This window comes from Aphelocoma coerulescens, chromosome 3, assembly GCF_041296385.1.
Source record: "Aphelocoma coerulescens isolate FSJ_1873_10779 chromosome 3, UR_Acoe_1.0, whole genome shotgun sequence".
Taxonomy (NCBI): domain Eukaryota; kingdom Metazoa; phylum Chordata; class Aves; order Passeriformes; family Corvidae; genus Aphelocoma; species Aphelocoma coerulescens.
In genome coordinates, this window is record NC_091016.1 from 124828788 (window position 1) to 124966625 (window position 137838).

Consider the following 137838-nt stretch of genomic DNA (forward strand, 5'->3'; position numbering starts at 1 on the left):
GGGCGAATTCCAGCAAGGCCGTAATTCCATGATTTACTTGGAGAATCCGCTCGGGGTTGAGTTTTTAGGGATGGAAAATCCTTTTCCCAACCCAAATCCTGGAAAACGGCGGGAATGAGGGTGGATGGAGGGGATTCAGGGCATGGGATCATCCCAGGGGGCTGCTCCCATTTTTCCTTATCCTTCGGGAGCAGTGGGATCTGGGTTGGGAAAGGGATTGGGAGGGTCAGGCCAAACATCCCGGATTTTTCCCATCCCAGGATTCCTGGAGGGAATCATTCGGATCGCTGGGTCCTGGAGCAATCCCACTTCCAAAGGGGCGGGCCAGGGAATGGGAGAGGGGTTGGGGTATCCCAAAATTCACCAGGGTCTTCCATAATTTCCCCACCGGGATATTCCCGCTCCTTGACCCCAACCCAGCCCTATCCAGGGGCCATCCCTGTGGAATTCCCTGGAAAAGTAGCATCCCTCAGATCTCCAGGAAGGGAAAAGAGCAGGATTTGGGGAACCAAAGGTCGGGAAGGCCAGGAATTTTTTCCATGTGGGGCCATCCCGGGAGCCCCTCCCCTCCCCCCCATTTTCCCATTCCCAGCCTCCTCCGATTTCCATGGAAACTGCGGATACAAATTCCATGGCAACCCCATGGCAACGGCACCGGCGATGCCGCCGTTCCCACATCCCGGAGGCGGGAGAGGCCCGGGAATGCTGAGCCCTTGGAGAGCTCTTTTGCCTGCGCCTCGTGGAATCCATGGAATTCCCAGGAATCCTGGAGCTCGGTGTGGAGGAGAAAGGATCGTCCTGGAGCCTGAGGAGGCTGGAAAAGCTCATCCCAGGGATGGGCGGTGGGATCCATCCCCGTCCTGGGACCTTCCAAGGTCCAGCCAGGGATTCTCTGGGAATTCCAGCCCAGCCGGGAATCCCTTCCCAAGATCCCAGCCCGAGCTCCCCTTTCCCAGGGAAATCCCTCCATTCCCGCCTCTCCCAGCCTGGCATTGGATCCAGCCCCATCCCGACTCCTCTGCGGGAAGGAATTCCGGCCTCCAGGCCCTTCCCTGGCAATCTCGGCACTCCAGGAAGGGTCTCCCTTCCCTTTCCCGTCCCCGACTCCCAGAAAAACCCCTGGGCATGGATTCGCAGCCTCCTGGATCCCAGAATCCCGGGATGCTTTGCCTGGGATCCACGCAGCTTCAATCCCATCCCATTCCCATCCCGGCCCCTCCCCCGATGATCCCAGGCTGCTCCAGCCTTTCCTTGGACACTCCCAGGGATCCAGGGGCAGCCACAGCTTCGCTGGGAATTCCATCCCAGTGTTTTCCCTCACTCCAACCCCATCTCCAGCTCCCTGTAGCTGGATCCCAGCGCGAAGAAGCAGGAGAAGCTCTCCCGGCCCCGTTTTTCCCGCTGCTTCCCACGGAATCGCGCCGGGATCGGGAAAAGGGGAGGAGGGGCCACGATGCTCCCGGCGTTGCCAAGCAACGGGAAGCGGGAACCGCGCATGCGCAGCAGCGCCCCCCGGCGATGAGTGGGCGTTGCCAGGCAACGGGACGACGCCGCAATGTCCGCGCATGCGCAGTGGGCGACGCGCATCGGCCGTTGCCGGGGCAACGGGAGCCGCGCATGCGCGGTAACGGGCGCGCACCTGCGCTCAGGTGTCCCCATGGAGCAGGGCGAGAACGGGGCGGCCCCGGGCCCGAACCCGGAGCTTGCGGAGCTCGACCCCGACCCCAAACTCGATCCCGATCCCGATCCCGATCCCGATCCCGATCCCGGTGCCGGTGCCGATCCCGATCCCGGCGCGGAGCGGGAGCGCCAGCAGCGAACCGCCGCCCGCCGCAGCCGCCTCGAAGCCCGGCGCCGGTGAGGAACGGCGGGGCCGGGCCCCCATTCCCGGCAGGATCCTCCCGCTTTTCCAGAGGAATCCCCCCCCCCCCTCACACGCGCGGAAGTGGCGCTGGGGGGGTCCCCACCCCAAATAGGGACAGGGCCGGAGCTTAAAACGCGACCCCAAACCCGACCCCAAGCCCGACCCCAAGCCTGACCCCGGGGCTCAGGATCTGAGCTGGGGCTCAGAAGCCTCCCCGGGGCTTGGGATCCATCCCAGCCCCATTCCCAGGGCTCAGGACAATCCCAAATCCAACCCCAGGGCCCAGAACTCGGCTCCATATCTATCCCCGCGGCCCAGGATCCGTCCTAAACCCAATCCCAGGGCTCCAGACCCATCCCATATCCAATCCCAGGTTCAGGGTCCATCCCAATCCAAGGGCTCAGGATCCATCCCAAACCCAATCCCAGGGCTCCAAACCCATCCCAAATGCAATCCCAGCGCTCAGGATCTGATCCCAAACCCAATCCCAATCCCAAACCCAATCCCAGGCTCAGGATCCTTCCCAAACCCAATCCCAGCATTCAGGATCCATCCCAAACCCAATCCCAGGGCTCCAAACCCAATCCATGGGCTCAGGTTCTGATCCCAAATGCAATCCCAGGCTCAGGATCCATCCCAAACCCAATCCCAGGGCTCCAAACCCAATCCCAAACCCATCCCAAACCCAATCCCAGGGCTCCAAACCCAATCCCAAACCCAATCCCAGGGCTCCAAACCCAATCTCAAACCCAACCCCAGGGCTCCAAACCCAATCCCAATCCCAAACCATGGGCTCAGGATCTGATCCCAAATGCAATCCCAGGCTCAGGATCCTTCCCAAATGCAATTCCAGGGCTCCAAACCCAATCCTAAACCCAATCCCAGGCTCAGGATCCTTCCCAAATGCAATTCCAGGGCTCCAAACCCAATCCCAAACCCAATCCCAGGCTCAGGATCCATCCCAAACCCAATCCCAGGGCTCCAAACCCAATCCCAAACCCAATCCCAGGCTCAGGTTCCATCCCAATCCCAATCCCAGGGCTCCAAACCCAATCCCAAACCCAATCCCAGCACTCAGGATTCATCCCAAACCCAATCCATGGGCTCAGGATCCATCCCAATCCCAATCCCAAACCCATCCCAATCCCAATACCAATCCCAGGGCTCCAAACCCATCCCGAACCCAATCCCAGTTCTCAGGACCATTCCCAGTTCCCGGAACATTCCGGCAGTGGGAGCTGGGAGGGGACAGGGAGCCAGGACTGTCCCCAAAGCGGCCCCAGGCCAAGGCCCACCCTGGATCCCAAACATTCCCAATTCCCTGCCGGCCGCAGGAGCTCAGGGATCACCCTGGGCAGAGATTCCCAATTCCAGGGATCTCCACTCTCAATCCCAGCAGATCCCGAAGTTAAGGACGTCCCTGTCCTGCCTCCGGCACCGGGACAATCCCATTCCCAAGGCACTTCCCCGTTGGACAAATCCAGCCCCATCCCATCCCGGATCCAACCTGGGATTCACCTGCCTCGGGACACCTTTTCCCAAAGGATTTTCCCCGGGATTGAACTGGATCCCAGGGATTCCCGGTCCCTCCAGGCGGGATGGGATCCCACTGGGAAGCAGCAGGAGCCTCTCCCGCCCTGGGGTTGGCTTGGGATCCCACTTTTCTCTGTTTTTATGGAAAATTGGGATGGGAACCGCCATTTCCCGCCAGCCTGATGCACAACCAGGTGGATCCTATTCCCAATCCATGGAATCTCATTTGTCCCATTCCCATCCCGCCAGGCTCCTTCTTCCCTTCCCATTCCCAAATCCTTTCCCGATCCCAAGAAACCACCTGGGATTGATCCCACTGGAATATCCCGAGCGGGAAGGATCCCACCAGGATCATCCCAGTCCAGCTCCTGCCCCTCCCATCCCAAAATTCCCGCCCTGTGTCCCTTCCCTCTTCCCGAGGGGCTGATCCCGCATTCCTGGCAGCATTCCCAGCTCCAGAGGGGGAATCCTGGATCCCGTTTTCCCTCGGGAATGCTGTTCCCCGCTTCCTGCTTCCCACGGGAACCTCCTGAGGGGGGAGGGAGATCCCGGTGGGCCATTCTAGGATCGGATCCAGGCCATTCCCAAGCTTTGGGAAGAGTTTGGGGTGGAAAATATTCCAGGTTTTCCCTGTTTTCCACCCAGGGAAGCTCTTGGAGAGGAGGTGGAGCAGGAAGAGGAGGAGGAGGAGGAGGAAGAGGAGAGAAAGAGCCTGAAGCTGATCGAGGACACCGGGAAGGTGAGGAAGGATTGGGAATCTCTTGGATCCATCCTTGTTCCCTGTTTTCCTCCTTGGTGTCCCCTTGATGGGGCAAAAATCTGGGAGAGGAACTCCGCAGGACCGGGATTTGGGATCTGATGGGAATCTCCTCTTGGATCCATCCCTCGTTTTCCTCCTTGGTGTCCCTTTTATGGACCAAAAACTGGGAGAGAAACTCCCAAAATTGGGATTGGGGCTGGATCCTTGGGATCTGATGGGAATCTCCTCTTGGATCCCTCCTTATCCCTTGTTTTGATCCTTGGTGTCCCCTTGATGGGGCAAAAATCTGGGAGAGAAACTTCCCAGGACTGGGATTTGGGATCTGATGGGAATCTCCTCTTGGATCCCTCCTTATCCCTCATTTTCCTCCTTTATGGACCAAAGCCTGGGAGAGAAACTCTCCAGGACTGGGATTGGGGCTGGATCCTTGGGATCTGATGGGAATCTCCTCTTGGATCCCTCCTTATCCCTCATTTTCCTCCTTTATGGACCAAAAACTGGGAGAGAAACTCCCCAGGACTGGGATTGGGGCCGGATCCTTGGGATCTGATGGGAATCTCCTCTTGGATCCCTCCTTATCCCTCATTTTCCTCCTTGGTGTCCCATTTATGGACAAAAAACTGGGAAACTCCCAAGATCGGGATTTGGGCCGGATCCTTGGGATCCACTGGGAATCTCCTCTTGGATCCCTCCTTATCCCTCATTTTCCTCCTTTGTGGACGAAAACCTGGGAGAGAAACTCTCCAGGACTGGGATTGGGGCCGGATCCTTGGGATCCAGTGAGAATCTCATCTTGGATCCCTCCTTGTTCCCTGTTTTCCTCCTTTATGGACCAAAGCCTGGGAGAGAAACTCTCCAGGACTGGGATTGGGGCTGGATCCTTGGGATCTGATGGGAATCTCCTCTTGGATCCCTCCTTGTTCCCTGTTTTCCTCCTTTATGGACCAAAAACTGGGAGAGAAACTCCCCAGGACTGGGATTGGGGCCGGATCCTTGGGATCTGATGGGAATCTCCTCTTGGATCCCTCCTTATCCCTCATTTTCCTCCTTGGTGTCCCTTTTATGGACCAAAAACTGGGAGAGAAACTCCCAAGATTGGGATTGGGGCTGGATCCTTGGGATCCAGTGGGAATCTCCTCTTGGATCCCTCCTTATCCCTCGTTTTCCTCCTTTTTGGACCAAAAACCAGGAGAGAAACTCCCAAGACTGGGATTGGGGTTGGATCCTTGGGATTTGATTCCCACACAACACATGGATGGGAAGGATCTGGGATTGGTGCATTCCAAGCCCAAATTCCAAGGGTGTCCCTTCCCTGGCAGGTCCTGGCCAAGCTGCTTTTCCATGGGACGCAGCTGGTGACGGACGTCCGGGTGGGAGCCGACCTGCGGGAATCGCGGAGGCGGGAAAAGGAGGGCGAGGACAAGCTCCGGAGGTGAGGGGGAAGGAGCCGGGGATTCGGGAATGCCGCCGGATTCCGATGGAAAACTTAGGCCGATAAAGAGCTCCCAAATCCCACCTGGCCCAGGTGGTTTTAGGGAGTTTTCCAGAGCTTTCCAGGTGAGCTGGGATTTGGGATTTGGGCTGGAGGGGCAGGAGGCAGGGAATGGCTTCCCAGTGGGAAAGGGGAGCTTGGGCTGGGATCTCGGGAAGGAATTCCCGGCTGGGCTGGAATTCCCAGAGAATCCCTGGCTGCCCCTGGATCCCTGGGAGTGTCCAAGGAAACATTGGAGCATCCTGGGATGCAGGAAAGTGGTGGGATGGGAATGGGATGGGATTGAAGGTCCATGAATCCCACTCAAAGCATTCTGAAATTCCTCCTTGGAATTCCCCAGCCCATTCCTGGGAAGACCCTGCCCATCCTCCTGTGACAGTAGAATTTTTCCTGCTGGGATTTTCCAAAGCCTTTCCAGCCTCTGGCATTCCCTGATTCTCCCCGGGAGCTTTCCTGGCCGGTTCAATCCTGCTTTTCCATCAGCCCCATTGCCAGGATTTGGGATATCAGCCAGGAGACACCAAATCCGTGCTCCCGCTGCCTCTGGACCCGGATGGAACCATTGTTCCATGGGAATTCCCAGTGGGAATCTCATTAAGGAACCAGCTGCTGGGAATTCCAGGAACTGGGAATTTGGGGGTGGCTCCACCAGGGGCTTCCCAGGAAGCTGCTGCTGCTCCAGGGATTGGGCACTTGGGGATATGGAAGTGCTGGGAATTGTTGGATTCCAGGGCCTTCTCCGAGCTTAATTCCATCTGGGGGTTCCATGATGGGATGGGAATGGGAATGGGAAGGGATTTAGGGAAGGGATTTAGGGAGGGGCCTCCAGGTCTGGAGCAATTCCAGCCCGATCCCAGCTCCCTGATTCCCTGGCTTCGCACAGGTTGGAAAAGCTGGAGGCGGAAGCCAAGCGCGGCACGGAAAAGTTGGAGGAGATCAACTCCAAGTGGGCCTTGGCCAAGGATATGAAGATCCCGCAGGAATTGTGGGAGCTGCTGGAGCAGCAGCAGGATCAGTGCGAGCTGCTCCTGCTGGAAAAGAACCGGCTCATCCAAGAGCTCCAGCAGGTATTCGGGAATACTCGGAGAATATTCGGGAATCCAGGCTGGGAGAGCTGGGAATGTTCAGCAGGAGAAGGGAAGGATCCAGGAAATCCTCAGAGCCCCTTCCCGAGCCTAAAGGGGCTCCAGGAGAGCTGGGATTTGGGATTTGGGCTGGAGGGGCAGGAGGCAGGGAATGGCTTCCCAGTGGGAAAGGGGAGCTTGGGCTGGGATCTTGGGAAGGAATTCCCGGCTGGGCTGGAATTCCCAGGGAATGCCCGGATCCCTGGCAGTGCCCAAGGAAAGGCTGGAGCAGCCTGGGATCATCGGGGGAGGGGCCGGGCTTGGAATGGGATGGGATTGAAGCTGCGTGGATCCCAGGCAAAGCATCCCGGGATTCTGGGATCCAGGAGGCTGCGAATCCATGCCCAGGGGTTTTTCTGGGAGTCGGGGATGGGAAAGGGAAGGGAGACCCTTCCTGGAGTGCCGAGATTGCCAGGGAAGGGCCTGGAGGCCGGAATTCCTTCCCGCAGAGGAGTCGGGATGGGGCTGGATCCAATGCCAGGCTGGGAGAGGCGAGAATGGAGGGATTTCCCTGGGAAAGGGGAGCTCGGGCTGGGATCTTGGGAAGGGATTCCCGGCTGGGCTGGAATTCCCAGGGAATGCCCGGATCCCTGGCAGTGCCCAAGGAAAGGCTGGAGCAGCCTGGGATAGTAGAAAATGTTGGGATGGCAATGGGATGATCCTTAAGGTCCCTTCCCATCCCAAAGCATTCCATGATAATTCCGTGTCCTGCCCTTTCCGTGAGGATTCCCGCTCAATTCCCGCCGATTCCAGCCTCCCCTTCCCACGTTTTTCCAGGAGCTGAAAGCCAAGGATGAGCAGTACGAGCAGGCCCTGAAGGAGCAGTCGGGCGAGATCCATGTGCTCCTGGAAAGGATGGAAGAACAGACCCGGAATATGCTCAAAACCTACCGGCACCACCTCCGGCAGATCGAGGTACCCAATTCCCGGGAAAACCGGGAAAAGCAGGAAAACCGCTTTGCTTCTCCATATCTTTTGGAAAAAAAACCCCTCGGATTTGAGGCGCTGGGGTGAAATCCGGGTGGATGAGCCCGGAATCCAGAGCTCCGAGGGGTTGGGAATGACTTTGGGAGCGACCTGGAAGCGTCGCCGCCCGGCTGTTCCCATTCCCTGTGATCCCAGGATGGAATTTCCATCTTTTCCGCAGAAAACTTTTGAGGAGGAGCGGCGGGAAATGCTGGATAACCACCGGAAAAGGTGGAATGAGGCCATCCAGGCCCACAACGAGCAAGAGGTGAATCCCGTGGGAGCTTTGGGTTCATGGGAATCACTGAGGGCGGAAAAGCCCTCTGGGATCTCCAAGTCCAACCATTCCCAGCACTGATCCACGTCCCCAAGGGCCAAATCCACATGGATTTCAATCCCTCCGGGAATGGGGACTCCAGGCCTGGCCTGGGCAGCTCTGCCAGGGCTGGAAAACCCTTTCCGGGTGGGAATTGTTCCCAATATCCAATTAAAATTCCCCTGGCACAGCTTGAGGCCGTTCCCTCTCATCCTGTGGGAGCAGAGCCTGGTCCCAGCTGGCTCCAACCTTTCCAAGAATTCCAGAGAGGGAAGAATCCCTCGGGATCCTCCTTTGCTCCAGGCCGAGCCCCTTTCCCAGCTCCCCAACCCCACTCCTGGTGCTCCAACCCCATTCCAATCCATTCCCTTCCCGGGACACGCTCCAGCCCTGCGGTGTCCAGCTTGGAATGCCGGGATCAGCTCTGCCCTGGGACAGGGAAGGAGCTGGATTTTCTGGGATTGTGGTGGGAACAGGCCGGGATGGGGTTGGATGGGGTTGGATGGGGATGGATGAGGTTGGATGGGATTGGATGGGATTGGATGAGGTTGGATGAAGTCGGATGGGATTGGAGGAAGTTGGATGCGGTTGGAAGGGGTTGGATGGGGTTGGATGAGGTTGGATGAGGTTGGATGAGGTTGGATGAGGTTGGATGAGGTTGGATGGGGTTGGATGGGGTTGGATGGGGTTGGATGAGGTTGGATGCGGTTGGATGGGGTTGGATGGGGTCGGATGGGGTTGGATGGGGTTGGATGAGGTTGGATGAGGTTGGATGGGGTTGGAGGAAGTTGGATGCAGTTGGAAGGGGTTGGATGGGGTTGGATGAGGTTGGATGAGGTTGGATGGGGTTGGATGGGGTTGGATGGGGTCGGATGAGGTTGGATGAGGTTGGATGGGATTGGATGAGGTTGGATGAAGTCAAATGGGATTGGAGGAAGTTGGATGGAATTGGATGGGTTGGGTGAGGTTGGATGAGGTTGGATGGGGTTGGATGGGATTGGAAGGGGTTGGATGGGATTGGATGAGGTTGGAGGAGGTTGGATGGGATTGGATGGGGTTGGATGGGATTGGATGATGTTGGATGAGGTTGGATGGGATTGGATGAGGTTGGATGGGATTGGATGAGATTGGATGATGTTGGATGGGGTTGGATGAGGTTGGATGAGGTTGGATGGGATTGGATGGGATTGGATGGGGTTGGATGAGGTTCTCCTTGTTCCTGCAGCTGGAATTCCTGCAGGAGCAGATGGGGAAGGCGGCCCAGTTCGAGCAGCAGCTGAATGAGCTGCAGGATGAGAGCGTGGAGAGCTATGACAACATGAAATTCCAGCTGGAAATGGATGTGCAGGTACCGGGAAAGGCCCCAGATCATGGAATCACCGCCAGGAATCATGGAATGGTTTGATGGGAAGGGACCCTAAATCCCATCCCATTCCAACCCTCTCACTTTCCCTCATCCCAGGCTGCTCCAGCCTTTCCTTGGATGCTCCCAGGGATCTGGGGATTCCCTGGGAATTCCAGCCCAGCCGGGAATTCCTTCCCAAGATCCCAGCCCAAGCTCCCCTTTCCCACTGGGAAGCCATTCCCTGCCTCCTGCCCCTCCAGCCCAAATCCCAAATCCCAGCTCTCCCGGAGCCCCTTTAGGCTCGGGAAGCGGCTCCGAGGATTCCCTGGATCCTTCCCTGATCCAGGTGAACATTCCCAGCTCTCCCAGCCTGGCTCCAGCCTCGGAGCAGCTCCTTGGCATTCCCTGGACTCACTCCAACAGCTCCACACCCTCAATTCCCGATAACCTGGAAGCGTGGGATGCTTCCAAGTGCCTCGGAGCTGTTTTGGGATGGAGACAGCTCCATGCTGGAGCTCAGCATTCCCAGGGAATGATGTGGGGCCGTTGGAAAGATGGAAAATGTTGGAAAAACAACCTTGAGCTGTGGCTGGGAGAGGCTCCGGGGATAATTTTCCCTCTCTGTATTCCATGGCCTTATCCTGCTTTTGGAGCAGCCTTGGGAACAGGGAAAATAGTGGAGAAATCCCTCAGGTTGTTCCAGGGAAAATTTTCCATGGGATATTAGGAATATTTCCTTTCCCAAATAGGTGTAAAATATCCCGACATGAATCCCAACAAACGTGGAATTCCATAAGGAGGAGGAGCAGGAATTCTCTGTGACCACGCACGGGGGGGGAAAAAAAAACTTGGAAGGGAAAAATTGAAGCTGGAACTGGGATTTAGGGTGGGAATTCCAAGCTGGGAGGGCCTGGAAGTGGGAAGGACTTCCCTGATGGTTGTTTAGGATTTGCCTTTGGATTGCTGCTTGAGGTGGGATTTTGGGAATTAACCCCTGGATTGCGGCTTTTCTCCTTCCCCTGGAAAGGGAAGAACTGTTGGCCCTGCTGGGATTTAATTCCAGATTTTTTCCCTGGGGGATCCAAACCCTTCTGGGAGCTTCCCTGGGTTTTCCCTGAACTCCGGGCTTGTCTTTGTGATTGTTTTCCCATGGAATTGCAGTACCTGGAGAAGAAACTCCAGCAGATGAAGGGAATTTACCACCTGAACCAGGTGAAGCTGGAATACAACCTGGAAGTGCTCCGGCAGCTGGATGTGGAAAATTCCACGCTCCGATCCCTGCAGAAGAGGAAAATCAACCGGTAAAACCCATCCCGGGAATCTCCTCCCATTCCAAAGCTTTTCCCACATCTGGGCATTCCCGAATCCAGGCTCTTCGTCCCTTCCCAGATTCCAGTCGACCCTCGGCCTCCTGAGGGTCAAAATGGCCAAGCAGGAAAAGAAATTCCAAGAGGAAAAGCAGAGCCTGGAATCCGAACTGGAGCGGGTGACGGGGCAATTCCAGGAGACGCAGAGCCGGATGAGGTGGGAAGCGCTTGGAATTCTGCCCTGCGGAGCCTCCAGAGCAGCGGAGGGGGATCTGATCCCTTTGGGATCCTTTTCCACAGGCACCTGGCGCGCAGCAGGGCCGAGAAATTCCGGCAGGTTTGGATCGTGAACGAGGAAGAGGCCAAAGGGCTGATCCGGGAAGCGCTGGATGCCGATCGGATCATCCGCGTCCAGCAGCTGGGAATGCCGTGGGAAGAGCCTCACTTCTGGTTCATGGATAACGTGGGACCCCTGGGAGGCCGCCAGGAAAAGAAGGATGCGATGCAGGTGGCTGCGCAACTGCTGGAAGGTGGGATCCGTGAATTCCTTGGAATCTTCCACCAGGAAAGGCCTCTGTGTCCCTCCCATCCTTGGGATTTCCAGGTGGGATCTTCCAGGAGTCGCCAGCCCTGAGCTGGCTCACTCCAAAGAATATTCCCACTGTGTTTTTCCCAGTTTTCCCAGTTCCAAGAACCAGGTCTCGATCCCAGGAGCTTTGTTTTCCAGGGATGTCCCCAGGGAGCAAAATCCAAAGGTTTTTGATCCCACTTTTCTTTGTGGTTTTCAGGGATCTGCTCTGGAAAACGGGAGGAGGAAGGGAGGAGGAGGAAGAAGAAAGGAGTGGGAAGCGGAGAAGGAGGGAAGGAAAACCAGGAAAAGGTCGAGGGAAGAGCCACATCCTGGCCAAACATCCCCAGGAAAACCCTCCGGAAAATCCTGGAGCTCCTGAGCGAGGAGTCGGTGAGCGGTGCTGGAGCTCGGGATCCCGGAGCTGCCCCGATCCAGATTTTTGTGGATCCCTTTGGGATCCCAGGGACGCTCACTGTGCCTGTGCCCCCCCTTCCCGGCTTCTTTTCCCAAGGGATTCCTGGTGGAAAACAAACTCCTGAAGCCCCTGCGGGAGGTGGTGGGACGCGGGAACACCGTCCGGAAAATCCGATCCATCTTCCAGGTGAGTTGGGGTTGGATCTCCATGGATTGGGCATCCCACCTGGAATGCTCAGCATCAGGACGTGGAGCTGGGAATGTCCAGCTGAAGACAAGGATCCAGGGAATCCAATCTGGGATAAGGGATGGAGGGGCAGGAGGCAGGGAATGGCTTCCCAGTGGGAAAGGGGAGCTTGGGCTGGGATCTTGGGAAGGAATTCCCGGCTGGGCTGGAATTCCCAGGGAATGCCCGGATCCCTGGCAGTGCCCAAGGAAAGGCTGGAGTAGCCTGGGATCATCGGGGGAGGTGCCGGGACGGGAATGGGATGGGATTGAAGCTGCGTGGATCCCAGGCAAAGCATCCCGGGATTCTGGGATCCAGGAGGCTGCGAATCCATGCCCAGGGGTTTTTCTGGGAGTCGGGGATGGGAAAGGGAAGGGAGACCCTTCCTGGAGTGCCGAGATTGCCAGGGAAGGGCCTGGAGGCCGGAATTCCTTCCCGCAGAGGAGTCGGGATGGGGCTGGATCCAATGCCAGGCTGGGAGAGGCGGGAATGGAGGGATTTCCCTGGGAAAGGGGAGCTCGGGCTGGGATCTCGGGAAGGGATTCCCGGCTGCGCTGGAATTCCCAGGGAATCCCTGGCTGCCCCTGGATTCCTGGGAGTGACCAAGGTTTGGGATCATGGAAGGTGTCCCTGCCCATGGAATGGGATGGGATTTAGGGTCATTTCCCACCCAAAGCATTCCATGATTCCCAGATTCCCAGCTCCAGCCCATCCCGATGATTTGAACTCCTCCAGGACTCCTCCAGCCCATTCCCAGACTTTCCCATCCACGGATATTCCCGGCTATCCCACATCAACCGCTTCCCACCGGCAATTCCAGAGGGGTTCCCTCTGCTCCCGGAAAATTCCCTTCCCCTCCCTCCCCATCCCAAGGAACACTGACAGAATTCCTGCTTTTCCAGACCCTCCGGATCGAAGACGAGGATGAGCTGCGCCAGCTCCTGGATTTTTTCCTGGCCTACGAATTCGGGGAAGAGATCGACAGCGAGGTGGGATCACCGGGGAGAGCCCGGCAGATCCAAGGATCCCAGGGAAGGGATCCCAAGAATTCCAGGAAAGAGGATCGGTGTGTTCATCCCAAAACTCTTCCCAGTGGCCTGTGCCAGGGATGAGGGTTTAGCGGGATTTTGCCTGGGATCCCGAAATTTCCCAAGGGTGTGGGCAGCTGGAAGCTCCCGGGGGAAGGTGATCCTTAGGGAGGTGATGGAAAATTCCGTAGCCGCCTTTTCTCCCTCCAGGACATCCCAGGAGGAGAAGATCCCGCGGATCCGGCTGGGGACCGAGGGGTCGGCGGATCCCGTTTCCGGAGGGATGAGCTCCAATCCGCCGGGAGCTCCATCTCCGACACGTCCATCGAAGTGGACGATGTCCTGAAGATCCTGAAGGAATTCCTGCGGGATTTTGACAAGCTCAGGTGGGAATAGGGACGGAGCGGGGCTGGTGGCACCAGGATGGAGCCGAACTGGGATACCGGGAATGTCCTGGGACTTGCTGGATTTTCCTGGCTGGAGAAAGAACTTCCCAACCTTCCCTGCTCCACCACAAAAGGATCAGGAGATTCCCAAGGCTGGGAATAACCACGCAGGAGATGATCCAGGACCTGGGAAGGGAGGAAAACACGGAGTTTGTTCTCCATTCCCATGGATTTGTTCTCCATCCCAAAGATCTGCCCTCCATCCCAAGGGTTTGTTCTCCATCCCGAGGATTTGTTCTCCATTCCCAAGGATTTGTTCTCCATTCCAAAGATTTGTTCTCCATCCCAAGGGTTTGTTCTCATTCCCAAGGGTTTGTTCTCCATCCCAGGGATTTGTTCTCCATCCCAAGGATTTTTCCTCCATCCCAAAGATTTGTTCTCCATCCCAAGGATTTGTTTTCCACCCCAAGGGTTTGTTCTCATTCCCAAGGGTTTGTTCTCCATCCCAAGGATTTGTTCTCTGTTCCCAAGGATTTGTTCTCCATCCCAAGGGTTTAATCTTTATCCCAAAGATTTGTTCTCCATCCCAGGGATTTGTTTTCCACCCCAAGGTTTTTTCCCCCATCCCAAAGATTTGTTCTCCATCCCAAGGATTTGTTCTCCATCCCAAGGATTTTTCCTCCATCCCAAAGATTTGTTCTCCATCCCAAGGATTTGTTTTCCATCCCAAGGGTTTGTTCTCATTCCCAAGGGTTTGTTCTCATTCCCAAGGATTTCTTCTCCATCCCAAAGATTTTTCCTCCATCCCAAAGATTTGTTCTCCATCCCAAGGATTTGTTCTCCATCCCAAGGATTTTTCCTCCATCCCAAGGATTTGTTCTCTATTCCCAATGATTTGTTCTCTATTCCCAATGATTTGTTCTCCATCCCAATGATTTGTTCTCCATCCCAAGGATTTGTTCTCTATTCCCAAAGATTTGTTCTCCATCCCAAGGACTTTTCCTCCATCCCAAAGATTTGTTCTCCATCCCAGGGATTTGTTTTCCACCCCAAGGTTTTTTCCCCCATCCCAAGGATTTGTTCTCCATCCCAAGGATTTTTCCTCCATCCCAAAGATTTGTTCTCCATCCCAGGGAGTTTTTCTCCCTCCCAAGGTTTTTCCCTCCATCCCAAAGCTTTGTTTTCCATCCCCAGGGACGATGGACCCCCCAAGGAGATTCTGAACATCCGGGATAACTCCAAGGACGGGGAATACTGGGAAGCCCTGACCCACATCATTCCCGAGCGGACACTCAAACTTTGGGATGCGCTCGGAGCCGCACTCTTGGAATATCAGTGAGTGCCTGGGGGGGGGGGACGGGACAGGGAAGGGTGGGGACAATCCCGGGGGTTTTCCATGTGATCCCGGTGTCTCTTCCCAGTAAAGTGCTGACCCGGAGAGCCGAGCTCCTTTCCGAGGCCACCATCCTGCAGAAGCAGAACTCGGAGCTGGGAATTCTGCTGGAGGAATATCTGGAATCCACATCTGGCCGGTGAGCTCCGCGTCCCTTCCCTGGGGATATTCCCAACACGGATCCCACCGGGATGGATCTAAACCTGGGAATCGCCAGTGCCCCGGGGCGTGGATTTCCCTGGATCTGAGCCAGGAATTCCTGGCAGGGATTACTAAACCATTCCAGGGATTAATAAACCATTCTCCAAACCCGGATCTGCGTGTGGCCCATGAGGAGCAGCTTGGGAATGGGAGCACATCCAGGTGTCCCCATGATCCAGGGAATTCCCAGAATTGTGGGAAGTGCCCCAAACCCATGGGATCCATGGCGTGGAATCATCAAATTCCAGAATGGAAGCTTAAATCCCATCCCATTCCAACCCCGAGACCTTCCACCATCCCAGGTTGCTCCAACCTTTCCTTGGACACTCCCAGGGATGGAGCAGCCACAGGAATTCTCTGGGAATTCCAGCCCAGCCCCTCCCCACCCTCCCAGCCGGGAATTCCTTCCCAATATCCCACTCACCCCTGACAACTCCAAGCGTCCGTGGGTCACAAGAACCCCATGGAATGCCCAAGGCTGGAATTCTGCCTGGTGGGAAAGGACCTGGGAATAATTCCTGCCTGGAAAGCTTTTCCAACCCTGACACAGCTGCCCGGGGCAGGGTTGGAGTCCCCATTCCTGGTGGGATTTCAAATCCCTATGGATTTGGGGGGAACATGGATCCAGGGTGGCCTTGGCAGTGCCAGCAATGCTTGGACTCGCTGATTCCAGAGGCTTTTCCACCCTAAACAATTCCATGACCCCACTCCCGGCGTTCCCTTTTGCTTCCCCCACACCTTTTCCCTCCCCCCTCTGGATCTTCCCACCCCGATCACCTTTCCCTGCCCTACACCTGTCCCTAATTCCCACCATTCCAGGCCGGGATTGCCCCAAAGCAGCTCCAGAGGCCGAGATTTTTCCCGGAGGGATTTTTCCCATCCCTGCCAACCTCCACCCCCCCCCTCCCCCCGTTCCCACCAGTTATATCTCATTCCCAGCGCGGATTCCCGGTCGGTTTTATCTTTAACCTTGACTCCCAGCCTTTGGAAAACACGGCTCCAACGGTTTCTCATTCCACAGGAAAAAAAACACCTTTTTTTTTTTTTCCCCTGTTGTTTGGCTTTCCTTGGATAATTTTGGGATTTCTCCTGGTTCCCATGGCAGGGGGGATTTTGAGGCTCCCGGAGCAGGAACGTGAACAAACTGGGAATGTTGGAGCGGGCAGAAAATAGGGAAGGGGGAAAAGCAGGAACGGGAACAACGCCAGGTGGATGCTGCCCCTGGAAAATCCCCGGGTGGGGGGTGGAATCATCGGGAACCCCATTCCCGAAGGAAAGAACCGAGCAGCTTCCAGAGGGGAGGGAGAACTGGATTTGGGGATCCCTGGGATCCCAAAATTCCCGCTGGGACAAACAGTGGGGGGGGGGGGGTAGTCACGGCCCGGCCCCCTCCGCGGCCCCGGGAGCGCTGAACCCGCGGGGGCCGAGCCAGGATCGGGAACCTCCCCCTGGAGCTCCATCCCGGCCCTCCCATCCCGCCCCACCCTCCGGGAGCACCGGGAACACCGGGATGCCGCAGGAGGCCGAGCGGAGCCCCCCGCGCCGCCTGCACCGGAGGAGGGAGCGCTGCAAACGGTGCCAGATCCGCTCCGCCAGGTGAGACCCCCGCCCCTTTTTGTCACCCCCCCCCGGCACCGGGGACACGGCCCGGGGCAACCCCGGAACCGGCACCGGAACCGGGAAGGGCCGGGAGCCACCGAGATGCCACGTGGAGCGGTTCTGGGGTGGGGGGAAACGGGATGTTCGGGGGTGGGGGATCGGGAACGGGAACCGGAGTGGGGGGACAGAGCCGGTCTGGGGGGACGGGGAACCGGGACTGGACACCGGAGTGGGGGACAGAGCTGGTCTGAGGGATCGGGACTGGACACCGGAGTGGGGGGACAGAGCCGGTCTGGGGGGATGGAGAACCGGGACTGGACACCGGAGTGGGGGGACAGAGCTGGTCTGGGGGATCGGGACTGGACACCGGAGTGGGGGGACAGAGCCGGTCTGGGGGTGGGGACCGGGACTGGACACCGGAATGGGGGGACAGAGCCGGTCTGGGGGTGGGGGATCGGGACTGGACACCGGAGTGGGGGGACAGAGCTGGTCTGGGGGGACAGGGAACCGGGACTGGACACCGGAGTGGGGGGACAGAGCTGGTCTGGGGGTGAGGACCGGGACTGGACACCGGAGTGGGGGGACAGAGCCGGTCTGGGGGTGGGGGACCGGGACTGGACACCGGAGTGGGGGGACAGAGCCGGTCTGAGGGATCGGGACTGGACACCGGAGTGGGGGGACAGAGCCGGTCTGGGGGTGGGGGACCGGGACTGGACACCGGAGTGGGGGGACAGAGCTGGTCTGGGGGGGTGGGGAACCGGGACTGGACACCGGAGTGGGGGGACAGAGCCGGTCTGGGGGTGGGGGACCGGGACTGGACACCGGAGTGGGGGGACAGAGCTGGTCTGGGGGGGTGGGGAACCGGGACTGGACACCGGAGTGGGGGGACAGAGCCGGTCTGGGGGTGGGGGACCGGGACTGGACACCGGAGTGGGGGGACAGAGCTGGTCTGGGGGGGTGGGGAACCGGGACTGGACACCGGAGTGGGGGACAGAGCTGATCTGAGGGATCGGGACTGGACACCGGAGTGGGGGGACAGAGCCGGTCTGGGGGTGGGGGATCGGGACTGGACACCGGAGTGGGGGGACAGAGCTGGTCTGGGGGGCTTGGGAACCGGGACTGGACACCGGAGTGGGGGGACAGAGCCGGTCTGGGGGTGGGGGACCGGGACCGGGCACCGGAGTGACCCCGGGGTTGGGGGGTCCCGGGAAAGGAAGGGATCCTGGCACAGGAGCAGCCCCGGGATTGGAGGTCTGGACACCCGGGGCTACCCCGGGTTGGGGGACACCGGACCCGGCACCGCGGCGGCCCCGAATTTGGGGAACCGGGGCTGCCCCGAGGTGCGGGCAGCGGGGGAGAACGCCGGGGTGAGGGTCCAGGTTCGGGTCCCGGGGCAGAGGGGGCGGCTCCGGTCACCGGGGCTACTCCGGGAGAGAGAAGGGAGGCCCCATCCGGGCACCGGAGCAACCCCGGAGGCGGGGACCGGGACCGGGCCACACGAGGGTCCGCAACCGGGCACCGGGACTGCCCCGGGAGAGAGCGGGGGCGGGGGGAGGGGCCGATCCGGGCACCAGAGCCGCCCCGAATTTGGGGAAGCGGGGCAACCTGGAGGCCGGGGCTCCAGAAACCGGAGCAGCTCCGAATTTGGGGAACAGAGACCGGGACATGGGGGGGGGGGGGGTCAGAACCGGCCACCGGGGCTCTCCCGGGAGGATCCGGGCTGAGGGTCTCGGTGCCGCTCTGGGGCTGGGTGGGGGGGGGGTCCCGGCCGCTTCTGTGGTGGTCCCCGAGGCCCGGAGCCCCCCCGGCAGCGGCCCCGGGGCGGTGTCACCGGGCGGGAGGGAGCCGCGGGTGAGTCACCGGCAGGAAACCGAGCCGGTTGCATCAGCGGCGGGGCTGCTCGTCCGGTCGGGGCAGCTGGAAAATCCCTGCTCCATCCCTGCCGCAGGATGGAAAAAGGAGCCGATCCCTGCTCCAGCAGCTCGGGAGCCGCATCCACGGCGCCCAGCCTGAAGGAGGAATTGTTGTGTCCCATCTGCTACGACCCTTTCCGGGAAGCCGTGACCCTTTCGTGCGGCCACAACTTCTGCAAGGGCTGCGTCAGCCGATCCTGGGAAAACCGGCGCCACGCGTGCCCCGTGTGCAAGGAAAATTCCTCGCTGGAAGATCTCCGCGTCAACCACACCCTCAACAACCTGGTGGAGATGATCCTGAAGGAAGAGGGGCAGCAGAAAAGACGCGGCGCCGCCCTCTGCCCGATCCATCACGAGGATCCCAAGTTGTTTTGCCTGGAAGACAAGGAGCTGGCGTGTTTCGCCTGCCAGAATTCCAAGCAGCACGAAGGGCACAAGATGAGGCCGGTGCAGGAAGCGGCGGCGGATTTTAGGGTGAGAAAGGGGGGCGGCGGGAGGGGGGGGGGGATGGACGGCAGGGAGACGCATCCCAAAAGCTGGATTCGTGTCCCGAATTTGCCAGGGCGGGATTTAGGAGGAGGCAGCCACGCTTCCCTGCGGGAATGCGGCGGCCGCTGGGTGCTGTCCTGCCTTTTAATTAGCCGGTGTTTTAATTATCCAGCCCGGATCCTGCGGGAAAGGGGAGAGGGGACGATGCTTCCCGGCGGCTTCTCCTTGATCCCAGCTTGGATCCGGCCGCGCTGGTTACTCCAGCGGCGCCGCGGGGTTGGGAGCGGCGTTGGGATTTGGGAGTTGCACAATTCCCGCAGAAAGGAGGGACGGGGATAGGGAGGCAGCCACGGACAGGAGGAGGAGGAGGAGGAGGAGATGGGATGCAGCCAGGAGCTGGGAATGCCGCCAGGACACGCTGGAAAACAGCCGGCGCCGCCCTGACTCATCCCGCTGGGATGAGCCGCGTTTCAAACGCGGCGGGAAAAACTTCCCGGGGGAATGGGAATGGGGCTGCCCAAGGCACCGGGATAGGCGGGGATGGGACTTCCCTAAAAACCAGGGAGGAGGATTCCCCGTGGAGCGAAGCTCCTCTTCCTCCCAGCTCCACCGATCCCGGCTGGCGGAGGGGAAAGGTGGGATCGAGCAAAGATCCGGCCCTGGGGGGTCTTTATCCAAACGGGAAATCCCGGGAATGGGGGAGTCCTGAGGGCGTCTCCTCCCCGCAGGCCAAGCTGGCGAACATGGAATCTTCCCTGCGGGATAAGGCCAAGGATTTCGGGACCGTGCGCCGCTCCTACGAATCCATCTCCCGGCACAACGAGGTGCGTGTTCCCTCCCGGGAGCTGGGATTGATCCCGATCCTGATCCCAATCCCGATCCCAATCCCGCACGTGCACGGCGGTGGAGCGCTGATCCCATCCCGGGAGAGGAGAGCGGTGGGAATTTGGGAAGGGCAGCGTGATCCCAGTGAATTCCTGAGCGCTGGAGCTGCTCGGAGAGCTCCAGAAAGGGGAGTCCAGGGAATTTGGGTGCTCCAAAAGTGGGATTGATCCCGGTCCTGATCCCAATCCTGATCCCAATCCTGCACATGCAGCTGAGGTGGAGCACTGATCCCATCCCGGGAGAGGGGAGCAGTGGGGATTTGAGAAGCGAGGATGGGAATTTGGGAAGGGCAGCGTGATCCCAATGAATTCCTGAGTGCTGGAGCGGCTCGGAGAACTCCGGGAAGGAGGAGTCGAGGGAATTTGGGCACTCCGCAGCTGGGATTGATCCCGGTCCTGATCCCAATCCTGATCCCAATCCTGCACATGGATCTGAGGGGGAGCGCTGATCCCATCCCAGGAGAGGAGAGCAGTGGGGATTTGGGAAGCGAGGATGGAAATTTGGGAAGGGCAGCGTGATCCCAGTGAATTCCTGAGTGCTGGAGCGGCTCGGAGAACTCCGGGAAGGAGGAGTCCAGGGAATCTGGGCACTCCACAGCTGGGATTGATCCCAATCCCAATCCTGCACATGCAGCTGAGGTGGAGCGCTGATCCCATCCTGGGAGAGGAGAGCGGTGGGGATTTGGGAAGCGAGGATGGGAATTTGGGAAGGGCAGCATGATCCCAATGAATTCCTGAGTGCTGGAGTGGCTCAGAGAACTCCGGGAAGGAGGAGTCCAGGGAATTTGGGCACTCCGCAGCTGGGATTGATCCCGGTCCTGATCCCAATCCCGATCCCAATCCTGCACATGCAGCTGAGGGGGAGCGCTGATCCCATCCCGGGAAAGGAGAGCGGTGGGGATTTGGGAAGCGAGGATGGAAATTTGGGAAGGGCAGCGTGATCCCAGTGAATTCCTGAGTGCTGGAGCTGATTGGAGAACTCCGGGAAGGAGGAGTCCAGGGAATTTGGGTGCTCTGGCGGTGGGATTGATCTGGATCCTGGTCGGGAATGCAGCTGTGGTGGAGCACTGATCCTATCCTGGGAGAGGGGAGCGGTGGGGATTTGGGAAGTGAGGATGGGAATTTGGGAAGGGCAGCATGATCCCAATGAATCCCTGAGCGCTGGAGCTGATTGGAGAGCTCTGGGAAGGAGGAGCCCAGGGAATTTGGGCACTCCACAGCTGGGATTGATCCCAATCCCAATCCTGCACATGGATCTGAGGGGGAGCGCTGATCCCATCCCGAGAGAGGAGAGCAGTGGGGATTTGGGAAGCGAGGATGGGAATTTGGGAAAGGCAGCGTGATCCCAGTGAATTCCTGAGTGCTGGAGCAGCTCGGAGAACTCCGGGAAGGAGGAGTCCAGGGAATTTGGGTGCTCCGGAGGTGGGATCTGGATCCTGGTCGGGAATGCAGCTGTGGTGGAGCACTGATCCCATCCTGGGAGAGGGGAGCAGTGGGGATTTGGGAAGCGAGGATGGGAATTTGGAAAGGGCAGCGTGATCCCAGTGAATTCCTGAGCGCTGGAGCGGCTCAGAGAACTCCAGAAAGGGGAGTCCAGGGAATTTGGGTGCTCCAGAAGTGGGATTGATCCCGGTCCTGATCCCAATCCCGATCCCAATCCTGCACATGCAGCTGAGGGGGAGCACTGATCCCATCCCAGGAGAGGAGAGCGGTGGGGATTTGGGAAGCGAGGATGGGAATTTGGGAAGGGCAGCGTGATCCCAGTGAATTCCTGAGTGCTGGAGCGGCTCAGAGAACTCCGGGAAGGAGGAGTCGAGGGAATTTGGGTGCTCCGGAGGTGGGATTGATCTGGATCCTGATCAGGAATGCAGCTGAGGTGGAGCACTGATCCTATCCTGGGAGAGGGAAGCGGTGGGGATTTGGGAAGCGAGGATGGGAATTTGGGAAGGGCAGCATGATCCCAATGAATTCCTGAGTGCTGGAGTGGCTCGGAGAGCTCCAGAAAGGGGAGTCCAAGGAATTTGGGTTCTCCAGAAGTGGGATTGATCCCGGTCCTGATCCCAATCCCGATCCCAATCCTGCACATGCAGCTGAGGGGGAGCACTGATCCCATCCCAGGAGAGGAGAGCGGTGGGGATTTGGGAAGCGAGGATGGGAATTTGGGAAGGGCAGCGTGATCCCAGTGAATTCCTGAGTGCTGGAGCGGCTCAGAGAACTCCGGGAAGGAGGAGTCGAGGGAATTTGGGTGCTCCGGAGGTGGGATTGATCTGGATCCTGATCAGGAATGCAGCTGAGGTGGAGCACTGATCCTATCCTGGGAGAGGGAAGCGGTGGGGATTTGGGAAGCGAGGATGGGAATTTGGGAAGGGCAGCATGATCCCAATGAATTCCTGAGTGCTGGAGTGGCTCGGAGAGCTCCAGAAAGGGGAGTCCAAGGAATTTGGGTTCTCCAGAAGTGGGATTGATCCCGGTCCTGATCCCAATCCCGATCCCAATCCTACACATGCAGCTGAGGGGGAGCACTGATCCCATCCCAGGAAAGGAGAGCGGTGGGGATTTGGGAAGCGAGGATGGGAATTTGGGAAGGGCAGCGTGATCCCAGTGAATTCCTGAGCACTGGAGTGGCTCGGAGAACTCCGGGAAGGAGGAGTCCAGGGAATTTGGGTGCTCCGGAGGTGGGGTTGATCTGGATCCTGATCGGGAATGCAGCTGTGGTGGAGCACTGATCCTATCCCAGGAGAGGGGAGCGGTGGGGATTTGGGAAGCGAGGATGGGAATTTGGGAAGGGCAGCATGATCCCAATGAATTCCTGAGTGCTGGAGCGGCTCAGAGAACTCCGGGAAGGAGTTCAGGGAATTTGGGCACTCCACAGCTGGGATTGATCCCAATCCCAATCCTGCACATGGATCTGAGGGGGAGCACTGATCCCATCCCAGGAAAGGAGAGCGGTGGGAATTTGGGAAGTGAGGATGGGAATTTGGGAAGGGCAGCGTGATCCAAGCGAACCCAGAGAATTCCTGAGCGCCGGAGCTGCTCCAAAGAGGACCCCAGGGAATTCGGGTGCTCCAGAAGGAGGCGCCGACATTCCCAGCTGGAGCCAGGTGCTGCCATTCCCAGGTGGAGTCGGTGCGGCTGGAGCAGCAGGTGAAGTGGGAATTCGAGAAGCTGCACAAGTTCCTGTGGGATGAGGAGCAGGCGGTGCTGGCGCAGCTCCGGGAGGAGGTGCAGCGGAAGCAGGATCTGATCCAGGGGAAGATGGAGCAGCTGATGGAGGAGAGCAAGGCCCTGCTCAGGGAGGCCGCGCAGCTCCAGGCGGACCTCAAGGAAGACGACTACACATTCCTGATGGTAATTCCCACCGGGATCCCGCTCCGTGCCCGCATCCCGCCTCCCCCGAGTGATCCGTTGCCTGTCGGAATTCCAGTGGCAAGGGGGATCTGATCCCCGGTGTCTCCTCTTTTCTTTTCCAGACCCACAAGAACCGCAAGAGGAGGTAGGTCCTGATCCTGCCACATCCGTGGGAATCTGGGAACGGCTGAGCCCTTCCTGGGGGCTGGATGGGGTCTCCTGCCTGGATGGAGCGAGGTCCCTGCTCCAAGAAAATTCCAGTGTCCCCTCCGAGTCTGGGAGATGCTGGATGTCCCCTGGGTGCTCCGGGCAGGATGAGGGACACCAAGTGGAATTTCAGGGTTTGGGGGAAGCATTAAATCCCAGATTTTGTGGGAATTGAGGGAGAACAAGCTTGGGAGATGCCGGGTGCTGTTGGGAAGCTCCTGCTGAACCACGGGATGTTGGGAGCCCCATCCCGATCCTTTCTCCATGGTCGATCCCTGCCCTAGGATCGCCTGCACGGCCGAGGAGCCGGAGGCTGTTCCCTCGGGAATGCTCCTGGATGTGGCCAAGTACCTGGGATCGCTCCAGTACAACGTGTGGAAGAAGATGCTGGACACCATCACCGTGGGTGAGAAACCGGGAACATCCGGAGCGGGGCTTTTCCAGGGGTGGAAAGATGGGAAAGGTGGAGATGGATTTCTCCTGAAAGGGTGGTTGGGAGGGGTCTGGAAAGATGGGAAACATGGAGCTGGGATGGGCCTGGAATGGGGACTGGAGAGATCCAAGGTGATTTCACCCCAAAAGGGAAACCTTGGAATCCCCATGGTGATGTGGGTTAGGGATAAATCCATGGATAGGGATGGATGGATCCATGGATGGATCAATCAATGCATGGATGGAGGGATGGATGGATGGATGGATGGATGGATGGATGGATGGATGGATGGATGGATGGAGGGATCCATCCATGGAGACATGGAGGGAGGGATGGGTCCATGGATGGAGGGATGGATGGATGGATCCACAAATGGATCCATGGATGGATGGATGGATGGATGAATACATGGATCCATGGATGGATCCACGAATGGATCCGTGGATGGAGGGAGGGATCCATGAATAGATCCATGGAGGAATGGATGGAGAGGAGGGATGCATGGATGGATGGATGGATGGATCCATCCATGGAGAGATGGAAGGAGGGATGGATGGATGGATCCATGAATGGATCCATGGAGGGAGGGATGGATGGAGTGATCCATGGATGAATACATGGATCCATGGATGGAGGGAGAGATCCATGGATGGATGGATGGATGGATGAATACATGGATCCATGGATGGATCCACAAATGGATCCATGGATGGAGGAAGGGATCCATGGATGGATGGATGGATGGATCCATCCATGGAGAGATGGATGGAGGGATGGGTCCATGGATGGATGGAGGGAAGGATGGATGGATGAATACATGGATCCATGGATGGAGAGAGGGATCCATGGATGGATGGATGGATGGATGGAGTGATCCATGGATGAATACATGGATCCATGGATGGATCCACAAATGGGTCCATGGATGGATGGATGGATGGATGGATCCATCCATGGAGAGATGGATGGAGGGATGGGTCCATGGATGGATGTAGGGATGGATGGATGGATGTAGTGATCCATGGATGAATACATGGATCCATGGATAGATCCACGAATGGATCCATGGATGGAGGAAGGGATCCATGGATGGATGGATCCATGAATAGATCCATGGAGGAATGGATGGAGGGGAGGGATGGATGGATCCATGGATAGATCCATGAATGAAGACATGCATCCATGGGTGGATCCAAGGAGGGGTCCATGGAGGGATGGATGCCGAGCTGCCAATTTCCAGTAAAACATTCCCATTCCCGGCCAGTCCCCTTCAGCCTGGATCCCAACTCGGCCGCGGGCTGGCTCTCGGTGTCCGATGACCTCACCAGCGTCTCCAACCGCGGCTACAAACTCTCCGTGGAAAACCCGGAGCGCTTCACCTCCGCCCCCTGCATCCTGGGATCCCGCGGCTTCTCCGAAGGCTTCCACACGTGGGAAGTGGACCTGGGCGGGCTGACCAACTGGAGGGTGGGCGTGTCCCGGCCCCACAGAGGCTCCCACTGGACTTTCCACCACGATTCCCGCTCCGGATTCTGGTACATCTACCACCTTCCCGGGAAAGACGAGTGCCGGGCGTCCAACGCCGTGCGCTCGGAAGCGGCGCCGGGAAACCTCCAGCGGATCCGGGTGGAGCTGGACTGCACCGAGGGGGAATTGTCCTTCTACGACGCCGACCTCCGGAGCCACATCTACACATTCCATGAGAAATTCGGCGGGGTCGTCTTCCCGTATTTCTACGTGGGAGGGCCCCAGGGGGGTGCCACGGCAAAGACGCTCAGGATTTGTCCGCTCCGGGTCCGTGTCCACGAGGATATCCCGGTCTAAGGGTCTCTTACCTCCTGGTGGGGTTCTCCAGGTGCTTTTCCAGCTTTTCTGGTGCCGTTCTCCGGGTGCTTTTCCAGGGGAAAAAAAAAAAACAGGGATAAGAACGTTTGTTTGTAGCGCCTCGGTTTTATCGTTAATAAATGTTAATAAACTCTTCCCGTGTGGTTCTGTTCCCAAATCCCAAATTTTCCCTGCCCCTCTCCATCATGGATCCGGGCTGGGAAGGCTTTGGGAACAAGGAGTTTCCCTGTCAGGGGATATAAATAAGGAATTATACCATTTAGGGGCTTTTCCTGGAGTTTTCAGGGATCCGGGAATCCCTGCTGTGGACGGCGATCCTGATCCCGGCTCTTGGAATGGGAAAATCCCACAGGATTTGGCTGGACAAGGGGTTCGTCCCCTCCACATGGAAAACCATCAATGGGAACATCCCTGGGAGCATCCCACCTCCTCCACCCTTTTTCCCAGGGCTTTATCCCTCCAAGGGGCTTTTCCCTGAATTCCCAGCTCCGGGAATCCGGTGTCGTTGGTGTTGAGAAGTGGAGGAAGTCTGGAGTTTTTATCCGGAGTTGATCCCATCCAAATGGCTTTTTCCCAAATCCGGGTGGGTCCTTGGGATTTCCGATGATTCCATGGGGAAAGGGCAGGGGCTGGCTGGCCCATCCTGCCCTTTTCCTGCCTTTTCCCTGCTTTCCTCCTGCCCGGATTCCGACAGGAGCAGGTGGTTTCCATGGTTTCCCACCATTTGCTCGGGAAGATCCTTAGGAACAAGAGCCGGAGGAGGGAAAACAAAAGGGAGACGCTGGAGCTGGAGGCGAGCGGGGGCCACGCCAGGATCCTCCCACGGCGTATCCCTGGCGACAGGAAAGGACGGAAAAGCAGCGGGAACATCCCAACTCTCTCCCACCATCCCATCTCCATCCTCACTCCCTCCATCCCTTTTCCGTCCTTCCTCCTTCCATCCCGTCTCCATCCATCCCCATCTTTCTTCCGTCCCATCTCTCTCCCTCCTTCCTCCCTCAGTCCATCCATCCCCTCCGTCTCCATCCTCCCTCCCTCCCTCCATCCCATCTCCAACCATTCCTCCTCCCTCCCATCTCCATCCTCTCCCTCCCTCTATCCCATGTCCCTGTTCCATCCATCCCATATCCATTCTCCGTTCATCCCATCTCCATCAATCCCTCGCTGCCTCCATCTCCATCCTCCCTCCCTCCTTCCATCCCATCCCATCCCATCCCATCCCATCCCATCCCATCCCATCCCATCCCATCCCATCCCATCCCACTTCCATTCCTCCATCATCCCACCTCCATTCCCTCCCTCCATTCCTCCTCGATTTCCTCCATCCCACCTCCATCCCTCCTCCATCCCACCTCCATTCCCTCCTCCATCCCACCTCCATTCCTCCTCCATCCCACCTCCATTTCCTCCATCCCACCTCCATTCCTCCTCCATCCCACCTCCATTTCCTCCATCCCACCTCCATTCCCTCCCTCCATCCCACTTCCATTTCCTCCATCCCACCTCCAGTCCTTCCCTCCATCCCACCTCCATTCCCTCCATCCCACCTCCATCCCTCCTCCATCCCACCTCCATCCCTCCTCCATCCCACCTCCATTCCCTTCCTCCGTCCCACCTCCATTCCCTCCTCCATCCCACCTCCATTCCTTCCATCCCACCTCCATTCCTCCTCCACCCCACCTCCATTCCCTTCCTCCATCCCATCTCCAGTCCCTCCTTCCATTCCCTCCATCCCACCTCCAGTCCCTTCCTCCGTCCCCCTTCCATTCCCTCCATCCCACCTCCATTCCTTCCATCCCATCTCCATTCCCTCCCTCCATCCCACCTCCATTCCTTCCATCCCACTTCCATTCCTTCCATCCCACCTCCATTCCCATCCCATCCCACCTCCATTCCCTCCTTCCATCCCACCTCCATTCCTCCTCCATCCCACCTCCATTTCCTCCATCCCACCTCCATTCCCTCCACCATCCCACCTCCATTCCCTCCTCCATCCCTCCTCCATCCCACCTCCATCCCTCCTCCATCCCACCTCCATTCCCTCCTCCATCCCACCTCCATTCCCTCCCTCCATCCCACCTCCATTCCCTCCCTCCATCCCACCTCCATTCCCTCCCTCCATCCCACTTCCATTCCTTCCATCCCACCTCCATTGCCTCCCTCCATCCCATCCCATCCCATCCTCATCCTCATCCTCATCCTCATCCTCATCCTCATCCTCACTCCCTCTATCCCATCTCCATCTTCCCTCTATCCCATCTCCGTCCTCCTTCCCTCCATCCCAACCATCTCCATTCCATCTCCCACCATCCCATCCCATCCCATCCCATCCCATCCCATCCCATCCCATCCCATCCCATCCCATCCCATCCCATCCCATCCCATCCCATCTCCATCCCCCCTCCCCGTGCCGTATCCCGACATCCCCCATCACCCCAAAATCCTGGCACCCTCTGGAATCCCCGCCAATTTGGGAAGTCTTTGGGAATGTGAGGCCTCGAGTTTTCCCAGCTTTTCCCCGGAATGTTGGAGGGGAAAAGTGAGGGAAGCTCCAGGAAAGGAGGGGGTGGTGCGGAGATTCCTCTGCAGCCTTTCCATCCCAAAAACTGCAACTCCACCTGGGAAAAAGTAGATCCTTGCTTGGAAGGGTCTCCTTTAGTCTTAGTCTTAGTCTTAGTCTTAGTCTTAGTCTTAATCTTAGTCTTATTCTTTTTTTTTTTAACTATTTTTATTTCATTTTTATTTCAAATTTTATTTTAATTTTTCATTCTTTTTAATTCTAGTTTTCTTTTCGATTTTTATTTTTCGTTCTCTATGTATTTTCATTTCGGATTGCTTTGCTTTTTAAATGTCACTTTTTATTTTTTGTTGTTGATTTCTTTTTATTTCTTCATTTTTTTATGGTTTTGAAATTTTGAAAATAATTTTTATTTTTATCTCTTTTTTTTAATTTTTCTCCTTTTTTTCCCTTTCATTTTTCTTTCTTTTTTGCTTATTTCGATTTTGGCCTTTGCTTTATTATTTTACAGAATTTCTTGTTTATTTAAAAAAATTATTTACTTCTCTTTTTATATTTGTTTTCCATTTTATTCGGTAATTTATATTTCATATAAACATTTCACACTCATTTAAATCTTTTCTATTTATTTCTCTTAAATGCCGTATTTTATTTATTTATTTTTCTATTTTTTTTTTCTATTTTCAATACTTTTGCCTTTCTTTTAAATTTCTTTTCTATTTATTTTTGTATTTAGCTTTTAGATTTATGTTCTGTTTTCCTCGGGCTTTATAATTCTATTTATTTCCATTTTCCAACATTTATTTATATTTCTTTTTACATTTCTTTAAAATTTATATTTATTTTAAATTTATATTTATTTTTTACATTAATTTGATCATTTTGATAATTATTTTAAAATTAATTTCGCGTTTATTTCACATTTACTGTTACTAATTTCCCCCCTATTTTCCCCACATTTTCCCCATCCCATTTTCCCATTTTTAATCCCAGTTTCCCCCACAAATCCCATCATTTATTCCCCCATTTTTCCCACCATTCCCACCCCATTCCCGCTCCTCCAGCCGATCCCGGGACCCCCCTGGATCCCCTGGATCCCATCCCAGGATTTCGGGGGGGGGGGGGAGGGGAGGGGCTCCTTTGCCCCCCTTCCCCCCCCCCGAGAGGGGCGGGGCCTCCACAGCCGGCGGCTCGCCATTGGCTGCCTCTCGCCGATGATGTCATTTCTGACCAATCAGCGCTCGAAGCCGCGCCTTTGCCCGGCCCCTTCCCTCCCTCCCGGTACCCGGAGCATCCCAAGGATTTGGGGGATTTGGGGGACGCGGGAGCCCCCCCGGGAGGGGGGATTTGGGGGATTTGGGGGCCGCTGGCATTCCCAGGGACAGGGATCATGGAAAGGGAATGGTTCGGGCGGGAAGCGACTTAAATCCCATCCCATTCCAGCCCTGACACCTCCCCCGATGATCCCAGGCTGCTCCAAGCTTTCCCTGGCCACTCCCAGGGATCCAGGGGCAGCCACAGCTGCTCTGGGAATTCCAGCCCAGCCGGGAATTCCTTCCCAAGATCCCAGCCCAAGCTCCCCTTTCCCACTGGGAAGCCATTCCCTGCCTCCTGCCCCTCCAGCCCAAATCCCAAATCCCAGCTCTCCTGGAGCCCCTTCAGGCTCGGGAGCAGCTCCTCCAGCCTGGAGCTGATCCCACGGATCCCGGGAATGGTTTGGTGCCTATGGAAAAGGGATGACATCCCACGGTTCCCATCTCCCTGGGGACTCCCCACTTTCCATGACCTCCTTTTCCCGAGCCTCCTTCAGTTGGGATCAGCACGCGCCGTTGGGGAAAAGGAACTCCAGGCGTTGGGGCATCCAGGGTGGAGTGGGACAATCCTTAGGGATGGCGGCCACCAAGTGTTCCCGGCTCCTGGGGATGATCCCAAGCTCCATCCCTAAAAAACACGGAGGGGGACGCGGAGCCACCTCCAGGTGTGACCCTCCCAGTGCTCCCAGCACCATTCCCAGCTCCAGTTGATCCATGGCCACCAAGGGGGACAGGGATGGGGTGGCGCCCTGAGCCAGGATCATGGGAAGAGCCCATGGATTCAGGGAATCTCAAAGGAGCCGCCGGTGCCAGGCACGGCCGGGACGTCCCTGGAGCCACTCAAGGGCTCTTTGTCCCCAGTTCGGCCGCTGGGATTTGACCCTTTCCTGGCTTTTGTCCCTCTGGAATGTGCTCCAATCCCAACCCCTCCACAGCACGTCCCAAGGCAATCCTGAATCCTGCCTGCACGGAACTTTCCCAGCAGGGAAAGGGTGGGAAAGGATCCTTTGGGATTTTCAGCAGGATCCCATCCCATTCCACCCCAGGGACACCTTCCCCTATCCCAGATTTCTCCAAGCCCCATCCGACCTGGAATCGAACATTCCAGAGCCGGAATATGCAATTCCCCCTCAATTCCAACCTGGCCATCCTGTCCTTCCTGATGCCCTGTCCCCAAACCCACCCTAAATCCCTTTTCCAGAGGGATCCACGTTCCCAAAACCCTCCCAGCCTTCTGTGTGTAATGGAGAAACCCAGAGCCTAAAAATACCGGGATGATTCCCAGAGGTGCCGGGCGTGTGACCGCATCCGCCGGCGGAAAATAGGCCGGGATGAGGCGGATTTGGGGAAGGAGAGCCGGAATTTGGGAAGGACTCGGCACTCTGGAGGCGCTCGTGTTCCACCCGGATTCCCTGGAGCCTCCGCTCGCCCCAGGACCGGCCCCTAAATAGTTCTGGGATCTGGGACTCGGCCTCTCCGTGTTCCCATGGCCCGGATTGGGGATGGAGGAGGACGAGTCCGGGTGGGAATTTGTGGCTGGGAATGGGTCAGGATGGGATTGGGACATGTCCCGGGGCTGGGAGGGTGGAGGGGACACCTCAGTGTCCCCCAGGATGGACCGGACATCCCATTGTTCCCCATCTTGATGTCACCCCATTGTCCCTCAGGATGGACAGGACATCCCATTGTCCCCCCACCTTGGAGATGTCACCCCATTATCTTGGAGATGTCACCCCATTGTCCCTCAGGATGCAGGGGACATCCCATTGTCCCCAAATCTTGGAGATGTCACCCCATCGTCCCTCAGGATGGACAGGACATCCCATTGTCCCCAAATCTTGGAGATGTCACCCCATTGTCCCTCAGGATGCAGGGGACATCCCATTGTCCCCAAATCTTGGAGATGTCACCCCATCGTCCCTCAGGATGCAGGGGACATCCCATTGTCCCTAAATCTTGGAGATGTCACCCCATTATCTTGGAGATGTCACCCCATTGTCCCTCAGGATGCAGGGGACATCCCATTGTCCCCAAATCTTGGAGATGTCACCCCATTGTCCCTCAGGATGGACAGGACATCCCATTGTCCCCAAAACTTGGAGATGTCACCCCATCGTCCCTCAGGCATGCAGGGGACATCCCATTGTCCCCAAATCTTGGAGATGTCACCCCATTGTCCCTCAGGATGGACAGGACATCCCACTGTCCCCAAATCTTGGAGATGTCACCCCATCGTCCCTCAGGATGGAGGGGACATCCCATTGTCCCCAGATCTTGGAGATGTCACCCCATCGTCCCTCAGGATGCAGGGGACATCCCATTGTCCCCAAATCTTGGAGATGTCACCCCATTATCTTGGAGATGTCACCCCATTGTCCCTCAGGATGCAGGGGACATCCCATTGTCCCCAAAACTTGGAGATGTCACCCCATTGTCCTCCAGGATGGACGGGACATCCCATTGTCCCCAGATCTTGGAGATGTCACCCCATTGTCCCTCAGGATGGAGGGGACATCCCATTGTCCCTAAATCTTGGAGATGTCACCCCATTATCTTGGAGATGTCACCCCATTGTCCCTCAGGATGGACAGGACATCCCACTGTCCCCAAATCTTGGAGATGTCACCCCATCGTCCCTCAGGATGGAGGGGACATCCCATTGTCCCCAAAACTTGGAGATGTCACCTCATTGTCCTCCAGGATGGACGGGACATCCCATTGTCCCCAGATCTTGGAGATGTCACCCCATTGTCCCTCAGGATGGAGGGGACATCCCATTGTCCCTAAATCTTGGAGATGTCACCCCATTGTCCCTCAGGATGCAGGGGACATCCCACTGTCCCCAAATCTTGGAGATGTCACCCCATTGTCCCTCAGGATGCAGGGGACATCCCATTGTCCCCAAATCTTGGAGATGTCACCCCATTGTCCCTCAGGATGGACAGGACATCCCATTGTCCCCAAATCTTGGAGATGTCACCCCATCGTCCCTCAGGATGGAGGGGACATCCCCTTGTCCCCAAAACTTGGAGATGTCACCTCATTGTCCTCCAGGATGGACGGGACATCCCATTGTCCCCAGATCTTGGAGATGTCACCCCATCATCCCCCATATTTGGGAGGACACCCCATTGTCCCCCCCAACTTGGAGATATCACCCCTTTGTCCTCCAGGATAGACAGGACACCCCACTGTCCCCAAATTTTGGAGATGTCACCCCACTGTCCCCCAGGATGGAGGGGACATCCCATTTTGCCCCCATATTTGGAAGGACACCCCATTATCTTGGAGACGTCACCCCACTGTCCCCAAATCTTGGATGCATCACCCCATTGTCCCCCAGGATGGAGGGGAAATTCCATTGTCCCCCATCTTGGAGATGCCACCCCATTGTCCCCCATATTTGAAACATCACCCCATTGTCCCCTAGAGTGGAGAGGGCACCCCAGGATGGAGGGGTCACCCCATTGTCCCCCCATATTGATGTCACCCCATTGTCCCCCAGGACGGAGGGGTCACCCCATTGTCCCCCACCCTGGAGATGTCACCCCATTGTCCCCCAGGATGGAGGGGTCACCCCATTGTCCCCCATATCGATGTCACCCCACTGTCCCCCATATCGCTGTCACCCCACTGTCCCCCCCATATCGCTGTCACCCCACTGTCCTCCCATATCGATGTCACCCCATTGTCCCCCCCATATCGATGTCACCCCACTGTCCCCCATATCGCTGTCACCCCACTGTCCCCCCCATATCGCTGTCACCCCATTGTCCCCCCATATCGCTGTCACCCCACTGTCCCCCCCATATCGCTGTCACCCCACTGTCCCCCCATATCGCTGTCACCCCACTGTCCCCCCCATATCGCTGTCACCCCACTGTCCCCCATATCGCTGTCACCCCACTGTCCCCCATATCGCTGTCACCCCACCGTCCCCCCCATATCGCTGTCACCCCATTGTCCCCATATCGATGTCACCCCACTGTCCCCCATATCGCTGTCACCCCATTGTCCCCCATATCGCTGTCACCCCACCATCCCCCCCATATCGCTGTCACCCCATTGTCCCCCCATATCGATGTCACCCCACTGTCCCCCCATATCGACGTCACCCCACTGTCCCCCATATCGCTGTCACCCCACTGTCCCCCATATCGCTGTCACCCCACTGTCCCCCCCATATCGCTGTCACCCCACTGTCCCCCATATCGATGTCACCCCACTGTCCCCCCCATATCGATGTCACCCTATTGCCCCCCCATATCGATGTCACCCCACTGTCCCCCATATTGCTGTCACCCCATTGTCCCCATATCGCTGTCACCCCACTGTCCCCCCCATATCGATGTCACCCCATTGTCCCCCATATCGATGTCACCCCATTGTCCCCCATATCGATGTCATCCCACTGTCCCCCATATCGCTGTCACCCCACTGTCCCCCCCATATCGATGTCACCCCATTGTCCCCCATATCGCTGTCACCCCATTGTCCCCCCCATATCGATGTCACCCCACTGTCCCCCATATCGCTGTCACCCCATTGTCCCCCATATCGCTGTCACCCCACTGTCCCCCCCATATCGATGTCACCCTATTGTCCCCCCCATATCGCTGTCACCCCATTGTCCCCATATTGATGTCACCCCATTGTCCCCCCATATCGCTGTCACCCCACTGTCCCCCCATATCGATGTCACCCCATTGTCCCCCCATATCGCTGTCACTCCACTGTCCCCCCCATACCGCTGTCACCCCATTGTCCCCCCATATCGCTGTCACCCCACTGTCCCCCATATCGATGTCACCCCATTGTCCCCCATATCGCTGTCACCCCACTGTCCCCCATATCGATGTCACCCCATTGTCCCCCCATATCGATGTCACCCCACTGTCCCCCATATCGATGTCACCCCACTGTCCCCCCCATATCGCTGTCACCCCATTGTCCCCCATATCGCTGTCACCCCACTGTCCTCCCATATCGATGTCACCCCATTGTCCCCCCCATATCGATGTCACCCCACTGTCCCCCCATATCGATGTCACCCCATTGTCCCCATATCGCTGTCACCCCATTGTCCCCCATATCGATGTCATCCCACTGTCCCCCCATATCGATGTCACCCCATTGTCCCCCCCATATCGCTGTCACCCCACTGTCCCCCCATATCGCTGTCACCCCATTGTCCCCCCCATATCGCTGTCACCCCACTGTCCCCCCATATCGATGTCACCCCACTGTCCCCCCCATATCGATGTCACCCCATTGTCCCCCTCATATCGATGTCACCCCACTGTCCCCCATATCGCTGTCACCCCATTGTCCCCCCCATATCGCTGTCACCCCATTGTCCCCCATATCGCTGTCACCCCACTGTCCCCCCTATATCGCTGTCACCCCACTGTCCCCCCCATATCGATGTCACCCCATTGTCCCCCCCATATCGATGTCACCCCATTGTCCCCCCATATCGCTGTCACCCCACTGTCCCCCCCATATCGCTGTCACCCCACTGTCCCCCATATCGCTGTCACCCCACTGTCCCCCCCATATCGCTGTCACCCCACTGTCCCCCATATCGCTGTCACCCCACTGTCCCCCCCATATCGATGTCACCCCATTGTCCCCCCCATATCGATGTCACCCCACTGTCCCCCCTATATCGCTGTCACCCCACTGTCCCCCCCATATCGCTGTCACCCCATTGTCCCCCATATCGCTGTCACCCCACTGTCCCCCCCATATCGCTGTCACCCCACTGTCCCCAAATTTGGGGCGCACCCCGGTGTCCCCGCGATGTGACAGGAGGGGACCAGGGACACTTTGCCCCCCCCCCGCGACGCCCCAGGCCCCCCCAAACCCCTCCGTGTCCCTTTGTCACTTTGTCCCTCTCCAGCTCTGTCCTGCTCTGGATCCAACCTTTCATCCATGCGCTCTTCCCAATCCAACCCCCACCCCAAACCCCTCTTTTTCGGCCCAAATCCCCCCCTTTTTTTTTTTTATCCCCCTTGATTTTTCCATCCGTCCTTTTTCTTTTTTTTTCTTCCCTTTTTTTTTTTTTTCTTCGCTGCTCCAACCCCAAAATAGCTGCGGGCTGTGACGTCACCGGGCGGGGCCCTCATTCGCACGGGATCTCGACCAATCAGCGGCCTCGGCGATGATGTCATGGGGGGCGCTGGGGACCCCCCGCCCGGGATGCTCCAAAGCCGCGTTAAAGGAGCCGGGAGAGCGCCAGGAGCAGCGCGACCACCGCCGTGGGTGAGTCCGGGGGGGCTCCGCTGGAATTTTGGGGGGGGAATTTTTGGGGAATTTTGGCGGGATCGGTTCACGGCAGGAGGGCTCGGATGGATTTGCGGGGGGTGGTGGCGGTGGTTGATGGATGGGAGTGGGGTTTGTAGGGAGTGGAAAAGGTTTTTGGGAGAGGGGGTTTGGCTCTGGATGTCGCGGTGGGGTCGTGGCCACTCTTTTGTCCCCCTGGACAGCGCGAGGTGTCCCCATCCCTTTTGGGGTGCTCGTCCCGCTCTTCCCGGGGCGTTTTCCAGCCACCTGGAATTCGCCCTTATCCCGTTCCTGCTGGAGACCTCCACCGCCCCATCCTCATCCTCATCCTCGGCTGCCGCCCCCAGTTTGGGATGGGGGATCAGCATCCTGGGGATCCGCATCCCCAGAATTCCCGAGGGATCCTCACCCCCAGCATTCCCAGAATTCCCAGAATTTTCCTGGGATCCGCATCTCCCACCCCCAGAATTCTTGGAGGACCCCCCCCCCCGCCTTCCCAGTAACCTCTGGGACCCCCATTCCAGCATCCCTGGGGGAGCCGCACCCCCCGAAATCCCGGGATTCTGCACCCTCAAAACCCTCGAGGGACCCGAACCCCTCGAAATCCCGGGATTCTGCACCCTCAAAACCCTCGGGGGGACTCGAACCCCTCGAAATCCCGGGATTCTGCACCCTCAAAACCCGAACCCCCCGAAATCCCAGGATTTCTGCCCCCCAGCATCCTCGGAGACCCGAATTCCCGGGGCGGACCTGCTCCCTCTGCATTCCCCGGATCCTGCCCTCCCCTCCCTCCCTGAATTTTTGGGAGACCCTCACCCCGTTATCCTGGGAGGACCTCCAGCATTCCCGGGATTTTGCTACCCCCGCGCCCCTGGGAACCCCTCGGGGGCTGCGCGGCCGCACCCAGAGCCCCCCAAAAATGTGGGAGAGAAGCCCCCCCCGAGGGCAGGACCCGAATTCCCGCTGGTGGCAGCAGCCGCTGGAATTTTTAGTCCAGGGAAAGGGAAAAAGCCAGGGGGAGGGAGGGAGGGAGGGAGGGAGAAGGCGCTGCCATCCCGCTTTTCCCCCTCTGGAGCCTCCCAAGCTCCCAGGAGGGAATGGGAAGCCCCCGCATCCCCTTCCCATTTTTCCATCCCCTCCTTCCATCGCCGGCTGCTTTTTCCAGGGGAAAAAAAAAAAAATGGGAGATGGGAGGGGGCTTTCCCTTGGAATTCAGGCTGGGAAAAGGGGGCGCAGCCCTTTGGGGGGTGGATCGGGATCCCTCTCCCTGCCACGTGCGCCTGGCCGAGAATGGGTTCGCATGGTCGGGAATGGGATCGTGCGATCGGGAATGGGATCGCCTGACTGGCAATGGGATCACCTCACCGGGATTGGGATCGCGCGGTCGGGAATGGGATCGTTCCATCCGCGCTGGGATCTGGGGCTGACAGCGACAGGTCCCCAACCACGCCCCGTTCCCATCGGGAATGGGGCAGGGACAGAATTCCCTCCTCCAAACGCCTGGAAGAGCGTCCCCATCCAGGCAGGAACGGGGCTGGACCACTCCCCTCCCATCCAGCCGTATCCCTAGGGATGGATCCCATTTTCCATCCGTTCTGGCTCTGGTGGGCGATCCCTACGTTTTATCCTGTGGGAACGCCACGCGAGGTTTGGGGAATGGGCATGGAATGCCAGCAGATCCCAGGGAAAACCGGGATTTGGGGTGGGAATGCCGGCAGCAGGGAGGCAGGAGTCCGGCAATCCCTTCCAGCCGGGTTATCCATCCTCCAGGAATCCTCCAGGAATCCATCGGAGCATCCCCACCCGATCCCGACCGGCCCCGCCCCGGGGGGCACCTGGAATAGGAGATGGTGATCCCAGCTGGATATTCCCACATTTCCTCCCTCTTCCCACTCCCAACAAGCCCTGGAAGCTGTGGCCGGGTTATTTTTGGGATCCCCGGGGCAGATCCCAGCAGGATTGGGGGGATGAGGGCTGGGATTTCTCGGGATGGGTGGGGCGTGGTGCAGCCCTGGAATGCTCATTCCCTAGGGAGCTGCAGGCATTTAAGGATCCCTGTTTTAAAGGAGGGATTTTGGGATCAAAATCCGGGGAAAATCCCCAAATCCCGCTTCATTCCCTGCTTTGGTGCAGCTGGGAAGGGCGTTTCCACCGGGAATGCCACCCAAAACCCCTGGGAATGAGGAGCAGCCTGGATTATCCCGGTTTTCATGATTCCCCATTCCCGTTCCGAGCCCTGGGGGTGGGTGGGGTGTCCTGGGAATGCTCCTAAATCCATGGAGACCCCGGGAAGGATCCCAGTGGGATGCGGGAGAGGATCCTGGAGCATCAGTAGGGGCAATTTGAGGACTGGGAATCTCGGGAAAAGAGTGGGGGGAACTGGAGGGGGAATTTGGGATAGACCAGGGCTGGGAGGGGTCCAGGTGTGCCCAGGTGTGTCCAGGTGTGTCCAGGTGTGTCCAGGTGTGGCTCCCGGCACGTGTCCTCACACGTGTGGGTTGGGAATATGGAGGTGGGAAGCGCTGCGTGTGCCAGGAACATCCCACGGGATGCGTCCATCATCCCCGTGTGTGCCCATCCCATCCCATCCCATCCCATCCCATCCCATCCCATCCCATCCCATCCCATCCCATCCCATTCCAGCATGTTCCCATCCCATCCCATCCCATCCCATCCCATCCCATCCCATCCCATCCCATCCCATCCCATCCTTCCAGCATGTTCCCATCCCATCATCCCAGTGTGTTCCTATCCTATTCCACTGTGTTCCCATCCCATCCCAACATTGTTCCCATTCCATTCCATCACACCGGTGTGTTCCCATTATCCCACCCCATCCCCCCAGTGTGTTCCCATTATCCCATCCCATCCCATCCCATCCCATCCCATCCCATCCCATCCCATCCCATTATTCTGGTGTGTTCCTGTCTCATCCCATCATCCCAGTATGTTCCCATTCCATCACATCCCAGTGTGCTCCCATCCCGTTATCCTGGTGTGTTCCCATCCCATCCCATCCCATCCCATCCCATCCCATCCCATCCCATCCCATCCCATCCCATCCCATCCCATTATCTCGGTGTGTTCCCATCCCATCCCATAATCCCAGTGTTTTCCCATCCCATCACATCCCAGTGTGTTCCCGTCACATCCCAGTGTGTTCCCATCCCATTATCACAATGTGTTCCCATCCCATAATCCCAGTGTGTTCCCATCCCATTATCCCAGTGTGTTCCCATCCCATTATCCCAGTGTGCTCCCATCATATCCCAGTGTGTTCCCATCATATCCCAGTGTGTTCCCATCCCATTATCCCGGTGTGTTCCCATCATATCCCAGTGTGTTCCCATCCCATTATCCCGGTGTGTTCCCATCATATCCCAGTGTGTTCCCATCATATCCCAGTGTGTTCCCATCCCATTATCCCGGTGTGTTCCCATCCCATCCCATCATCCTAGTGTGTTCCCGTCCCATCACACCAATGTGTTCCCATCCTCCCAGTGAGTTCTTATCCCATCCCATCCCATCCCATCCCATCCCATCCCATCCCATCCCATCCCATCCCATCCCATCCCATCCCATCCCATCCCATCCCAACATCCCATCATCCCAGTGTGTTCCCATCCTATTCCACTGTGTTCCCATTATCCCGTCCCATCCCACCACTGTTCCCATCCCATTCCATCCCCCCAGTGTGTTCCCATCCCATTATCCCAGTGCATTCCCATCCCATAATCCCAGTGTGTTCCCATCCCATAATCCCAGTGTGTTCCCATCCCATCCCATCCCATCCCATCCCATCCCATCCCATCCCATCCCATAATCCCAGTGTGTTCCCATCCCATCCCATTTTCCCAGTGCATTCCCATCCTATCCCATCCCATCCCATCCCATCCCATCCCATCCCATCCCATCCCATCCCATCCCATCCCATCCCATCCCATCCCATCCCATCCCATCCCATCATCCCAGTCTGTTCCCATCATCCCATTCCCGGGATCCTGCCACTGACCTGATCCCTCCCTTCCCTCCGCAGGCCCCAGCATCGCTCTTCCTGCAGAATTCCAAGGATTTCCTCGCCATGACTCTGGCCGGTATGACACCCCCACCCTGGCACCCCAAACTGGGCCGGTCCCATCCCGGGGTTTCCTGGGCTCATCCCTGCCCTGGAATGTTCCCGACATCCCAGTGGTGACAAACCGGGATCGACAGCCCCAGACAATCCCGAGTGCCTCCCGTTTTCCCTTTGCACATCTGGATCCTCAGCTCATCCTGCTTGGAACATCTGGGGCCGGCCACCATTCCCGATCCCACCCCTTCCCTGGAATGTGGAAATCCCCCCATCCCTCTGATCCCAATCCCAGCCCTTCCCTGGCACATGGAAGCCCCTCCATTCCTTTTTCCCCCATCCCAAAACTTTCCCTGGCACATGGAAGTCCTCCCACCCTTCTGATCCCAATCCCACCCCTTCTCTGGCATGGAGCGATCTCCTCATCCCTGTGATCCCAATCCCAGCCCTTCCCTGGCACATGGAAGTCCCCAATCCCTGTGATCCCGATCCCACCCCTTCCCTGGCACATGGAAGTCCCCAATCCCTGTGACCCCGATCCCACCCCTTCCCCGGCACATGGAAGTCCCCAATCCCTGTGATCCCGATCCCACCCCTTCCCCGGCACATGGAAGTCCCCAATCCCTGTGATCCCGATCCCACCCCTTCCCCGGCACATGGAAGTCCCCAATCCCTTCTATCCCAATCCCACCCATTCCCTGGCACATGGAGCAGCTCCCCCATTCCTTTAACCCAAATCCCCCCCTTTCCCTGGCATATGGAAGTCTCCCCACCCCTCGGACCCCAATCCCAATCCTTCCCTGACACGTGGAAGTCCCCCCACCCCTTTTTCCCCCATCCCAACCCTTTCCCTGGCACATGGAGCCCCCCCATCCCTCTGATCCCAATCCCAGCCCATTCCCTGTCACATGGAGCCCCCCCATCCCTCTGATCCCAATCCCAGCCCATTCCCTGTCACATGGAGCCCCCCCATCCCTCTGATCCCAATCCCAGCCCATTCCCTGTCACATGGAGCCCCCCCATCCCTCTGATCCCAATCCCAGCCCATTCCCTGTCACATGGGAGCACCTCCATCCCTCTGATCCCAATCCCAATCCTTCCGTGGCACATGGAGCCCCCCCATCCCTCTGATCCCAATCCCACCCCTTCCCCAGCACCCGGAGCCTCCCCATCCCTTCTACCCCAATCCCACCCTTTTCCTGGCACATGGGAGCCCCCCCATCCCTCTGATCCCAATCCCATCCCTTTCCTGTCGCAGGGCAGCCCCCCATCCCTCTGATCCCAATCCCAGCCCATCCCTGGCACATGGGAGCCCCCCATCCCTCTGATCCCAATCCCAGCCCATTCCCTGTCACATGGGAGCACCTCCATCCCTCTGATCCCAAATCCCAGCCCTTCCCTGGCACATGGAGCTCCCACATCCCTCTGATCCCAAATCCCACCCCTTCCCCAGCACCCGGAGCCTCCCCATCCCTTCTACCCCAATCCCAGCCCATTCCCTCCATCTGTTTTTTCCCCCATCCCAACCCCTTCCCTGACAGAAGAACTTTCCCCCATCCCTTTTACCCCAATCCCACCCTTTTCCTGGCACATGGAGCCCCCCCATCCCTCTGATCCCAATCCCAGCCCTTCCCTGGCACATGGAGCCCCCCATCCCTCTGATCCCAATCCCATCCCATTCCCTGTCACATGGGAGCCCCTCCATCCCTCTGATCCCAATCCCAATCCTTCCCTGGCACATGGAGCCCCCACATCCCTCTGATCCCAAATCCCAGCCCTTCCCTGGCACATGGAGCTCCCACATCCCGCTGATCCCAAATCCCACCCCTTCCCCAGCAGCTGGAGCCTCCCCATCCCTTCTACCCCAATCCCAGCCCATTCCCTGTCACATGGGAGCCCCTCCATCTGTTTTTTCCCCCATCCCAACCCCTTCCCTGACAGAAGAACTTTCCCCCATCCCTTTTACCCCAATCCCACCCTTTTCCTGTCGCAGGGCACTCCCCCATCCCTCTGATCCCAATCCCACCCATTCCCTGGCACATGGAGCCCCCCCATCCCTTTGATCCCAATCCCAGCCATTCCCTGGCACATGGAGTCCCTCCATCCCTCTGATCCCAATCCCTCCCCTTCCCCAGCACGTGGAAGTCTCCCCATCCCTTTTTCCCCAATCCCAGCCCATTCCCTGTCACATGGGAGCCCCTCCCCCATCCCTCTGATCCTGATCCCACCCCTTCCCTGACACGGAGCAATCCCCCCATCCCTCTGATCCCAATCCCAATCCCACACATTCCCCAGCATGTGGAAGTCTCCGCATCCCTCTGATCCTCATCCCACCCCTTCCCTGACATGGAGCAATCCCCCCATCCCTCTGATCCCAATCCCAAACCTTTCCTGAGATGTGGCAGCCCCCTCATCCCTCTGATCCCAATCCCAACCACTTCCCTTCCACATGGAGCCCTCCCATCCCTCCGATCCCGATCCCACTACTTCCCTGGAATGCGGAGCCCTCCCATCCCTCAGACCCCCATCCCAAACTCTTCCCTGGCACGGAACCTCTCCCCCATCCCTTTTATCCCAACCCCACCCTTTCCCTGGCACATAAATCCCACTCTGATCCCAATCCCACCCCTTCCCTGACACGGAGCAAGCCCCCATCCCTCTGATCCCAATCCCAACGTCTCTTCCCAGCCTACAAGGAGAAGATGAAGGAGCTGCCCCTCGTCTCCCTGTTCTGCTCCTGTTTCCTGTCGGATCCCCTGAACAAGCCCACCTACACCTACGAAGGTGGGACCCCATTCCCAATCCCACTGCAGCTCTGGGAATTCTGGGATCTCTGGGGGGCTTCAATCCCCCCCTCGGCATGAATGGGGCGGCGGCTCCGGAATTTTCTGGGAATTCAGCAGGAGGATGGGTTGGGGTCTGGAGAGGCTTGGGCAGACCCAGCCCCTGCAGCTCTCCCAAATATTCCCAGCTCGGCCCCATGGATGGGTTGGGATCCAGGGGGGCTCTGGCATCCCTTTATCCCATATCCGTATTTTTTGGGACCGGGTGATTCGTCCCAATCCATGTCCAGAGGCCACGGAATGGGATGTCCAGCCTTGGAGGGGTCCTCCAAGTTTTCCAGGGGGATCTACTCTGGAAAAGGGATCGCGGTCCCATTCCCAAAGCAGGGAGAGATGGAGACATGGGGACATTCCCAGCCCTCAGCTCTCCCAAATATTCCCAGCTTGGCCCCATGGATAGGTTGGGATCCAGGAGGGCTTCATTCCTTCATCCTGGAATGTGGGCTCCATATTCTCCAGCTCCAGGTGATTCATCCCAATCCATGTCCAGAGGCGATGGACGAGCCTTGGGAGGCTCCTCCAGGTTTTCCAGGGGGATCTACACTGGAAAAGGGGTCACAGTCCCATTCCCGCTTCCCAAAGCAGGGAGAGATGGAGAGACGGGGACATTCCCAGCCCTCAGCCCTCCCAAATATTCCCAGCTCAGCCCCATCCATGGGAATCCTGGAATTTCTACCCCACCCCACCACATCCCCGAACCCCAGGGATGCATTTGGGCTAAATTCGGATGAAATTCATGGACACCAGGAAAGGCGGAATCCCACCGTGAGGGCCATGGGTGCGGAATCCCGGAATGGGAATTCCCGGCGCTCATTCCAAGCCCTTTCCCCCACCCAGACACGGTGGACCTGACCTGGTGCGTCATCTCCGACATGGAAGTGATCGAGCTCAACAAACGGACCTCGGGCCAATCCTTCGAGGTCATCCTGAAGCCTCCGTCCTTCGACGGAATTCCGGAATTCAACGCTTCCCTGCCCCGGCGCCGCGACCCTTCCCTGGAGGAGATCCAGAAGAAGCTGGAAGCAGCGGAGGAGAGGAGAAAGGTGGGTGCGACACCCAGTAAATTCCCCCCGTTTTTGGGTTGGGAAGAGGCGGCTTTATCCCGGGAATGTCCCCACGGTGTCCCCAGTACCAGGAGGCGGAGCTGCTGAAGCACCTGGCGGAAAAGCGGGAGCACGAGCGGGAAGTGATCCAGAAGGCCATCGAGGAGAACAACAACTTCATCAAGATGGCCAAGGAGAAGCTGGCGCAGAAGATGGAATCCAACAAGGAAAACCGCGAGGCCCATCTGGCGGCCATGTTGGAGCGCCTCCAGGAGAAGGTGAGAGCCCGGAAAAGAGGGATTGGGATGGGTTGGGATATTCGGGATACTGGGGGGGCACCACCAAAGAGGGGCTCCTGCTTCCATTCCCATCCAGGTGCAGCATCCCACTGGGATGGGGGGGTCCTGACCGGGTGGATCCATAGGCTTGGGAGTGGTCGGAGAGTTGGGATCTGGGTCTTGTCCATGGACAAGCAAAGCCCTTCCTTTCCCCTGTTCCGCCGTGATGGGACACAGATTCCCAGGAATCACAGAATCCCAGGATGGTTGGGTTGGAAGGGACCTTTAGGATCATCCAGTTCCACCCCCAGCACCTCCCACTATCCCAGGGTGCTCCAAGCCCTGTCCAACCTTTCCTTGGACTATCCCAAGTTGCTCCAAGCCCTGCCCAGCCTTTCCTTGGACACTTCCAGGGATCCAGGGGCAGCCACAGCTTTGCTGGGAATCCCATCCCAGCCACATCCCTGCCCTTGTACTTTTCCCACCTCCGGGCTGGCGGATCTTCCCGTGGTCCCTTCCCATGGATCCGGCAGCTCCCCAGCTCCGTGCTGGGAGCCATTCCCACCTTTCCAGCCCTCTTCTCTCTCCCGAATCAGGTCTGTTCCCAACCTCCGCATGGAAAATCCCACCCTCACCACCTCCAGCTCCCTCCAAAACATCCGGAGCCCGCCCAGTGCCCTTCTCCGAGCGCCTCCGTTGGGGCAGAGGCGGAGAGCGCCAGATAATGCCGGAAAATCCCAGCTAATCCCAGCTCCATGGGGCTTCCCGGGACGGTTGACGTCTCCCTCGTAGCCAGAGGGCGAGGACAAAGTGTCCCCAAGTGCCACCAGCAGCCCTTAAGTGACCCCAGGGGAGGAGAGGACACTGGTGACCCATCCGTGGCGTCCCTCGGGATGAACCTCGTGCCTTCAACCCCTCCGGAGCCGCTGTCCGTGGGGATCCCGGAACCCTGGAATCCGGCTAACGCGTCTCCCCCCTCCCCCCTCCTCCTCCTTCCCCTCCTCCTTCCCAATCCCGCAGGACAAACACGCGGAAGAAGTGAGGAAAAACAAGGAGCTCAAGGAAGAAGCCTCCAGGTAAAGAGGCGCTGCTGGGACTGACAGCTCCGGGGAGGTGCCGGAGGCTTCCGCAGCTCCAGGTCGGAATGGTGTGGGAATGGTGGACGTTCCTCTGCTTTCTTTGTTCGTGGATGTGCCGAGTCGAGGGGTGAAGCCATCGGAGTCGTCGTTCCGGGGAGGGTGGGGAGGGAAGGGATGAGGGCGGGATTTGGGATGCCCACCCGGGTGGGTCCCGCGTGCCGCCCGTCAGCCAGGTCTGGAGGGGACAGCCGAGGGCTGAGGAGGTGATCCCCAGGAGAAATCCCGGGAATACGGAGCGGGTGGGGAGGGAGTTGTGGGAAAATGTGCGTCGTGTGTGACTTTAATTTGGTGCTGGGCAGGCGGGGCGGGCGGGAATCCCTCTGGAGTCTTCTCCATCCAATCCCATCCCATCCGTGGGCTGCGGCATCTCTTGGTGTCCCTCCCTCCCTTTTTCCCACCTGGATTTGGGGTCTCTTCCCAGATCCGGCGTTTTTTTGCCCTTCCAGCACCGTTTTGGGAAGGGGGAGAAGGCTCCCCCCGTTGGAGGTGGTCAGGGAGTGAAATTCCCTTGCTCCAAAGGTTTTTTCTGGCTGTTGGAGATGCCCAATGATCCTTCCCAAGGGTGACATTGGAAAGCCCCATGAATTCCCAAAGAAACTTTTTTGTAAGAACTTCCCAAAACATAATCCCGGTGGGAATTCTTGGATGAAATCCCCCTTTCCAGCTGGAAAACCATCGGCTCCTGGCGATGGAGCAGCAGGAGAAACCAGGGTGGGGCTGTGGAGACCACGATGAAAGGGATTGGGGAAAAGTCAGGGAAAAATTTGGCGGAGAGACGGAGGTGGGATGGAGCCCTGTGGAGAACAGGGAAAAATATCCATGGGGAACCCCTTGGGGACAGCGGTGGCACCTCCTGGTGACACCAAGGGAGGGTGGAAAACCCCCCAGTATTCCAGGAGATGTTTTTTTGGGAGCTGCCGTCCAATTCCTGGGGCATCTTTGCCTCCAGGAAGGGCGGGAGAAGGAATACTGGATTTTCCAGGGGGTGGGAATTCCCTCCATTCCCAGTTGCCATCCGGAAGCGCTCCCAGTGCCGTAGGACCCCCAAATCCCAACCCAGATGTGAACAAAGGGTTTGGTCTCCGCTGTGTCTGGATAAGACATTCCAAGCTCTGATCCAGGTCCGGAGGGAACCACGGCTCTTCCCGGTGCCAGGAGGTGCCCGCCCGGATCCCGGAGCCCTGGGAGAATCCTGGGAAGGGGAAAAATGGGACTGGGGACGGATTGTGGCGCGAGCTGTCCTTTTTTTGTACACAACGGATGTAAATAAAACTGCCTTGGCCTTTCCTTTGGTTTCCATGATCCCTGCGGTGCTTCCCGTGTGGTTTTTTCAGGATCGGGGCATCCTGGAGTCGGGAGAAGGATGAGAAGGAGGGAATTGGGGTGGGAGGCTGGGCTGTTTCCCCCCCTTCCCCAAAAACCGGGTGGGATTGGAAGATTTGAGCACTCCAAGCTCATCCCATGAAGTTTTCCCATCCCAGACCGGGCGCAGGGAGTTGGATCCCAGTTCCGTCCGTGTGCTGGGAGAGGAGGAAACTGGGAGGGAGCTGGATGAGACCGGATGATCCATCAGAATGTCCATGGAATAGGTGAAAAACATGCATTCCTTAGGGCCAGGAGGAGATCCTGGGAATTCCTGCTCCAGCTCCAAGGAGGAAGCAATGGGAGGATTCTTTTCCCAACTTTGCTCCACCGGAAAACGGCACCAAAATTTAGGAGCAGCGTTCCCAAAGGTCCAAAGTGTTCGTTCCTCCTGATCCATCCTCTCTGACCGGGGATAAGGAGATCCTGATCCTGGGAATCTTTGAGGTTGGGTGATTCCCATGGGTGTGGGATCAGACAGATCCTGGGAACAGGTTCGGACTTCCCTACGGATGCAACGGGGATTCCCGTTGTGTCCAGGTGGGATGGGAAGGGGCTCCATCCAAAGGGACCAGGAAAAAAGGATGTGGATCCATCCACACCTCCCAAAAAACCTGGGATGGTGGGAAGTGTCCCTAACCATGGAACAGGATGAGCTTTAAGGTCCCTTCCCACCCAAACCATTCCATGATTCCAGGATCATCCCTCTCCATGGCCAGAATCCTAAGGAACAAGGATTTGGGGAATGGTTTTTCTCCCATTGATGCCTTCCCCTATCCCAGGCTGCTCCAACCTTTCCCGGGACACTCCCAGGGATCCGGGGCAGCCACAGCTTCTCTGGGAATTCCTTCCCAAGATCCCAGCCCAAGCTCCCCTTTCCCACTGGGAAGCCATTCCCTGCCTCCTGCCCCTCCAGCCCAAATCCCAAATTTCTCTCCAGCTCTCCTGGAGCCCCTTTAGGCTCTGGAAGCGGCTCCAAGGATTCCCTGGATTCTTCCCCAATCCAAGACTTGGATAACAGGGAGGAATTCACACCTAGGATAAAAGCTGTGGGAAAGGAAGGATGGAAGAATTCATTCCGGAGCAGCCCCATTTGTGATTCCCAAGGTTTGGGAATCGCCAAATTTAATGTGGGAAATCAGATGGTGGATTAATAACGATAATGGGATCATTAATTAATTAAGCTGTTGCTTATTAAGTGATTAATTAATCCCTTAGCAGGGTATTGATTATCCAGGAGGAATCACGGAGTTTTGGCCGGCGATCCAACAGGAATGTCAGCTCCAAGACACATCTGGGAGAGTCTTGGGAATACCCCGCACCCTTGGAAAACTTCCAAGGAAAACCGAAAGCTGAATAATATTCATTTATTATCTTGGAATTATTAATTTTTGGGACAATTGGAAGGCAACTTGTCCATGGATTTCTCCATAAAAAAACCAACATTCCAGGGAAAATAGAGTCAGGAAGAATCCACCAGGAGAGCACCAAGCGGGAAGGGAGCAGTTGGAAGGGATAAATCCGACTTTCCCTCCACGGAAAACGTGGAATAAGAAAAAAAGGTCATTTAATGAAATATTAATTAAATAAAATTAAATATTCATCACCAAACACAGGAAGGGCGGAGCTGAGTCCCAACTGCCGAATCCGGATCCTGGGAAAAGGCAAAGCCAGGGAAAACGGAGGGTTTCCTGCTGAAACTACCAGTGGGAAATTAATTAATTATTCAAATTAATCATTCAAGTTAATCAATTCTAATTATTCAAGTTAATTCAATCAATTCTAATTATTCAGAGTAAGGCAGTGAAAAAATGGATTTTAAATCCCTTCCGATCGTTCCTGGTCCCTTTTTAGGATGGATGGAAAATCCATCCGGAATTCCTTGCCAGAGAGAGGGCGGGAAAGTGAAAACGGAAGGAGAAATGGAAAACTTCCCAGGGTTTTTTTGGGAAGCTTTTCATCTGGAATATTGCTCTTCCCGAGGGTTGATGTCCAGGTGTGGAACACAATCCTTCCTCGTTTTCCCGTGATTCCATCCACGGGAATGCTCATTGGATCTCCCGGCTTCCCTCAGAGCCAATTCCGGCCATCCCTGTGGTCATGGATCTTCGGGATTTTGGGGAACGGGATGCAAATCGTCTGGAATAAAAGCTGCTCCATCAAATCCCACATGGAAAACTCCCGCGGTACGGCCGGTTCTTTACTTCCATTGGGAAATTCCATCGGGTTGGTGGCCACGGAAATCCTCACGGATCAGCTCGGAGCTGATTCCCATCATCCGGACGACTGGATTTAGTCTTGGGAATGCCCAAGCCTGGTGGAACACAAAGCCTTTCCCAGGAATCACCTCCACATTCCCAGGAGAGCTCCCACGTCGGAGGACCTGGATCAATTCCCTGTTGAATCCTGCTTGGATCCATTCCCACAAAATCCAACAGCGGCCGCTTGGTCCTTCCAGAATCAGTTTCCCTGCACAATTCCCAGCCCTCCCTCCCCAACATTCCATGGGATGTGAAAGGGGGAACATCCCGGGATCCGTCACGGGGAGAGGTGGGGCCGGAATGCGCGCGGCCGGATCATCATGACCACCTTCCGTAGGGAATAATAGTCCGTGTCCTTCCAGGAATACCACACGATCCCATCCGGGCCCAGCATCTTCCGGTTTTTAATGGAATATCGGCCGCCCTGGGAAGCAGAGAAAGGAGAAGGCTCAGGAGAGGGAAACACTTGGAAGCACCATCCGGGATGGGAATATCGGGAAAACGACTCCTCTGAAATGTGGGAGCGAAGACCTTAAGGATAACGTGGGGGAAAAAAAAGCCCATAAATCCCTAAATTTTCCCAAAGGTCCCTCTGGAGCCTCATTGGAATTTCAGGCGGCTGAGTCACCCATTCCAGAGGTTTCCGCGTCATTCCAAACCCCAGCGAGCAGAGGCATCTCTGGAAAAGCGGGATCGCTCCGGTGGCCAGCGCTCCTTTTATTCCCGCTCTGGAGCGGTTGGTGAAGCCAGGCGGGAATCGGGAATGATCTCCCAGGGAATGAGGGATGGGATGAGAGGGAACGGCCTCCAGCTGTCCATGGGCGGATTTAGTTGGATATCGAGGACAATTCCTGCCTGGAAAGGGTTTTCCAGCCCATGGCAGTGCTGGAGTCCTCATTCCTGGAGGGATTTCAGATCCATGTGGATTTGGAGGGACATGGATCAGTGGTGGGATTGGAAATGTTGGGAATGGTCGGACTCGGTCTTGGAGAGCTTCTCCAACCTCAACAATTCCACGATTCCGGGAGCAACAGCCTCGCTCCTCACATTCCACCATCCCCATCCCACTTTTCCTTGATGTCCATCCCTCTGACCTTGGAAAAAAGGAAGCTCCGGTCGGGAAAAAAAAATTCCCCAATCCCTCCCATCCTACCTTGTAGTAAACCCCGTTGAGGTTGGAGAAGAAGCACTGGTGGTACCACCAGCCTCCGTGGGAAATCTCGGCACAGATGTTCCCGGAATCCGGGGTGCTGAAGCTCCTCTTGTCGTGGTACCAGGCGAAGGAATCTTCCACGGTGCCGCTGAATCCGTCCACGTGCAGCCGGTAAAAGTTTTCCTCGTCCTCGATGCTGCCGGAAGCAAAGGAGTATTCCGTTGGGATGGTCGGAATTCCGTCGGGGTCGTGCTTTCCAACCGGGATGCGGCGCTCCCGAGGCGCAGCCGCCCCAGCCGCCTCCCTGCTGGGATTCACCACCTCGAAAAGTCGAGGATGAGGAGATTTTTTTCCTTCCGGGGGATGGGTGTGGTCAGGAATGTTGGAATTTCGGGATGAAATGGGCGGAGAATGACCGGGAAGCCACAACAGAGGAATGTGGGAGCTCTGGGAAAATCCCTTTAATTATCCAGCGCTCTCCATGCAAGGAGCGTCCGGCTCCTCCCGGAGATGGGGATAATTAGTGGAATCGTGGAATTATGGAATGGTTTGGTGGGAAGGGACCTCAAAGCTCATCCCGGTCCAACCCTGACGCCTCCCACTGGCCCGGGTTGTTCCTGGGATATGGCAGGGCATGGAATGGGATGGGATTGAAGGTCCCTTCCCACTCAAACCATTCTGGGATCCTCTGGAGCTGCTGGGATGGCTCCAGGTTGGGGTTCCCAGCAGAAAAATCCCGTGGGATGCAGCTCCAAGGGATACAAGGATCCAGGGAATCCTCGGAGACGTTTCCCAAGCCTAAAGGGGCTCCAGGAGAGCTGGGATTTGGGAAAGGGCTGGAGGGGCAGGAGGCAGGGAATGGCTTCCCAGTGGGAAAGGGGAGCTCGGGCTGGGATGTTGGGAAGGAATTCCCGGCTGGGCTGGAATTCCCAGAGAATCCCTGGCTGTCCCTGGATCCCTGGAAGTGTCCCAGGAAAGCTTGGAGCAACCTGGGATCAGGGAATCCCTGCCCAGGGAATGGGATGAGCTTTAAAGTCCCTTCCCACTCAAAGCATTCCGGGATTTTAGGAGCCACGAGCATCTCCAGGAGAAATAGGGAAGGGGATCCTCTGGGATAATCCAGACACTCCTGGTCGCTCAGGAATAATCCAGGATGTGGCTGATGTGGCTGGAAAAGCGAAACGCGGGAAGAAGGGAAGGGCTGGGAGATTCCAAAGGATGTCAGGAAATAAATGAGTGGAGAGGACCAAAACCCAAACCAGGGCAAAATCCTCAAAATCCTTGGATTTCGGAGACAGAGCTCAGTAATTTGGGAATAAAAACCAGGCGATAGGCAGGGATTATCCATTGGATCCTACATCTCCCTTCTCCCATGGATTTGGAATTTGGGAATGGCCGGGTGACACCGCACATTCCCAAACTCACACCCAACTTCAAATTTGGGATCAAATTTGGGATCAAATTCGGGATCAAATCCAGCTGGGAAGGCAAGGAGAGACTGGGCTCAGCCTGGAAACGTCTCTAGAGAGAATTCCCATTGCCTGAGGGTCTCCCAGGGTTTGAAATCCCGGGAATCATCCCACGTTTCACCTGAAGACCTGGTAGAAGGCGTGTTTGTGTTTGTTATTCCAGTCTTCCAGGTCGATCCGTAGGGAATAATCCCCTTGGCTCGTCATCCTGTGGATGTTGTCGTTCCCCAGCCAGAATTCCCCGTTGAGGTCCCCAAATCCTTCCTTGTACTCGTTCCAGGTCCGGTTGAAATCCACGGATCCATCCTGGCGCCTCTGGATGACCGTCCAGCCCCCACCTGCTGGGAAAGGACGGGAAATGGGAATATCCGGGAAAATCCAGAGGGTCCCAGACAAGGATTTTAGGGAGGATCCATCAGCAAAGGTGTGGAATTCAAATCTCTGGAAGCATAGAGGAGAGCTGGGATTTGGGATTTGGGATGAAGGATGGAGGGGCAGGAGGCAGGGAATGGCTTCCCAGTGGGAAAGGGGAGCTTGGACTGGGATCTTGGGAAGGAATTCCCGGCTGGGCTGGAATTCCCAGAGAAGCTGTGGCTGCCCCTGGATCCCTGGGAGTGGCCAAGGTTGGACAGGGCTTGGAGCAGCCTGGAATAGTGGGAATTCCCTCGTGGAATGGGATGGGATTTAGGGTCCTTTCCCACCCAAACCATTCCATAATTCCATAAAAAGTGTCCTTGTCATGCCACAACTCATGGAAAAGGGATCCCACCTCAGCAGGGGCTCATGAGGGTGATTCCCTATGGATTATCCCAGATTTTCAGGCATCTGGAAGTGAGAGGGAGCAACGTTTTTCGGGAAGGGAATGGTCTGGGACTGGAACAAATGGGAAATCCCAGACTTTATGTCCTGTTCCCACAGGCCAGGAGCTCTCCCAGAATTCTCTTCCCGGCTCCATCTGCTCTCCCATCTGTCCCAATCCCTTCATTCCAAGATTTTCACCGGGAGGAAGACGCGGGATCGGGGCCATCTTTCCATGAGCTGTCTCCACATCCTGTCCCTCTCCCGTGTCCAGGATTGCTTGGATGGTCACGGGAAGAATCCCGGTGACACGCCGGAGACTGAATTCTGGATGAATTCCATGCATCCCAAGATTCCCATCTCTTGTGGGTCACCTGGAGCCCTTCAGGATGTGGATAAGGATCCACCTCCCACCTCCTCAGTTCAGCACAGGGAATAGGAATGATCCCACAAAGAGCTCAAATTCCCAGAGACGCTCCAGACACCCCCAGGGAGCAGCTGCTCCGCCGGGATTCTCCTTCCTGAAACGTGGGAATCCAAAGGCTGCTCTGAGGGCTGGGAGAGCTGGGAATGTCCAGTGGAGAAGGGAAGGATCCAGGGAATCCTCGGAGCCGCTTCCCGAGCCTAAAGGGGCTCCGGGAGAGCTGGGATTTGGGATTTGGGCTGGAGGGGCAGGAGGCAGGGAATGGCTTCCCAGTGGGAAAGAGGAGCTTGGGCTGGGATCTTGGGAAGGAATTCCCGGCTGGGCTGGAATTCCCAGAGAAGCTGTGGCTGTCCCTGGATCCCTGGGAATGTCCAGGGAAAGCTTGGAGCAGCCTGGGATTGGGGACGATGTTGGGATTGGAATGGGATGAGCTTCGAGGTCCTTTCCCACCCAAACCATTCCAGGATTTGGGACTCCCTATATCTGCTTTGAAAAAAAAAAATCATGGAATATCCCAAGCTGGATGAGACCCACCAGGATCATGGATCCAACTCCAGGACAGCCCAGAATTCCCACCCTGTCCCTGACAGCGTTGTCCAAACCCTCCTGGAGCTCCAGCAGCTTTGGGAATGTCACCATTCCAGCACCCAACCACCCTGGGAATCACCAGGATACAAATCCCACCCAAAGCTCCGTTGGGAGAAGCTGCAGGATCCTTTTCCCGGACCTTCCGTGTCCATCTCGCACAGGACCTCGATGGGAACGCCCCGGACCGAGGGCAGGATGCTGTAAATCCCGGATCTCCGGAGCCCGTTGGAGTAGACGGAAGCGCAGTCGATGGGACAATTCCGGCCGTGTTTCGTCTCTGGGAATGGGAAGAGGGAAATGGGAAGGCGGTTACAGACTGGAGGGAGGAGGGAAACGCTTTTCCTACAAATCTGAAAAAGCTGGGAAAAAAAAAATTCCCGGATGTGGAGGTTCAGCCATCAACTTTTGGCAAAGAGGCTCCAGGTCCAACCATCCACAAGGGATTTTTCCAGAGTTTTCCAGAGCCTAAAGGGGCTCCAGGGTTATTCCAGGGAAAATTCCAAATGATTCCAGGGAAAATATGAAATCATTCCAGGGAAAACAACCTGGGGGAAAAAAAAGTATGGAAATACATTTGTTAAAAATAGAGAAGTAATGGAATGAGTTGAAGCAGAAAAATTTCACTAAAAATTCGATTTCTATGCTGGGAATTTTTGATGGAAAAGCCCAAATTATCCCAAGGAAAACCCCAAATTATTCCGGGGAAAACAACCAAAAAATTGGCAAAAAAAGAATCAAAATTAATTCACTAAAACCAGAGAAATTGCAGAAAATTGTTGTTTTTCGAGGTGGAAAAATTCTATCCAAGCTTTAATGCCACGCTGTGAATTTTTGATGGAAAAATCCCAAATTATCCCAAGGAAAACCCCAAATTATTCCAGGGAAAACAACCAAAAAATTGGCAAAATAAAAAAATCAAAATTAATTTATTAAAACCAGATGAATACGAAAAAATTGCTGTTTTTCGAAGTGGAAAAGTTCTGGCGAAGCCCTGATTTTATGCTGGGAATTTTAGAAGGAAAACCCCAAATTATTCCAGGGAAAACAACCAAAAAAATTGGCAAAACCCCCTCAAATTAATTCATTGAAAAGAGAGAAATTACAAAAAATGGTTGCGTTTTTTTTTAAGGGGAAAACCGCATTTTTTTCGCGGGAAATCCCCCAATTTTCAGGGATTTCTGCTGGTTTTTGCCTGGAAAACATTCCCTGGATTTGGGCCGACTCCAGGTGGGCTCCTGAGCTGCTCCCTGTGAGCACCTCCCACACCCACGGAGCTGGAAAAGCCACTGAATCCCCTGGGATCGAGCGGGATTTGAAGCATTTTTCCTGAAGCCGTTCCCGGCGCCATTCCCGGCCCCATTCCCGGCCCCATTCCCGGCCCCATTCCCAACACCATTCCCGGCCCCATTCCCGGCCCCATTCCTGGCCCCATTCCCAACACCATTCCCGGCCCCATTCCTGGCCCCATTCCCGACGCCATTCCCGGCCCCATTCCCGATGCCATTCCCGGCCCCATTCCCGGCCCCATTCCCAACACCATTCCCGGCCCCCTTCCCAGCCCCATTCCCGGCCCCATTCCCGGCCCCATTCCCATTCCCATTCCCATTCCCATTCCCATTCCCGACACCATTCCCGACGCCATTCCCAGCCCCATTCCCGACGCCATTCCTGGCCCCATTCCCGGCCCCATTCCTGGCCCCATTCCCGGCCCCATTCCCACCCCCATTCCCGCCCCCATTCCCACCCCATTCCCGGCCCCATTCCCGACGCCATTCCCAGCCCCATTCCCAGCCCCATTCCCAGCCCCATTCCCTGCCCCATTCCCGGCCCCATTCCCGGCCCCATTCCTGGCCCCTTTCCCGGCCCCATTCCCGGCCCCATTCCTGGCCCCATTCCCAGCCCCATTCCTGGCCCCTTTCCCGGCCCCATTCCCGGCCCCATTCCCAGCCCCATTCCCGGCCCCATTCCCGGCCCCATTCCCGGCCCCATTTCCAGCCCCATTCCCAGCCCCATCCCCGGCCCCATTCCCGACGCCATTCCCGGCCCCATTCCCAGCCCCATTCCCAGCCCCATTCCCGGCCCCATTCCCGATGCCCTTCCCATCACCTGGATGCTGCATCTCCTCCGGGATGCGGATATCGGCGGGATGGAGGCAGCTGGGATTCCTCCAGGCCCAGTCGGCGAGGGCGGAGATGTTGTTGATCTGGGCCTGGATGTCGTAGAGCAGCGTGGCCTGGATGTGCTGGAGCGTGCTGGATTCCCGGGAATGCTGCTCCAGGTCCTGCACCCTCTGGAGGAGGCTCTGGTTGTGCCCCTCCGCCTCCTCGTGCTGCGGGAAAAGAAGGGAAAACGGGATTGGGAACGGTGGGGGACACCAGGGATGGGTGGGGACGGTGGGATCGGGGGTCGAACATTCCGAGGGTTGGTGGTGGAATTCTCGCGCCATGGTCTCTTGGAAGCTCCCAGCCCATCCAGCTTCATATTCCCAGGATTCCGTGAAGGGAGGGCATGGGCAGGGAAGAGCAGATTGGGAATATGGGAATCCTTTCCAAACAATTTCGTCATCGGGATGTTCCAGCTCATCCCATCCCATGGGCAGGGGCACCTCCTGCTATCCCAGCGTGCTCCAGCCTTTCCTTGGACGCTGCCAGGGATCCAGGGATTCCCTGGGAATTCCAGCCCAGCCGGGAATTCCTTCCCAAGATCCCAGCCCAAGCTCCCCTTTCCCACTGGGAAGCCATTCCCTGCCTCCTGCCCCTGCAGCCCAAATCCCAAATCCCAGCTCTCCTGGAGCCCCTTTAGGCTCAGGAAGCGGCTCCGAGGATTCCCTGGATCCTTCCCTTCTCCTGCTGAACATTCCCAGCTCTCCCAGCCCTCCGTGGCCTCCTCTGGACTCTCTCCAGCAGCTCCATGTGCAGAGAATTCCAAGCCTGGATGCCCCTAAAGGAACATTTACATCCCTTTCCCCCTTTGTTTTTCTAGGAAAAGCAGCCTTTGGATCCCAATCCAGGGAGAAGCTGGCAGGAGATTCCCAGAGCTGATTCCAGGGGATGGACACCCTGATCCCACCGGGAATGCGCCGCTCTCTCCTCGTTCCGTGCTCCCTCTCCGTTAGATGGCAGAGCAGGCCTTAGCCAGCAATTCCCAAATCCCACAGCAGCCTGGGAATTCCCTCCCACTTCCCAATCCCTCCTGTGGGTCTGGCAATGGATCCGCAGCCCTTCCAAAGGTGGAGGAGATTCCATGGAAAAAAGTCAGGGATCTGGGGTTGATGCTGAGGAAATTATCCTGGGAATGCTCCTGATCCGAGCTCCAACCCTACAAAATTCCAGGAACTGGAAGCACCCATGGAAAAGGCCTGTGGACACTTCTACCTGGATCTCCAGGGCTTTGGGAATGGGATGGATCCTCAGCTCTTCCAAAGGTGGAGGAGATCCCATGGATAAAACTCAAGGATTTGGTGCTGATATTGAGGAAAATGATCCCTGGGATGCTCCGGATCCATCCCATGGTCGGAACTCCCGGTCTGGTCTGGGAAGCCGCTCCGGGAAAGGTGGAGGAGATCCCATGGATAAAACTGAAGGATTTGGGGTTGACATTGCTGAAATGATCCCGGGAATGCTCCTGATCCGAGCTCCAACTGTGCCAAATTCCAGGTGCCGGAAGCACCCATGGAAAAGGCCCCATGGACACTTCTACCTGGATCTCCAGGGCTTTGGGAATGGGATGGATCCACAGCTCTTCCAAAGGTGGAGGAGATCCCATGGATAAAACTCAAGGATTTGGGGCTGATATTGAGGAAAATGATCCCTGGAATGCTCCGGATCCATCCCATGAGTGGAACTCCAGGTCTGGGAAACTGCTCTGGGAATGGGATGGATCCACAGCCCTTCCAAAGGTGGAGGAGATTCCATGGATAAAACTCAAGGATTTGGGGTTGATATTGAGGAAAATGATCCCTGGAATGCTCCTGATCCATCCCATGGTCGGAACTCCAGGTCTGGTCTAGGAAACCGCTCCGGGAAAGGTGGAGGAGATCCCATGGATAAAACTCAAGGATTTGGGGTTGACATTGCAGAAATGATCCCGGGAATGCTCCTGATCCAAGCTCCAACCCTACAAAATTCCAGGAGCTGGAAGTACCCATGGAAAAGGCCCACAGACACTTCTACCTGGATCTCCAGGACTTTGGGAATGGGATGGATCCACAGCCCTTCCAAGGAAATCTCAAAGATGGAGGAGATTCCATGGGTAAAACTCAAGGATTTGAGATTGATGTTGGGAGAATTATCCCTGGAATGCTCCTGATCCATCTCATGGGTGGAACTCCAGGTCTGGTCTGGGAAACCGCTCCGGGAATGGGATGGATCCTCAGCTCTTCCAAAGGTGGAGGAGATCCCATGGATAAAACTCAAGGATTTGGGGCTGATATTGAGGAAAATGATCCCTGGGATGCTCTGGATCCATCCCATGGTCGGAACTCCAGGTCTGGTCTAGGAAACCGCTCTGGGAAAGGTGGAGGAGATTCCATGGATAAAACTCAAGGATTTGGGGTTGACATTGCAGAAATGATCCCGGGAATGCTCCTGATCCGAGCTCCAACCCTACAAAATTCCAGGAACTGGAAGCACCCATGGAAAAGGCCCACGGACACTTCTACCTAGATCTCCAGGACTTTGGGAATGGGATGGATCCACAGCCCTTCCAAAGAAATCTCAAAGATGGAGGAGATTCCATGGATAAAACTCAAGGATTTGGGGTTGATATTGAGGAAATGATCCCTGGGATGCTCCTGATCCATCTCATGGGTGGAACTCCAGGTCTGGTCTGGGAAACCGCTCCGGGAATGGGATGGATCCTCAGCCCTTCCAAAGGTGGAGGAGATCCCATGGATAAAACTCAAGGATTTGGGGCTGATATTGAGGAAAATGATCCCTGGGATGCTCCGGATCCATCCCATGAGTGGAACTCCAGGTCTGGGAAACTGCTCTGGGAATGGGATGAATCCGCAGCCCTTCCAAAGGTGGAGGAGATCCCATGGATAAAACTCAAGGATTTGGGGTTGACATTGCAGAAATGATCCCGGGAATGCTCCTGATCCGAGCTCCAACTGTGCCAAATTCCAGGTGCCGGAAGCACCCATGGAAAAGGCCCCATGGACACTTCTACCTGGATCTCCAGGGCTTTGGGAATGGGATGGATCCGCAGCCCTTCCAAAGGTGGAGGAGATCCCATGGATAAAACTCAAGGATTTGGGGCTGATATTGAGGAAAATGATCCCTGGGATGCTCCGGATCCATCCCATGAGTGGAACTCCAGGTCTGGGAAACTGCTCTGGGAATGGGATGGATCCACAGCCCTTCCAAAGGTGGAGGAGATCCCATGGATAAAACTCAAGGATTTGGGGTTGACATTGCGGAAATGATCCCGGGAATGCTCCTGATCCGAGCTCCGACCCAGCAACCCCCGGCCAAAAAAAAAAAAAAAAACCCCACGGATCTTTTTTACCTGGATCTCCAGGGCTTTGATCCGGTGCCGGTGATTCCTCAGCTCCTCCTGGAGCTCGGAGATCAATTCCCGGAGTTCCAGGATCTGCTGCTTGCGCTCCTCGTTCTCGTGGAGCCAGTAGGAGACCTCGTCCGTGCATCGGAACAGATCCGGGCACCGCTGCTCGTCGCCCTGCGGAAGCGTGGCCACGATCCGGCAGCGCCCGTTGGGAAGCACCTGGTTGCTGTATTCCCCGCACTGGATCAATCCCGGGCTTTCCCGAGGATCCTCGTGCTCCCGGTAGCCCGCGGGAAGGGATTTTTCCAGGGATTGGCGGCTCAGCGCGGCCATGAGGAGAACAGAGAGCAAGCCCGCTTTTCCCGGGCGGAATTCCATGAGGGAAGCGGGGGTGATCCTCAGGGTGGGTGCTGTGTCCGAACGGGAGAATTCCCAGGGCGTAACAATCCCAGGAAATGCGGCTTTATGGGATCAGAGCATCCGGAAGGATCCCAGAGCTCCGGTCATCCGGGAAAAGGATCTGATCCCATAAAAATCCCGGCTGGGATTGGTTGGGATGCTCCGCTCTCCGCCGGCTCCGTGGGCTGCGGTTCCCTCCCTCCGGAGCGGCTTGGAGGGTGTGGAAGTCGGGATGAGGTGGTTGCTCCCTCGGGAAGGGAATTCTGGAATTCCGCCTGCTCGGGATCAGGTGCAGGAAGGAGATGGCTCCCCCGGCCTGGGGATCCCGGTATTCCAGCGCTTCCTGGAGTGGGAATCAGAGCAAGGAGACGGACGGTGGAGAAGGGGGTGTCCATCCACAGGTGCTCCCAAAATTCCTGGTTCCCATTCCAGGCGTTTCCAGAGACATCCATGGATTAGACCCCTGCCCACCCCCATTCCTTATCCCATTCCAGCCATTCCCAGGAATTTCCATGGATTAGACCCCTCCCCCACAACATTCCCGATCCCACTCCAGCCATTCCCAGAAATATTCATGGATTAGACTCCCCCCCCACCCCCAACATTCCCGATCCCATTCCAGCCTTTCCCAGGAATATCCATGGATCAGACGCCCCATCCCCCTCCAACATTCCTGATCCCATTCCCAGGAATATCCATGGATCAGACCCCCCCCAACATTCCCAATCCCACTCCAGCCATTCCCAAGAATTTCCATGGATCAGAACCACCCCCCCCCCCCCAGATTCCCGATCCCATTCCCAGGAGTTTCCATGGATCAGACACACCCCCCCCCCCCAACTTTCCCAATCCCATTCCAGCCATTCCCAGGAATTTCCATGGATTAGACCCCTCACCCCCACAACATTCCTGATCCCACTCCAGCCATTCCCAGGAATATCCATGGATTAGACACCCCCATCCCAACATTCCCGATCCCATTCCCAGGAATTTCCATGGATTAGACCCCCCACCCCCACAACATTCCCAATCCCACTCCAGCCATTCCCAGGAATATCCATGGATCAGAACCCCCCCCCCCCCACATTCCCGATCCCATTCCCAGGAGTTTCCATGGATCAGACCCTCCCCCTCCCCTCCCCCACATTCCTGATCCCATTCCCAGGAATATCCATGGATCAGACCCCCTCCCTCCCCCAACATTCCCAATCCCACTCCAGCCATTCCCAGGAATATTCATGGATTAGACTCCCCCCCACCCCCAACATTCCCGATCCCATTCCAGCCTTTCCCAGGAATATCCATGGATCAGACGCCCCATCCCCCTCCAACATTCCTGATCCCATTCCCAGGAATATCCATGGATCAGACCCCCCCCCAACATTCCCAATCCCACTCCAGCCATTCCCAAGAATTTCCATGGATCAGAACCACCCCCCCCCCCCCCCCCGATTCCCGATCCCATTCCCAGGAGTTTCCATGGATCAGACCCCCCCCCCCAACTTTCCCAATCCCATTCCAGCCATTCCCAGGAATTTCCATGGATTAGACCCCCCACCCTCACAACATTCCCAATCCCACTCCAGCCATTCCCAAGAATTTCCATGGATCAGAACCCCCCCCCCCCCATTCCCGATCCCATTGCCAGGAGTTTCCATGGATCAGACCCTCCCCCTCCCCTCCCCCACATTCCTGATCCCATTCCCAGGAATATCCATGGATCAGACCCCCTCCCTCCCCCAACATTCCCAATCCCACTCCAGCCATTCCCAGGAATATTCATGGATTAGACTCCCCCCCACCCCCAACATTCCCAATCCCATTCCAGCCATTCCCAGGAATATCCATGGATCAGACGCCCCATCCCCCTCCAACATTCCCAATCCCATCCCCAGGAATATCCACGGATCAGACCCCCCCCCCCAACATTCCCGATCCCACTCCAGCCATTCCCAGGAATATCCATGGATTAGACCCCCCCCCAACATTCCCAATCCCACTCCAGCCATTCCCAATAATTTGCATGGATCAGAACCCCCCTCCCACATTCCCAATCCCATTCCCAGGAATTTCCATGGATCAGAACCCCCCTCCCACATTCCCAATCCCATTCCCAGGAATTTCCATGGATCAGACTCCCCCCCCCCCAACATTCCCGATCCCTCTCCAGCCATTCTGAGGGGTATTCATGGATTAGACCCCCCTCCCTCCCCCAACATTCCCAATCCCACTCCAGCCATTCCCAGGAATATCCATGGGTTAGACCCCTCCCCCACAACATTCCCGATCCCACTCCAGCCATTCCCAGAAATATTCATGGATTAGACTCCCCCCCCACCCCCAACATTCCCGATCCCATTCCAGCCTTTCCCAGGAATATCCATGGATCAGACGCCCCATCCCCCTCCAACATTCCTGATCCCATTCCCAGGAATATCCATGGATCAGACCCCCCCCAACATTCCCAATCCCACTCCAGCCATTCCCAAGAATTTCCATGGATCAGAACCACCCCCCCCCCCCCCCCAGATTCCCGATCCCATTCCCAGGAGTTTCCATGGATCAGACCCTCCCCCTCCCCTCCCCCACATTCCTGATCCCATTCCCAGGAATATCCATGGATCAGACCCCCTCCCTCCCCCAACATTCCCAATCCCACTCCAGCCATTCCCAGGAATATTCATGGATTAGACTCCCCCCCACCCCCAACATTCCCAATCCCATTCCAGCCTTTCCCAGGAATATCCATGGATCAGACCCCCCCCCCAACATTCCCGATCCCACTCCAGCCATTCCCAGGGCCATCCATGGATTTGATGCTCTCTCCGTATCCCTGAGCAGGGTTTTCCCTTGGGATCAATAACTACACACGGAATTATCCCCATGCGGATCCCGGACCACCCGGGAAGAGCCTGGATGGATCCCAACCTGGGATTGGCTCTCCCCCCCGGGCTCGGATCCAACGGGAACGAGGAGAGACCCCATCCAGGCGGGAAGAACCCCCCTCCTTGACCCCTTTTATCCCAAAAAACCGCGCTTCCCTCGGAACCAGCCCTGGGCCTCTTCCCAAGGCTTCTCCCGACGAAAAAGCACACAGACGAGGAATTCCAGAAGCTTCCCGGAATTCCCAACCCACCTCCGGTGGTCCCGGCCGGAGCGTCCGGGAGCGGCGAGCGGCGGATTCGGGCGGGCCATGGGGAGCGGGGCCCACGGAATCCTGATTCCCACTGATCCTCTCACGGCTCTAAAAATAGGGATGAGCGAGGCGCCGGCGGGAAGGAGGATCCAGCCGAGCCCGGCGTGACCTTCTCAGCAGCCGGAGGATTATTCCGGAGCCTCCGGAGCCGGGAAAGGCTCCTGCTCATCCCAAATCCCCCCGGCCCAGCCCGGAGATGTGTTTTTCCTACGGTGGGAATGTGTTTTCCCGGAGTTTTTATGGGAAAGCTTCCCGAGCCTACTCAGAGCCCGGAAATCAGAGTTGGGGTTTAATTCCCGATCCCAGGGTTTGCTCAGTTTTCCCTTTGCTTTTTTCCCATTTTTCCTTCGCTTTTCCCCATTTTCCTGCTTTTTCCCATTTTCCTGCTTTTTTTCCCTCCATTTTTAACCTTTTCCCTCAGTTTTCCCTTTGCTTTTTTCCCATTTTTCCTTCGCTTTTCCTCATTTTCCTGCTTTTATCCCTCCATTTTTAACCTTTTCCCTCAGTTTTCCCTTTGCTTTTTTCCCATTTTTCCTTCGCTTTTCCCCATTTTCCTGCCTTTCCCCATTTTCCTGCTTTTTTCCCTCCATTTTTAACATTTTCCCTCAGTTTTCCCTTTGCTTTTTTCCCATTTTTCCTTCGCTTTTTCCCATTTTCCTGCTTTTTTCCCTCCATTTTTAACCTTTTCCCTCAGTTTTCCCTTTGCTTTTTTCCCATTTTTCCTTCGCTTTTCCCCATTTTCCTGCTTTTTTCCCTCCATTTTTAACCTTTTCCCTCAGTTTTCCCTTTGTTTTTCCCCATTTTTCCCGGTGTTCCCCATTTCTCCCCCCCAAATCCCCCCCAATTTGGGGTTTCCCCAAAATCCCCCCGATGCGCTGGGGGGGGATCTGGGGGGGAAATGGGGAGAAGCAAAGGGAAAACTGAGGGAAAGGGGTAAAAATGGAGGGGAAAAAGGCAGGAAAATGGGGAAAAGAGAAGGAAAATGGGGAAAAGGGAAGGAAAATGGGGAAAAGTGAAGGAAAATGGGGAAAAGCAAAAAAAAAAATGAGGAAAAGGGAAGCAGAAAACTGAGGGGAAAGGGGTAAAAATGGAGGGAAAAAAGGCAGGAAAATGGGGAAAAGCAAAAAAGATGAGGAAAAGGGAAACAAAACTGGGGGAAAGGGGTAAAAATGGAGGAAAACAGGAGGAAAATGGGGAAAAGTGAAGAAAAATGGGGAAAAGGGAAACAGAAAACTGGGGGGAAATGGTAAAAATGGAGGAAAAAAGGCAGGAAAATGGGGAGAAGTGAAGGAAAAATGGGAAAAAAGCAAAGGGAAAACTGAAGGAAAATGGTAAAAAAGAAGGAAAACAGCAGGAAAATGGGGGAAAGGGAAGGAAAAATGAGGAAAAGGGAAACAGAAAACTGAGGGGAAGTGGTAAAAATGGAGGGGAAAAGGCAGGAAAATGGGGAGAAGTGAAGGAAAATGGGGAAAAGAAAAAAAATGAGGAAAAGGGAAATGGTAAAAATGAAGGAAAACAGCAGGAAAATGGGGGAAAGTGAAGGAAAATGGGGAAAAGGGAAGGAAAATGGGGAAAAGGGAAGGAAAATGGGGAAGAGGGAAGGGAAATGGGGAAAAGGGAAGGGAAATGGGGAAAAGGGAAGCAGAAAACTGGGGGGAAATGGTAAAAATGTAGGAAAACAGCAGGAAAATGGGGAAAAGCAAAGGAAAAATGGGGAAAAGAGAAAAGGGAAAACTGAGGGAAAATGGTAAAAATGAAGGAAAACAGCAGGAAAATGGGGGAAAGTGAAGGAAAATGGGGAAAAGGGAAACAGAAAACTGGGGGGAAATGGTAAAAATGGAGGAAAATAGCAGGAAAATGGGGAAAAGTGAGGGAAAATGGGGAAAAGGGAAGGAAAACTGGGGGAAGGGGTAAAAATGGAGGAAAAAAGGCAGGAAAATGGGGAAAAGCAAAGGAAAATGGGGAAAGGGAAACAGAAAACTGAGGGGAAGTGGTAAAAATGGAGGGGAAAAGGCAGGAAAATGGGGAGAAGTGAAGGAAAAATGGGAAAAAAGCAAAGGGAAAACTGAAGGAAAATGGTAAAAATGAAGGAAAACAGCAGGAAAATGGGGAAAAGTGAAGGAAAATGGGGAAAAGGGAAACAGAAAACTAGGGGGAAATGGTAAAAATGGAGAAAAGTGAAGGAAAATGGGGAAAAGTGAAGGAAAATGAGGAAAAGTGAAGGAAAATGGGGAAAAGGGAAGCAGAAAACTGAGGGGAAATTGTAAAAATTGAGGGAAAAAGGCAGGAAAATGGGGAGAAGTGAAGGAAAAATGGGAAAAAGCAAAGGGAAAGCTGAAGGAAAATGGTAAAAATGAAGGAAAACAGCAGGAAAATGGGGGAAAGTGAAGGAAAATGGGGAAAAGTGAAGGAAAATGGGGAAAAGGGAAGGAAAAATGAGGAAAAGGGAAGCAGAAAACTGGGGGAAATGGTAAAAATGGAGGAAAAAAGGCAGGAAAATGGGGAAAAGTGAAGGAAAAATGGGAAAAAAGCAAAGGGAAATGGGGAAAAGAGAGGGAGAAGGGGAGAAAACAGGGAAGAAGGGAAAGGTGGGAATGAAGGCAAAAAAAAAAAAGGGGAAAAACAAAGAAAAATGAAACATAAAGAGGAGGAAAAATCTGGGAAAAGCAGGGAAGAGGAGGGAAATGCAGGAAAACCCCCGGGGGATCCGGGAATTCTGTGGGATCTTTAACGGGAAGGGTGGAATCTCAGCGCTCCCCCGGCCAGGCAGGGCCGGGATCTGATCCCGGAGCTCCTTTTGGGCTCCGGGGATGTTCCCACCTGGAACGGGCGATCCCAAATCCCCCTTTGGATCCGGGCCGGCTCCGCGCTCCCATCGGAGATTCCAAGGGAGGGATTTTGGGGCCTTTCCGTGGATTTTTCGCACTCCTGGGGTCGCTCCCAAGGCGGGCCTTTAGGGGGCCCCACGAGCTCGGGAATTGCATCCCTGGAAGCTCCCGGAGGCAGGAATCGCTTCCCGAGGTCGCAGCCACCCCTGCCCGCGGGTCCTGGGATCCATTCCCGGGGTCCCGGCGCTCCGCGATTCCCCGTTCGTGTGGGATCCGCAGCGGGAGATCCCTCCCGATCGCAGCCGCTGGAATATCGGGATGGCAGCGCTGGAGCAGGGATTGGAGGCGGGGGAATCACGGAAAGGAATCGTTTCATCCTGGAAAGTGGGATTTGGGGAAGGAATTCCTGCTCCTGCAGAGCTGGGGGAGGCCCCTCGTCCATAAAATCGTGGAATTGCTGAGCTTGGAAAAGCCCTCGGAGCCCACGGATCCAACCATTCCCGGCACTGCCGAGGCCACCCCGGTTCCAGCTCCCACCCCAAATCCACAGGGATTTCCATCCCACCGGGAATGGGGGCTCCAGCCCCGCCCCGGGCAGCTGGAAGGGCTGGAAAACCTTTCCAGGCAGGAATTGTTCCCAAAACCCAACCTGGACCTCCCTTGGTGCGACGCCCAGGATCCAAATCCCATCTGAAAACCCCTGGGAATCCCATCGAATCATCAGCCTGGAGTCGGGAAGCGGCTCGGAGAGCGATTCCTGCAGGAAAACATCGCCAGGAAATCCATGGGAAGGGAAATTCCTCATGGAATCCTCGCATCCCGGAGAGGTTTGGGTGGGAAGGGCCCTTAAATCCACCCCCATTCCATGGGCTGGGACATTCCCTGATCCCAGGCTGCTCCAGCCCGGCCTGGAAACGCTTCCAGGGATCCGGGGGCAGCCCCAGGATCTGCAGGATTTGGGATTTGCTCCCAAGTCTGATCCAACTTTTCCTCCCGGGGATCCGCGGGGTTGCCGGGAGAGGGTTTGGGAAGGGATTTTTGGGGCTCTTTTCCCGCTCCACATTCCCAAAAAACCAGCTCGGATCCCGGCTGCTTCCGTGTTCCCTCCCGGCTGGATTTCCTCGTCTCCAAGGGCTTTTCCCACCTCAACAATTCCATGATCCCATGGGATGGGTTTGACCTCCGCTGGCACCAGAAGTCATTCCCGGCTCCGGAGCAGCTTTTATCCCGTTTTAACCGCTTTAAATCCCGTTTTTCCTCTCTCTTTTCCAGCAGAATCCCGCAGAGCGAGGTTCCCCCGCGCCGGGATCCAACCCAGGACCCATCCCAGAACAAATCCATGGATGGAAACCGAGGAGCAGGAAAAGCTCCCAGCGCTCGGTCCCGCTGGAATCTCCCGAAATCCAATGAAATTTTCCCACTTTTTCGCCTTTCCTGGGATAAAGGACAAATCTTGGCCCTTCCCTTCATCCCGGATTGTCATTCCCTGCTCCCACAGAGCCGCGGCCGAGGAGTTTGGGATCATCCCAGACTCTCCGTGCCTCAGTTTCCCTGCGGATTCAGCGCTCCTCTCCCCATTCCCGGGATTTTGGGTGCTCCTGCCGGCCGGGAATTGGGACTGGAAGGATGGGAATTCCCTGGAGCTGGGACACGGATCCGCCTCGTTCCCTCCGGGAAGGAATTCCAGGGGGAAACTCCGCCCTTTTCCACTTGGGGGGATGCTCCTGCTCCTCTTCCCTGGGGATATTCCAGCCCCTGCTTCCCTCGGGAATGTTCCGGCCTCGGTTTTCCCTCTCCCGGTTCCCCCGGGAATATTCCAGCCCCGGTTCCGCCTCTCCCGGTTCCCCCGGGAATATTCCAGCCCCGATTCCTCCCGTCCCGGTTCCCCCGGGAATATTCCAGCCCCGGTTCCGCCTCTCCCGATTCCCCTGGGAATATTCCAGCCCCGGTACCCCCGGGAATATTCCAGCCCCGGTTCCTCCTCTCCCGGTTCCCCCGGGAATATTCCAGCGCCGGTTCCCCCTGCCCCTGACCTGATTTCCCGAGGGATGCTCCTGCCCCGGTTCCCCCTGTCCCGGTACCCCCGGGATGTGCTCCTGTCCCGGTTTCCCCTGTCCGGGTATTCCCAACAGATTCTCCTCCCCATTTTTTCCCGGGGGACGCTCCTATCCCGGTTCCCCGTGTCCCGGTACCCCCGGCAGATGTTCCCGCCGCGTTTTTCCCGGGAGATGTTCTTATCCCGGTTTCCCCTGTCCTGTTTCTCCCGGGAGATGCTCCTATCCCGGTTTCCCCTGTCCTGTTTCTCCCGGGAGATGCTCCTATCCCGGTTTCCCCTGTCCTGTTTCTCCCGGGAGATGCTCCTATCCCGGTTTCCCCTGTCCTGTTTCTCCCGGGAGATGCTCCTATCCCGGTTTCCCCTATCCTGTTTCTCCCGGGAGATGCTCCTATCCCGGTTCCCCCTGTCCCGGTTCCCCCGGGATGTGCTCCTATCCCGCTTCCCCCTATCCCGATACCCCCTGGGACATGTCCCTGCCCCGTTTCTCCCGGGAAACCCCCGTTTCCTATCCCGGTTCCCCTTATCCCGGTAACTCCGGGAGATTCTCCTCTCCCGTTTTCCCCTTATCCCGTTCCTGCCCCGTTCCTCCCGTGGGACGCTCCATTCCCGGTTCTCTCTTCTCCTGCCCCTCTCCCGGCCCGGGGCGGGCGCTGCAGCGGCGGGGGGATCCCGGCCCCGGTGGGACGGAGGGAGGGAAGGAGGCAGGAAAGGGGCGGAGGATCCCGGCCCCGGAGGGACGGAGGGAGGGAAGGAGGCAGGAAAGGGGCGGAGGATCCCGGCCCCGGAGGGAGGGAGGGAAGGAGGGAGGAAAGGGGCGGAGGATCCCGGCCCCGGAGGGAGAGGGCGGAGGATCCCGGCCCCGGTGGGAGGGAGGGAGGGAGAGAGGGAGGGAGGAAAGGGGCGGAGGATCCCGGCCCCGGTGGGACGGAGGGAAGGAGGGAGGAAAGGGGCGGAGGATCCCGGTCCCGGAGGGAGGGAGGGAAGGAGGGAGGAAAGGGGCGGAGGATCCCGGTCCCGGAGGGAGGGAAGGAGGGAGGGAGGAAAGGGGCGGAGGATCCCGGCCCCGGAGGGACGGAGGGAGGGAAGGAGGGAGGAAAGGGGCGGAGGATCCCGGCCCCGGAGGGAGAGGGCGGAGGATCCCGGCCCCGGTGGGAGGGAGGGAGGGAAGGAGGCAGGAAAGGGGCGGAGGATCCCGGTCCCGGAGGGAGAGGGCGGAGGATCCCGGCGCCGCTCCCCGCCTACAAAAGGCTCCGGGCCGGGCGGGCCCCGCTCCCAGCGCCGGGACCCCGCACCCATGGGCGGCTGCCGGGCCCCTCCGCGCCCCCGCGGAGCCGCCGCCGCTCAGCCCCGGGGGTCCCCTCGCCGTCCTCGGCCTCCTGTGCCGGCCACCGCCGGGACGCAGCCCGGGGAGTGAGGAGAAATCCCGGGGAGTGAGGGGAAATCCCGGGAAGTGAGGAGAAATCCCGGGGAGAGAGCACGGGAAGAGCTCGGGCCCGCGGGTGAGTGCGGACAGCGGGGACCCGGAGCGCCGGGAGCGGGGCTGGAGGAGCCGCCGAGCCCCGAGGGGTGCGCGGGGAGGGAGAGGCTCCGGTCCCGGTTCTCCCGGGAATGCTCCAGTCCCGAATCCCTCTGTCCCGGTTCTCCCGGGAATGCTCCAGTCCCGAATCCCTCTGTCCCGGTTCTCCCGGGAATGCTCCAGTCCCGAATCCCTCTGTCCCGGATCCAACCGGGAATGCTCCAGTCCCGAATCCCCCTGTCCCGGTTCTCCCGGGAATGCTCCAGTCCCGAATCCCCCTGTCCCGGTTCTCCCGGGAATGCTCCAGTCCCGAATCCCTCTGTCCCGGTTCTCCCGGGAATGCTCCAGTCCCGAATCCCCCTGTCCCGGTTCTCCCGGGAATGCTCCAGTCCCGAATCCCTCTGTCCCGGTTCTCCCGGAATGCTCCAGTCCCGAATCCCTCTGTCCCGGTTCTCCCGGAATGCTCCAATCCCAAATCCCTCTGTCCCGGTTCTCTCAGGATGCTCCTGCCCTTTTTCCTTCCCCCTGTCCCCGTTCCCTGGCGGATTCTCCTGCCCCGGACTCTCCAGGCGAGGTCTGAGAGATCCCCCGGAATTCATGGATGGCGTTTCCCCCTTGGAAGCGGGACCAGGAGCTGGGAATGCGGCTGGTTTAACTGGGACAAAACTCCGGCGGCACCACAGGCCCAACAATCCCTGGAAAACAGAATCCATGGATCCGTGTCCCTGCTCCAAACCCCGTCCAGTCCGGCCTCGGACACTCCCAGGGATCCAGGGGCAGCCAGGGATTCTCTGGGAATTCCAGCGCAGCCGGGAATCCCTTCCCAAGATCCCAGCCCGAGCTCCCCTTTCCCAGGGAAATCCCTCCATTCCCGCCTCTCCCAGCCTGGCATTGGATCCAGCCCCATCCCGACTCCTCTGCGGGAAGGAATTCCGGCCTCCAGGCCCTTCCCTGGCAATCTCGGCACTCCAGGAAGGGTCTCCCTTCCCTTTCCCATCCCCGACTCCCAGAAAAACCCCTGGGGATGGATTCGCAGCCTCCTGGATCCCAGAATCCCGGGATGCTTTGCCTGGGATCCACGCAGCTTCAATCCCATCCCATTCCCATCCCGGCACCTCCCCCGATGATCCCAGGCTGCTCCAGCCTTTCCTTGGGCACTGCCAGGGATCCGGGCATTCCCTGGGAATTCCAGCCCAGCCGGGAATCCCTTCCCAAGATCCCAGCCCAAGCTCCCCTTTCCCACTGGGAAGCCATTCCCTGCCTCCTGCCCCTCCAGCCCAAATCCCAAATCCCAGCTCTCCTGGAGCCCCTTTAGGCTCAGGAAGCGGCTCCGAGGATTCCCTGGATCCTTCCCTTCTCCTGCTGAACATTCCCAGCTCTCCCAGCCTGGCTCCAGAGGGGCTCCAGCCCTCGGAGCAGCTCTGGATTCTCCTCCTGCCTCGCTCCAGCAGCTCCGTGTCCTGCTGATTTTGGGATCCTGGAGCTGGGGGTGGGGGCTCATCTGCTCCATCCCAGAGCCGGATCCCGGCAGGGATTGGCCGGGATTGGGATACACCAAGCACCCAATTCCAGCTGGTATTCCCGGTTTTCCCCGGCAGGATGGAGAACAAGGCCGTGTATCTCCACACCTTCTCCGAGCGGGAGAGCGGATCCGTCCTGGAGGAGCCTTTCGAGGGAAGGAGCCTTTCCAAGCTGAACCTCTGCGAGGACGGTGAGGGCGGATCCACCTCCGGATCCACCTCCGGATCCACCTCTGGATCCACGGGGGGGTTGGGAGCACGGAGAGCTCCTGGGAGCTGGGATTGCTCGGGAAGGAGCTCCGGATTCGGATCCACCTGGGCAGAGGTGTCCGGAATGAGCTCCGTGCTCTGCTCCGGCGTCCAGGCAGGATTCCCTGCCCTGGGAAACGGGGATGGATCCTGTGGTGGGAGCAGCACCGGGATGTGTCTCCAGCATGGGTTTTCCAGGGATTCTGTGGCTGCCCCTGGATCCCTGGGAGTGTCCAAGGAAAGGTTGGATGGGGCTTGGAGCAGCCTGGGATTGTGGGAGGTGCCAGGGTTGGAATAGGATGGGATTGAAGGTCTCTTCCCACCCAAAGCATTCCGGGATTCCGGGATCGAGGATGCTCAGAATCCATCCTGAGGGATTTTTATGGAAGTTGGGGATGGGAAAGGGAGGAAAAAGGAAGGGAGACCCTTCCTGGAGTGCCGAGATTCCCAGGCAGGTCCCTGGATCCCGAAATTCCTTCCCAGAGAGGAGTTGGGATGGGGATGGATCCAAAGCCAGCTGGGAGAGCCGGGAATGTCCGGCTGGATCAGGGAAGAATCCAGGGAATCCTTGGAGCCGCTTCCCGAGCCTGAAGGGGCTCCAGGAGAGCTGGGATTTGGGAAAGGGCTGGAGGGGCAGGAGGCAGGGAATGGCTTCCCAGTGGGAAAGGGGAGCTTGGGCTGGGATCTTGGGAAGGAATTCCCGTCTGGGAGGGTGGGGAGGGGCTGGGAACATCCAGCTCCGGATGAATTCCTTCCGGGAATGCTGCGAGGGGCTCATGGAGGTGATTCCAAGTGGGGGTCTCCAGCCAGCCCCGAGGTAGGGACAGCTTTGGATCCAGAGGGTGGATTTCCCATCCAGGTGATCCCTGGGGGTTGATCCCATTCCCAAAGGTTGCTATCCCTGCTCCTGCCTCTTCCCAGCTTCCCGCAGGCCGATCCTGCCGTTCCCATCCTTTCCCAGCGGCGAACAGCTCGGGGCCCTCCAGGACTGATCCCAGCATTCCCAGCAAATCCCTTTCCCCAGGAAGGCTCGGAGGTACCTCCCTGGCTTTGGGATTTTTTTTATGGAAGTCCGCCTGGAATTCTCAGGGCTCATCCATAACTCATCCCAACCTTCCAGGGAAGCCCATTCCCACGGGAGGGAGGTCTCTGGAGGGAGATTTCTGGGAAGGGGCAGGACTAGGCCGTCCCTGGGGATGGCACCACCCGGATCCCGCCGGGATCCATGGAAAACTCCCGCGGGGGGGGGGGGGGGGGGGCGAGGATCCATCGGGAGAGGGATCCAAGCTTTGCGCCCGCCCAGGAGCAGCATTCCCGCACCTTTTCCAGGGTTTTGGGGACCCCGCTTTCCCGAGGAGCGGGCGGGTCGCGGCTGCGCTCCCTGGAGCCTGGGCAGGGGCAGGAAATGTTCGCTTTTCCTTGGAATCCGGCCGGAGCCTTTCCCCGGGCCCGGGCTGTGCAAGTCCTCCTTCCAAGGGCCGGGAATGGGAGTGGGTGGATCGGGGCGCACCGCCAGCTCCTCCCGGAGTGTCCCAGGAGCCGCTGGAAGTGCGAGTGTCAGGAAAACATCGCCGCTCTCCTCATCCCGCAGCCCGCGGCTCCAGGAATTCCGGGGTGGGAGCGCGGGCTGAGATCCCTCCCGCATTCCCTCGGGATCGCCGCCTGCATCCCTGAGCTCATTCCCGAGCTCCAAAGCCGGGCTGGGTTTCGGGATCCGCCCGCTGGAACCCTTTCCCGGCTGGAGGCTTTTCCAAGCATCGCCGTTTTCCCGGGATTGGACACACCGGGACAACCGCGGAGCTTGGGAAGGACAAGGATGCCGTGGGGAAGGGTCCTGGAATGCTGGGACACCCCTCCCCAATCCATCGGTTCCATCTCTGGAATTCCAGGGAGCAGCGAGATCCCACCGGGATCTGAGATCCGGCCCCATGGATGGGGTGAGATCCCACCCGGACATCGCTGGGCAGGGATGGGATTCCTCCTGGACATGGGATGAGATCCCAAATCCCAGCAGGGATGGTCTGGGCTGGAGCTGGGAATTGCTCCTGGCCATGGGATGGGATCCCAAATCCCGGCAGGGATGGAACTGCTCCCAGACGTGGGATGAGATCCCAAATCCCGGCAGGGATGCTCCAGGCTGGAGCAGGGAATTGCTCCTGGAAAAGGAATGAGATCCCAAATCCCGGCAGGGATGGTCCGGGCTGGAGCTGGGAATTGCTCCTGGACAGGGATGAGATCCCAAATCCCAGGAGGGATGGTCCGAGCTGGATCCGGCCATGGATCAGCGAGGTCTCCATCCAGGAATTTTGGATTTGGGGTTCCCCCTCTCCTGTGGGATGAGGGGCGCTGGGTCGGAGCCTCGGAGCTCCAAGGAGCACAAAACACCGGGATGGAGGCACCCACGGCTCCGGGTGGGAATTCTGGGCTCTTCCTGCATCTTCTGTCGGTGTCTCCTTGGGAACGCTCGGGTCTGGGAAAGGGCGAATCCGGGCTCCCGGCAATCCTGTGATCCTGCCAGGATCCAGCAGGGAATGGATCGGGTGGGAAGGGACCTGAAATCCCATCCCATTCCAGGGAGGGGACACCTTTCCCTATCCCAGGGAGCTCCAACCTTTCCTTGGACACTCCCAGGGATCCAGGGATTCTCTGGGAATTCCAGCCCAGCCCCTCCCCACCCTCCCAGTCGGGAATTCCTTCCCAAGATCCCACCCCAAGCTCCCCTTTCCCACTGGGAAGCCATTCCCTGCCTCCTGCTCCTCCAGCCCAAATCCCAAATCCCAGCTCTCCTGGAGCTCCTTTAGGCTCGGGAAGCGGCTCCGAGCTCTCCCTGGAGCTCAGGGTTTTCCTTGGAGCTGCATCCCACGGGATTTTCCCGCTGGGAACCCCAACCTGGAGCCATCCCAGCAGCTCCCAAGGATCCCGGAACAGTTTGGGTGGGAAGGGACCTCAAATCCCATCCCATTCCAACCCCGACCCCTTCCCGTATCCCAGGCGGCTCCAATCCCATCCAGCCTTTCCTTGGACACTCCCAGGGACGGAGCCCCCGGTGCTGCCCCCCTCCCTCGCAGGGGTGATCCCAACCCTTCCCGCAGCATTCCAAGGCCTCCACCAGCCCGTGTCCCGCTCTGTCCCGCAGATCCCGGCCGGAGGATGAAGGCCTCGGGATGCTGTGGCCGGATGGGCTCCGTGGCGGCGCTGAAATATTCCGTGGTGGGACTTTACCTCCTCGTGCTCCTCATCCTGGTCGGAATCTTCATCCTGGCAGGTGAGGCCGGGCCGGCTCCTCCCGGGAGGCTCCCAGAGCCAGGAGCATCCATGAGCTTGGAATCCCGGCTCGGGAGGGTTTTCCGGGCCGTGCAGGGGAGGAAAAGTTGGGATCCAGCAGAACTCCAAGGAGCTCTGAGCTCCTTGGGATCAAGAGCTTGAGCCTGATCCGGCTCCGCGCGGAGCATCAGGAGCGGCCGGGGTTGAATCCCTGAGGCTGGAATTGCTGCAGGGTTTGAGGGTGGAGCGCTGGGAATGCTGAGGCTCGGGAGAGGTTCGGGAATTGCCTGCTCGGAGCTGGGATTGCTCCCGTCGCCCGTTCCCAGCTGGCTTTTCCTGGGATAAGGATGATGGGATGCAGGCAGGGCGTTATCCTGGCACATTCCAGGCCTCCTGCCTCCCCTTTCCCGAATTTTGGTGAGCGCAGGGATGGCAAAGCCCCTTGGGAATGCCTGGAATTCCCGCCCAGCCCCCGGGAATTACCCAGCTCATCCCGGCACACACATTCCGTGGGATCCGCGCGCTGCCTCAGGCTTGTTCCCCCTCCCTTGTCCTCCTGGAAGAAATTTGGGAAATTCCTGGTTTAATCCCCAATCCCAAGATTTCCCTTGATGGGTGGGAAACGCCACCTCCATGGATCAGCTCCTCATTCCCATCCCTCCTTCCCAGCGCTTATCCCGTTATCCATGGCAGGAAAGGATGTGAACCCCCCCCTTTTCCATCCCAAATTCCCCCTTGGTGTTCCCCGAGGGTTGGGAAAGGCCGGAGAAGATTTTGCCGGAATTTTGAGGCCTCTCCCACCGATCCCTTGCCTCGCATTGTTTGGATGTTGTTGTTGTTGGCCGGCAGATCCCGGAGCGAGGGATGCCATGGATTCGGGACAAGCTCCGGTCCCGGGCTGGGCTGCAGCTCCAGGAATAACAACAACAACCTCTGGCTTCGGGAATCTTCCAATTCCCGCCTCCCGGAGCGGGGGGACTGGCGGGATTCCAGGAAAACCTCAGGAAAACCACTTCGGCCCCTGGGCTGTCACCCGGAATCCTGGAAAAGGGAGGCAGAGGGACGAGGGAAATCGGCTCCGTGCTTGTGGCTTTCTGGAGGTTTGGAATTTTAAGCCAAGCCTCTGGATTTGGATGCGGCCGAGCCCTGGAATTTCGAGCTGGGGGTTTTCCAGAGGGTTTATCCCAGCTGGAAAACCGCAGGCATGGGATGGTGTGGGATAAAGGGATCGCATCCAGCCGGGAATCGCAGGGAGACAGCCTCGGGTGCCGGAGCTGGTTGGTCCTTGGAAAACCGGGAATGTTCATGGACGCCTTCAATGCCAGAGGGCTCGGATTTCCTATGGAAAATCCCTTTTTGGGCTCCTGGAGACGGACACAGAGCTGGGAATTCCTCTCCAGCTCCGTGTCCCGTCCGAGGGGAAGGGGCATGGAAAGACTCACGGAATCATGGAATGGTTGGGGTGGGAAGGGACAGGGAAAGGTCCCTAATTCCGTAGGGACGCTTCCCACCATCCCGGGTTGCTCCAAGCCCCATCCAACCTGTCCGGGAATGTTTTGGGGTGGGTTTGGCCAGGAATTTTTTGGGATCCCGCTGGGTGACCGTCCTCGGAAAAGATGTTGGGAAAAGGGTCAGTGCCAAAAATCCACGGAAACCCTGGGAGCAGTGGGAATGGGATCTTTTCCATCCTGGAGCCGGAGTTTTCCCCATGGAGCTCAGGCGGTTTGGTGGCCCCTGGGAATTCACATTCCCTACATCCCTGTCCCTGCTCCTCCCAATCCATTAAAAAGCCTCTGAGCCTGAGGCTGGGGCTCCGATCTCCAACTTTTTCACGGAATCATTGAGGTTGGAAAACTCCTTGGACCCCCCTTGAGTCCAACCATTCCCACCCCTGACCCGTGTCCCCATGGGCCACATCCACATGGACTTGAATCCCTCCAGGAATGGGGATTCCACCCCCGGCCGACCTTTTCCATGAGGGGATCGTTCCTGATTCCAACCCGAGCTTTCCCCGGCAAAACTTGAGGCCGTTCCCTCTCGTTATCGATCGGTAACGATAAAATCCCACCGATCCCGAAGGTTTTTCCTCAAGGAATGTTTTTCCCGGTAGTTTTCCATCCTTCCCGTGGGATCTGTTCCACCTGAGCTCCCCCAATAAACCCAGCCCAGCTCTGGAGCATCCACATCCCCATCCGGGAATGCCAGGTCTCTTCCTGAGGGAATAAACCCAGCCTGACTCTGGAGCATCCACATCCCCATCCCAGGAATGCCAGGGGCCAAACTGGGATGAGCAGAGGGACCCCAACCTCGCCCTGTCCCGGGAGAGGAGCTCCCAGCCGGAATTCCGGGACAACCGGTGGGATTCATGGACAGGGATTCATGGACAGATGCCCGGAAGAGCCTGATTCCAGGTGGGACAGCGCCTGGAGTAGCCTGGGACAGGGGGAGGTGCCGGGATTGGGATGGGATGGGATGGGATGGGATGGGATGGAAGGTCCCTTCCCACCCAAACCGTTCCATGAGTCTGGGATTCCATGGAGCTGCTGGGACGGCTCCAGGCTGCGGTTCTGGTTCTCGGCACACAAATCCCACGGGATGCGGCTCCAAGGGATTTAAGGAAAGCCCTGGGGTTCACTTGGGATCTCGGGACTCCAGGAAGGGTCTCTGTTCCCTTTTCCTCCCTTTTAATTCCCTAAAAATCCCTCTGAATGGATTCGGAGCGTCCTACGTCCCAGAATCCTGGAATCATTTGGGTGGGAAGGGACATTCAATCCCATCCCATTCCATGGGCAGGGAATTCTCCCATCCCAGGTTGCTCCATTTCTCCTCCATGGAATTGTGGCGGTTCCGCTCCAGCCCAAGCCCAAAGGAAAACGGGAAGAGTTGATTTTATTTTGGGAAAAAAACTCAATTCCCGTTGTTTTTGTGGGCTTGGCTTGGAGTTTCCCATTCCGAGGCTGAGGAATACTCCCTTGTCTGATATTCCCCTGCCTGGATCAGCATTTTTGGGATGCAGCGGCGTGCTGGGATTTGGGATTGGGATTTACTGGGCGCCTGGAGCCGCTGAAGGCAGGAGGTTCTCCCCAAATTCCCAGGTTTCCTCTCTGAATCCTGGCTTGAAATTCCGGGATTTGGTGCGGGGCTGGGAAGGGTTTGGAGTCTGGAATTCTCTGCCAGCTGGGATACAGAGGTGGGGGGAGTGGATGCTCTGGAGCTGGGATGGGGTTTCTCCCTCAGGAAGAGCCTCAGGGTGTGGGATGGGGATGATCCGGAGCCGGGGTTGGTTTGTTCCCTTGGGATTCCTGGTGGCCCCGGAATGCGGGATGCGGGATTCGGGTGCTCCAGAGTCAGGCTGGGTTTATTCCCTCAGGAAGAGCCCTGGAAGCCCTTAGGATGGGGATGTGGATGCTCCAGAGCTGGCTGGGTTTATTCCCACAGGAAGAGCCCTGGAAACCCTTGGGATGGGGATGCTCCAGAGCTGGGCTGGGTTTATTCCCTCAGGAAAAGCCCTGGCATTCCCGGGATGGGGATGTGGATGCTCCAGAGTCAGGCTGGGTTTATTCCCTCAGGAAGAGCCCTGGAAGCCCTTGGGATGGGGATGATCCTGAGCCCTGGGATGGGGATGATCCTGAACCAGGCTGGGTTTATTCCCTCGGGAAGAGCCCTGGAAGCCCTTGGGATGGGGATGTGGATACTCCGGAGCCAGGCTGGGTTTATTCCCTCAGGAAAAGCCCTGGAAGCTTTTGGATGGGGGTGATCCTGAGCCCTGGGATGGGGATGATCCTGAGCCCTGGGATGGGGATGTGGATGCCCCTGAGTCAGGCTGGGTTTCATCCCTCGGGAAGAGCCCTGGAAGGCCTTGGATTGGGATACTCCGGAGCTGGGTTGGGTTTGTCCCTCGGGAAGAGCCCTGGCAGCCCCGGATTTGCGGGATGTGGTTCTTGGAAGCCGCCAGCAAACCACACCCAGCGCCGAGGAAATCAGGGCCGAGCTCGGATCCAGGATCCGCATCCAGAAGGGAAACCGGACTGTAAACACTCGAATCCACTCGAATCCAAAGCTCCGGGTGGGAAGAAGCCGGGATTGGGTCTGTTTGGAGCAAGGAAAAGCGGATGATCCCGGCAGCCGGGCTCTGGCAGAGCTCTGGAACATCGGGAACCACCTGGAAAATCCCAGGGCTGTGGCTGTCCCTCCCGAGGCAGGTGACACCTTCCAGGGACATCTCCGTCGGTGCAGTGTCCATGGAAGTGTCCAAGGAAAGGCTGGATGGGATTGGAGCCGCCTGGGAGAGGGGAAGGGGTCGGGGTTGGAATGGGATGGGATTTGAGGTCCCTTCCCACCCAAACTGTTCCGGGATCCTTGGGAACCGCTGGGATGGCTCCAGGCTGGGGTTTTCCAGCAGGAAAATCCCGTGGGATGCAGCTCCAAGGAAAACCCTGAGCTCCAGGGAGAGCTCGGAGCCGCTTCCCGAGCCTAAAGGAGCTCCAGGAGAGCTGGAGAGGGATTTGGGATTTGGGCTGGAGGGGCAGGAGGCAGGGAATGGCTTCCCAGTGGGAAAGGGGAGCTTGGGCTGGGATGTTGGGAAGGAATTCCCGGCTGGGCTGGAATTCCCAGAGAAGCTGTGGCTGCCCCTGGATCCCTGGGAGTGGCCAAGGCCAGGCTGGATGGGGCTTGGAGCACGCTGGGATCACGGAAAAGTCTCCCTATCCAGGTGGAATGGGATGAGCTTTACGGTTCCTTCCCGCCCAAGCCATTCCAGGATTCTCCAGCACCCAACCTCCTCCTCCAAGCCTCGGACTCCAGGAGGGGCTGATGTGGGGAACCTTTTGGGGCGGGAATTCCACCTCCAGGCGCCGAGGAACTGGGAACGACCCTGGGAGGATGCCACATCCAAGGGTTCTTCCTGACCTCCCGCTGCTCTCCCTCCGTCCCAGTGTCCCGGCCACAGCCGTCCCCCGAGGACCTGAAGGCGCTGCTGGGAAACGTCCACCGGCTCAACGAGACCTTCCGGGACCTGCAGCTGCAGCTGCTGCACCCCCTTCCCAAGGGCGACCTCCTGGAGCACATCTGGCGGCTCCAGGACCTCCTGCAGAACCACTCGGACTCGCTGTTCCTGCTGACGGGGTCGCTCCAGAGGCTGGAGGGGCTCCTGTGGAGCCTCCAGAGCCAGGCGAGCCAGACGGACCGATCCGTGTCCCGGCTCTGGGATTCCCTGAGCCAGCAGAGCGACGCGGCCCAGCTGGAGCTGTCCCGGCTCTCCGTGGACGGCAACAGCAGCCGGCTGCTCCTGGAGCACCACGAGCGCCTCCTGGGCCACCTGGGCGGGCGGCTGGAAGCCCTGGGCGAGCAGGTGACGGTCCTGGGCGGGGCCATGGATTCCATGAACCGCAGCTTCTCCTACGACGTCCGCGTGCACCATTCCCGGCTCCGGGACCTGCAGGGGCTCCTGGGGAACGCCAGCGCGGACGCGCGGCGGATGCGGGCGGAGCACGGGGCCATGGAGCGGCAGCTGAGGCTGGAGCTGGATGTGCTCAACAACGTCACCGAGGAGCTGCGCGTGAAGGACTGGGAGCATTCCGTGGCGCTGCGGAACATCTCCGTGATCCGCGGTGAGCGGAGCCCGGCCGGGAGAGGGGGTGGGATTGGGAACGGTCCCCGTGGTCCTGTGGGATGTGGGTCGGTGCTCCGGGGGTTGGAGAATTGTGGAGTTGTAGAGGTTGGAAATGCTCCCCGAGGTCCTGGAGTCCAAGCGTTGGCCACCACTGATCCATGTCCCCCCAAATCCACGTGGATTTGGATCCCTCCAGGATTGGGGACTCCAAACCTCCCTGGGCCTGTTCCAGTCCTTCACATCCCTTTCCACGAAAGAATTGTTCCCAATATCCGACTAAACCTTCCCTGGCACAGCCCGAGGCCGTTTCCTCATCCCGTTTCTTGTTTCCCGGGAGCAGATCCCAACTCCCACCTGGCTTCAACTTTTCACGGAGCTTTGGGGAGGGAAAAGGTCCCCCCCGGAGCCTCCTTTGCTCCAGGCTGAGCCCCTTTCCCAGCTCCCTCAGCCGCTCCTGCTGCTCCAGCCCCTTCCCAGCTCCGTTCCCTGCCCTGGACACGCTCCAGCCCCTCCGGGGCTCTCCGGTCGGGAAGGGCCCAGAAGGGCCCCCATCCATCCTTGCTCAGGTGTCTCCAGCCCCTTGGACTCTCCAAATATTCCCCATCCATGGTTAGGAACAAAGCTCCCAAGGTTCCCTCAAAGATGCCAGGAAAAAACAACTTCTCCCATCCCATCTTCTCCTCCTTTTCCACCCCCAGCCCTTCCCAAATCCCGGAACGCTTTGGGTGGGGACCTCCAATCCCATCCTATTCCAACTCCAACGCCTTCCACTGGCCCAGGCTGCTCCAAGCCCCATCCTTGGACACTCCCAGGGATCCAGGGGCAGCTGCAGCTTCTCCGGGAATGCTGTGCCAGGGAGGGACACGCCCCATGGAGAAAACCCAGGAGGTCCCAGTGGAAGCTCCGGGGGGAGCAGGAGCTTGGGAGCAGCTCCTGTCCTGTTTCCCGCTGGGTGCACCTGCTCAGGCCCCGTGGCTGCTGCTCGTTCCTGGTGCTTCCAGCTGGAATTCCAGCTGGAAAGGCCGGGCTGGTGCCAAGGCACTTGTTCCCTTTTCCCAGCTGCTGAGCCGGAGGGGGTGGATGTGGCTGATCCCCAGCAGCTCCAGGAGATCCATCCCCCTGGAACACCAACAGCTCCTGGGGGTCCTTTCCCTCATCCCTTGGGGATGTTGGCTCCCGGTCCCTGGTTTTGGGATGCTGGGATCACCCTAACCCCAATTGCTGCGATGTTTCCGTATTTCCCTGCTCCTCGGATCCCTCTTTTCCCTCCCCATCCATGGGAATGATGTCACCTGCTCTGGGATGAAGCCACCAAGGATGGGATCCATCACGGAGCCCGACAGCCCTGGAATCGCTTTATCCCAAAACAAATCCCTTGGCAAGGGCCGGCACCGGATTTAGCAGCCCTGACACATTCCTGGCATCCCAAGCTTCCCTCTGTTCCCATCCCATGGATAATTTTGGAGGCCTTGTGCCCAGCTGGCTTCATCCCAGCTCCAGCTGTCCTTGGGTGAGTCCGCCGTGTTCCCGGACGGATTTGGCTGAGCCATTCCCTGCCTGCCTTGGGGGCCCTTTTCCTTCTCCCAGATCCTCACCTCTCCCGGCCTCTGGATCCTGGATTTGGACGATGGCGGCTTGGGAAGGTCGCCGGGCTCTTCTCCAGCATCCAAGGATTGCTCCGAGCACCTCCCGGGGCTCGGGAAGGACAACACAGAGGAATTTTGGGGTCTTGGGAGTCACCGGGTGGGAGAATTCCCGGGATCCACTGCCCGCCTGGATCCGCTGGCGCAATCCCTGGGCAGGATGTGCTGGATCCCAGCAGGTCCTGAGGGTGACAGGGTGGTCCCATCCATCAGGAAATCCTGGGATTGGAGGGTGGGAAGCTGGGGTGCAGCAGGAACGGGATTTCCCGGGTGCGAACCTCAGGAGCTGCGGGGTGGGAACAGCTGGGAATGGTCGGGAGCCTCTCCCGGCTGCCCTTCCCAGTTTTCCTTCAGCCCAGCCACTCCCCGTGTCCCATCCCAACAGCTGTTCCCGGGGATGGGAGCATCCCTGGCAGGATCCCGGAAAAACCGTGGCTGCCCTATCCCTGGAAGTGTCCATTCCCAGCATCTGGAGCTCATTCCCTGGGATCTGGGATCCATCCCTGGGGTCTGGATCCATTCCCTGGGTCTGAAGTCAATCCCTGGGGTCTGGAATCCATTCCGTGGGATCTGGGATCCATCTCTGGGGTCTGGAGTCCATTCCCTGAGTCTGGAGTCAATCCACAGGGTCTGGAATCCATTCCGTGGGATCTGGGATCCATCCCTGGGGTCTGGAATCCATTCCCTGAGTCTGGAGTCAATCCACAGGGTTGGAGTCCATTCCGTGGGATCTGGGATCCATCCCTGGGGTCTGGAGTCCATTCCCTGAGTCTGGAGTCAATCCACAGGGTCTGGAGTTCATTCCCTGAGATCTGGGATCCATCCCTGGGGTCTGGGGTTCCTTCCCAGGGCCTGGAGTTCATCCCCAGGATCCAGGATCCATCCCCAGGGTCTGGAATCCATTCCCTGAGTCTGGAGTCAACCCGCAGGGTCTGCAGCTCATCCCTGGGATCTAGGATCCATCCCCAGAATCTAGGATCCATTCCCAGGGTCTGGAATCCATCCTTAGGATCTGGAGTTCATCTCCGTGATCTAGGATCCATCCCGAGGGTCTGAGGTCCATTCCTGGGATTTGACTCCATCCCCAGGATCTGGAGTTCATTCCCAGGGTCTGGGGTCCATCTCCACACTCTAGGATCCATCCCAAGCGTTTGGACTCCATCCCCAGGGTCTGGGATCTATTCCCAGGATCTGGAATCCGTTCCCAGGCTCTGGAGTCCATCCCTGGGGGCTGGAATCCATCCCCAGGGTCTGGAATCCATCCCCAGGGTCCAAAGTCTTTCCACAGGGTCTGGGGTCCCTTCCCAGGATTTGGGGTCCCTTCCCAGGGTCTGGGGTCCCTTCTGAGGGTCTGGGGTCCCTTCCCAGGCCCTGGGGTCCCTTCCCAGGATCTGGGGTCCATTCCCAGGATCTGGGGTCCCTTCCCAGGGTCTGGGGTCCATTCCCAGGATCTGGGGTCCCTTCCCAGGATCTGGGGTCCATTCCCAGGGTCTGGGGTCCCTTCCCAGGGTCTTTGGTCCCTTCCCAGGATCTGGGGTCCCTTCCCAGGATCTGGGGTCCATTCCCAGGGTCTGGGGTCCCTTCCCAGGGTCTTTGGTCCCTTCCCAGGATCTGGGGTCCCTTCCCAGGATCTGGGGTCCATTCCCAGGGTCTGGAGTCCCTTCCCAGGATCTGGGGTCCATTCCCAGGCTCTGGGGTCCCTTCCCAGTGTCTGGGGTCCATTCCCAGGATTTGGAGTCCATTCCCAGGATTTGGGGTCCATCCCTACATCCCGTCAGCCCCCAGAGCTGTTCATTCCCTGGGAAGAGGCAGCCAGGGCCAGTGATTCCATCGTTCCCATCGCCCTCTCCTGTCCCTGTCCGTCTCCATCCCGGGACGTTTCCTGACCTCGAGTCAGGATCCCACTCCGGATCCCGCTCTGGATCCCACTCCAGATCCCGCTCCAGATCCCGCTGATTCCTTCAGAACATTCCCAGATCCCCGATCCTGATCCGTTGGCGCTGCGCCCATCCCGGCTCCTCCTGACCCTTTTCCATCGCCCACAGCCCCGGCTGGATCTCAGCTTCCCGAATTCCTGCCTTGTAGGATTTCTAGGAAAACGCTTCCCAATCCTCCCCCGGGATGGGTGGGAATGACTCTCCTCGGCCTCTCCCCGCCCTGGTTTCTCTTATCCCAGGAGTTTTTTTGTTTCCCATTATTTTTCCCTTCAAATTCCTTCTTCCCGTTGTTTCGGCTCCCGATTATTTCCAGCTTTGGGGATTTCACCCTTTGCAGGATGAGGGAGGAAACCTCGGATTGGGATTTTCTGCTCTTCCCTGGGATTCGACCAGAATCCTGCTGTCAATTCTCTCCTAAAGGATCATCTCCAGAATTCCCAAAGGATCAGCCCAGCTGGACATGAGGAAACTGTCCCTAATGGACGATCCTTAAAATCCTTCCCAACCCCCAAAATTCCATGATTCTGTGAACATTCCCAAAAGGCAATTTTCCCCCCCCTGATTTCTTGCACCTATTCCGTTGGGAACATCCCAACTTTTGGCCCAAAGGAGAATTCCCGGAGTCAGCTTCCAGGTGAATTCTGCTGGCACTCGGAGCAGGTCGGTGGAGCCCAGTTTGGAATTCAATATCCGAAAACCCCAAAAACTCAAAATCACGGAAAACTCCTCCGGCAGCTCCTTTGTCCCCGCGTTGCTCCTGTGCTTCTTGGAGATCCCTGGATCTCCCGCTGCACATTCCTGAATCCGGGATGGGATTCCCGCCCTCCTGTTGTGTTCCAGGGCCACCGGGACCCAAAGGAGACCGAGGCACGGAAGGGGTGGAGGGAGAGCCTGGACTTCCCGGCCTTCCCGGGCTCCGAGGTAAGGAAAACATTCCCGGTGTCCTCGAAATCCCCCGAAATCCCATCCCAAAATAACCCGGTGGATCCAAAGCCAACGGGACGACTCCCGCTGACTTCCCGACCTGTCCCGTGGGATGTCCCGAGGGACGTGGGGATGGATCTGCTCTCCCGGATCCTGGAACATCCGTCCTGGAGAGAAAAATGTCATCGCCCGCCCTGCTCCAGGAGGATCCGGGCTGATATTCCCGGATTCCAGAGTCTCCCAGGCAGGCTGGAGCAGGAATTGGGCACCCCACGCCCAAACTGATCCTCCCAAGGCAGCAGAGCTGGAATTGCTGCTGGATCCCCCCAGCAGATCCCGGGAACTCCGAGGCTTTTCCAGGATGTCTCTTCCAATGTCAGTAACGCCGAGGTTTTTTCCCCCCCTTCTTAATTCCGTTGGCTTCGGGAGGAATTCCATTGGAAGCCACCAGAGGACATTCCCACCCCGAGGAAGACTCGGCTCCAGCTGTTTCTGGTTTTAAGGGATCCCTGGGAATGCCGACTCTGCTTCCAAGGGCAGAGGTGGTGCAGGATCCCCCCGGGAACAACTCTGTGCCCCCAGAAGTGATGGGATCCATCCCGCCGGGAGCTCCGATCCGCTCGGATCCCGGAGCTGATGGAGCTCCAGGGCCAAGCTGAGGGCCAGACCCAGGTTTGGATTCAGATCCAGATCAAGGCCCAGGTTCAGGTCCAGCACAAGACCCAGGACCAGGCCAGGTCTAGACCTAAGTCCAGGTCAAGGTCTAGATCCAGGTCAAGGTCCAGACCCAGATGTAGGTCCAGGTCCAGGTCAAGGTCCAGGACCAGGTCCAGGACCAGATCCAGATCCAGGTTTGGATCCATATCCAGGTCAAACTCCAGGTCCAGATCTAAATCCAGATCCAAGTCCAGGTCAAGGTCCAGGTCCAAGACAAGGACTAGGTCCGGGTCCAGATCCAGATCTGGATCCAGGTCAGAGTCCAGGTTCATGTCAAGGTCAAGGTCTGGATCCAGATCAAGCTCAAGCTCCAGCTCCAGATCTGGATCCAGAACCAGGCCCAGAACCAGATCAGGATTCAGATCCAGGTCAAGGTCCAGAACCAGATGCAGATTCAGGTCCAGATCCAGATCCAAGTCCAGCTGCAGACCCAAAGCCAGGTCCAAGTTGAGGTCCAGGATCAGGACCAGATCCACGTCCAGGATCAGCTTCAGATCCAGGTCCAAGTCCAGGTCCAGACCCATTCCTGTTATCCCCTGCTCCAAACCCACCCCATAGGACTCTGGATGGCAGAGGCAGGTCCAGATCCAGGACCAGGTTCAGGTCCAGGACCAGGACCAGGAGCAGATCCAGATCCAGATCCAGATCCAAATCCATCCCTGGTATCCCCTGCTCCAAGGACTCTGGGGCGCCCTGCCCCTGCTGGGATTGCTTTGGGCTCAAACCCTCGGATTTTGGGATCGCTCCTTCCCAGGCCCAGCCGAGCGAGGCAGAGCCAGCCTGGAAATCCGATCTCCCTCGGACAGCCCCTCCAGCTGCCCGAGTTCCTCATCCTTCCCAGCTGGAATTTCTGGCGCTGACGGATTCGTGGCTGTTTCTCTTGGGTGTGACAGCCCTCGGAGTTACTTTGGCTCTTTTCCTGGCTTTTCCTTTTTTTTCCCCATTTTTTTTCTCGTTCAGACAGAAAAACAAAACAATCCCGTGAGGGTTCACCTTCAGGAGGAGCTGTGGGAAGAGCCACGGTTTTTAGGGCTTTTCCTGGAGTTTTTCGGGATGGGAGCGCGACCCTTCGGAGCTGAGAAGGTCGGGTTCAGGTGTATCCCCAGAAAATCCCATGGAAAATCCACCCTCCTGCCCCATAGAAATCCGGGTCCTGAGCCCTCCTCGGGATGGACACGGCAAGGAAAGATTGGAGCTCGGGATAATCCCCACCGGAGCTGGGGCTGGAATTGCTCCTGGCAGCTTTTTTTTCCTCCTAAACCAGAGGAAAATCGGGAGTTTGGTAAAGCCCAGCCCAGGATGGGCGGGAGGAGCGATGCCAGGGGAATCCAGGGCTCCCTCCCCATGGATGGAGCCAGGCTTGGATGCTGGAGGAGCTTCGGATCCGAGCCCAGCTCAGGCTCGGGATGAGGCCCTGTGGGATCATTCCAGGGGGATCATCCCGAGGTCCCACCAGATCCCGTCTCCAGCACAGGGGTCCTTCCCTCCACCCCAGATCCACAACTGGATCCAGGTCCAGGATCAGGACCAGATCCAGTTTGAGGACCAGGATCAGGTCAAGGTCCAGTTCCAGGACCAGGATCTTGTCCATGACCAGATCCAGATCCAAGACCAGATCCAGGTCTAGGTCAAAATCCAGTTCCAGGACCAGGACCAGGAGCAGATCCGGGTTCAGGTTCAGGTTGAGGTCCAGGACCAGATGCAGATCCAGGTCCAGATCCACATCTGGATGCAGGTCAATGTCCAGTTCCAGGATCAGGTCCAGTTCCTGATCCAGATCCAAGTCCAGATGCAGACCCAGGTCCAGTTCCAGGACCAGGATCAGGTCCAAGACCAGATCCACAACTGGATCCAGGTCCAAGTCAAGGTCCAGGATCAGGAGCAGATCCAGGACCAGGATCAGGTCCAAGATCAGATCCACAACTGGATCCAGGTCCAGGATCAGGACCAGATCCAGTTCGAGGACCAGGCTCAGGTCCACAACCAGGTCCAGGACCAGATCCAGGTCCAGGTCAAGGTCCAGTTCCAGAACCAGGTCCAGGACCAAATCCAGGTCAAGGTCCAGTTCCAGAACCAGTTCCAGGACCAGATCCAGGTGCAGGTCCAAGTCCCACGTGGATGGAGGCCACCTCCAAGGCTTGGCTGTGTCCCCTGCGAAGGAATTCCCAAACTACCGCCCCAATTCCCACCTCCCGGAGCTCGGGAATGCTCACATCAGGGGGTTTCATCCAACCCCTTCTCCAAGAAACATCCGACCCCCCTGGACAGCACGGACTCCTGGGGCTCACGGGGGGCACATCCCGATTCCTTGGGATCTCTTCCCCACCCCGGATCCCGCTTTTCCTTCCTTGTTCTCCAGCTTCGGCGCCCAGTTGCCTCCATCCGAGCTTTAGGATGCTCAGAGCTTCCTTAGCACCCGGATCAATCCATCCCGTATCCCAGGGAAGTGCAGGAAAAGGACGGCCCGGACTCTCCGGCGTCTCCCGGTTTTCCTGGACTCCCGGCACATCGGGATTGTGGAATTCTGCTGAAAGCGGCTCATTTTGTGCCCTCGTCCTCATTCCAGGGCTTCCCGGGGAGCGGGGCCCCCCCGGCCCACGCGGATTGAAGGGGGATCAGGGAGAGCTCGGCCCTCGCGGCCCCACGGGAATGCGCGGATTCAAAGGTACGGACACGGCTTCCGGCCGGGATCCACGAGCAAACGGGCTCCGGAGAGTCTGGGATGAGGGGCGGAGTCATGGAGGGGAGAGTGGGGGATCCTCTGGCTCGGGAACCACCCGGAGCTCCTGGAGGAACGGGAATCCCAAAAATTCCTACGCCGAGACCGTTCCATTGAGGAGCAGCGGTGGAGAGGGCCGGGCTCGGAGGGAACGGATGGATTTGGGATGTCCTCCCATTCCGTGGGCTCCGTGAGGACCTCCCGGGCTGTGCTCCCACTCTTGGCTCCGGCAGGGATTTGGGAATCGTCTCCTGTTTGTTTTCTGGGCCATTCCTGGCTCGCTGTGGTTTCCCAAGTTCCCACACCCGGGAAAACTGTGGGAGTAGGAAGCGGCCGCGCCGGGATTTAGCGGGACACGGCCGTCCCTGGACACCTGGGACGGGAAATTCCGTGCCGCAACCAAAACCGGGATTGGCAGTCCCAAAAAATGCCCTTTGAGCCTCAAAATTCCCGCTGGGGAGGCAGGAAGGGAAAACGCCCCGGGAAGAGCCGGGGGTTGTCGGGAATAGAAACCGGGAGTGGCTTGGATTTGGGATTGGGTGGGAAGGGACCCAGGATCCTTTAATTCCTGCCCTCCCAGGTTGCTCCAGGAGGTTGGAAAACCCCTGGATACATCCCCGGAGCAGCGGGAACAGGGATTTTCTCACTGGCCCATGCTGAGAACTCCTTAAATCCCAACTGATCCCGAAAATCCCGGGCTGCTCGAGCTGGGATTCCCCAGCCCGATGCCGGATTTGCTCTGCGAAGCATCGTGGAATTGCTGAGGTTGGAAAAGTTCTCCAAGGCCAACCATCGCCAGCCCTGCTCCGCGCCCCCCGGTGCCACATCCCCGTGGATTCCAACCCCTCCGGATTGGAGCCGGTGGTCTCCGAGGGCTTTTCCAACCTGAACAATTCCGTGATGATGTGAAAGCCGCCGGAGGTTCCCGCCGGGAGGAGGAGCCGCCATTCCCAGATCCCGTCAGCATCCCGGGGATCCCTCCTGTCCCACATGGATGGGGGTCACTGCCGGCGCTCCGCTGTCCATCCCCCCCTCCCTGCCCCCGGAGATCGGGAACGTCGGGCTCAGGGGTTCATCCAACCCCTTTTCCAAGGAAAACCCGACCCCTCTGGCAGCATTCGGGCACTTTATGGGATTCTCTGGGATTCATGGGAAGCAGACCCGGATCCAAAGCCAGGCTTTGCCTTAAATCCCGCGTTTCTGCAGGACTTGTCTTACCCTGCTCCGGGGACGTCCCTCCGAGCACAGGAGGCCTCGGTTCCCTGGGAATTGCATCCCAGGAATCCCGGAATGGGGTTTTTAGGTGTGGAGGAGCCTCCTCGTGGAAAATTCCAGGTTTAAACCTCTCCCGGAACAGCTTTTCCCACAGCAGATTCCCGAGTCTTTTCCCTTGTCGGTGTTTTCCCGTTTTGGATGGATTTTCCCTCAAAATGACCTCGGTGGAGGATTTTTTTTTTTTTACTTCTCCATTCCAAATGGGAAAAATTCTTCTGGGAAGTGAGGACAGGTCCGTCCTCCTCACTTTTCCATGGAAAAGGTTGTGCAGGGAATACACTCAGGAGGAAAAACCCAAGGTGGGGTCGGTGATTTAGGGACAAACTGGGGGGAAAAGAGAAAATTCCTTCTGAACATCCCCGGGGAGGAGTTTTTGGGAATGTTCCTGGAGGCAGAACCTGAATCTGCTGGGAAAACGGGGATTGGTGGATTCTCCGGGGGCTTTTCCCAAGATTTTGGGGAGCCGTCAATCCCTGCAGGTCCGTGGGAGGAGCTGAGGGTCTCTGTCCCGGTGTCCGGCCCTAAATTCTGTGCGCAATCCCAAAAAAAAAAAGACGGGAAAATGGCCCGGAACACCTTGGAGCTTTCAGGGGAAGACCAGGAGAGGCTTCACCCAAATTCCCGGGCTCTGTCCCAGCCCTGGGGCTCTCTCCGGGCTCACAGGGAATCTGATCCCATTTTTGGGATGTTCTCCAGCCCCAACACCTCGGGGAGCCGGAGTCACCAAGTTATTCCCACCAGAGAATTCCCGGGAAGAGAGGAGAGATGGGAAAAGGGGGAAAGAAGGAGAAGGAGAAGCTGGGGCTGCCTCTGGATCCCGGGAAGTGTCGAAGGAAAGGCTGGAGCAGCCTGGGATCATCGTGGGGTTGGAATGGGATGGGATTGAAGGTCCCAACGCATTCCGGGATTCCCGGATTGTTGCTGCTCTCGGGGAGGTACCTGGGAAAAGTTGGGGATTCAGGGATGGGAATTCTCTTCCACCTCCCCCGATGATCCCAGGCTGCTCCAGCCTTTCCCTGGACACTCCCAGGGATCCAGGGGCAGCCACAGCTTCTCTGGGAATTCCAGCGCAGCCGGGAATCCCTTCCCAAGATCCCAGCCCGAGCTCCCCTTTCCCAGGGAAATCCCTCCATTCCCGCCTCTCCCAGCCTGGCATTGGATCCAGCCCCATCCCGACTCCTCTGCGGGAAGGAATTCCGGCCTCCAGGCCCTTCCCTGGCAATCTCGGCACTCCAGGAAGGGTCTCCCTTCCCTTTCCCATCCCCGACTCCCAGAAAAACCCCTGGGCATGGATTCGCAGCCTCCTGGATCCCAGAATCCCGGGATGCTTTGCCTGGGATCCACGCAGCTTCAATCCCATCCCATTCCCAGCCCGGCACCTCCCCCGATGATCCCAGGCTGCTCCAGCCTTTCCTTGGGCACTGCCAGGGATCCGGGCATTCCCTGAGAATTCCAGCCCAGCCGGGAATTCCTTCCCAAGATCCCAGCCCAAGCTCCCCTTTCCCACTGGGAAGCCATTCCCTGCCTTCTGCCCCTCCAGCCCAAATCCCAAATCCCAGCTCTCCTGGAGCCCCTTCAGGCTCGGGAAGCGGCTCCGAGGATTCCCTGGATCCTTCCCTTCTCCTGCTGAACATTCCCAGCTCTCCCAGCCCTCGGAGCAGCTCCGTGGCCTCCTCTGGAACGGCTCCTTCGGGAGTCGGGATCCCGGAGCTGGAGCAGAGGGGCCAATCCCCCTTTCCCTGCTGCCCAAACTTCGGGATCCCCCCAAGACGAGGCCATTTCCCGGATCATTCCCACCTCTCCCTCCCCCGTTTTTGGGGACGAACCCATCAAACCCGGGATTTTGCCTTCCCGATCCCCTTTTCCCTGTGCCGGCCGGGCTGGATGTGAGGAGCCGGGGCTGCTCCAGCATCCCGACCCCATCCCGTGCCGGAGCCGCATCCCTGGCCCCATTCCCGCTGCCGAGGGGGGAGGTTCCCATCTGGATCCCATCAGCTCCAGGCCGCTTTCCCTCATCCCACACAGCTGCGCCCGCCCGCGGGGCCAATCCCGCTCTCCCGGAGCCTCCCAGGGAAAGGGCAGGAATTTCCTGCCCGGCTCTTTCTTTCCTTGGGGATCGCTTGAGATCCGATGTTTTCCTTTTTCCCGGATTCCGGAGCCTCTCCGGGCGTTGTTTGTTGTTCCTGGAGACCGAGGAGGAGCAGGAGAAGCATCCCTGACCTCCTTCCCTTGGGGTCAGGCCGGGCTTAGCCAAGCCGGGCTCAGCAAATCCGAGCCCGCGGCCTCGCTCAGGGCCTGGAAAACCCGGGAATGAGGGAGGAGGAACGTCCGGGAGAGCCAAGGAATGACGGAGCTCGTTAGCGACGTCGTTGTGGGATACGGGATCATTTTTGGGATACGGAATCCTTCCCGGGGCATGGAACGGGCGGGGCCGTTCCGGCAGCTGCTCCCGACCCCTTTTCCATGGATCCATGGAGGAGGGATCGGAGCTTCCTCAGGGATTTGGGGGGAAGCCACATCCCCACCCCGACCCCAAAACGGAGCGGTTTCAGCCCCAAAATGGGATTTTTCACCCCCAAATTGGGATTTTTAGCCTCGAAATGGGATTTTCATGCCCAATTTGGGATTTTCACCCCTAAATTGGGATTTTCAGCCCCAAAATGGGATCTTCACCCCTAAATTGGGATGTTTTGCCTCAAAATGGGATTTTCATGCCCAGTTTGGGATTTTCATCCCCTAATTGGAATTTTCATCCCCAAAATGGGATTTTCATCCCCTAATTGGGATTTTTCAGCCCTCAATTGGGAATTTTAGCCCGAAAATGGGATTTTCACCCCCAATTTGGGATTTTCATCCCTAAATTGAGATTTTCACCCTCATTTGGGATTTTCAGCCCCAAAATGGGATCTTCACCCCTAAATTGGGATTTTTTGCCTCAAAATGGGATTTTCATGCCCAATTTTGGATTTTCATCCCCTAATTGGGATTTTCAGCCCCAAAATGGGATTTTTCAGCCCTAAACTGGGGTTTTCATCCCTCATTTGGGATTTTCAGCCCCAAAATGGGATCTTCACCCCTAAATTGGGATGTTTTGCCTCAAAATGGGATTTTTACCCCTAAATTGGGATTTTTCAGCCCTAAATTGGGATTTTCATCACTAAAATGGGATCTTCACCCCTAAATAGGGATTTGTAGCCTCGAAATGGGATTTTTCACGCACAATTTGGCATTTTCACCCCTAAATTGGGATCTTCATCCCTTAATTGGGATTTTCACCCCCAATTTGGGATTTTCACCCCTAAATTGGGATTTTCAGCCCCAAAATGGGATTTTTCAGCCCTAAACTGGGATTTTCATCCCTAATTTGGGATTTTTAGCCCAAAATGGGATTTTTGCCCCTAAATTGGGATTTTTTGCCTCAAAATGGGATTTTCATGCCCAATTTCGGATTTTCATCTCCGAATTGGGATTTTCAGCCCCAAAATGGGATTTTCACACCCTATTTCAGATTTTCGTCCCCTAAATTGGGATTTTTCATCCCCGAATTGGGATTTTCACCCCCAATTTGGGATTTTCATCCCTTAATGGGGATTTTCAGCCCCAAAATGGGATTTTTCAGTCCTAAACTGGGATTTTCATCCCTAATTTGGGATTTTCATGCCCAAAATGGGATTTTCACCCCTAAATTGGGATTTTCACCCCCAAAATGGGATTTTCACGCCCAATTTGGGATTTTCATCCCCTAAATTGGGATTTTCACCCCCAAAATGGGATTTTCACCCCCAATTTGGGATTTTCATCCCCTAAATTGGGATTTTCACCTCCAGTTCGGGATTTTCACCCCCAAATCCAGGCTTTTGTTGCCTTTGTGGGGTCTGCAGTCAGGAATGGGCTCTTCGGGATGGGGCAATTCCAGGACCGCCAGCCCCTTCGTCTCCCCACTGCCGCAGGGACGCGTTCCCGGAGGATTTTTGGGATTTCCCATCCTGCCGTCCCTCTGGAGCAGGGATGGGAAATTCCAACAATTCCGGCTCCTTCTCCTCGCAGGCGACCGCGGCCCCAAAGGGGACAAGGGGGACCGAGGCGCTGCTGATGGTGGCACAGGTGAGTTCCGGGTGGTCTCCACGGCGATCCCAGCACGGATTTTGTGGAATTCTTTGGGAATTAGGAGCCTGGGGAGGGGGTGGGGTGGGAAATTCCTGATGGAAAGAGCCCAAGGCTGCTGGGAAAACCATCCCGGGGTTTTTCCTGTGCGGGTGAGGAGGAGCCGGGACTGGAGCTGGAGGGAGGTGGGAGGGATGGTGGGATCGGGAAAGGACCGGGAATGCCGGAGGGAAGAGGTCGGGAATGCCGGTGGTTTCCTCCAGGCTTGGGACACCCTTCCGGCCACTCCAGGGATATCCCAGCCTGGGGACATTCCCATGGAATCCCAGGGATATCCCAGTTTGGGGACATTCCCATGGAATCCCAGGGATATCCCAGCTTGGGGACATTTGTCCTGGAATTCCAGGGATATCCCAGCCTGGGGACATTTCCCGTGGAATCCCAGGGATATCCCAGTTTGGGGACACTCCGTGGAATCCCAGGGATATCCCAGCCTGGGGACATCCCCATGGAATCCCCGGGACATCTGATCCCAGATTTTGGAGGATTCCCAGGAATTGCAGGCTCCAAAACCGCCCCGGGCTGGGCTGGAACTGGTTTGGGAGGGGATTTTTTGGGAATTCTTGGCTTTTCCGAGCTCTCCAAGCAGAGGCCGTGGAAGGGCCATGGCCGGGATGAGCTCCATGGATTTCTGAGGAGCCCTGGCCCTGATTTCTGGGAACATCCCAGCCCTGGCTGGATCCGTGCCCTGGCTGCCCAACCCTTCCCATGATGAGACCGGGATCACGGAGCGGGAATGAGGACTTTGGGAATGCCGAGCTGCTCCTGGGTTGTCACTCCGGGGCATTCCCTGTTCTCCAGGGAACGGGGGCGGCTCTGGAGGCAGAGCCGGACGGCTCCATGTGGGAATTGGCTCCATGTGGGAATTGGCTCCATGTGGGAATTTCACCTTCCGGGGGCTCTGCGTCCCGCTGAGCCGCTGCTTTCCCAGGGATATCCCTTGGGATGCTCCAGGGGGTGCAGGGACAATGATCCCAAAGCCACGGAATTCCCAGGAGCCGGGAGAGGAGGTGGGAAAGGCTCCCGGAACGCACGGAGCCGGGCGGGTGAAGGCAAAGCGCCGCTCCCTTTGGGATCCCGGTTTTCCTCGGCCTCATCCCTGGAGCAGGGCGGTCCCGGAGCCCGCGGGGTTGGTTTGGCAGGAGCAGCTCCAGGAATTCTCCGGAGCTCCAGGAAAGAGTCCGGCTCCATCCAGGCCTGGAACGACAGCTGGGATGGGCCGGGAGCGGTTCCATGGGCGGGAGGAGATCCCGGGAACGGGGATGGGGCGGAGGTCGCAGCATCCCAAACAATCCCCGGGATGCCAGCAGGGACGAGGGCGGGGAGGAGGCTCCGGGATTCATCCCTCCGGACCCCACGTTCTGCCCGGATCCCGGCAAACACCGCCGGCATTCCAGAGCCTTGTCCCGAGCCTGACCCCGGCCGGGCCGGGAAGAGGGGGATGGATCCGGGGCCATGGAAGGACTTCGTGTCCTGGAGGCCAGCGGGAAATGAGGCCCTGTTCCCGCTGGGAACGAGCCAGGGAAAACCCGGAGCCTGAAACGCGGGAAAAACAGCTCTGGGAATTCCGGCCAGATCCCAAAATGTTCCGTTAACCCCGCAGCTCCCGGCTCCGGGAGCAGGGAACGGGCTGGGGTGGGAAGGGCAGGAGAGGGAAAAGCCAGGTCCTTCCATCCGGGGTGGTGGGAGCAGGGTGGGCATTCCCAAATCCTGCTGGGCATTCCCAAATCCTGCTGGACATTCCCAACCTCTGCTGGACATTCCCAACCTCTGCTGGACATTCCCAAATCCTGCTGGGCACTCCCAAATCCTGCTGGGCATTCCCAACCTCTGCTGGACATTCCCAAATCCTGCTGGACATTCCCAAATCCTGCTGGACATTCCCAACCTCTGCTGGACATTCCCAAATCCTGCTGGGCATTCCCAAATCCTGCTGGGCATTCCCAACCTCTGCTGGGCATTCCCAAACCCTGCTGGGCATTCCCAAATCCTGCTGGGCATTCCCAACCTCTGCTGGGCATTCCCAAATCCTGCTGGACATTCCCAAATCCTGCTGGGCATTCCCAAATCCTGCTGGGCATTCCCAACCTCTGCTGGACATTCCCAAATCCTGCTGGGCACTCCCAAATCCTGCTGGGCATTCCCAACCTCTGCTGGACATTCCCAAATCCTGCTGGGCATTCCCAACCTCTGCTGGACATTCCCAAATCCTGCTGGACATTCCCAACCTCTGCTGGACATTCCCAAATCCTGCTGGGCACTCCCAAATCCTGCTGGGCATTCCCAACCTCTGCTGGGCACTCCCAAATCCTGCTGGGCATTCCCAAATCCTGCTGGGCATTCCCAACCTCTGCTGGACATTCCCAAATCCTGCTGGGCATTCCCAAATCCTGCTGGGCATTCCCAACCTCTGCTGGGCATTCCCAAATCCTGCTGGGCATTCCCAAATCCTGCTGGGCATTCCCAACCTCTGCTGGACATTCCCAAATCCTGCTGGGCATTCCCAACCTCTGCTGGGCATTCCCAAATCCTGCTGGACATTCCCAAATTCTGCTGGGCATTCCCAAATCCTGCTGGACATTCCCAACCTCTGCTGGGCATTCCCAACCTCTGCTGGACATTCCCAAATCCTGCTGGGCATTCCCAAATCCTGCTGGGCATTCCCAACCTCTGCTGGACATTCCCAAATCCTGCTGGGCATTCCCAAATCCTGCTGGACATTCCCAACCTCTGCTGGGCATTCCCAAACCCTGCTGGGCATTCCCAAACCCTGCTGGACATTCCCAACCTCTGCTGGGCACTCCCAAATTCTGCTGGGCATTCCCAAATCCTGCTGGGCATTCCCAACCTCTGCTGGACATTCCCAACCTCTGCTGGACATTCCCAAATCCTGCTGGGCATTCCCAACCTCTGCTGGGCATTCCCAAATCCTGCTGGGCATTCCCAACCTCTGCTGGGCATTCCCAAATCCTGCTGGGCACTCCCAAATCCTGCTGGGCATTCCCGAATCCTGCTGGGCATTCCCAACCTCTGCTGGGCATTCCCAAATCCTGCTGGGCATTCCCAAATCCTGCTGGGCATTCCCAACCTCTGCTGGACATTCCCAAATCCTGCTGGGCACTCCCACCCTCTGCTGGGCATTCCCAAATCCTGCTGGGCATTCCCAACCTCTGCTGGACATTCCCAACCTCTGCTGGACATTCCCAAATCCTGCTGGGCATTCCCAAATCCTGCTGGGCATTCCCAAACCCTGCTGGACATTCCCAAATCCTGCTGGGCACTCCCAAATTCTGCTGGACATTCCCAACCTCTGCTGGGCATTCCCAAATCCTGCTGGGCATTCCCAAATCCTGCTGGGCATTCCCAACCTCTGCTGGGCATTCCCAAATCCTGCTGGGCATTCCCAAATCCTGCTGGACATTCCCAACCTCTGCTGGACATTCCCAAATCCTGCTGGGCACTCCCAAATCCTGCTGGGCATTCCCAACCTCTGCTGGGCACTCCCAAATCCTGCTGGGCATTCCCAAATCCTGCTGGGCATTCCCAACCTCTGCTGGGCACTCCCAAATCCTGCTGGGCATTCCCAAACCCTGCTGGGCATTCCCAAATCCTGCTGGGCATTCCCAACCTCTGCTGGGCATTCCCAAACCCTGCTGGTCATTCCCAACCTCTGCTGGGCATTCCCAACCTCTGCTGGGCATTCCCAAACCCTGCTGGACATTCCCAAATCCTGCTGGACATTCCCAACCTCTGCTGGACATTCCCAAACCTTTGCTGGGCATTCCCAAATCCTGCTGGGCATTCCCAACCTCTGCTGGGCATTCCCAACCTCTGCTGGACATTCCCAACCTCTGCTGGGCATTCCCAAATCCTGCTGGACATTCCCAAATCCTGCTGGGCATTCCCAACCTCTGCTGGGCATTCCCAACCTCTGCTGGGCATTCCCAAACCCTGCTGGGCATTCCCAAATCCTGCTGGGCATTCCCAACCTCTGCTGGGCATTCCCAAACCCTGCTGGGCATTCCCAAATCCTGCTGGGCATTCCCAACCTCTGCTGGGCATTCCCAACCTCTGCTGGACATTCCCAAACCCTGCTGGGCATTCCCAACCTCTGCTGGACATTCCCAACCTCTGCTGGTCATTCCCAAACCCTGCTGGACATTCCCACCCACGGTTGGACATTCCCAGCCTGGGAACGTCCCGGAGTCCCCTGGAGATGCCTCACCTGGTGCTTCTTCCCTACGGAGAAGGTGCAGGAAATGCTCTGAGGTGGGGCAGGAGCATCCCTGGAGATGCCACATCCCTGGAGCTGTCACCATGAATGACACCATCCCTTGGAGATGGCACCATGGGTGGCACCATGGATGGCATCATCCCTGGAGATGTCACCATCCCTTAGAGAGGCCATCACCCCTGGAGATGGCACCATGGATGGCACCATCCCTTGGAGATACCACATCCCTGGAGATGCCACATCCCTGGAGATGTCACATCCCTGGAGATGGCACCATGGATAGCACCATCCCTGGAGATGCCACATCCCTGGAGATGCCACCATGGATGTCACCATCCCTTGGAGATACCACATCCCTGGAGATGGCACCATCTCTTGGGATGTCACCATGGATGTCACCATGGATGGCATCATGCCCTGGAGATGCCACATCCCTGGAGATGCCACATCCCTGGAGATGGCACCATCCCTTAGAGATGCCATCATCCCCGGAGATGTCACCATGGATGGCACCATCCCTTGGAGATACCACATCCCTTGGAGATGTCACCATCCTAGGAGATGCCACCACGGATGACACCATCCCTGGAGATGCCACATCCCTGGAGATGTCACCATGGATGGCATCATGCCCTGGAGATGCCACATCCCTTGGAGATGTCACCATCCCTTGGAGATGTCACCATCCCTTAGAGAGGCCATCACCCCTGGAGATGGCACCATGGGTGGCACCATCCCTTGGACATGGCACCATCCCTGGAGATACCACATCCCTTGGGATGCCACCATGGCTGCCACATCCCTGGAGATGCCACATCCCTGGAGATGTCACCAGCCCTTAGAGATGCCATCATCCCCGGAGATGGCACCATGGATGTCACCACCCCTTGGAGATGCCACCATCCCTTGGGATGCCACCATGGATGGCACCATCCCTGGAGATGCCATCATGGCTGCCACATCCCTGGAGATGCCACATCCCTTGGGATGTCACCAGCCCTTAGAGATGCCATCATCCCCGGAGATGGCACCATGGATGTCACCATCCCTTGGAGATGCCACATCCCTTGGGATGCCACCATGGATGGCACCATGGATGGCATCATGCCCTGGAGATGCCACATCCCTGGAGATGTTGCCAGCCCTTAGAGAGGCCATCACCCCTGGAGATGGCACCATGGATGCCACCATCCCTTGGGATGTCACCATGGATGGCACCATCCCTGGAGATGCCACATCCCTGGAGATGCCACATCCCCTGGGGTGCCACCACGGCTGCCACATCCCTGGAGATGCCACATCCCTTGGAGATGCCACCATCTCTTGGGATGCCACCATGGATGCCACCATCCTGATGTCACCATGGGTGGCACTATCCCTTGGAGATACCACATCCCTTGGGATGCCACCATGGCTGCCACATCCCTGCAGATGCCACATCCCTGGAGACCTCACCATCCCTTAGAGATGCCATCATCCCCGGAGATGGCACCATGGATGTCACCATCCCTTGGAGATGCCACATCCCTTGGGATGCCACCATGGATGGCACCATCCCTTGGGATGTCACCATGGATGGCACCATGGATGGCATCATCCCTTGGAGATGTCACCATCCTAGGAGATGCCACCACGGATGTCACCATCCCCTGGAGATGCCACATCCCTGGAGATGCCACATCCCTTGGGATGTCACCATGGATGTCACCATCCCTGGAGATGCCACATCCCTGGAGATGTCACCATTCCTTAGAGAGGCCATCACCCCTGGAGATGTCACCATGGATGTCACCATTCCTTGGGATGTCACCATGGATGGCACCATGGATGGCATCATCCCTTGGAGATGTCACCATCCTAGGAGATGCCACCACAGATGGCACCATCCCTGGAGATGGCACCATCCCTTGGAGATACCACATCCCTTGGGATGGCACCATGGATGTCACCATCCCTTGGAGATACCCCATCCCTTGGGATGCCAGCATGGATGCCACCATGGATGCCACCATGGATGGCACCATCCCTTGGAGATACCCCATCCCTTGGGATGCCACCACGCCCCCGCTGACGCCGGCGTTCCCGCGGCAGCTCCGCAGGAAGGCTCCGTCCGCCTGGTGAACGGCTCGGGGCCGCACGAGGGCCGCCTGGAGATCTTCCACCAGCGCCGCTGGGGCTCCGTCTGCGACGACGGCTGGGACAGCCGCGACGGCGACGTGGCGTGCCGCATGCTGGGCTTCCGCGGCGCCGCCGACGTCTTCCGCATGGCGCGCTTCGGACAAGGTGGGCAGCCCGGGAACGCGGCTCGGTCACGGGAACGCGGCTCGGTCACGGGAACGCCGCTCCATCCCGGGAACGCGGCTCGGTCACGGGAATGGGGCTCGGTCCTGGGAATGCGGCTCGGTCACGGGAATGCGGCTCCGTCCCGGGAACGCGGCTCCATCCCGGGAACGCAGCTCCGTCCCGGGAACACCGCTCCATCCCGGGAACGCGGCTCGGTCACGGGAATGGGGCTCGGTCCTGGGAATGCGGCTCCGTACCGGGAACGGGGCTTCATCCTGGGAAAGCCACTCCATCCCGGGAACGCGGCTTGGTCCCGGGAACGCGGCTCCGTCCCGGGAACGCGGCTCCGTCCTGAGAACGCGGCTCCGTCCCGGGAACGCGGCTCCGTCCCGGGAACGGGGCTCCATCCAGGGAACGCCGCTCCGACCCGGGAACGCGGCTCGGTCCCGGGAACGCGGCTCCGTCCTGGGAAAGCCACTCCATCCCGGGAATGCGGCTCCATCCCGGGAATGCGGCTCCGTACCGGGAACGGGGCTTCATCCTGGGAACGCGGCTCCGTCCTGGGAACGCAGCTCCATCCCGGGAACGCGGCTCGGTCACGGGAACGTGGCTTGGTCCCGGGAACGCGGCTCCGTACCGGGAACGGGGCTTCATCCTGGGAAAGCCACTCCATCCCGGGAACGCGGCTCGGTCACGGGAACGCGGCTCCGTCCCGGGAACGCGGCTCTGTCCTGGGAACGCCGCTCCATCCCAGGAACGGGGCTCCATCCCGGGACCGCGGCTCCATCCCCAGGGAATGGGGCCGTTCCCGACGCTGCCGGAGCTCCGGGAGAGTTCGGATGACAGGGATGGGGTTGGGTTTTGGGGTGGGGGTTGGGTTGACGGTGCCGATGGATCTCATCCGACTCTGGAGATTCTGGAATTGCTTTGGACTCCTTGAGCTGGTGCTGGAGATTCCCGGGGCCGGTAGATCCCGAAAAAGCCGCTCCGGGAGTGCAGCCGGAGCCTTGCGGAGCTGCCGTCCCTCATTCCCGCCTCGGGAGGCCTCGGAATGGGTTTTCCCACAGCTGCTCCGTGCTCCGTCCAACCCGGCCTCGGACATCCCAGGGATCCAGGGGCAGCCTGGATTCCCTGGGAATTCCAGCCCAGCCGGGAATCCCTTCCCAAGATCCCAGCCCGAGCTCCCCTTTCCCAGGGAAATCCCTCCATTCCCGCCTCTCCCAGCCTGGCATTGGATCCAGCCCCATCCCGACTCCTCTGCGGGAAGGAATTCCGGCCTCCAGGCCCTTCCCTGGCAATCTCGGCACTCCAGGAAGGGTCTCCCTTCCCTTTCCCATCCCCGACTCCCAGAAAAACCCCTGGGCATGGATTCGCAGCCTCCTGGATCCCAGAATCCCGGGATGCTTTGCCTGGGATCCACGCAGCTTCAATCCCATCCCATTCCCAGCCCGGCACCTCCCCCGATGATCCCAGGCTGCTCCAGCCTTTCCTTGGGCACTGCCAGGGATCCGGGCATTCCCTGGGAATTCCAGCCCAGCCGGGAATTCCTTCCCAAGATCCCAAGAAATCTTCCCTTTCCCACTGGGAAGCCATTCCCTGCCTCCTGCCCCTCCAGCCCAAATCCCAAATCCCAGCTCTCCTGGAGCCCCTTCAGGCTCGGGAAGCGGCTCCGAGGATTCCCCGGATCCTTCCCTGATCCAGCCGAACATTCCCAGCTCTCCCCACACACTTTGCCCCATTCCCAGCCCCACCCCCACCCCCCAAATCCCAGGAATACCCCCGCAAAAACCCTCAGGACCACCCCCGAAATCCCCACCCTCGGGATCCACCGTCCCCGTGCCTCTTCCCACCCCAGCACCGGGGGATCGGGGCCATTCCCGGGGATCCGCTCGGGGAGGTCCCGGGTGGATCCATGGGATATTCCCGACCCCTCCGCAGGCACCGGGAAGATTTGGATGGACGACGTCGCCTGCTCGGGGTCCGAGGATTCCCTGGAGCTCTGCGGCTTTTCGGGATGGGGCCGCACCAACTGCGGCCACGCCGAGGACGCCGGCGTGCGCTGCCTGACCCCCTGACCCCAAAGCCGCCCCAAAACCGCCCCAAAACCGCCCCAAAGCCGCCCCAAAGCCGCCCCAAAGCCGCCCCAAAAGGGGCCGCGGGGCTCATCCCCAGCCCTGGATCCCCGCTGGGATGGGGATCGGGATCATCCCAAGGGAAATAAAGGCGCTGATCCGGCCCTGGCGGGGCAAGGAGAGATCGGGGGTTTAGGGGGGGGGGGGGGGTTTGGGGGGGTTATGGGGGATTTTGGGGGGGTTTATGGGGCGGTTTATGGGGGATTGTGGGGGTTTATGGGGGGTTTGTGGGGGGTTATAGGGGTTTATGGGGGGGTTATGGGGGGTTATGGGGGGGTTATGGGGGTCTGGGGGGTGTTTATGGGGGGTTTGGGGGGGTTTGTGGGGTTTATGGGGGGTTTATGGGGGATTTGTGGGGTTTATGGGGAGGTTATGGGGGGTTATGGGGGGTTATGGGGGGTTATGGGGGGGTTGTGGGGGTCTGGGGGGTGTTTATGGGGGGTTTGGGGGGGATTTGTGGGGTTTATGGGGCGGTTTATGGGGGATTGTGGGGGTTTATGGGGGTTATAGGGGGTTATGGGGGGTTATGGGGGTTTATGGGGGGGTTATGGGGGGTTATGGGGGGTTATGGGGGTTTATGGGGGGGTTATGGGGGGTTATGGGGGGGTTATGGGGGTCTGGGGGGTGTTTATGGGGGGTTTGGGGGGGATTTGTGGGGTTTATGGGGCGGTTTATGGGGGATTGTGGGGGTTTATGGGGGTTTATGGGGGGTTATGGGGGGGTTATGGGGGGTTATGGGGGGTTTATGGGGGGTTTGGGGGGATTTGTGGGGTTTATGGGGAGGTTATGGGGGATTGTGGGGGTTTATGGGGGATTTGTGGGGTTTATGGGGAGGTTATGGAGGTTTATGGGGGATTGGGGGCGTTTTGGTGGGTTTATGGGGCGGTTTATGGGGGATTGGGGGGGTTTATGGGGAGCTTATGAGGGTTTATGGGGGATTGGGGGGGTTTATGGGGGTTTATGGGGGTTATGGGGGTCTGGGGGGTGTTTATGGGGCGGTTTATGGGGGGTTATGGGGGATTTGTGGGGTTTATGGGGAGGTTATGGGGGTTTAGGGGGGATTGGGGGGGTTTATGGGGGAGTTACGGGGGTCTGGGGGGTGTTTATGGGGCGGTTTATGGGCGTTTATGGGGGTTTGGGGGGTTTATGGGGGATTGGGGGGGTTTATGCGGGGTTTATGGGGGGGTTATGGGGCGGTTTGGGGGGGTTTATGGGGGGGTTATGGGGGTTTATGGGGGATTGGGGGGGTTTGGGGGGTTTTGGGGGGTTTGTGGGGGGTTTATGGGCGATTTGTGGGGTTTATGGGGGGGTTTATGGGGCAGTTATGGGGGTGTGTGGGGGTTTTGGGGGATTGTGGGGGTTTATGGGGGTTTGGGGGGGTTTATGGGGGGTTTATGGGGCGGTTATGGGGGTTTAGGGGGGATTGGGGGGGTTTGGGGGGGTTTATGGGGGTCTGGGGGGTGTTTATGGGGCGGTTTATGCGGGGTTATGGGGGATTGGGGGGGTTTATGGGGGGTTTGTGGGGGGTTATGGGGGGTTTATGAGGCAGTTTGTGGGGTTTATGGGGAGGTTATGGGGGTTTAGGGGGGATTGGGGGGGTTTATGGGGGGTTTATGGGGGGTTTATGAGGCAGTTTGTGGGGTTTATGGGGCGGTTTATGGGGGGTTATGAGGGTCGGGGGGGTGTTTATGGGGGTTATGGGGGGGTTATGGGGGATTGGGGGGGTTATGGGGGTTTATGGGGGGTAATGGGGGGTAATGGGGGTCTGGGGGGTGTTTATGGGGGGGTTTATGGGGGGTTATGGGGCGGTTTATGGGGGATTGGGGGGTTTATGGGGGGATCTGGGGGGGTTTATGGGGCGGTTTGGGGGGTTGGTGGGGGGTTTATGGGGTTTATGGGGGGTTTGTGGGTGTTTGGGGGGTTTATGGGGGAGTTATGGGGGGTTTATGGGGGTTTTGGGGGATTGAGGGGGTTTAATGGGGGATTGGGGGGGTTTATGGGGGGTTATGGGGGATTTGTGGGGTTTATGGGGAGGTTATGGGGGTTTAGGGGGGACTGGGGGGGTTTATGGGGTTCATGGGGGGGTTATGGGGGGTTTATGGGGGGTTATGGGGCGGTTTATGGGGGATTGGGGGGGTTTATCGGGGGGTTATGGGGGTCTGGGGGTTGTTTATGGGGGTTAATAGGGGTTTATGGGGGGTTTATGGGGGGTTATGGGGCGGTTTATGGGGGGTTTGTGGGGTTTATGGGGGGTTATGGGGCGGTTTATGGGGGATTGGGGGGGTTTATGGAGGGGCTTATGGGGGTTTATGGGGCTTTATGGGAGATTTGGGGGGGTTTGGGGGGCTTTATGGGGGTTTATGGGGCAGTTTATGGGGGATTTGGGGGGGTTTGTGGGGTTTATGGGGCGGTTTATGGGGGATTGGGGGGGTTATGGGGGGTTTGTGGGGGTTTATGGGGGTTTTGGGGGGTTTATGCGGGGTTTATGGGGCGGTTTTTGGGGGTTTATGGGGGATTAGGGGGGATTGGGGGGGTTGATGGGGGGGTTTAAGGGGGTCTGGGGGTGTTTATGGGGGGGTTTGTGGGGTTTATGGGGGTTTATGAGCCCCGCGGGCTCCCCGGCACCGCCCTAGGCCGCGCCCCCAGCTTAGGCCACGCCTAAACATTAGGCCACGCCCCCTTTAGGCCACGCCCCCGAGCCGCCCCGCGCAGGTTTTGGCCACGCCCCCCGCATTGGCCACGCCCCCTGAGCCGACCCCGCGCTGCTTTGGCCACGCCCACATCGCCATATATGGGTGTGGCCACGCCCCCTCCACCGGAAGGGGCGGGGCCGGGGCGCGCGCGCGCGCGGGGGATTCGAAAGCGGCGCCCGGTAACGGCCGGGAGCGGGAAAAGGATCCGGGAATCGCCCGGGAGCGGGAAAAGGATCCCGGAATCGGCACCGGGAGCGGGAAAAGGATCCGGGAATCGCCCGGGAGCGGGAAAAGGATCCGGGAATCGGCACCGGGAGCGGGAAAAGGATCCGGGAATCGCCCGGGAGCGGGAAAAGGATCCGGGAATCGGCACCGGGAGCGGGAAAAGGATCCGGGAATCGGCACCGGGAGCGGGAAAAGGATCCGAGAATCGGCACCGGGAGCGGGAAAAGGATCCGGGAATCGGCACCGGGAGCGGGAAAAGGATCCGGGAATCGGCACCGGGAGCGGGAAAAGGGTCCGGGAATCGGCACCGGGAGCGGGAAAAGGATCCGGGAATCGGCACCTGGAGCGGGAAAAGGATCCGGGAATCGGCACCGGGAGCGGGAAAAGGATCCGGGAATCGGCACCTGGAGCGGGAAAAGGATCCCGGAATCGGCACCGGGAGCGGGAAAAGGATCCGGGAATCGGCACCGGGAGCGGGAAAAGGATCCGAGAATCGGCACCGGGATCGGCACCGGGAGCGGGAAAAGGATCCGGGAATCGGCACCGGGAGCGGGAAAAGGGTCCGGGAATCGGCACCTGGAGCGGGAAAAGGATCCGGGAATCGGCACCGGGAGCGGGAAAAGGATCCGGGAATCGGCACCGGGAGCGGGAAAAGGATCCGAGAATCGGCACCGGGATCGGCACCGGGAGCGGGAAAAGGATCCGGGAATCGCCCGGGAGCGGGAAAAGGATCCGGGAATCGCGCGGGAGCGGCACCGGAAGCGGGAAAAGGATCCGAGAATCGGCACCGGGAGCGGGAAAAGGATCCGGGAATCGCCCGGGATCGGCACCGGGAGCGGGAAGAGGATCCCGGAATTCCTCGGGATCGGGAAGAGGATCCCGGGATTCCCTTGGCTCCGTCCCCGCACGCCGCGACCCCCGGACCGAGGTGGGAGCCGCGGGGTTTTCCTGGGAACCCCCCTGGATCTGGGATTCTACCCCCCCCCCCCCCCCAAACTGGGACCCCCCCCCGCCCCCCCCAATTCCCGAATCTGGGACATCCCAAGCCCGGACCCCCATCCCTGCTCTGGGATCTCCAAACTGGGACCTCCCCCCTCCCCCAATTCCCAAATCCTGAATTCCCAAACCCAGGACCTCCCCAAATCCGAGACCTCCCCCAGTTGCCCAGTCCGGGGCCCCTCCATTCCCAAATCTGGCACCTCCCAAATTCCCCAATCCCAGACCCCTCAATTCCCCAGCTTGGGACCCCCCAGTTCCCGAATCCGGGACCCCCCAATTCCCGAATCAGGGAGCCCCCAATTCCCGAATCCAGGACTCCCCAGTTCCTAAACCCAGGACCCCCAAATTCCCAAACCCAGGATCCCCCAATTCCCAAATCAGGGAGCCCCCAATTCCCGAATCCAGGACTCCCCAGTTCCTAAACCCAGGACCCCCCAATTCCCAAATCCAGGGCCCCCAATTCCCAAACCCAGGACCCCCGAATTCCAAAATCCAGGATCCCCCAATTCCCAAATTTGGGACTCTCCAATTCCCAAATCCAGGACCCCCAGTTCCCAAACCCAGCACCCCCCAATTCCCGAATCCAGCACCCCCCAATTCCCGAATCCAGGACCCCCCAATTCCCAAACCCGGGGACCCCTCAATTCCCAAACCCAGCACCCCCCAATTCCTGAATCCCGGACCCCCCAATTCCCAAATCCCGGACCCCCCAATTCCCAAATCCCGGACCCCCCAATTCCCAAATCCAGGACCCCCAATTCCCAAACCCAGCACCCCCCAATTCCTGAATCCAGGACCCCCCAATTCCCAAATCCAGGATCCCCCAATTCCCAAACGCAGGACCCCCCAATTCCCAAACCCAGCACCCCCCAATTCCCAAACCCGGGACCCCCCAATTCCTGAATCCCGGACCCCCCAATTCCCAAACCCAGGATCCCCCAATTCCCAAATCTGGGACCCCCCATTCCCAAACCCGGGGACCCCCCAATTCCCAAATCCAGGATCCCCCAATTCCTGAATCCAGGACCCCCCAATTCCCAACCCAGGACCCCCCAATCCCGAATCCGGGACCCCCCAATTCCCAAATCCAGGACCCTCAATTCCCAAACCCGGGACCCCCCAATCCCGAATCCAGCACCCTCCAATTCCCGAATCCAGGACCCCCCAATTCCCAAATCCAGGACCCCCCAATTCCCAAACCCGGTGACCCCCAAGTTCCCAAATCCAGGATCCCCCAGTTCCCAAACCTGGAACCCCCCAATTCCCAAACCCGGGACCCCCCAATCCCGAATCCGGGACCCCCCAATTCCCATATCCGGGACCCCCCAGGTGCCACCGGAGCCCCTGCAGGTCCCCTCCTGTCCCGCAGGATCGGGATCGGGATCGAGATCGGGATCGGGATCGGATCCATGGCCGCTTTCCAGTCTCCGACGCCCTCGTCCCGCAGGGACAAACCGGGTGAGGAATTCCGGGATGATCCCGGAATATTCCCACGAGGAATCTCAGGGACCCCAGGGCCTTTTCCGGGGGGGGGGGGGGGGGGGAAACGCCCCCATCGCAGAGCCGGGATCACGGAATGGTGGGAAGGGCCCTGAAGGGATCTCGGGGCTGAATTCCAGGGGCTGCTCCAAGCCCTGTCCGACCTTTCCTGGGACAATCCCGGGGACGGGGCAGCCACAGATTCCCTGGAAAACTCTGCCACTCCCTCCCCCTTCCTCCTCCTCCTCCTGGTTTTATTCCTGAGCACATCGGGGCTGGGAAATCCCTGGGATCACCTGGGATCGGTTTCCCGTCCGTGGGATTCCAGTGGGAATCGTGGAACGCTTTAGGAAGGAGCCTCAAGGCCAGGAATTCCAACCTGGATCCGTGTCCCGACCCCCCCCAGATCCCCAGGGATTTCAATCCCTCCGGGAACAGGGATCGTGCCAGGGCTGGAAAACCCCAACTGTTCCCCAAATCCGACCGAACTTTCCCCGGAACGACTCGAGGCCGTTCCCTGGGGGCGATTCCCCGGGAGCGGATCCCGGAACGACTCGAGGCCGTTCCCTGGGGGTGATTCCCCGGGAGCGGATCCCGGAATGACTCGAGGCCGTTCCCTGCGGGCGATTCCCCGGGAGCGGATCCCGGAACGACTCGAGGCCGTTCCCTGTGGTGATTCCCCGGGAGCGGATCCCGGAACGACTTGAGGCCGTTCCCTGCGGGCGATTCCCGGGGAGCGGATCCCGGAACGACTCGAGGCCGTTCCCAGCGGGCGATTCCCGGGAGCGGATCCCGGAACGACTCGAGGCCGTTCCCAGCGGGCGATTCCCAGGGAGCGGATCCCGGAAGGACTCGAGGCCGTTCCCTGCGGGTGATTCCCGGGAGCGGATCCCGGAAGGACTCGAGGCCGTTCCCAGCGGGCGATTCCCGGGAAGCAGATCCCGGAACGACTCGAGGCTGTTCCCTGGGGGTGATTCCCGGGAGCGGATCCCGGAACGACTCGAGGCCGTTTCCCGTGGGCGATTCCCCGGGAGCGGATCCCGGAACGACTCGAGGCCGTTCCCTGCGGTGATTCCCCGGGAGTGGATCCCGATCCCGGCTGGAGCCTCCCGGGGCATCACCGCGACTCCTTCCCGCAGATCCCGGCCCCGTGTCCGTCACCATCCCGGCCTCTCCCTTCATGCAGAAGTTGGGATTCGGCACCGGAGTCAGCGTGTACCTGATGAAAAGGTTCGGGAAGCGTTATCCCGGAAAAGTCACGGAGCGGGTGGGGAAGGAGCTCCGGGAAGGAAAGGGGTGGCGGCGCCGACCTGGGGATGATCCCAAATCCCGGATACGGAGCCCAAGGAGGGATTTGGGATTTGCAGAGCTGGGAAGGAGCCCCTTACTTTGGGAGAAGCCTTTCCCTGGATGGAATCCGAGGATTTGGGGCCCATTCCTGGGAATTCCGGGATTCGGGGCGCATTCCTGGGATAACCCACCAGCCTTTTCCTGGCTGGACTTCAGGGTCTGGGATCCTTTATTGTTTTTGGGATAAGCCTTTCCTTGGATGGAATTCCGGGATTTGGGGCCATTCCTGGGATAAGCCTGGGCTGGAATTCCGGGATTTGGGATCCATTATTTTGGGATAAGCCTTTCCTTGGACGGAATTCAGGGATTTGGGGCCATTCCTGGGATAAGCCTGGGCTGGAATTCCGGGATTTGGGATCCATTATTTTGGGATAAGCCTTTCCTTGGATGGAATTCCGGGATTTGAGGTCATTCCTGGGATAAACCTTGGGTGGAATTCCAGGATTGGGGCTCCATTTTTTTTTTTTGGGATAAGCCCTTCCCTGGCTGCAATTCCAGCATTTTGGGTCCATGATTTTTGGGATAACCCCATCGGTCTTTCCCTGGCTGCAATCCAGGGATTTGGCCTCCATTTTTTTTGGGATAACCCTTTCCCCAGCGGCAATTCCAGGATTTCGGGTCCATGATTTTTGGGGTAACCCCATCAGTCTTGCCCTGGCTGGAATCCAGGGATTTCAGGTCCATGATTTTGGGATAAGCCTTTCCCTGGCTGGAATCCAGGGATTTGGGCTCCATTTTTTTGGGATGACCCTTTCCCTGGCTGCAATTCCAGCATTTCAGATCCATTATTTTTGGGATAACCCCATCGGTCTTTCCCTGGCTGGAATTCCAGGATTGGGGCTCCATGATTTTGGGATAACCCTTTCCCCGGCTGCAATTCCAGGATTTCGGGTCCATGATTTTTGGGATAACCCCATCGGTCTTTCCCTGGCTGGAATCCAGGGATTGGGGCTCCATGATTTTGGGATAAGCCTTTCCCTGGCTGCAATTCCAGGATTGGGGCTCCATGATTTTGGGATAAGCCTTTCCCTGGCTGCAATTCCAGGATTGGGGCTCCATGATTTTGGGATAAGCCTTTCCCTGGCTGCAATTCCAGGATTGGGGCTCCATGATTTTGGGATAAGCCTTTCCCTGGCTGCAATTCCAGGATTGGGGCTCCATGATTTTGGGATAAGCCTTTCCCTGGCTGCAATTCCAGGATTGGGGCTCCATGATTTTGGGATAAGCCTTTTCCTGGCTGGAATCCCGGGATTGGGGCTCCATTCCCTCCGCTCCAGCCGGAAATGGGAACGGATCGAAGCTCCCGGGAAGCCGAGCATTCCCTGCAGCATTCCCGGCCCACGGCAGATTTCATCCTTTCCCCAATTTCCTCACGAATTCCACAAAAAAACCCCCCTCCCACGGCCATTCCCGGCACGTTACCCATGGGAATTCCAGAGGCTCTTCCCGCCCAGGTCTCCGCGGGGATTGTCCCGCTCTCCGTGGGCCGTGAAGAAAATCAACTCCGGCTGCAGCCAGAGCCAGCGGAGCCTCTTCCAGAGGAGACTCCAGGAGGAGGCCCAGATCCTCCGGAATCTGCGGCATCCCAACATCGTGGGTGAGGATTCCTGGGAATGGAGGGGTTGGATCTGTTGGGAATGGAGGGGTTGGATCCATGGGAATGGAGGGGTTGGATCCCATGGGAATGGAGGGGTTGGATCCGTTGGGAATGGAGGGGTTGGATCCATGGGAATGGAGGGGTTGGATCCCATGGGAATGGAGGGGTTGGATCCGTTGGGAATGGAGGGGGTGGATCCGTTGGGAATGGAGGGGTTGGATCCATGGGAATGGAGGGGTTGGATCCCATGGGAATGGAGGGGTTGGATCCCATTGGAATGGAGGGGTTGGATCCATGGGAATGGAGGAGTTGGATCCCATGGGAATGGAGGGGTTGGATCCCATTGGAATGGAGGGGTTGGATCCCTTGGGAATGGAGGGGTTGGAGCCAATCCCAGAGGGAGACGAGGGTGATTCGGGATCTGGGAGTTCAAGGCCTCCCAGTGCCTCTGGAATTCCCAGAGAAGCCGCAGCTGCCTCTGGATCCTTGGGAGTGCCCAAGGACAGGCTGGAGCAGCCTGGGATCATCGGGGGAGGGGTCGGGGTTGGAATGGGACAGGATTGAAGCTGCGTGGATCCCACCCAAAGCATCCCGGGATCCCTGCTCTCCCATCCCCATCCCATCCCATTCCCATCCCATCCCATCCCATCCCATCCCATCCCATCCCATCCCGTCCCGTCCCATCCCGTCCCGTCCCATCCCATCCCATACCCTATCCCATTCCCATCCCATTCCCGTCCCATCCCATCCCATCCCATCCCATCCCATCCCATCCCATCCCATCCCATCCCATTCCCATCTCATCCCATCCCATCCCATCCCATCCCATCCCATTCCCATCCCATTCCCATCCCATCCCAGGGTACCGGGCGCTGACGGAGGCTCCGGACGGGAGTCTGTGCCTGGCCATGGAATTCGGGGGGGAGAAATCCCTGAACGACCTCATCGAGGAGCGCCGGGAGCAGGGATTGGGAGCGTTCCCGGCTCCCACCATCCTCCAGGTGGCCCTGAGCATGGCCAGGGGGCTCCAGGTACCGGGAATGCCGGGGAAATCCCGGGATTCGGGGAGAAAGGGGAGCTGGGGCTGCTGGGGGGGGGATGGGATTTGGGATGAGTGGGATTTTGGGAAGGAATTCCCGGCTGGGCTGGAATTCCCAGAGAATCCCTGGCAGTGTCCAAGGAAAGGCTGGAGCAGCCTGGGATCATCGGGGGAGGTGCCGGGCTGGGAATGGGATGGGATTGAAGCTGCGTGGATCCCAGGCAAAGCATCCCGGGATTCTGGGATCCAGGAGGCTGCGAATCCATGCCCAGGGGTTTTTCTGGGAGTCGGGGATGGGAAAGGGAAGGGAGACCCTTCCTGGAGTGCCGAGATTGCCAGGGAAGGGCCTGGAGGCCGGAATTCCTTCCCGCAGAGGAGTCGGGATGGGGCTGGATCCAATGCCAGGCTGGGAGAGGCGGGAATGGAGGGATTTCCCTGGGAAAGGGGAGCTCGGGCTGGGATCTTGGGAAGGGATTCCCGGCTGGGCTGGAATTCCCAGGGAGTGCCCAAGGAAAGGCTGGATCCACCTGGGATCATCGGGAAGCGCCGGGATGGGATTGGGATGATCCCGAAGATCCCTTCCCACAATCCCCGAGGTTTTAAGGCCGGGGGGGGGGGGGGGGGTTTGGGATTTCCCGTGGGTTATCCCAATCCCACGGCTCTTCCCGCGGTTTTCCCGGGCTGTTCCCAGTACCTGCACACGGAGCAGCGGCTGCTCCACGGGGACATCAAATCCCCCAACGTCGTCGTCCGGGGCCGCTTTGAATCCGTGAAAATCTGCGACGTCGGAGTCTCGCTGCCGCTGGATGAGAACCTGGCAGGTGGGATTCCCGGGAATCCCCGGAGGCCAGGGGGGAGCAGGAGGCGATTCCAGGCTTTGGAGGGATCCCAGGGTGGGCCGGGAACGGCGGGAATGTGGGCGGGATAAGACACGGATCGTTCCCGGCGAAGAACCCGCGGGAATTCTCTGGATGCCTGGGGATCCATCGGCGGGAGCCCATGGAAAAGGAGCCGGAGGCGCCGGAATGTCCCGGGGGATGGATGGGATTTATCGGGAATATCCAGCTGGAGGCACCGGAATGTCCTGTGGGAATCTGGGGATGGATGGGATTTATCGGGAATTATCCAGGTGGAGGCGCTGGGATCTCCTCAGGGAATGTGGGGATGGATGGGATTTATCGGGAATATCCAGCTGGAGGTGCCGGGATCTCCCAGGGGATGGATGGGATTTTTTGGGAATATCCAGCTGGAGGCACTGGAATGTCCTGTGGGAATGTGGAGATGGATGGGATTTATTGGGAATATCCACCTGGAGACACCGGGATGTCCTGTGGGAATCTGGGGATGGATGGGATTTATCGGGAATTATCCAGGTGGAGGCGCTGGGATCTCCTCAGGGAATGTGGGGATGGATGGGATTTATCGGGAATATCCAGCTGGAGGCACCGGAATGTCCTGTGGGAATCTGGGGATGGATGGGATTTTTTGGGAATATCCAGCTGGAGACACTGGGATCTCCTCAGGGATGGATGGGATTTATTGGGAATATCCAGCTGGAGACACCGGGATGTTCCAGGGAGGGATGGGATTTATTGGGAATATCCAGCTGGAGACACCGGGATTTCCAGGGGATGGATGGGATTTTTTGGGAATATCCAGCTGGAGGTGCCGGGATCTCCCAGGGGATGGATGGGATTTATTGGGAATATCCAGCTGGAGACACCGGGATCTCCTCAGGGATGGATGGGATTTATCGGGAATATCCACCTGGAGACACTGGGATCTCCTTAGGGATGGATGGGATTTATTGGGAATATCCAGCTGGAGGTGCCGGGATCTTCCAGGGGATGGATGGGATTTATCGGGAATATCCAGCTGGAGACACCGGGATCTCCGGGGGATGGATGGGATTTATTGGGAATATGCAGCTGGAGACACCGGGATCTCTGGGGGATGGATGGGATTTATTGGGAATATCTAGCTGGAGACAGCGGGATCTCCAGGGGATGGATGGGATTTTTTGGGAATATCCAGCTGGAGACACCGGGATGTCCTGTGGGAATGTGGAGATGGATGGGATTTATCGGGAATATCCAGCTGGAAGCACCGGGATCTCCTCAGGGATGGAGGGGATTTATTGGGAATATCCAGCTGGAGACAGCGGGATCTCCTCAGGGAATGTGGGGATGGATGGGATTTATCGGGAATATCCAGCTGGAGACACTGGGATCTCCCAGGGGATGGATGGGATTTATCGGGAATATCCAGCTGGAGACACCGGGATGTTCCAGGGAGGGATGGGATTTATTGGGAATATCCAGCTGGAGGTGCTGGGATCTCCTCAGGGAATGTGGGGATGGATGGGATTTATCTGGAATATCTACCTGGAGACACCGGGATCTCCTTAGGGATGGATGGGATTTATTGGGAATATCCAGCTGGAGGCACCGGGATCTCCAGGGGATGGATGGGATTTATTGGGAATATCCAGCTGGAGACACCGGGATCTCCTTAGGGATGGATGGGATTTATTGGGAATATCCAGCTGGAGGCACCGGGATCTCCAGGGGATGGATGGGATTTATTGGGAATATCCAGGTGGAGACAGCGGGATCTCCTCAGGGAATGTGGGGATGGATGGGATTTTTTGGGAATATCCAGCTGGAAGCACCGGGATCTCCCAGGGGATGGATGGGATTTATTGGGAATATCCAGGTGGAGACACCGGGATGTTCCAGGGAGGGATGGGATTTTTTGGGAATATTCAGCTGGAGGCACCAGGATCTCCAGGGGATGGATGGGATTTATCGGGAATATCCAGCTGGAGACACTGGAATGTCCTGTGGGAATGTGGGGATGGATGGGATTTATTGGGAATATCCAGCTGGAGACACCGGGATGTTCCAGGGAGGGATGGGATTTATTGGGAATATCCAGCTGGAGACACCGGAATGTCCTGTGGGAATGTGGAGATGGATGGGATTTATTGGGAATATCCAGCTGGAGGTGCCAGGATCTCCCAGGGGATGGATGGGATTTATTGGGAATATCCAGCTGGAGACAGCGGGATCTCCTCAGGGAATGTGGGGGTGGATGGGATTTTTTGGGAATATCCAGCTGGAGACACTGGGATTTCCAGGGGATGGATGGGATTTATTGGGAATATCCAGCTGGAGGTGCCGGGATCTCCTCAGGGATGGAGGGGATTTATTGGGAATATCCAGCTGGAGACACTGGGATCTCCTCAGGGATGGATGGGATTTATCGGGAATATCCAGCTGGAGGCACCGGGATCTCCTCAGGGAATGTGGGGATGGCTCAGGTTTCCTTGGGAATCTGGAGGCTCTGGAATCTCCGGGAGGGCTCCGCAGGGCTCTGGAATGAACGCAGGGATGCACAGGGAGCTGGAATTCCTCTGGGAATGGCGACCCAGGGCTGGGGATTCCCAGGGCTCTGGAAGCCTCCCGGGCTCTGGGATTGCCCCAAGGATCGATGGGGCTTGGGAATCCATCCAGGAGGCTGGAATTCCATGGGAATGGGGGCTCTGGAATCCCTTGGGAATGGGGATCCTGGGGATTCTGGAATCCTTTGGGAATGGGGATCCCGGGGCTCTGGAATTGCTGGGAATGGGGATCCCCAGGAGTCTGGAATTCCTCTGGAATGGGGATCTGGGGGCTCTGGAATGGGGATCCTGCAGCTCTGGAATCCCTTGGGAATGGGGATCCCGGGGGCTCTGGAATTGCTGGGAATGGGGGTTCTGGAATCCCTCTGGAATGGGGGTCCCGGGGCTCTGGAATCCTTTGGGAATGGGGATCCTGCAGCTCTGGAATCGCTGGGAATGGGGATCCCCAGGAGTCTGGAATCCCTCTGGAATGGGGATCCTGCAGCTCTGGAATCCCTCTGGAATGGGGATCCTGGGGCTCTGGAATTGCTGGGAATGGGGATCCCGGGCCTCTGGAATCCCTCTGGAATGGGAATCTTGAGGCTCTGGAATCCCTCTGGAATGGGGATCCTGGGGGTTCTGGAATTGCTGGGAATGGGGATCCCCAGGAGTCTGGAATCCTGGGGGCTCTGGAATGGGGATCCTGAGGCTCTGGAACCCCTTGGGAATGGGGATCCTGTGGCTCTGGAATTGCTGGGAATGGGGATCCCCAGGAGTCTGGAATCCCTTGGGAATGGGGGTTCTGGAATCCCTCGGGAATGGGGATCCCAGGGCTCTGGAATCCCTTGGGAATGGGGATCCCGGGGGCTCTGGAATCGCTGGGGAAGGCGCCGTTTCCCCGGAGCCGGTTCCCGATCCCACGCGATCCCACCGCGATCCCACCGCGATCCCACCCGGTCGGTTGCAGTGAGTGATCCCGAGCTCTGCTACGTGGGCACGGAGCCCTGGAAGCCTCCGGAGGCGCTGGAGCCGGGCGGGATCATCACGGACAGATCCGACATCTTCCCCTTCGGCCTCACCCTGTGGGAGATGCTGGCCCTGAGCATCCCGCACCTCCCGCTGCCCCCGTCCGACACGGAAGGTCGGGAATGCCGGGCCGGAGCGGGATCTGGGAATGGGAACCTCCGGAGCTGGGCGGGGACAGCTGGGAATGGTCACCGGGAAAAGGATCCGGGGAATCCTCGGAGCCGCTTCCCGAGCCTAAAGGGGATCCAGGAGAGCTGGGATTTGGGATTTGGGCTGGAGGGGCAGGAGGCAGGGAATGGCTTCCCAGTGGGAAAGGGAAGATTTCTTGGGATCTTGGGAAGGAATTCCCGGCTGGGCTGGAATTCCCAGGGAATGCCCGGATCCCTGGCAGTGCCCAAGGAAAGGCTGGAGCAGCCTGGGATCATCGGGGGAGGTGCCGGGATGGGAATGGGATGGGATTGAAGCTGCGTGGATCCCAGGCAAAGCATCCCGGGATTCTGGGATCCAGGAGGCTGCGAATCCATGCCCAGGGGTTTTTCTGGGAGTCGGGGATGGGAAAGGGAAGGGAGACCCTTCCTGGAGTGCCGAGATTGCCAGGGAAGGGCCTGGAGGCCGGAATTCCTTCCCGCAGAGGAGTCGGGATGGGGCTGGATCCAATGCCAGGCTGGGAGAGGCGGGAATGGAGGGATTTCCCTGGGAAAGGGGAGCTCGGGCTGGGATCTTGGGAAGGGATTCCCGGCCGGGCTGGAATTCCCAGGGAACCCCCGGCAGCACCCGAGGCCGGGTTGGGATCTCCCCGGGACGTCGGGAAGCGCCGGGACGGGATTTCCAGGATTTCCGGGATTTCCGGGCTTCCCTTTCCGACGGCTCCTCTCTCCCGCCTTTCCAGAGGAATCCTTTTCCGAGGAATCCTTCGACGAGGATTCCTACTACGCGGCGCTGGGCACGCGGCCGCCGCTGCCCCCGGAGGCGCTGGATCCGTCGCAGGGCTCGGTGCTGGAGCTCTTCTCCGTCTGCACCGCCCGCGATCCCGGGAAAAGGCCCTCGGCCGCGCGGATCCTGCAGGCGCTGGAGCCGCCCCCGCCCTGAGCCCGTCCCGGATTCCCAGCGGGAAGCGGCTCCGGAGCCGCGCTCGCCTCGGCAGGAGCCGCCCCGGCCTCGCCGGCCGCGCTCTTCCCGCCAACCCCGGGGGGTTGTGGGTGCTTGGGATCGACTTTCCTGAGGGTTTTCCCGGGATTTTTTAGGGTTGGGTTTTCCTGGTTTTTTTAGGGTTGGGTTTTCCTGGGTTGGGTTTTCCCAGGTTTTTTTAGGGTTGGGTTTTCCCGCATTTTTTAGTTGGGTTTTCCCGGGTTTTGTAGGGTTGGGTTTTCCTGGGTTGGGTTTTCCTGGGTTTTTTTAGGGTTGGGTTTTCCCAGGGTTGGGTTTTCCCGGGTTTTTTTTAGGGTTCGTTTTCCCGGGTTTTTTTAGGGTTGGGTTTTCCTGGTTTTTTTTAGGGTTGGGTTTTCCCAGAGTTGGGTTTTCCCGGTTTTTTTAGGGTTGGGTTTTCCTGGGTTGGGTTTTCCCAGGGTTGGGTTTTCCCGGGTGTTTTTAGGGTTGGGTTTTCCTGGGTTTTTTTAGGGTTGGGTTTTCCCAGGGATTTTTAGGGTTGGGTTTTCCCAGGGTTGGGTTTTCCCAAGTTTTTTTAGGGTTGGGTTTTCCCAGGGTTGGGTTTTCCCGATTTTTGTAGGGTTGGGTTTTCCTGGGTTGGCTTTTCCTGGTTTTTTTTAGGGTTGGGTTTTCCCGGGTTGGGTTTTCCTGGTTTTTTTAGGGTTGGGTTTTTTTAGGGTTGGGTTTTCCCGTTTTTTTTTTTAGGTTTGCGTTTTCCTGAGTTTTTTAGCGTTGGGTTTTCCCAGGGTTGGGTTTTCCTGGTTTTTTTTAGGGTTGGGTTTTCCCAGGGTTGGGTTTTCCTGGTTTTTTTTAGGGTTGGGTTTTCCTGAGTTTTTCGTTGGGTTTTCCCGGGTTTTTTTGGGGTTGGGTTTTCCCGAGTTTTTTTTAGGGTTGGGTTTTCCCGGGTTTTTTTAGGGTTGGGTTTTCCTGGTTTTTTTTAGGGTTGGGTTTTCCCAGGGTTGGGTTTTCCTGGTTTTTTTTAGGGTTGGGTTTTCCCAGGGTTGGGTTTTCCTGGTTTTTTTTAGGGTTGGGTTTTCCTGAGTTTTTCGTTGGGTTTTCCCGGGTTTTTTTGGGGTTGGGTTTTCCCGAGTTTTTTTTAGGGTTGGGTTTTCCCGGGTTTTTTTAGGGTTGGGTTTTCCTGGGTGTTTTTTAGGGTTGGGTTTTCCTGGGTGTTTTTTAGGGTTGGGTTTTCCCGAGTTTTTTTTAGGGTTGGGTTTTCCCGGGTTTTTTTAGGGTTGGGTTTTCCCGGGTTGGGTTTTCCTGAGTTTTTTTTAGGGTTGGGTTTTCCCAGGTTTTTTTAGGGTTGGGTTTTCCCGCATTTTTTAGTTGGGTTTTCCCGGGTTTTGTAGGGTTGGGTTTTCCTGGGTTGGGTTTTCCTGGGTTTTTTTAGGGTTGGGTTTTCCCAGGGTTGGGTTTTCCCGGGTTTTTTTTAGGGTTCGTTTTCCCGGGTTTTTTTAGGGTTGGGTTTTCCTGGTTTTTTTTAGGGTTGGGTTTTCCCAGGGTTGGGTTTTCCCGGTTTTTTTAGGGTTGGGTTTTCCTGGGTTGGGTTTTCCCAGGGTTGGGTTTTCCCGGGTGTTTTTAGGGTTGGGTTTTCCTGGGTTTTTTTAGGGTTGGGTTTTCCCAGGGATTTTTAGGGTTGGGTTTTCCCAGGGTTGGGTTTTCCCAAGTTTTTTTAGGGTTGGGTTTTCCCAGGGTTGGGTTTTCCTGGTTTTTTTAGGGTTGGGTTTTCCCGATTTTTGTAGGGTTGGGTTTTCCTGGGTTGGCTTTTCCTGGTTTTTTTTAGGGTTGGGTTTTCCCGGGTTGGGTTTTCCTGGTTTTTTTTAGGGTTGGGTTTTCCCGGGTTGGGTTTTCCTGGTTTTTTTTAGGGTTGGGTTTTCCCGGGTTGGGTTTTCCTGGTTTTTTTTAGGGTTGGGTTTTCCCAGGTTGGGTTTTCCTGGTTTTTTTTAGGGTTGGGTTTTCCCAGGTTGGGTTTTCCTGGGTGTTTTTTAGGGTTGGGTTTTCCCAGGTTGGGTTTTCCTGGGTGTTTTTTAGGGTTGGGTTTTCCTGAGTTTTTCGTTGCGTTTTCCCGGATTTTTTTAGGGTTGGGTTTTCCCGAGTTTTTTTTAGGGTTGGGTTTTCCTGGGTTTTTTTAGGGTTGGGTTTTCCTGGGTTGGGTTTTCCTGGTTTTTTTTAGGGTTGGGTTTTCCCGGGTTGGGCTTTCCTGGTTTTTTTTAGGGTTGGGTTTTCCTGGGTTGGGTTTTCCCAGGTTTTTTTAGGGTTGGGTTTTCCCGTTTTTTTTTTTAGGTTTGCGTTTTCCTGAGTTTTTTAGCGTTGGGTTTTCCCAGGGTTGGGTTTTCCCAGGGTTGGGTTTTCCCAGGTTGGGTTTTCCTGGTTTTTTTTAGGGTTGGGTTTTCCTGAGTTTTTCGTTGCGTTTTCCCGGATTTTTTTAGGGTTGGGTTTTCCCGGGTTTTTTTAGGGTTGGGTTTTCCCGCATTTTTTAGTTGGGTTTTCCCGGGTTTTGTAGGGTTGGGTTTTCCTGGGTTGGGTTTTCCTGGGTTTTTTTAGGGTTGGGTTTTCCCAGGGTTGGGTTTTCCCGGGTTTTTTTTAGGGTTCGTTTTCCCGGGTTTTTTTAGGGTTGGGTTTTCCTGGTTTTTTTTAGGGTTGGGTTTTCCCAGGGTTGGGTTTTCCCGGTTTTTTTAGGGTTGGGTTTTCCTGGGTTGGGTTTTCCCAGGGTTGGGTTTTCCCGGGTGTTTTTAGGGTTGGGTTTTCCTGGGTTTTTTTAGGGTTGGGTTTTCCCAGGGATTTTTAGGGTTGGGTTTTCCCAGGGTTGGGTTTTCCCAAGTTTTTTTAGGGTTGGGTTTTCCCAGGGTTGGGTTTTCCCGATTTTTGTAGGGTTGGGTTTTCCTGGGTTGGCTTTTCCTGGTTTTTTTTAGGGTTGGGTTTTCCCGGGTTGGGTTTTCCTGGTTTTTTTAGGGTTGGGTTTTTTTAGGGTTGGGTTTTCCCGTTTTTTTTTTTAGGTTTGCGTTTTCCTGAGTTTTTTAGCGTTGGGTTTTCCCAGGGTTGGGTTTTCCTGGTTTTTTTTAGGGTTGGGTTTTCCCAGGGTTGGGTTTTCCTGGTTTTTTTTAGGGTTGGGTTTTCCCAGGGTTGGGTTTTCCTGGTTTTTTTTAGGGTTGGGTTTTCCTGAGTTTTTCGTTGGGTTTTCCCGGGTTTTTTTGGGGTTGGGTTTTCCCGAGTTTTTTTTAGGGTTGGGTTTTCCCGGGTTTTTTTAGGGTTGGGTTTTCCTGGGTGTTTTTTAGGGTTGGGTTTTCCTGGGTGTTTTTTAGGGTTGGGTTTTCCCGAGTTTTTTTTAGGGTTGGGTTTTCCCGGGTTTTTTTAGGGTTGGGTTTTCCCGGGTTGGGTTTTCCTGAGTTTTTTTTAGGGTTGGGTTTTCCCAGGTTTTTTTAGGGTTGGGTTTTCCCGCATTTTTTAGTTGGGTTTTCCCGGGTTTTGTAGGGTTGGGTTTTCCTGGGTTGGGTTTTCCTGGGTTTTTTTAGGGTTGGGTTTTCCCAGGGTTGGGTTTTCCCGGGTTTTTTTTAGGGTTCGTTTTCCCGGGTTTTTTTAGGGTTGGGTTTTCCTGGTTTTTTTTAGGGTTGGGTTTTCCCAGGGTTGGGTTTTCCCGGTTTTTTTAGGGTTGGGTTTTCCTGGGTTGGGTTTTCCCAGGGTTGGGTTTTCCCGGGTGTTTTTAGGGTTGGGTTTTCCTGGGTTTTTTTAGGGTTGGGTTTTCCCAGGGATTTTTAGGGTTGGGTTTTCCCAGGGTTGGGTTTTCCCAAGTTTTTTTAGGGTTGGGTTTTCCCAGGGTTGGGTTTTCCTGGTTTTTTTAGGGTTGGGTTTTCCCGATTTTTGTAGGGTTGGGTTTTCCTGGGTTGGCTTTTCCTGGTTTTTTTTAGGGTTGGGTTTTCCCGGGTTGGGTTTTCCTGGTTTTTTTTAGGGTTGGGTTTTCCCGGGTTGGGTTTTCCTGGTTTTTTTTAGGGTTGGGTTTTCCCGGGTTGGGTTTTCCTGGTTTTTTTTAGGGTTGGGTTTTCCCAGGTTGGGTTTTCCTGGTTTTTTTTAGGGTTGGGTTTTCCCAGGTTGGGTTTTCCTGGGTGTTTTTTAGGGTTGGGTTTTCCCAGGTTGGGTTTTCCTGGGTGTTTTTTAGGGTTGGGTTTTCCTGAGTTTTTCGTTGCGTTTTCCCGGATTTTTTTAGGGTTGGGTTTTCCCGAGTTTTTTTTAGGGTTGGGTTTTCCTGGGTTTTTTTAGGGTTGGGTTTTCCTGGGTTGGGTTTTCCTGGTTTTTTTTAGGGTTGGGTTTTCCCGGGTTGGGCTTTCCTGGTTTTTTTTAGGGTTGGGTTTTCCTGGGTTGGGTTTTCCCAGGTTTTTTTAGGGTTGGGTTTTCCCGTTTTTTTTTTTAGGTTTGCGTTTTCCTGAGTTTTTTAGCGTTGGGTTTTCCCAGGGTTGGGTTTTCCCAGGGTTGGGTTTTCCCAGGTTGGGTTTTCCTGGTTTTTTTTAGGGTTGGGTTTTCCTGAGTTTTTCGTTGCGTTTTCCCGGATTTTTTTAGGGTTGGGTTTTCCCGGGTTTTTTTAGGGTTGGGTTTTCCCGCATTTTTTAGTTGGGTTTTCCCGGGTTTTGTAGGGTTGGGTTTTCCTGGGTTGGGTTTTCCTGGGTTTTTTTAGGGTTGGGTTTTCCCGGGTTTTTTTTAGGGTTCGTTTTCCCGGGTTTTTTTAGGGTTGGGTTTTCCTGGTTTTTTTTAGGGTTGGGTTTTCCCAGGGTTGGGTTTTCCCGGTTTTTTTAGGGTTGGGTTTTCCTGGGTTGGGTTTTCCCAGGGTTGGGTTTTCCCGGGTGTTTTTAGGGTTGGGTTTTCCTGGGTTTTTTTAGGGTTGGGTTTTCCCAGGGATTTTTAGGGTTGGGTTTTCCCAGGGTTGGGTTTTCCCAAGTTTTTTTAGGGTTGGGTTTTCCCAGGGTTGGGTTTTCCTGGTTTTTTTAGGGTTGGGTTTTCCCGATTTTTGTAGGGTTGGGTTTTCCTGGGTTGGCTTTTCCTGGTTTTTTTTAGGGTTGGGTTTTCCCGGGTTGGGTTTTCCTGGTTTTTTTTAGGGTTGGGTTTTCCCGGGTTGGGTTTTCCTGGTTTTTTTTAGGGTTGGGTTTTCCCGGGTTGGGTTTTCCTGGTTTTTTTTAGGGTTGGGTTTTCCCAGGTTGGGTTTTCCTGGTTTTTTTTAGGGTTGGGTTTTCCCAGGTTGGGTTTTCCTGGGTGTTTTTTAGGGTTGGGTTTTCCCAGGTTGGGTTTTCCTGGGTGTTTTTTAGGGTTGGGTTTTCCTGAGTTTTTCGTTGCGTTTTCCCGGATTTTTTTAGGGTTGGGTTTTCCCGAGTTTTTTTTAGGGTTGGGTTTTCCTGGGTTTTTTTAGGGTTGGGTTTTCCTGGGTTGGGTTTTCCTGGTTTTTTTTAGGGTTGGGTTTTCCCGGGTTGGGCTTTCCTGGTTTTTTTTAGGGTTGGGTTTTCCTGGGTTGGGTTTTCCCAGGTTTTTTTAGGGTTGGGTTTTCCCGTTTTTTTTTTTAGGTTTGCGTTTTCCTGAGTTTTTTAGCGTTGGGTTTTCCCAGGGTTGGGTTTTCCCAGGGTTGGGTTTTCCCAGGTTGGGTTTTCCTGGTTTTTTTTAGGGTTGGGTTTTCCTGAGTTTTTCGTTGCGTTTTCCCGGATTTTTTTAGGGTTGGGTTTTCCTGGGTTTTTTTAGGGTTGGGTTTTCCCGGGTTTTTTTAGGGTTGGGTTTTCCCAGGGTTGGGTTTTCCTGGGTTTTTTTAGGGTTGGGTTTTCCCAGGTTTTTTTAGGGTTGGGTTTTCCCAGGTTGGGTTTTCCCGGGTTTTTTTAGTTTTGGATTTTCACAGGTTTTTTTAGGGTTGGGTTTTCCCGGGTTTTTTTGGGGTTGGGTTTTCCTGGTTTTTGTAGGGTTGGGTTTTCCTGGGTTGGGTTTTCCTGGTTTTTTTAGGGTTGGGTTTTCCCGGGTTTTTTTAGGGTTGGGTTTTCCCGGGTTTTTTTAGGGTTGGGTTTTCCTGGGTTGGGTTTTCCTGGGTTTTTTTTAGGGTTGGGTTTTCCCAAGGTTGGGTTTTCCCGCGTGTTTTTTTAGGGTTGGGTTTTCCCAAATTTTTTAGTTGGGTTTTCCCGTTTTTTTTTAGTTGGGTTTTCCCCAGGTGTTTTTTAGGGTTGGGTTTTCCTGAGTTTTTCGTTGCGTTTTCCCGGATTTTTTTAGGGTTGGGTTTTCCCGGGTTTTTTTAGGGTTGGGTTTTCCCGTTTTTTTTTTTTAGGTTTGCGTTTTCCTGGTTTTTTTTAGGGTTGGGTTTTCCCAGGGTTGGGTTTTCCCGGTTTTTTTAGGGTTGGGTTTTCCCGGGTTTTTTTAGGGTTGGGTTTTCCCGGTTTTTGTAGGGTTGGGTTTTCCTGGGTTGGGTTTTCCAGGTTTTTTTTAGGTTTGGGTTTTCCCGGGTTGGGTTTTCCTGGTTTTTTTTAGCGTTGGGTTTTCCCAGGGTTGGGTTTTCCCAGGTTGGGTTTTCCTGGGTGTTTTTTAGGGTTGGGTTTTCCCGGGATTTTTTAGGGTTGGGTTTTCCCGGGTTGGGTTTTCCCAGGTTTTTTTAGGGTTGGGTTTTCCCGGTTTTTTTTTTTTAGGGTTGGGTTTTCCCAGGGTTGGGTTTTCCCAGGGTTTTTTAGGGTTCGTTTTCCCAGGTTTTTTTAGGGTTGGGTTTTCCTGGTTTTTTTTTAGGGTTGGGTTTTCCTGGGTTGGGTTTTCCTGGGTTTTTTTTAGGGTTGGGTTTTCCCAAGGTTGGGTTTTCCCAGGTTTTTTTAGGGTTGGGTTTTCCCAGATTTTTTTAGGGTTGGGTTTTCCCAGGTTTTTTTAGGGTTGGGTTTTCCCGCATTTTTTAGTTGGGTTTTTTTAGGGTTGGGTTTTCCCCAGGTGTTTTTAGGGTTGGGTTTTCCAGGTTTTTTTTTAGGGTTGGGTTTTCCCAGGTTGGGTTTTCCCGGGTATTTTTAGCGTTGGGTTTTCCTGGTTTTTTTAGGGTTGGGTTTTCCTGGTTTTTTTAGGGTTGGGTTTTCCTGGTTTTTTCAGGGTTGGGTTTTCCCGGTTTTTTTTAGGGTTGGGTTTTCCCGGGTGTTTTTTAGGGTTGGGTTTTCCTGGGTTTTCCCGGATTGGGTTTTCCTGGGTTTTTTTTAGGGTTGGGTTTTCCCGAATTTTTTAGTTGGGTTTTCCCAGTTTTTTTAGGGTTGGGTTTTCCCGGGTTTTTTTAGGGCTGGGTTTTCCCGCTCTTAGGTTCAGTTTTCCCTCTCTTTTCGGGGCTGGAATTTCCTGAGTTTAGGTTGGATTTTTCCTCTTTTTGGGGCTGGAATTTCCTGAGTTTAGGTTGGATTTTCCCTCTTTTTGGGCTGGAATTTCCTGAGTTTATGTCAGATTTTCCCTCTTTTTTTAGGCTGGAATTCCCATCATTTTTCCTTGGATTTTCCCTCCTTTTGGGGCTGGAATTTCCCGAGTTTAGGTTGGATTTTCCCTCTTTTTGGGGTTGGATCCCACCCCCTTTTTCCTTGGATCTTCCCTCATTTTTTTGGGCTGGAATTTCCCGAGTTTAGGTTGGATTTTCCCCCTTTTTAGGGTGGGATTTTCCCTTTCTGGGGTTGGATTTTCCCGAGTTTTCCCTCAGAGATATTCCCAATAAACAGATTTGTTCCTCTCTGTGTGGGATCGGTGGATTTTTCCTTGGGATTTGGCTTTTCCAGAGGGGTGGGAGCTTGGATGGGGTTTGGGTGCTCTTGGGGTGGGGGAAAAATCCTGGAATATCCTCCAAAAACCCCTGGAATATCCTCCAAAAATCCTGGAATATCCTCCAAAAACCCTGGAATTTCCTCCAAAAATCCTGGAATTTCCTGGCTGGAAGAGCCCCCTCCCCCCCCCCCAAGGAGGATCAAATCCCAAATCCCGTGGGAAAACTCCAGGAGAAGATTTCCCGGCACAAGAGGTTCCCAGCAATCCCCCAGGGGGAGGGGAATATCCTCGGGAAATCCTGGAATATCCTCAGAAATCCACGGAATATCAGCACAAAACCTCGGAGTCGCATCAGAAATTGACGGGATTTGTACAAATTCCAGAAAACTTTGGGATGAAACCCCACAAAACCTCGGAATCCCAGCACAAAACCTCGGAATTGCATCAGAAACTGATGGGATTTATACAAATTCCAGAAAATTTTGGGATGAAACTCCCCAAAACCTCAGAATCCCGGCACAAAACCTCGGAATCGCATCAGAAACTGACGGGATTTATACAAATTCCAGAAAACTTCGGGATAAAACCCCACAAAACCTCGGAATCCCGGCACAAAACCTTGGAATCTCGTCAGAAACTGATGGGATTTATACAAATTCCAGAAAACCTTGGGATGAAACTCCAGAAAACCTCGGAATGAAACTGCACAAAACCTTGGAATTGCATCAGAAACTCACAGGATTTATACAAATTCCAGAAAACTTCGGGATAAAACCCCAGAAAACCTCGGAATCCCGGCACAAAACCTTGGAATCTCGTCAGAAACTGATGGGATTTATACAAATTCCAGAAAACCTCGGAATGAAACTCCCCAAAACCTCGGAATCGCATCAGAAACTGATGGGATTTGTACAAATTCCAGAAAACTTTGGGATAAAACCCCACAAAACCTCGGAATCCCGGCACAAAACCTCGGAATTGCATCAGAAACTGACGGGATTCGTACAAATTCCAGAAAACTTTGGGATGAAACTCCAGAAAACCTCGGAATCGCATCAGAAACTCACAGGATTTATACAAATTCCAGAAAACTTCGGGATAAAACCCCACAAAACCTCGGAATCCCGGCACAAAACCTCAGAACGCGGCGGAGGAGCCGCCGAGCGCCGTCGTGGATCCGTGGGGTGGAAATCCACGGGAATCCATGGGAATCCACGGGAATTCATGGAAATCCATGGGAATCCATGGGAATCCGCGGGAATCCACGGAATGTGGTGGGGAAGCTCCTGGCCGGGAGGGCCCCCGGGGGCTCCGGGCGCGGATCCCGCGGGGAAGCTCCCGGGAAGGATCCCCCGGATCCATCCCGAGGCCGAGGTCAGGGCAGGGAGCTCGGAGCCCAAAGGGGTCCCGGGAAAAGCGAGGGCGGAATTCCGGGATTGCCAGCGGGAAAGGGAGCGGGGGAGGGGGGGATTCCCAGGGAACGGCTCCCGAGGGAAGGAAGGGGAGGATTCCAGAGGGAAGGGATCTGGGAAGGGATCTGGGAAGGGATCGGGGAAGGGATTTGGGGAAGGGATTTGGGGAAGGGATTTAGGGAAGGGATCTGGGAAGGGATCTGGGAAGGGATTTAGGGAAGGGATCTGGGAAGGGATCTGGGAAGGGATTTAGGGAAGGATTCCTGCGGGAGCTCAGCAGGATCCCCTGGATCAATCCCGGCTTTTCCAGCCCCTCTGGAAGTCAGGGCAGGCCTGAGGAGCCCGATCCCGATGATCCCAATGATCCTGGTCCTGCTGATCCCAATCCTGATCCTGATCCTGCTGCTGATCCCGCTCCCGGTCCTCCCGATCTCACTGATCCCAATCCTGATCCTCCTGCTGATCCCAATCCTGCTGATCCTGATCCAGCTGATCCCAATCCTGATCCTGCTGCTGATCCCAATCCTGCTGCCGATCCCGATCCCAGTGATCCCGATCCTGCTGCTGATCCCAATCCCGATCCAGCTGATCCCAATCCCAATCCTGCCGATCCCGCTGCCGCTGCCGATCCCGATCCAGCTGATCCCGATCCTGATTCAGCTGATCCCACTCCCAATCCTGCTGCTGATCCCAATTCCGATCCAGCTGATCCCAATCCTGCTGCTGATCCCAATTCTGATCCAGCTGATCCCAGTCCTGCTGCTGATCCCAATCCTGCTGCTGATCCCAATCCCGATCCTGCTGCCGATCCCGCTGCTGCCGCCGATCCAGCTGATCCCGATCCAGCTGATCCCAATCCAGCTGATCCCACTCCCAATCCTGCTGCTGATCCCAATCCTGATCCTGCCAGTCCCAATCCCGCTGCCGCTGCCGTTCCCGATCCCGCTGCCGATCCCGATCCAGCCGCTCCCGATCCAGCTGATCCCGATCCAGCCGATCCCGATCCAGCCGATCCCGCGGCGGCGGCGGCGGCTCCGTGCAGGAAGCTGTAGACCAGGAAGTCGGGCCGGCCGCAGTAGCGCGCGGCGAAGGCTCTCCCGTCTGGAGTGGGGTCGGAAAAGGCCAAATCCCGCGAGTTCAGCACCGCCCCGAAGACGAAGGAGCGCCTGGGGGGGGGAGGGGAGGGAGCCTGAGCCCGGAGCCAGATCCCAGCGGGAGGGCGGATCCCACCGAGATCCCACCGGGAGGGCGGATCCCACCGGGAGGGCGGATCCCACCGGGAGGGCGGATCCCAGCGGGAGGGCGGATCCCACCGGGAGGGCGGATCCCAGCGGGAGGGCAGATCCCACCGGGAGGGCGGATCCCAGCGGGAGGGCGGATCCCACCGGGAGGGCAGATCCCACCGGGAGGGCGGATCCCACCGGAGCGGGCAGATCCCACTGGGAGGGCGGATCCCACCGGGAGGGCGGATCCCACCGGAGCGGGCAGATCCCACTGGGAGGGCGGATCCCACTGGGAGGGCGGATCCCACCGGAGCGGGCAGATCCCACTGGGAGGGCGGATCCCACCGGGAGGGCCGATCCCACCGGGAGGGCGGATCCCACCGGAGCGGGCAGATCCCACTGGGAGGGCGGATCCCACCGGAGCGGGCGGATCCCACCGGAGTGGGCAGATCCCACCGGGAGGGCGGATCCCACCGGGAGGGCGGATCCCACCGGGAGGGCCGATCCCACCGGGAACGCCGCCCTCGGGAATTCCGCAGCGCCGAGCGGCTCCAGCCGGGAACGGGGCCGTCATTAACCAGCCATTAACGAGCCATTAATGAGCCGCTAAAGGGTCATTAACCAGCCATTAACGAGTCATTAATGAGCCGCTAACGAGTCATTAACCAGCCATTAGCGAGTCATTAATGAGCCGTTAACGAGCCATTAACGAGTCATTAATGAGCCATTACCGAGCCATTAATGAGTCATTAAGGAGTCATTAATGAGTCGTTAACGAGCCATTAACGAGTCATTAAGAAATCATTAACGAGCCATTAACGACTCGAGCCATTAACGAGTCATTAACGAGCCGAGCCATTAACGAGCCATTAACGAGCCATTAATGAGTCGAGTCATTAATGAGCCATTAATGAGCCATTAGGGAGTCATTAACGAGCCATTAATGAGTAATTAACGAGTCATTAAGGAGCCATTAAGGAGCCATTAACGAGTCATTAACGAGCCGAGCCATTAACGAGTCATTAACGAGTCATTAACACGCCATTAACGAGCCATTAACGAGTCGAGTCATTAATGAGCCATTAAGGAGCCATTAAGGAGCCATTAACGAGTCATTAACGCGCCATTAACGAGCCATTAACAAGTCGAGCCATTAACGAGCCATTAACGAGCCATTAATGAGCCATTAACGAGTTGAGTCATTAACGAGTCATTAACGAGTCATTAATGAGTCATTAACGGCTGGAGCCGGCCCCACTCCGAGCTCGGGATTTCTCCTTTTCCAATCCCGGGAATTCCGGGATCTTCCCAAGCCGGAAGTGCTCCCGCCAACGCCGGGAATGGTTCCCATGGCAACCGCACGGGGGGGGGGAAAAGCGGGAATGGTCCCAGCTGGAGCCGGGAATGGTCTCCATAAAACTGGGAATGGTCTCCTTAAAACTGGGAATGGTCTCCCTAAAAACTGGGAATGGGCTCCCTAAAAACTGGGAATGGTCTCCTTAAAACTGGGAATGGCCTCCTTAAAACTGGGAATGGTCTCCCTAAAAACTGGGAATGGTCTCCCTAAAAACTGGGAATGGTCTCCTTAAAACTGGGAATGGTCTCCCTAAAACTGGGAATGGTCTCCCTAAAAACTGGGAATGGTCTCCTTAAAACTGGGAATGGTCTCCCTAAAAACTGGGAATGGCCTCCTTAAAACTGGGAATGGTCTCCCTAAAAACTGGGAATGGTCTCCTTAAAAACTGGGAATGTGCTCCCTAAAAACTGGGAATGGTCTCCTTAAAACTGGGAATGGTCTCCTTAAAAACTGGGAATGGTCTCCCTAAAAACTGGGAATGGTGTCCTTAAAACTGGGAATGGTCTCCTTAAAACTGGGAATGGTCTCCCTAAAAACTGGGAATGGTCTCCCTAAAACTGGGAATGGTCTCCTTAAAACTGGGAATGGTCCCCTTGAAACTGGGAATGGTCTCCTTAAAACTGGGAATGGTCTCCCTAAAAACCGGGAATGGTCTCCCTAAAACTGGGAATGGTCTCCTTAAGAACTGGGAATGGTCTCCCTAAAACTGGGAATGGTCTCCTTAAGAACTGGGAATGGTCTCCCTAAAAACTGGGAATGGTCTCCTTAAAAACTGGGAATGGTCTCCCTAAAAACTGGGAATGGTCTCCTTAAAACTGGGAATGGTCTCCTTAAAATTGGGAATGGTCTCCCTAAAAACTGGGAATGGTCTCCTTAAAACTGGGAATGGTCTCCTTAAAAACTGGGAATGGTCTCCCTAAAAACCGGGAATGGTCTCCCTAAAACTGGGAATGGTCTCCCTAAAAACTGGGAATGGTCTCCTTAAAACTGGGAATGGTCTCCCTAAAAACTGGGAATGGTCTCCCTAAAACTGGGAATGGTCTCCTTAAAACTGGGAATGTTCCCCCTAAAAACTGGGAATGGTCTCCCTAAAACTGGGAATGGTCTCCCTAAAAACTGGGAATGGTCTCCTTAAAACTGGGAATGGTCTCCCTAAAAACTGGGAATGGTCTCCCTAAAACTGGGAATGGTCTCCCTAAAAACTGGGAATGGCCTCCTTAAAACTGGGAATGGTCTCCTTAAAACTGGGAATGGTCTCCTTAAAAACCGGGAATGGTCTCCTTAAAACTGGGAATGTTTTCCCTAAAAACTGGGAATGGTCTCCCTAAAAACTGGGAATGGTCTCCTTAAAAACTGGGAATGTTCTCCCTAAAAACTGGGAATGGTCTCCCTAAAAACCGGGAATGGTCTCCCTAAAAACTGGGAATGGCCTCCTCAAAACTGGGAATGGTCTCCTTAAAACTGGGAATGGTCTCCCTAAAAACTGGGAATGGTCTCCTTAAAACTGGGAATGGTCTCCCTAAAAACTGGGAATGGTCTCCCTAAAAACCGGGAATGGTCTCACTAAAAACTGGGAATGGTCTCCTTAAAACTGGGAATGGTCTCCTTAAAAACTGGGAATGGTCTCCTAAAAACTGGGAATGGTCTCCTTAAAACTGGGAAGGGTCTCCTTAAAAACTGGGAATGGTCTCCCTAAAACTGGGAATGGTCTCCTTAAAAACCGGGAATGGTCTCCTTAAAACTGGGAATGGTCTCCTTAAAACTGGGAATGGTCTCCTAAAAACCGGGAATGGTCTCTCTAAAACTGGGAATGGTCTCCTTAAAACTGGGAATGGTCTCCCTAAAACTGGGAATGGTCTCCTTAAAAACTGGGAATGGTCTCCCTAAAACTGGGAATGGTCTCCCTAAAATCCGGGAATGGTCTCCTTAAAACTGGGAATGGTCTCCCTAAAAACTGGGAATGTTCTCCTTAAAACTGGGAATGGTCTCCCTAAAAACTGGGAATGGTCTCCTTAAAACCGGGAATGGTCTCCCTAAAAACTGGGAATGGTCTCCTTAAAACCGGGAATGGTCTCCCTAAAAACTGGGAATGGTCTCCCTAAAAACTGGGAATGGTCTCCTTAAAACTGGGAATGGTCTCCTTAAAACTGGGAATGGTCTCCCTAAAAACTGGGAATGGTCTCCTTAAAACTGGGAATGGTCTCCTTAAAACTGGGAATGTTTTCCCTAAAAACCGGGAATGTTTTCCTTAAAACCAGGGAATATTCCCACTCTTCCCTGTCCATCCCTCCCCAGTTCCCAGTGTTCCCATCCCCATTCCCAGTGTTCCCAGTCCCATTTCCCACCATTCCCAGTCCCAATTCCCAGTGTTCCCAGTGCTCCCCGTGTTCCCAGTGCTCCCCCAGCCCGCACCCACCGGAGCGTGTCGGCCATCCCAGTGTTCCCAGTGTTCCCAGTGTTCCCATTGTTCCCTGTGTTCCCAGTGCTCCCAGTGTTCCCATTGTTCCCAGTGTTCCCAGTGTTCCGATTGTTCCCAGTGCTCCCAGTGTCCCCAGTGTTCCCAGTGCTCCCAGTGTTCCCAGTGTTCCCAGTGCTCCCGCACCCACCGGAGCGCGTGGGCCATCCCAGTGTTCCCATTGCTCCCAGTGTTCCCAGTGTTCCCATTGTCCCCAGTGTTCCCAGTGTTCCCAGTGCTCCCACCGGAGCGCGTCAGCCATCCCAGTGCTCCCAGTGTTCCCATTGTCCCCATTGTTCCCAGTGCTCCCAGTGTTCCCATTGTCCCCAGTGCTCCCATTGTCCCCAGTGCTCCCAGTGCTCCCATTGTCCCCAGTGCTCCCAGTGCTCCCAGCGCACCCACCGGAGGGCGTCGGCCATCCCAGTGCTCCCAGTGCTCCCAGTGTTCCCATTGTGTGTTCCCAGTGCTCCCAGCGCACCCACCGGAGCGCGTTGGCCATCCCAGTGTTCCCAGTGTCCCCAGTGTTCCCAGTGTTCCCAGTGCTCCCATTGTTCCCATTGTCCCCAGTGTCCCCATTGCTCCCAGTGTTCCCATTGTCCCCATTGTTCCCAGTGTTCCCATTGTCCCCATTGTGTGTTCCCAGTGTTCCCAGTGCTCCCAGCGCACCCACCGGAGCGCGTCAGCCATCCCAGTGCTCCCAGTGTTCCCAGTGTTCCCATTGTGTGTTCCCAGTGCTCCCAGTGCTCCCAGCGCACCCACCGGAGGGCGTCGGCCATCCCAGTGCTCCCAGTGCTCCCAGTGTTCCCATTGTGTGTTCCCAGTGCTCCCAGCGCACCCACCGGAGCGCGTCGGCCATCCCAGTGTTCCCATTGTCCCCATTGTCCCCATTGTTCCCAGTGCTCCCAGTGCTCCCATTGTCCCCAGTGCTCCCATTGTTCCCATTGTTCCCAGTGCTCCCAGCGCACCCACCGGAGCGCGTCGGCCATCCCAGTGCTCCCATTGTTCCCATTGTGTGCTCCCAGTGTTCCCAGTGCTCCCAGCGCACCCACCGGAGCGCGTCGGCCATCCCAGTGCTCCCATTGTCCCCAGTGCTCCCATTGTCCCCAGTGCTCCCAGTGTTCCCAGTGCTCCCAGCGCACCCACCGGAGGGCGTCGGCCATCCCATTGTTCCCATTGTCCCCAGTGTTCCCAGTGTTCCCATTGTCCCCAGTGCTCCCAGTGCTCCCAGCGCACCCACCGGAGCGCGTCGGCCATCCCAGTGCTCCCATTGTCCCCGTTGTGTGTTCCCTGTGTTCCCAGTGTTCCCAGTGTTCCCAGTGCTCCCAGCGCAGCCACCAGAGCGCGTCGGCCATCCCAGTGCTCCCATTGTCCCCATTGTGTGTTCCCAGTGCTCCCAGTGTTCCCAGTGCTCCCAGCGCACCCACCGGAGCGCGTCGGCCATCCCAGTGCTCCCATTGTCCCCATTGTGTGCTCCCAGTGTTCCCAGTGCTCCCAGTGTTCCCAGTGCTCCCAGCGCACCCACCGGAGCGCGTCGGCCATCCCAGTGCTCCCATTGTCCCCGTTGTGTGTTCCCAGTGCTCCCAGTGTTCCCAGTGCTCCCGGCGCACCCACCGGAGCGCGTCGGCCATCCCAGTGCTCCCATTGTCCCCGTTGTGTGTTCCCATTGCTCCCAGTGTTCCCAGTGCTCCCAGCGCAGCCACCGGAGCGCGTCGGCCATCCCAGTGCTCCCATTGTCCCCATTGTGTGTTCCCAGTGTTCCCAGTGTTCCCAGTGCACCCACCGGAGCGCGTCGGCCATCCCAGTGTTCCCATTGTCCCCATTGTGTGTTCCCAGTGTTCCCAGTGCTCCCAGCGCACCCACCGGAGCGCGTCGGCCATCCCAGTGCTCCCATTGTCCCCATTGTGTGTTCCCAGTGTTCCCAGTGCTCCCAGCGCACCCACTGGAGCGCGTCGGCCATCCCAGTGTTCCCATTGTCCCCAGTGTTCCCATTGTCCCCATTGTGTGTTCCCAGTGTTCCCAGTGCTCCCAGCGCACCCACTGGAGCGCGTCGGCCATCCCAGTGTTCCCATTGTCCCCAGTGTTCCCATTGTCCCCATTGTGTGTTCCCAGTGTTCCCAGTGCTCCCAGCGCACCCACCGGAGCGCGTCGGCCATCCCAGTGCTCCCATTGTTCCCATTGTGTGTTCCCAGTGTTCCCAGTGTTCCCAGTGCTCCCAGCGCACCCACCGGAGCGCGTCGGCCATCCCAGTGTTCCCAGTGTTCCCATTGTGTGTTCCCAGTGTTCCCATTGCTCCCAGTGCTCCCAGCGCACCCACCGGAGCGCGTCGGCCATCCCAGTGTCCCCAGTGTTCCCAGTGTTCCCATTGTGTGTTCCCAGTGCTCCCAGTGCTCCCAGCGCACCCACCGGAGCGCGTCGGCCATCCCAGTGCTCCCATTGTCCCCATTGTGTGCTCCCAGTGTTCCCAGTGCTCCCAGTGTTCCCAGTGCCCCCAGCGCACCCACCGGAGCGCGTCGGCCATCCCAGTGCTCCCATTGTCCCCAGTGTTCCCAGTGCTCCCAGTGCTCCCAGTGCACCCACCAGAGCGCGTCGGCCATCCCAGTGTTCCCATTGTCCCCATTGTGTGTTCCCAGTGTTCCCAGTGCTCCCAGTGCACCCGCACCCACCGGAGCGCGTCGGCCATCCCAGTGCTCCCAGTGCTCCCATTGTTCCCATTGTTCCCAGTGTTCCCAATGCTCCCAGCGCACCCACCGGAGCGTGTCAGCCATCCCAGTGTTCCCAGTGTCCCCAGTGTTCCCATTGTCCCCATTGTGTGTTCCCAGTGCTCCCAGTGTTCCCAGTGCTCCCAGCGCACCCACCGGAGCGTGTCGGCCATCCCAGTGCTCCCATTGTCCCCATTGTCCCCAGTGTCCCCAGTGTTCCCAGTGTTCCCAGTGCTCCCATTGTTCCCATTGTCCCCAGTGCTCCCAGCGCACCCACCGGAGCGCGTCGGCCATCCCAGTGCTCCCATTGTTCCCATTGTGTGTTCCCAGTGTTCCCAGTGCCCCCAGCGCACCCACCGGAGCGCGTCGGCCATCCCAGTGCTCCCATTGTCCCCATTGTGTGCTCCCAGTGTTCCCAGTGTCCCCAGTGTTCCCATTGTTCCCAGTGTTCCCAGTGCTCCCAGTGCTCCCAGCGCACCCACCGGAGCGCGTCGGCCATCCCAGTGCTCCCATTGTCCCCATTGCGTGTTCCCAGTGTTCCCATTGTCCCCATTGCGTGTTCCCATTGTTCCCATTGTTCCCAGTGTTCCCAGTGCTCCCGGCGCACCCACCGGAGCGCGTCGGCCATCCCAGTGCTCCCATTGTCCCCATTGCGTGTTCCCAGTGTTCCCATTGTCCCCATTGTGTGTTCCCAGTGTTCCCAGTGTTCCCAGTGTTCCCATTGTTCCCATTGTTCCCAGTGTTCCCAGTGCTCCCAGCGCACCCACCGGAGCGCGTCGGCCATCCCAGTGCTCCCATTGTCCCCATTGCGTGTTCCCAGTGTTCCCATTGTCCCCATTGTGTGTTCCCAGTGTTCCCAGTGTTCCCAGTGTTCCCATTGTTCCCATTGTTCCCAGTGTTCCCAGTGCTCCCAGCGCACCCACCGGAGCGCGTCGGCCATCCCAGTGCTCCCATTGTTCCCATTGTGTGTTCCCATTGTTCCCAGTGTTCCCAGTGCTCCCGGCGCACCCACTGGAGCGCGTCGGCCATCCCAGTGTTCCCATTGTCCCCGTTGTGTGTTCCCAGTGTTCCCAGTGCTCCCGGCGCACCCACCGGAGCGCGTCGGCCATCCTGCGGGCGATGCCGCGCCGCCGCCGCGCCGCCCGCACCCAGATCCGGCTGATGCCGCACGCGGCCGCCTCCGGCTGCTCCGAGCAGCGCCAGGCCCGGCACGGCCCCGGGTGCCGGGAACCAAACTGGGAATGCTGGGAATGCTGGGAATGCTGGGAATCATCCTGGGAATCGTCCTGGGAATGAGCCGGGGATGGGAACGGCTCCGGCAGCACCCGGAACGCCTGCGGGAATAACGGAGTGGGAATAATGGGAATGAGGGGAATGGGAGATGGGAACTGGGAATAATGGGAATGGGAACAATGGGAATAATGGGACTGGGAATAATGGGAATAATGGGAATAATGGGAGCGGGAGATGGGAACTGGGAATGGGAATAATGGGACTGGGAATAATGGGAATGGGAATAATGGGAGTGAGGGATGGGGATCGGGAACTGGGAATAATGGGAAAAATGGGAATAATGGGAATAATGGGAGTGGGAATAATGGGAATGGGAATAATGGGACTGGGAATAATGGGAATGGGAATAATGGGAATGGGAACAATGGGAATAATGGGACTGGGAATAATGGGAATAATGGGAATAATGGGAGCGGGAGATGGGAACTGGGAATGGGAATAATGGGACTGGGAATAATGGGAATGGGAACAGTGGGAATAATGGGAATGGGAATAATGGGAGTGGGGGATGGGGATTGGGAACTGGGAATAATGGGAAAAATGGGAATAATGGGAATGGGAATAATGGGAATGGGAATAATGGGAGTGGGAATAATGGGAATGGGAACAATGGGAGTGAGGGATGGGGATTGGGAACTGGGAATAATGGGAAAAATGGGAAAAATGGGAATAATGGGAATGGGAAAAATGGGAATGGGAATAATGGGAATGGGAATAATGGGAAAAATGGGAATGGGAATAATGGGAATAATGGGAATAATGGGAGTGGGAATAACGGGAATGGGAATAATGGGAGTGGGGGATGGGGATTGGGAACTGGGAATAATGGGAAAAATGGGAATAATGGGAATGGGAATAATGGGAATGGGAATAATGGGAGTGGGAATAATGGGAATGGGAACAATGGGAGTGGGGGATGGGGATTGGGAACTGGGAATAATGGGAAAAATGGGAAAAATGGGAATAATGGGAATGGGAATAATGGGAATGGGGGATGGGGATTGGGAAGTGGGAATGGGAATAATGGGAATGGGGGATGGGGATTGGGAAGTGGGAATGGGAATAATGGGAATGGGAACTGGGGATTGGGAACGGGGGATTGGGAATAATGGGAATAACGGGAATGAGGGATGGGGATTGGGAAGTGGGAACTGGGAATGGGAACTGGGAATGCGAATAATGGGAATGGGAATTGGGAACTGGGAATGGGAATTATGGGAATAATTGGAATGGGACTAATGGGAATAATGGGAATAATGGGAATAATGGGAATGGGAATAATGGGAATAATGGGAACGGGGGATGGGGATTGGGAAGTGGGAACTGGGAATGGGAACTGGGATGGGAATAATGGAAATAATGGGAATGGGGGATGGGAAATGGGAATGATGGGAGTGGGGGATGGGGATTGGGAACTGGGAGTGGGAATAATGGGAATGGGAATTGGGAACGGGGAATGGGAATAATGGGAATGGGGGATGGGAAATGGGAATATGATATTGGGAATTTGGGATTGGGATCTGGAAAGGGGGAATGGGAACTGGGAATGAGAAACTGGGAACTGGGACTGGGAGCTCGGAATGGGAACTGGGAATGGGAACGGGGATGGGAATGGGGGATTGGGAATTGGGGTTGGGAATTGGGAATGAGAAATTGGGAACTGGGAATGGGAACTGGGAATGGGGGATGGGAACTGGGAATGGGGGATGGGAGCTGGGAATGGGAACTGGGAATGGAAATGGGAGGTTGGGAATTGGGGATTGGGATCTGGGAAGGGGGGACTGGGGAGAGAATGGGAATGGGAATTGGGAATGGGAACTGGGAATGGGAACTGAGCACTGGGAATGGGAACTGGGAATGGGAACTGGGAATGGGAACTGGGAATGGGAACTGAGCACTGGGAATGGGAACTGGGAATGGGAACTGAGCATGGGGAATGGGAACTGGGAACGCAGGATTGGGATGAGGGAATTGGGAACAGGAGCTGGGAATGTGGGGTTGGGAACTGGGAACGGGAACTGGGAATGGGAACTGGGAATGGGGAATGGGAACTGGGAATGGGGAATGGGAACTGGGAACAGGAGCTGGGAACTGGGAACGGGAACAGGGAACAGGAATGGGAACTGGGAATGGGAACTGGGAATGGGACTGGAGCAGGAACTGGGAACGGGAACTGGGAATGGGGAACTGGAACTGGGAATGTGGGGTCGGGAACCGGAACCGGAGCCAGCGGGGCACCCCGGGGTTAATGAGCGCTAACGAGCGCTAATTAGGGTTAACGAGGGTACCCGGCGCAGGGGCCGGGCCAGCAGCACCCCGGGGTTAATGAGCGCTAACGAGCGCTAATTAGGGTTAACGAGGGTACCCGGCGCAGGGGCTGGGCCAGCAGCGCCCCGGGGTTAATGAGCGCTAACGAGCGCTAATTAGGGTTAACGAGGGTACCCGGCGCAGGGGCTGGGCCAGCAGCACCCCGGGGTTAATGAGCGCTAACGAGCGCTAATTAGGGTTAACGAGGGTACCCGGCGCAGGGGCTGGGCCAGCAGCGCCCCGGGGTTAATGAGCGCTAACGAGCGCTAATTAGGGTTAACGAGGGTACCCGGCGCAGGGGCTGGGCCAGCAGCACCCCGGGGTTAATGAGCGCTAACGAGCGCTAATTAGGGTTAACGAGGGTACCTGGCGCAGGGGCTGGGCCAGCCCGGGGTTAATGAGCGCTAACGAGCGCTAATTAGGGTTAACGAGGGTACCTGGCGCAGGGGCTGGGCCAGCAGCGCCCCGGGGTTAATGAGCGCTAACGAGCGCTAATTAGGGTTAACGAGGGTACCCGGCGCAGGGGCTGGGCCAGCAGCACCCCGGGGTTAATGAGCGCTAACGAGCGCTAATTAGGGTTAACGAGGGTACCTGGCGCAGGGGCTGGGCCAGCCCGGGGTTAATGAGCGCTAACGAGCGCTAATTAGGGTTAACGAGGGTACCTGGCGCAGGGGCTGGGCCAGCAGCGCCCCCTCCACGCCGCCCCCCGCCGACACGAACAGGAAGCTCCAGAGGCTCCGGCCCCGCTCCGGCGCCGCTCCCGCCTGGAAACCGAGCTCGGAATCCACCAACTCCCGCAGCTGCTCGGCCTGAGGGGAACCGGAACGGGAATGGGGGAATGGGGGAATATGGGAATGGGGATGGGGGAATGGGAACGGGAATGGGGACGGGGATGGGGATGGGAACGGGAATGGGAATGGGGGAATGGGAACGGGAATGGGAATGGGGATGGGGATGGGGATGGGGGAATGGGAACGGGAATGGGAATGGGAACGGGAATGGGGATGGGGATGGGGGAATGGGAACGGGAACGGGAATGGGAACGGGAATGGGGATGGGAACGGGGATGGGA

At 57.1% G+C, this 137838-nt stretch overlaps 7 protein-coding genes across 12 annotated transcripts in view; 5 read left to right on the top strand and 2 right to left on the bottom strand.

The window, feature by feature from the left end:
• The first annotated feature begins 1555 nt into the window (after positions 1-1555).
• On the top strand, positions 1556-14946 carry DRC1 (dynein regulatory complex subunit 1). Its single transcript, XM_069008677.1, has 16 exons — positions 1556-1857; positions 4043-4136; positions 5477-5589; positions 6533-6716; positions 7551-7688; positions 7921-8007; positions 9281-9403; positions 10562-10701; positions 10790-10924; positions 11008-11237; positions 11496-11668; positions 11790-11879; positions 12821-12907; positions 13157-13332; positions 14527-14667; positions 14754-14946. Exons 1-16 carry the CDS (start codon positions 1556-1558, stop codon positions 14866-14868), a joined length of 2328 nt encoding a protein of 775 aa, XP_068864778.1. The 3' UTR covers positions 14869-14946.
• Positions 14947-16046: 1100 nt separating this feature from the next.
• Positions 16047-25779, top strand: TRIM35 (tripartite motif containing 35). Its single transcript, XM_069011889.1, has 7 exons — positions 16047-16522; positions 18474-18912; positions 19656-19751; positions 22929-23159; positions 23282-23304; positions 23651-23772; positions 25064-25779. Exons 1-7 carry the CDS (start codon positions 16077-16079, stop codon positions 25621-25623), a joined length of 1917 nt encoding a protein of 638 aa, XP_068867990.1. The 5' UTR covers positions 16047-16076; the 3' UTR covers positions 25624-25779.
• Positions 25780-35641: 9862 nt separating this feature from the next.
• On the top strand, positions 35642-45213 carry STMN4 (stathmin 4). Of its 5 annotated transcripts, none has more exons than XM_069008679.1 (7): positions 35642-35739; positions 37531-37610; positions 39797-39854; positions 42518-42613; positions 43510-43715; positions 43802-43993; positions 45014-45213. In XM_069008679.1, exons 1-7 carry the CDS (start codon positions 35642-35644, stop codon positions 45091-45093), a joined length of 810 nt encoding a protein of 269 aa, XP_068864780.1. In that variant the 3' UTR covers positions 45094-45213. The 5 variants fall into 5 exon arrangements, with proteins under 5 accessions (XP_068864780.1, XP_068864779.1, XP_068864781.1 ...); XM_069008678.1 differs by having other exon boundaries at positions 44590-45101; XM_069008680.1 differs by lacking the exon at positions 37531-37610 and having other exon boundaries at positions 35666-35739; positions 44590-45101.
• Positions 45214-47796: 2583 nt separating this feature from the next.
• On the bottom strand, positions 47797-62321 carry LOC138107455 (fibrinogen-like protein 1). The gene is made up of 7 exons (XM_069008683.1): positions 62228-62321; positions 58696-59434; positions 55294-55516; positions 53327-53464; positions 51499-51715; positions 49909-50104; positions 47797-49179 (listed from the first exon to the last, which is right to left on the bottom strand). The coding sequence occupies exons 2-7, from the start codon at positions 59068-59070 to the stop codon at positions 49033-49035; spliced, it is 1296 nt and encodes a 431-aa protein (XP_068864784.1). The 5' UTR covers positions 59071-59434; positions 62228-62321; the 3' UTR covers positions 47797-49032.
• Positions 62322-68366: 6045 nt separating this feature from the next.
• Positions 68367-101468, top strand: SCARA5 (scavenger receptor class A member 5). Its single transcript, XM_069011890.1, has 9 exons — positions 68367-68670; positions 70286-70398; positions 73593-73721; positions 78655-79329; positions 83752-83832; positions 87119-87217; positions 92594-92650; positions 99036-99227; positions 101166-101468. Exons 2-9 carry the CDS (start codon positions 70287-70289, stop codon positions 101300-101302), a joined length of 1482 nt encoding a protein of 493 aa, XP_068867991.1. The 5' UTR covers positions 68367-68670; position 70286; the 3' UTR covers positions 101303-101468.
• Positions 101469-106685: 5217 nt separating this feature from the next.
• Positions 106686-116238, top strand: PBK (PDZ binding kinase). The gene is made up of 7 exons (XM_069008684.1): positions 106686-106734; positions 107895-107985; positions 109560-109702; positions 110564-110733; positions 111433-111562; positions 115091-115264; positions 116039-116238. The coding sequence occupies exons 1-7, from the start codon at positions 106686-106688 to the stop codon at positions 116236-116238; spliced, it is 957 nt and encodes a 318-aa protein (XP_068864785.1).
• Positions 116239-124373: 8135 nt separating this feature from the next.
• ESCO2 (establishment of sister chromatid cohesion N-acetyltransferase 2) overlaps positions 124374-137838 on the bottom strand; it is a 40125-nt gene continuing 26660 nt past the window's right edge. Inside the window, exons 9-12 of one of the 2 annotated variants that reach the window (XR_011150072.1) lie at positions 137429-137575; positions 134259-134500; positions 124971-126598; positions 124374-124898 (exon numbers count right to left, since the gene is read on the bottom strand). Coding sequence is in view for 1 of the 2 variants with exons in the window: in XM_069011891.1 (XP_068867992.1) it covers positions 125755-126598; positions 134259-134500; positions 137429-137575 (1233 nt within the window). In the remaining variant the exon portion in view is untranslated. Of the gene's footprint in view, positions 126599-134258; positions 134501-137428; positions 137576-137838 lie in introns of both variants that reach the window. The other variant, XM_069011891.1, reaches the window with a different exon arrangement.

Bases quoted from the DNA above. Each gene is read 5' to 3' on its own strand.
- SCARA5 (XM_069011890.1), top strand. From the start codon at position 70,287: ATGGAGAACAAGGCCGTGTATCTCCACACCTTCTCCGAGCGGGAGAGC. The intron at 87,218-92,593 runs GTACGGACACGG...TTCTCCTCGCAG, and splicing joins GGGAATGCGCGGATTCAAAG to GCGACCGCGGCCCCAAAGGG. The intron at 99,228-101,165 runs GTGGGCAGCCCG...ACCCCTCCGCAG, and splicing joins CATGGCGCGCTTCGGACAAG to GCACCGGGAAGATTTGGATG.
- LOC138107455 (XM_069008683.1), bottom strand. From the start codon at position 59,070: ATGGAATTCCGCCCGGGAAAAGCGGGCTTGCTCTCTGTTCTCCTCATG. The intron at 55,517-58,695 runs GTAAAAAAGATC...CTTTTCCCGCAG, and splicing joins TCAAAGCCCTGGAGATCCAG to CACGAGGAGGCGGAGGGGCA. The intron at 53,465-55,293 runs GTGATGGGAAGG...TCCCATTCCCAG, and splicing joins GGAGGAGATGCAGCATCCAG to AGACGAAACACGGCCGGAAT.
- PBK (XM_069008684.1), top strand. From the start codon at position 106,686: ATGGCCGCTTTCCAGTCTCCGACGCCCTCGTCCCGCAGGGACAAACCG. The intron at 106,735-107,894 runs GTGAGGAATTCC...TCCTTCCCGCAG, and splicing joins GTCCCGCAGGGACAAACCGG to ATCCCGGCCCCGTGTCCGTC. The intron at 110,734-111,432 runs GTACCGGGAATG...GGCTGTTCCCAG, and splicing joins GCATGGCCAGGGGGCTCCAG to TACCTGCACACGGAGCAGCG.
- TRIM35 (XM_069011889.1), top strand. From the start codon at position 16,077: ATGTTGGAGCGGGCAGAAAATAGGGAAGGGGGAAAAGCAGGAACGGGA. The intron at 19,752-22,928 runs GTGCGTGTTCCC...TGCCATTCCCAG, and splicing joins CCATCTCCCGGCACAACGAG to GTGGAGTCGGTGCGGCTGGA. The intron at 23,773-25,063 runs GTGAGAAACCGG...ATTCCCGGCCAG, and splicing joins GCTGGACACCATCACCGTGG to TCCCCTTCAGCCTGGATCCC.
- DRC1 (XM_069008677.1), top strand. From the start codon at position 1,556: ATGTCCGCGCATGCGCAGTGGGCGACGCGCATCGGCCGTTGCCGGGGC. The intron at 1,858-4,042 runs GTGAGGAACGGC...TTTTCCACCCAG, and splicing joins CGCCTCGAAGCCCGGCGCCG to GGAAGCTCTTGGAGAGGAGG. The intron at 9,404-10,561 runs GTACCGGGAAAG...ATGGAATTGCAG, and splicing joins AGCTGGAAATGGATGTGCAG to TACCTGGAGAAGAAACTCCA.
- STMN4 (XM_069008678.1), top strand. From the start codon at position 35,642: ATGTCATGGGGGGCGCTGGGGACCCCCCGCCCGGGATGCTCCAAAGCC. The intron at 39,855-42,517 runs GTATGACACCCC...GTCTCTTCCCAG, and splicing joins CCTCGCCATGACTCTGGCCG to CCTACAAGGAGAAGATGAAG. The intron at 43,994-44,589 runs GTGAGAGCCCGG...CTCCCGAATCAG, and splicing joins TGGAGCGCCTCCAGGAGAAG to GTCTGTTCCCAACCTCCGCA.